This window comes from Micromys minutus, assembly GCF_963924665.1.
Source record: "Micromys minutus genome assembly, chromosome: 28".
Taxonomy (NCBI): domain Eukaryota; kingdom Metazoa; phylum Chordata; class Mammalia; order Rodentia; family Muridae; genus Micromys; species Micromys minutus.
The window spans coordinates 17,035,864-17,160,314 of record NC_137963.1 but is presented as its reverse complement, the minus strand read 5'-3'; the positions used below and the strand labels follow the sequence as shown (position 1 = coordinate 17,160,314).

The 124,451-nt window shown below is 46.0% G+C and overlaps 2 protein-coding genes across 2 annotated transcripts; one reads left to right on the top strand and one right to left on the bottom strand.

Moving 5' to 3' along the window:
- The first annotated feature begins 2,980 nt into the window (after nucleotides 1-2,980).
- Nucleotides 2,981-88,248, top strand: SNX30 (sorting nexin family member 30). Its single transcript, XM_080940069.1, has 9 exons — nucleotides 2,981-3,273; nucleotides 51,006-51,197; nucleotides 59,550-59,660; nucleotides 71,236-71,394; nucleotides 76,312-76,507; nucleotides 77,738-77,937; nucleotides 81,796-81,882; nucleotides 83,946-84,098; nucleotides 87,473-88,248. The coding sequence occupies exons 1-9, from the start codon at nucleotides 3,118-3,120 to the stop codon at nucleotides 87,530-87,532; spliced, it is 1,314 nt and encodes a 437-aa protein (XP_080796195.1). The 5' UTR covers nucleotides 2,981-3,117; the 3' UTR covers nucleotides 87,533-88,248.
- Nucleotides 88,249-95,834: 7,586 nt separating this feature from the next.
- SLC46A2 (solute carrier family 46 member 2) lies at nucleotides 95,835-103,774 on the bottom strand (the record flags this gene model as incomplete). The annotated part of the gene is made up of 4 exons (XM_080940267.1): nucleotides 95,835-95,901; nucleotides 100,674-100,830; nucleotides 101,379-101,462; nucleotides 102,637-103,774. 4 exons carry the CDS (start codon nucleotides 103,772-103,774, stop codon nucleotides 95,835-95,837), a joined length of 1,446 nt encoding a protein of 481 aa, XP_080796393.1.
- Between the last annotated feature and the right edge of the window lie 20,677 nt (nucleotides 103,775-124,451).

Sequence of the window (124,451 nt, the reverse complement as noted above, 5' to 3'; positions counted from 1 at the left end):
GGTACACCCCCCTCCCTTGTTGGAGACAGTCCTCTGTGGTTTGTGACATGTCACTCTGAAAACCTCCTTTGTCCTCACCAGCCATCCACTCCAGAAGTGATGGCGTTATTTTGAGGCAGGGTTTGGGATGCCATATAGAATAAAGCTATGATTGTATTAAAAGCCAGAGGAGGATAAGCAGCTAATACAAACACCGAGAGAGTGCCTAAGCACCTGCTGTACCAAGGAGAACATGGGGCAATGCCGGTTGGCTCCAAGCATTCAGCACTCACATTCAGTCCTCACAGAGTGGCAGTAAGAATGTCAGGGTTCCTCTTTGGCAAAATTACTAAATTGTAATGCTCAGGACCCTATCTCCTGATAGGCTTTTCCAGGGAAGTGCAGTTCCCAAGATGTTTGGGGATTGTCATGACACGGGACATCCCACAGACTCCAGTGTCTTTCGCAGCCTTAGAAATTCAAATTTTCCTCAATGAATTCCTATAAACCCTTTGTTCTGATAATCTTGCCAAAGAGTTTCCTCTTCACCACCACATTTTGATAGACAGAGTCACGTGCTCTGGACTTAGGTTATTTCAGGAACTATTTCTCACCACCGGGAACACTAAAATGAACCAGGAAATGGTGGACGGGACAGGCAGGCCTCAGCTGAAAATGAATGCTGGAACTTTCCACCAAAATATTTTCCACAGTTCACTTTCTTCAGTTTTGATGACTGCTTCTTCTAGGATCATTGAGCCAGAGGCCTCTGATGGATCAGGAAAGAAAATGAAACTTTCATATGGCCCTTTGGGAACCCTGGTTCTCTTTCTGTTTCTTTCTGTCTGTCTGTCTGTCTCTCTCTCTCTCTCTCTCTCTCTCTCTCTTTCTTTCTTTCTCTCTCTCGCTCTTTCTTTTTTCTTTCTTTCTTTCCTTCTTTCTTTCTTTCTTTCCTTCTTTCTTTCTTCTCCTCTCTCCTCCTCTTCCTCCTCTTCCCCATGGGGAGGCATAAAAGAGTGTCATTTCAACTCAAACTAAGGAAACGGACTTTGGAATACATCATATAATTATGACTATTCTGTGGTTGTTGTTTCATAAGAATAGTAGAGAAGAACCTGAAGGGAAAGGGAGTTCACATGTGAGGAGCTGTTAACATTCAGCAAAGGCTGTGATCCTGAGAATCCCATCTAATTCCCACAGGGTCTCATGTGCCGCCCTCTGCGTCCCTCTCCCTACTCGGCAGGCTGGGAGATAGTTTTATTTTATTGCGTGCACATGTTTGGGGTCAGAGAGACAACTTTTGGGGAGTTGGTTCTTTCATTTCACCTCGCTGAGGCAGATTCTTATGTTTCTGTTGATGCTGCAGCACTAGGTTAGAGGACCAGAGGAGCTTCTGGGTTATTTTCTCACATCTGTCTTCCCTCTCACCATGGAGTGCTGGGATCAAGGAATGCTTCCACATCTGGTTTCTCACATGAATTCTGGGGACCAGATTCTGATCCTCAGGCCTGGGTGGCAAGTTCTTTTACTTACTGAGCTACATGATTTGCTCTTCTACAGAGCTTTCTTTTGATATTTATTTTTATGTTATAGTTGTTGTCAAATCTAGGTCCTCCCTAAGAGCAGCGTTCTTAACCACTGAGCCATCTCTTCAACCCCACTTCTGTGAAATCTTAAGAGCACCGTTATGTTGAGGTGGCCCAATTGTTTTAATAAATAACAACATTTGAGAAGACAATCTTCCAGATAGCTATAGAGCAGCCTTTTCTAGTTATATTGCATTGTCTGTTTTAGTGAAGACAACAGGGTAGACCTATAGCTTTAGGCAGCTCCTAAATATAAATGAAGTGATAATTTTACCCAACTCAGAGGATCGAACCCTAGCACTCCCATGGGACACACACAGCATTGAAAACTTTCTTTCAATATTATTTCCCCAACCAAGCTAGACTGCTCCGCAGGAGAGAAAAGACAATCGCTACTGTACTGAGGACTATGTCAGAAGAAGGCCACTGAACTTACAGGAGACTCTGGTAGCTATTTTGTGTTGGTTTCAATTCTATATTCTACACGGTTGGTTTCTAGAGAAAGTGTGAAAGACAGAGCCCTTTGTGAACCCCAATGTTAAAACCTGTCACCATTTTTTTTAACAGCAAACTGGACAAACCTAAGAAGTTTGAGGACTGGAAAAAAAAATGTTTTCTCACAGCAAGCCACACACAGCACTTAAGTGTTTGATAGATGGGCAGATGACCCTCTAACTTGGCCTTCGGGACAGCAGCGCCAGTAGCAGGTGGAAAAGGGGAAGAACATATACTTTAAAGAGCTGGAGATAAAGTCTGGTCAATTCCCACCATCCCAGCAAATAAAAGCCAAGAATTCAGCTCAGCCTTAGGCCAGTATAGGAACCATCAATGCATGAAAAACAACTAGACCCTCAGGGTTCTTGCAGAAGACTGGTTGGCTAAGTATGCACGTAAGGACTATAAATCATCTGTAGCACACGGTATTTACGGATGCTCACGCTTCTTTTCGTCTTACGTAAACCCAGCTTAGCTGCAGAAGCCAGCCAGCATTGGGACTTCAGTGTGGATTTGAAGACGTACCACACTGCCTCTTTAAATATCCTTCTAGTTTCTCTACTCAATGTTCTCTAGTTTCTCTGAGCCACGTAACCCTTTACGTTACTAAGACATGCTCCACATTTTTATCTCTCTCTGCACTTGCAGTGAGGCTGGGAGACCCTAACTCACACCGGCGACCACTGAGCCCCCGGAGCGGCTGCCCCTGGGTGCACTTCCTGCCGGGAGGTGGGCGGGGCGGGCCGCCTCCTTCCCCCCAAGCCCCGCCCCACCCTGCGCCCCGCCCTCCCTCCCGGCGGGCAGAGGCTCCGCGGGGGCGGGGCTGCGAGCCGTGGGCGGCGTGGCGCTGCTAGCAGGGTGCAGGGCCGGAGGTGTTGGGGGATCGCGGCGGCTTAGCCCACGGATCTGCAGTGTGTCGCTCGGGAAAGCTCAGCCTCTCAGGCAGGAGAAGCGTCTGGCGAAGGCGGCCCCCGCCGGGTAGTGCAGGGCCTCGGGCCGAGTAGGGCCGAGAGCTGCGGGAGTAAGCGGCGGCGGCGGGTCCCGAGCGCTGCGCGCCATGGCGGGCGGGCCCCCCAAGGCCCTGCCGTCCACGGGGCCCCAGTCCTTGCGCGACATGCCGCACCCGCTAGCGGGCTCCAGCAGCGAGGAGGCCGTGGGAGGCGACAGCACGCCCAGCCCGGACCTACTGATGGCCCGCAGCTTCGGTGACAAGGTGGGGCGTTCGGGGCTGGGGACTCCTGGGGCGGAGCGGGAGTGGAGGATGGATCCAGGACCACCCCTGACACTGGGCCGCGCTCACCCTGGCGCCCCTTTCCCGGAGATTAGACGTGCTTTGGCTCTAACAGCCCTTGGCCAGAGCGTGTCCTCTCATTGCCCCCGAGGGGTCGCAGCTGCAGGCTGAGCGGCCAGAGGGCATGTGTTTCCCTGGCTGAGAGTGGCCCCGAGCGCGGGTGACAGCTGGTGGGGAGGGAGGGGTTCGGGTTGCAGCGAGCATGTGGGGACCCGGGGCGTGTGCTGCGGTACTTCGCCTCTGTGTCCCGGGAAGGAGGTCCCTCACCCCCTCTAGGTACATTCCTTGAAGAGGAGCCGCAGAATAGGAATAACTTGTTGGCGCCTCCAGTTTCTCCGAACCGCAAAAAAAAAAAAAAAAAAAAAAAAAAAAAAGCGAGAGTTAATGGCTAATGGCCTTCCGGGGTGGGTCTGAGCAGCCTTGCTCTTCTTCTCCCCAGTCGGTCATGTGGGGAGTGATCTTTGTTTAGGTTTGCTGTTTGCCCCAGGAGTCACCTGACTGCGACCTCAGCGGCGGCTGGTGGAGAGTCTCTGGTTTTCTGTCTAGGGCTTCATTCACCTCCTATTGCGGACCACATTGATTAGGTTTGGCAGTGGCTGGTTTTGTGGTTGAGGGAAAGCAAGCTCGCCCTTTGACCTTCTTTGTGCTTAGGGAGGTTCTTGGTCGTTGAGCCGTACTACTCTCTTGCTGCTTTGAGAGCCAGCAAAGTCCAGCGAGGAGAAGGAAGAGACAGCATTTCCCCCCTCCGCCCCACCCCCGCCCCCATCGCCATTTCAGATGTGACCAGGATTTTGAGCAGCGATTGTATCTGCGCTCCTTAGTCATGAGTTGCAGACATTCCAAATGTTCTTAGCACTTGAGATCAGGGTTTCTTCCTTTTACTAAAATAGTAAGTGAATTCTTCCTTTTCCTAGTATTAATGGAATTAATGGAATCGAGGGAATGAACTTTTCTTCTTCCCTTAGATGGGAGGTAACCTTTCCTATGAGTGTGACTTGCTGGCCCTGAACCCTCAGAATGACCAGGGAGTGATAGGGATTTATAAAGCATAAGCTAATGAAAGGATAAATTGAACAGCTCAAAATATGTTCTTGCCCATACCTCTGTGGTCATTGCTTTTTTAATAGATTTTAGACTATGTGAAAAGACCACATGGGCAGCTTGCAAACCCTTCCTTATGTTTGACATTCAGGAAGTGATCGTTGAATGCCTGAATGATATATTTTTTTCTTATTAGCAGAGAAATTGATTTTGAATGGATGTTGAATGGTTACTAAGGTTAAACCTTCAGCTGCTGTCTCGGTTCTCCATAGGAAATTGAATTATTTCCTTACTGCTGTGTAAGACATTACTTCAGGATTTACCGCCTGAAAATACTGTCTATGAGTCAGGAACCTGGGTGGTTCTGAATCAGTCGTGTACGAGTCTGCCACTGTCTTTAGAAGACTGGATTGGGAGTACTCTAAACATCAATTCTAGGCCCACTCATGTGGTTCTTCATAGCCCACAGCATAGTAACTGGTTTCTGCCAGAGAAGGTGATTCAAGACAGCCCAAGACTCCAGCCAGCCTTTCATATATTGATCCTAAGAGGAACATACCTCTGTTGTATTCTATTGCTTATAGAGGGAAACTGGTGCGAGAAGAGGGTGTGAATCCTAGAGAATACTAGGAAGTGGAACATTGTGGCCATCTTGGAGCCTGGCTTCTATTCTACTGTGTGTGTGTGTGTGTCTGTGTGTCTGTGTGTCTGTGTCGCTATGAATTGAACCCATGGCAAGTGCTCTACCACTGGGCTATATCCCTTACTTCACATATAGCTGTTTTGAATATTTCCCTATGATCCAGTCTTGGATAGTTAACTCAGAAGTGCAGCCATTTTACTAAAACGTACTTGGAAGGTAAATGCTCTGTCCCACTAAGATCTCATTGTCTGGCAGTGAGGCCCTTGCCTAGTTCTGGATGGTTTCCTCCACAGGATCTATTCTTTGAGAGTCTTGAAGGCACTATTATTAATTATGTAACATTTAATAAATATCCTAACAACTGTGGAGAGCATCTAAATGACACACACAGGCCTCCAGGGCCCAATTTACAATCAGCCTCTTCTCCTTAGAGGCTAAGCATTATAGTTTCTCATTATTATACGGAGTATTATTCTTTTATTTTGGCATACATGTGTTCTCATACATTTGTTTTTTAAAGACTTATTTTGTGTGTGTGTATCTGCGTGGGCGTGTGCTTCTGTGTGAATGGATACTGGATGTGTGCAGGTCCCTCAGAGACCAGGAGAGGGTGTTGGTTTGCTTTTGCTTGGAGTTGGAATTACAGACTCTGTGATCCTCCCAACATGGGTGCCAGTGGCCGAACTCAGTTCCTGTGGACGAGTAGGAAGTACTCAAACTGCTGAGCCATCTCTCCAACCACTCCCAAATATTTGTATCGAGAGGCTAGCAAGCTGCAGAAGTGAGGACAGTTTGTCGGGAGCTCCTCTTGCCCAACTTTACCTTGTTTAGGTAGCGTAAGTGCCCTTGGAGGGCAGGAGGTGGTCAGGTGCTGTGTTCAGTCTGTGAGAAGAGGTCCTTTCTCTTTAGACATGGGGTTTCATCCTAGACAAGGATTTAGGGTTGGTTCTGGGTAAGGGACTTGAAGGCATTGGCAGGCCCAAAACAGTGTCCGGCCTCTGTGCAGACGGGAAATGCTTTCTCTGGCGTCAGATGGTGCAGCCAGTGTGTAGCTGACACTTCCAAATGGCCCTTTTTGTTCTGGGCATAGGAAAGAGCGACTGTGGTGGAGACTCCATCCGTCCTCGCCGTCCGAATGGTGATACAGTGGCAGGAATGCCTGTTTACCAATGGCTGGATGGGCGCATTCTTCTGATGCTGCCCAAACCCACCAGACCTTGTAGTCCCTTAATTTCTTTTCTCTCCAACTAAAATGTAAGTAAAACCACTTGACCTATTTCTCGGCTGTTTTACTTTTGCCCATGAATTCTGAGCAGTTTTTTCTGTGATTCAACCTCCTGCCTGGGTGTTCGTTCAGAAACTGAATACTTGACCCCTCTCAGCCTCCAGGCCTCGGCTAGGACTTCTCTCCACATTCCCACCTTCTTCACTTTCCTGACCCTTCCTGCCACCAAGGTGTCTTTTTCTTTCACATTTCAATCCTTGGGTATGGGAATCCAGAACTTCCCCTGTCATATTGGATAGCTTTTTTCCTGCATGTATGTCTGTGTGAGGGTGTCAGATTCCCTAGAACTGGAGTTTCGAACAGTTGTGAGCTGCCATGTGGGTGCTGGGAATTGAACCCGGGTCCTGTGGAAGAGCAGCCAGTGCTCTTAACTGCTGAGCCACCTCTTCCAGCCCCCTAAACCTTCAACCTTTAAACCCAGTGCTATCCAGTGAACTCAGGACTGAACAGCCAGGAGACCCCGTCTTAACCAGGGGCCAAGAAAATGGCTCAGCTGGTGAAAAGCACTTTTTCTTCGTGCTGACAACCTGAATTCCAGCCTCAGGAGCCACTTGAGAAAGCCCAGTGTCTTTCACTTGTCATCGGAGCAGAGCGCGCCTCCAGATGGGGGTGGGGTGGAGGCAGGAGAATGACTTTTTGACTTTTTGAGTCCCTTCTCCTTTACCTCTTTGAGACGGGTTTCTTGTTTCTGTGGTGCTACTTAATCCAGGCTGGCTGGGCTGCGAGCTTCTGGGCCAGTCTCCTGTCTCCAAACCCCTCCCACCAGTTAAGATTCTTTTAAAAGAGCATAAAACAAACAAACAAACAAATCAAGCTGGTCACAGGAAAATGTGCAAGTTTTGCTATTGAAAGGACCTAGGTGTTTTTGGCTTCAGGCATGTTGAGAATAGGTGCCAACGGTGTTGGGAATCTGTCACTTGCGACTAGCAGGGAGGATCCCTCTTCCTGATCGGTTCAGCGAAGCTTCTGTCTTGGCTGGGATTGGGTCGGACACCCACACCCGTGTTTGTGACTGATCGGGCAGAGCGAGCTAGAATCCACTTTGGCTTGAGGGGCTTTTAAAAGTGAAATGTACAAATGAAGTGTCCCGGAAGTGTGCCCGTGGAATGTGAGAAGGCAGACATTATTTTTGTCAGTGAAGGGATAAGCTCAACCTTCATGCTCCTAACCCTCCCTGTTGAGACACAGGATATTGCTAATATTTTCGAAGCACCTCTGTGCTCAGGCAGGAAGAAGGTGACTTCCAAAGTCAACTGGGATGGGAGGATAGCTCAGTGGAGCGCTTATCATTGTGCATGAGACCCTGTGAATTCCCGGTGACACACATGTCATACACACACACACACAGACAGAGACAGAGGAGAAAATATTAAAGCAGGTTGTTTCTGTTACCAGAAAGAAGAGTGTGTTGGGCAAACAGGAAGCAATGAGTATTCACTGGAGATATTCCACTACTTTGTAATTTGGGGTGTGTGTGTGTGTGTGTGTGTATGCGTGCGTGTGCGCATGTGAGCGCACACACATGCTTCTGCCTCTCAAGTGCAGGGATTAAAGGCCCATGCCATTACCCCTGGCCTCTACTTGCTTAATAATCAAATTTTATTCTGTATGTATGGATATTTTGCCTGCTTATATTTCTGTTCTACGTATGTGCCTGGTACCCTAGGAAGTCAAAAGAGGGTGTTGTTTCCCCTAGGACTGGATTTACAGTCGGTTGTGACCTGCTATGTGGGTGCTGGAAATTGAACCCTGGGTCCTCTGGAAGAGCGACCAGTACTTTTGACCAGTAAGCCATGTCCCAGGTCCCTTTAACAGTTTTAAAATTATTACTTCATCTCTTTTATTTTCTTCTTATTTACCTTACGATTCTGGACTTGACTGGTTTAGCTAGAACATCTGGTCAGTGAGGGCACTCTCCTCCCTGGGTTGCACAAAAGTCTGTCACAGCAAAGCAAGGTAACATTGATAAAGTATCTCGACCCTGGTAGATGGTGTTGTAGTGAATGAATGAGTGGAGTTCAGGAATCTTTTTTTAAAGTTTCTTTCTTTATTCTTTCTTTTGTAGTTTTTTTCCTTCCTTCCTTCCTTCCTTCTTTCTTTTTCTCTCTCTGTTTCTTTCTTTTTGGGCGGCAGGTTTTTGCTATGTAACCCTAGCTGTCGTGGAATTTGCTGGACAGTTTGTAGACCAGGCTGGCCTCAAACTTACTGAGATGCTCCTGCTTCTGTCTCCCAAGTACTGGTATGGAAGTCATTTGATGCCATCTCTGACTCTGGTGCAGGGATCAGAGGTGTGCGCCACCATGCCTGGCTTTGTTCCAGGATCTTACAAATGGCAATGGTTGTCTTTTCAGATTGGGGGTCATTTTGCATCACTCTGCACTTAGACTTTCATAGGGACGACCAACCTGCAGTGGGCTACTGTGACTTAGCGAATGCTGAGCACCCCCATTTAAAATGAGATGGTTGGGCAGAGATGACGCAACACATAGAAAGTAAGATGTAATCTCAGCAGCTCCGTAGCAAGTGACCAGGCAGAGAAGCCTGGTGAACACTGAATGGCAGAAACAATAGAGGTCTCAACACTGTGGAAGGAGGGAAACTGCTCCTGAGATTTGTCCTCTGACCTCCACACATGTACCATGGAATAGGCACAGGAGCATTCACATACGCTAACAGTCATAAAATTCAATGTAAGAACATCCTTATAACCAAAAGTTAGATGGGGAAATGGAGGCATTTTACCATTAACTTTGTCCAGGCCACAGAGTTAAGTACCAGCCACGCCTGCTGTAACCGTCTGTTGGTGTGTCTCTTTCTCACTGGACAGTGAACACTGAAGATGTAGACCTCTTACCTTTACCTGTACCTGCAGCATCCAAACCAGAGACAGGCACATGGCTCAAGAGATAAGAGTTTGAAAGCACCCGCATTGTCCTACCCAAATGGGTCGCAGGCTCTCCGGGCTCTGTCAGTTCTCAAACTGAACTCCTGAGACCTTCCTCTGGATAGCCCTGGCTCCCCACTCTGACCCTCTGCACACACAGGAGAACACACGTAATGGTCTCATTGGCTGCTCTGGTCCAAATGAAAGAAAGACTCAGAGCCTATAGTTAGCAAGTTTCAGTGCTGATCGATCGCCAGTGTTTCCTGGCCAAGCTGATGTCTATATACTTACTTTGCTTTGAGAAGCTCTTGTCTGTCATGGAATGTCTGATTTCCCCACAGCTCTCAATTCCCAGGCCACTATGGTGTCCTACCTTCCCTTGATTGCAACAGCTCTGTTTTCCTTTTCTCTTGCTCTGCAGCCCTAGCTGGTTTGGTACTTGCTATGTAGCCCAGGCTAGCCTAGAGCGCCCTGAAACACGTTGTCTAAGTTCTAAGCTCGGCTGCTTCATCCTGCAGCCCCATTCACTCATCCTGAACTCATCCTGTTCAGATCTACAGTGATTGCTCATTGAAAGAAGAGTTTCCCAGGGCAGCATTCATTTGAGCAGGTTGTCAATGGTGAGCTTTGGATAAACTCTGTCCTAAAATAACTCATTACCGCCACAGCCTAGTCTTCTGAACACATCACCAAGCACCCTTGCTCCTTAGCTGAGTTGTCCTCCCCAGGGAAGGTAGAGATTGTTTCCGGTCCCTTGGACTAGGAGGCCAGCCCCTACCTCACCAGCTAGAGTCAGCTGGATACTTGCTAATCCTTCCTCCCCAGGCAATGACTCCATTCTTTGTCACAGTCCTTCACAGCTGACCTTTCATTGCCACTCTGCCTTTTGGGAAACAGTTGCTCCCAACCCAATAGAAGTATATTTTCCTCAGTATCTAATACATCTTGGGAAAGACTGGGGGTTCCCCATGTCTCCTGACCACTTACGACCATATTTTGGCACTAGAAGACATTGGTGAGAGACCAGAATGCAGGATTAAGACAGAAGTCTTTCCCCTGCCCTCCTCTTCCTTGTGAGGTTGACCAGGCTGCTTCCTACCCTGAGAGGAACATCCCTGCTGCTCAGCTAGGGTCCACAGGAGGTCAATGTCTCCACTGAGCCTCCAGTCCTGAGGATGATGGGAGTTTCTGCTACTGCTGTTCTTGATGACATCATCATACTCCTCTTGGCTGCTCAGGTTTCTCATCACCTAGGCAACTAATTCCCTATACTTAAAGTCCCTCAGACTGAAGTACCTTCTGCGTTTTTCTTTGTTTTCCAATTGGACCACAACAGAGGAATATACAAAAATGGAGAAAGAAGGCATGGAGGAAGTATCAAGGATTAAGAAAAACAACCTTACCACACTGTGAATCCTCTTGATCTCACATTAACCCCCCAGGCTGGAATCTCTCTGACCCCTTTAAATATCAAAGCCATGTTAATGGAGCTGAGATTCAAAGCAAGCATCTGGCTCAGAGCATACTCTGGAAGTGGAGCAAGGGCTTAGAGCACAAGGGTTCTCAGGAGGGTCAGGTGGGGCCTGCAAGGGGTCAGACAAGATCAGGACTGGGAAGCATTTACGGCTTTTAGCAATAAGGAAGTTATAGAGGACCCTGAACAGCAAAGCCAGAAACCAGATAACAGGAGACTGGGAGTAAGCCAGAGGTTACAAGTAGAGGGAACAGCAACATGCCTTCCTTCTAAGCACAATAACAAAAAGTACATATGTATATTCATATATGCACGTAGTATGTGATGGAGGGAAGAGAACCACGGAAGTGTTTTCTTGACTCTTAAGTTTGAGCATGTCGAGATGTAGATGAGGACGAGTCAGTTGGGAGTGTGTCCTGCTAGCGTGTATCACTACAGTGAAATTCCCCAGAGACAACTCGTCTTATCAGAAAAGATTTAAGCTAGGAGTGTAACCCAGTGGTAGACTGCAGACATGCAAATACAAAGCTCTGGGGAAACACACACGTAGACGTGCACACGCGTGAGGTTCAACGCCTGCCTCTATCAGCTTACTGTGCAGGGCCCAGGAAGCACAAACTGGGGCTCACAGTCTTTTCTAAAGGCAGGAGTCTTATATTTCACCATCTTTATTTCTTTATCTATCTATCTATCTATCTATCTATCTATCTATCTATCTATCTATCTACTTACTTTACATTTCACCATCTTATTTATTTATTTATTTATTTATTTATTTATTCATTTATTTATTTACATTTCACCATCTTGAGGTACTGCCAGTATGGACCCTAGGTTGCGGAGACACAGGTCGTATTCACACCATAGGAGAGACTCAGACGAAGGAGGGAGTCTCTCCAAGAGTGGACTATACCCAGGATTGGCTGCATCAACTCCTACTAAAAACAGGAAAGGAAGGAGGGCTACAAATTCCGATTGTGTGCCCTAGTGAGAAGAGGTCTGTCCTACGGACTCTCAGGTGTGGTTGAGGTCATCGGTAGAGTGGGGAGGTAGAGGACGGGCAAGAACGTGAGCAGGCAGAGGCCTGCGGTCAGCCGCAGGGGCATTCGAGGGCCTACTGTGGAAACAGACAACCCAGCACCCGTGAGCTACACCTCTGATGCTGCTCCAGCTGCCTCCGTTCTCTGGACTTTGGGGGAAGGTGTGAACAAAAAGCAAGGGGCCAGTGAAACGGGGCAGCTGTTGCGGTGGCCTCATTATGTAAAGCAGACGAGGCCGAGGATGTAGTTCAGTAGGTAGAACACTTGTGTGGTGATGTACCCCTGTGATCCCAGCACTCTAGAGGTAGAGACAGGTGCATTAGAAGTTACGGGGCGGCCTCAGATCTATAGAGTTTGAGGCCAGCCTGGGCTATGTGATAACTTGTCACAAATAAGCTGCAATAAATGAATAGAGGTGGGTGGAGACATTGAAGCTTCAGCTCAAGGGCCCAGCACTAGCACGTTAGGCCCTAGGTTTTCCCCCTGGTATACCACAAGGGGGAACACAAATGAGAGAGCGAAGGGAAGGGAGGTTGGAGTACCAGCATCTGTCATTACTGACTCAGATGCAAGGGCAGGACAATAGGGCAGACCACGTGGTGGGGGTCTGCCGAGTCAATGGAGATCAGCTAAGCCACCATAGGAAACAGGACGGTGGGAGTCCCTACAAGACATCATGTGTTTGGGCTGGGCCTGTCCTCCTCTCTAAGGCCTAGGTCACAGAGCACAATTTTCTGTCTCCTTTCAGATGCTGGCCAGAAGCTAAATATGCTTTTCTGACACGTTGGGCATCTTAGTTTTCCCCTCAAGCATCTTTCCCCCCATGTGTCTGACCTCCATGGGTAATGGAGGGGCTTTTCTTTTTTTCTCTCTGTGCTCCACTGTCCTCGCCCCAACAGCTCTGCTGAGACTCACAGTCTGTTCTGAAGGTTTTTCTTTTAAACTTGTAATAAAATTGTGCTGGAGCTTAAAAAGAAAAAAGAAAAAAAAAAAAAAAAGGAAGGAAAGGAACAAATAGCGTGGATATTTCTAAACAGTTAAAAGATGGCGTTAGCAGGTGACTCAGCGATCCCTCCTCTACAGACACATTCCATCTGAAGCAAAGGAAACCACCCCCTCCTAAGATACCTGGACCTTGGCTACACAGATTGCTCAGCAGTTAGGAGCATTTGCAGCTCTTGCAGAAGACCCAGGGTTGGTTCGGAGCACCCACACGGTGGCTCACAGCTGTAACTTCAGTCTCAGGGGTCTGACACCCTCTTTTGCCTTTCAAGTGCACAGCATACACTCGAGGCACACCCGTACATGCAGAAAAAGCATTTGGAGGCTGTGAGTTTGACTCAGTCTGGTCTATGTAGTGAATTCCAGGCCAGCCAGGGCTATAAAGTAAAACCTGTCTAAACATAAAGAATATATCAGAAATGAAGCAGGTACTGTACAACTAGCCGGGAAGAGTATGTTACTAAGTCAAGTCTCCCCAGCATAGCTGGACCTTTAACTCACACTGGCAGCCTCTACAAAGGAAGGGGTGAAGCTATCATTAGCCACTTGCTGAAGGCTGTTTGGGTGGTGAGTTTGGGTATTAATTAACAGTATTTTTCAAACTGCCCAGAGGGGAGGCAGAGCAGGCTCAGCCGGGGAGACAGCCAGGCTGAGAAACGCAGGTGCTGGGTTGGTTGTTAGACCAGAGGGTGCCAAAGTGGTCATCACATGAGATATACCGTCGGGAACTGACGGCACCTGCTATCGTGACTAAGAAGTGTGTGTACAGCAGGGGGTAACACTACGAGGATGTGCCTCTTCCAAAGGAGCTAATTTTTGAGTTAGAGCATGAAGTAGGTGATTTCCTAATGGACGGAAATATGAAACTCAGCACCCCCCCCCCAAAGTCCAAAATGTAAATTTGCAAGCACTAAGTGTCAACTGGTGAAATGCTGTGCAGGGACCGGTGGGTGATGAGCCTGGAGAGGCAGGTGGGTGACGCAGCTGCGACCTGTCGCGGACGCTGTTGGGAGGCCAGCAAGGTGCTAAGGAACGGGAAGAGCAGGGCTGTTTTGTGGGTTCAAGTCCTGGTGATCAAGTCCCTAGAGCTGCGGGACAGATGGTTGGGTGAGTGTGGGGTGCAGTTCCACAGGGCTCCTCTCCCTGACTCTGAGTGTGCCTTTTATTTGCTAACAATAGGAATACAGCTCCTGTTAAGCCAAGCAGAAGGAGTGGGGGTGGGGTGATCCTGTTGACAGTCACGGCTGGAACCTCTGAATGCCACTGAAGATGGGTCACAGTCTCATGGGAACGTGGCAGCCTTTGCATCCCACACACTTTACAGCCAGAGCGAATGGGGGAAATGCCAAGGCCGCCTGACTTGGGAGCAAGACACTGATTGGCTTAACCTGGGCCAATCAGCTGTAGCTGGGGAGGGATTTACTAGCTGGGTCTAAAAGTGGGATGGGCAGTAAGGGATAGCCATGAGGGCGTCAGCCTGCAGTGTTGGTGACAAGCAGGGTGATGATGGCAGAATTTGAGGGGACACAGGTCAGAAATAAATGCACAGGCTTTCTAAGGCATACATGACTCTTAAAAATCTATATATTCTCATGCTACAGAATTCAGCCATGTCTGTATGTCTGTTGAGACGTGCCCTCCCTACGTAGACTGAACTATCCTCAAATTCTCCTGAGTACTGGGGTTAAAGACTTGCACCATCATGCTTTTATTTATTTATTTATTTATTTATTTATTTATTTATTTATTTATTTATTTATTTATTTATTTGATTTATATGACTACACTGTCACCATCTTCAGACACACCAGAAGAGGGCATCAGATCCCATTACAGATGGTTGTGAGCCACCATGTGGTTGCTGGGAATTGAACTCAGGACCCCTGGAAGAACAGTCAGTGCTCTTAACCGCTGAGCCATCTCTCCAGCCCTTGATTTACTTACAGTTAAGTGTATATAGTTGGGTCTGTGTTGGGGTCCGAGCATATTCGTGTCTGTGCCCATGGAGGCCAGAAGAGGGCACTGAATCCCCTGGAGCTGGAGTTAGAGGTTGTGAGACATCAGCAGTACTGAACCTGGGTCTTCAGAAAGACTTGGATGTACTCTTTAACTTCAGAGCCTGCTCTTTGTTTATTTTTAGGTAGTTTTGCATGTTACCCAGACTTTTCTTGGATTTTTGGGCCCAAGAGATCCTGTTGCTTCAGCTCCTCTGGTATTTGGCACTATGGACATATGGCCCAGTGCCTGGCCACAAAAACAAACTTTTAAAATTATACACCATAGTAGTTTTCAGTATCATTTTTAGGTTACTACCTGATTCCAGAACAATCTCATGTCCCCAGAAGACCCTGGCGCCATGCACAGGCATTCTTTAGTTTTGTTGTTCCCAGCCACGAGCAGTCCTGGATTCCTGAGTGTGTAGACTTGCTGCACATGTGTTTCATGTCTGTAGCATCATAGGGGTGTATGTGCCTTTGGGTCCAGCATCTGTCACTTTCAAACATGGGTGCGTCTTCCTTCTACAAACTAACTTTATCTTCATTGTTTGGTATTAAAGATGTGTGCAAAGGGCATACCTGTATTCCAGCCAGAAGTATTAAAGGTATGTAATAAGGGCTGAGCCACACAAGTAGAAAACATTTTTTTTTCTTCAGTAAATCACAGTTTTGAGATTCTCAGTGTGATCAAGTGTTTTTGCAACTCGTTAGTCATTCTAACTAATTAATTTATTTCCAAAACTATACAAAGGATTGAACACATGACTTTACCATATATAACCTTTGAGCTGTATCTCTGCCCTTCTTTTTACTTCTTCCCCCCTCCCTTTCAGTTTCAGGATCAACTCTTAATTTAGTTGCCTAGAACTTACAGTGTAGCCCAGGCTTTCCCTGAACTTGGCAGTCTTTTTGCCTCAGCCTCTGCAGTAGCTGGGATTATGAGACTGCACTGCCAGGCCTACCCAGTTACTTCACTTCCAGGATGGTTTCCAGTGCCTTCCTTGGCTTTCTTCTCCCCATCTCCAACCCACTTTCACACATACAGTTTAGTCGTTTTAAATAAACTGTACTTATTAAGTGACGGCTCTCACCTCTCTTTGCTTGCCCCCTGGTAATCCCCATTCTCTTTGTTTCTGTGAGGTTTCCTTAAAACACATCGTGAAGGATGTGACCAGCCAGTATTTGTCTCTTTGTGGCTTATTTTACTTAGCAGCATGCCTTCAAGCACCGCCCATGTTGTAACGCGTGGCAGACCTTCCTTCTTGTTATGGCCTGTGGGATTCCAGTAAACCTTGCCACTGGATCTTTCCCTATCCATTTGTTAAGGGACTTTGGGTTGCTTCTGCCTCTTGGCTGTTTTGAAAAGGCTACACTGAGTTGAACTGGGCTGGAGAGATGGCTCAGTGGCCACCAGCATCCACATGCGTTACCATGGGTGTAATTGCATGTTACAGGCTCATGACTGTAAGTCCAATGCCAGAGGATCTGAAGCCCTTTTCTGTCTCTTCACACATGTGGACGATCCTTCCATTCTGGAAATGCCATTAGTTTAGCACAGGCCAGGTCTAGACATTTCCAGATCTTATGGAATCGTAACAGGAAAGGTTGCAGAGTGGCTGGTTCACGACAGACGCGGAGGCTGAGATGTCCCAGGGCAGCTGAGTAAGAGCGGCCTGTCCTGCTGCCATCAGCATCTGTGTGGAGACCCGCAGCAGCGTTTCTGCACCATCTGCACAGGCAGACCGCGTGCACTCTGTGACTTTTGTCAGCAGTTGTAAAGGGCAGGCGGCTTCTTGTTAGTTCCCCAGAGATTTGTACAGGACTACCATGTCCTGAGGGATTCGGAGGTGCAGCCTCACAGGACAGCCATTCAGACAGAGGAAGGATGAAAACTGCCGTGTTAGCTGATGTTGTAGATACAGTGCATTGGAGCAACCTACCTTCCTTCCTTCCTTCCTTCCTTCCTTCCTTCCTTCCTTCCTTCCTACCTTCCTTCCTACCTTCTTCCTTCCTTCCTACCTTTCTTCCTTTCTACCTTCCTTCCTTCCTACCTTCTTTTCTACCTTCTTCCTTCCTACTTTCCTTCCTTCCTTCCTTCCTTCTTTCCTTCCTACCTTCTTTCCTACCTTCTTCCTTCCTTCCTACTTTCCTTCCTTCCTTCCTTCCTTCCTTCTTTCCTTCCTACCTTCCTTCTTTCCTTCCTACTTTCCTACCTTCTTCCTTTTTTCCTACCTTTCTTCCTTTCTACCTTCCTACCTTCCTTCCTTCCTACCTACCTTCTTTCCTACCTATCTTCTTTCCTTTCTACCTTCCTACCTTCCTTCCTTCCTTCCTTCCTTCCTTCCTTCCTTCCTTCCTTTTTCTTTCTTTTTTTTTTTTAAGTTAAAGAACTTTAAAATTTGACTGAGGTCTTTGATGGCCTATTTCAGGTAACATCTGCATTTTATATTTAAATTAATGGTCAGTTTGGAGTTTTAAATGTGGATTTGAATGCTTGCTTTCTGTTTTGACAATAATGAGAGCTCCCCCACTTATTTTTAGCTCATATATATATGTGTATATATATATATACACACTCTCTCTCTCTTCCTCCTCCTCCTTCTCCACTTGTGGTCATATATGAAACTTAGAAGAGAGTCTCAAGTGTTACACTCAGGAGCTATCCATGTTTGGTTTTGGAGACATTTCTCATTGGCCACTAGACTGACTGGCTGGCTAGTGGACCCAGGCATCTTCCCACTTTTACTTCTTCAGCACTGGGATTACAAGCTCGTGGCCCTGTACCCAGCTTTTGTTTCTGTAATTCCGGAAACATGTAGTATGCGCTAGATCTGTCCTGTTTCCATCCCGTGTGTGAGACACACTTGGCCTGCCAGGCTTTCCTTCCGCAGCCTTGGTTGACCGTGAGGGTCACAAGATGCCTTCTGTGGTATTCTCTGTTTGTAGAACTTAAATGCAGTCTCCCCAGGCCCAGCCTTCCTTGTGTAGTGGGTGCCTTCATTTCCCTATCCTGGCTTTTTCTCTTGCCCTTTGATCTTGTCTCTTTTGCACCAAGGACGTCTAGTCTGTGATCTCTCCTTTCCCTCATTGTCACAGAGGTCACAGTAATGTGTGCCCCTGGAACCATTGTTAACACTCTGGAACCCAAGCTTTGGAGGGTTCTCGCTGGTGTTATTCCAGTGAACTACCCCCTGACATGGCTCTTCTTGGTCAACCAGAAAGCTGTCGTTGAGAGGTGAAGTAACATGTTCAAGGTTACAGATCTGAAAGACAGTGAGGCTGGGATTTGAACTGGGTCTGTCAGCTCAAGGACCTGTACCAATGCCACACAGCATCTTAGCCTCTCAGTCTCTTTTTTTTTTTTTTTTTTTTTTGGCCTTGTTTCTAAGGCCGCCTTTGGCTCCCGTCACCATGGATGCCTTGGATGAGAGTGCTCTCCGTGAACTACCTCCATCTGCCTCACCATCTGCTTCCTTCTGATCCAGTGTCACACCCACCTCATCCAGGGCCGGCTTCGTCGGTTGGCCTCTGGAGGTCTGTAGAATCTCCATTGTAGAATCCCAGGCTGGCAAAGCTGAGGAGCTGTGGGCATCATTTCTCACTTCCCCCAAGGGCTTATTCCTTAGCTGAGGAAACTGATCTGTCAGGCCGGAGTTACCCGTTTACTACCGTTTTCTCCATCTGGTGTTTAAGACTTGCTGAGTGGAAGAACTCTTTCCATGTTTGGCCTGTTTCCTTCTAGGCCCTGTGGCCACTTCCAAGCTCTGGTTCCTCCCTTTATCCATTTCGCCTAGATCTCTGGCTGGGCTTCCTTGTCTACCCTTACCCATTATAGATTTCATAAATGATGGTGTACACACACATGGAGGTAATTTCACAACATCCATCAAGATCACAAATAATCCAATTCCTTTTCTGTTTGTATCTCTTCTTATGTATGAGTTAGCACGGAAGGCCAAAAGTGTCCTTTCCGCCCCCTGTTACCGTCCTTCGGCCGTTCTCTGCTCAGTGCCTTGGGCTGCTGGCTGGCACTGGGTGTTCCTCCTTCAGTCTAGGAGGTCGCCTTTGACATGTCAGTCATGTTGCTGGTTGCTGCTCTCCCATGTCACTAGCCACTGCTTCCTCCAGGCTCAGCCAAGCATTCCTGTTGCTTGACAGGCAGCAGACAGGAATTGCTGTTCCTTCCCTGGGCTTCTGGAATGCCATTTCTCAAGCCCCTGCTGTATCTTGCTGGCTGCCTATTCTCAGCTTCTTTTGCTGGTCCCTCCATGTTTCCCTCTGAACACTGAGATGCTCTGGGACTCAATCTTGACACCTCTTACCTCCATAGTGTCCTTAAGTGTCTTGGATCTAGCTTTATGGCTATAAATATCACCTGTGCTCGGGGGTGGGGAGTACAATCCCAAGGCCTCTCCTGAGTTCTGGATCCCGATCTCTCGCTGACTTCTGACACCCAGACATTCGTCTCCCAGCAGGTTAACTGCCCTCTTAGCTTGGCAGTGGGAAAATGATTTCTTCCAGTCTTTCCTGTATCGGCCCTCACATTATTCTGGTTTCTTAGGCCAACGAAAAACTGTTAAGTCTTTGGAATATTTTAGGATCATCCTTACCTCTTCTCTCTTTTGCATCCTGGACCCAGCCCAAAACCAAACCACTGGAGATATATCCAGAAAGTGAACACTGCTTACTGTCTGCCCTGCAGCTACCCTGGCACAGCCAGCCTCATCTTTTGCCTGAATTTACCAGGATTGTCTCAGAGGCCTCTTGACCAGCCATTCTTGCTTTGCCTTCTGCGTCACGTGCTTTCAGACAGCAGACTTGTAAACCTTGCTCCATCCTTCTCAGCCTCTACAGATCCCTGGCTGCTTTCTTGCTTTCTATACACCACTTCCTGCCTTATCTCAGGCCCTTTGTATATTGTGTTCCCTTGGCAGAGCATTTTAACCTAGATAGTATTGGGGTTCACAGTTTATAACCTGCAGCAAGCAGTTTACCTTAGCCACAGCTTCAATTTCTGATGTTTCCATTACCCGTGCTTATTGGTAGCCCAAAAATCTTATATGGGAAGCTCCAGAAATATACAATTTTTGGGTTTTTTAATTGCACTCGAAAAGAACCATGTTTAAATACAACCAACACCTTTCTGCAGGATCTCATTCAGATCAGGGAAGATCCCTGGCTCAGGATGTCTGTTCTGGACAAACTGTCTTTTCATTGCTACTTAGTTACCAGTTCAGCCCAGCAGGAAGGGCTCCTGTGATGTTGTTGCCTTGGAGAGATCAGGGCTTAAAGGCTGTGAATGCAGGCAGGACAAGCTGCTGCAGGACAGACAGAGCCTTTGAGGTTGCCAAGAGAATCTTGATAAAATCACATATTAGTTGTCTTATCAATAAAGGGGGATATTAATAATAATAATAATGCTTACTCATTAGGTTGTTCAGATAGCCTAATGAGATTCTTAAAAGTTCAAATGCTGGTTTTGTAAGTGGTTTTTGGTAACTTTAGTGAACATACTTGATTTTTTTCTTTACATTTGTTTTTGTGATCTCTCTCTCTCTGAGTATGTGTGTGTGTGTGTGTGTGTGTGTGTGTTTGTGTGCACATGAATGTACTCTTGCGTACGCACTCGAGTATGTGTGTAGGTGGATGTCAGAAGAGAGCTTGTGAGAATTGATTCTATTCTACTTTGAGGATCCTAGGTTGTCAGATGTGGCAGCAAGAGCCATTTGCCCACTGATCTATCTTGTAGGCTCAAGGTGAACATATTTTAAATGGCTAAGAAGATTTTTTTCTTTTTGCCTTTTTGTTTTTGATACAGCATCTCAGTCTGGCTCGTGCTGGCCATGAACCTACAATGATCTTTCTGCCTCAGCCTTTTACATGCTAGAATTAGACTTGTGAACCACCACACCTGCTTGTGGCTTGCTTTTCATAGTAGAGGTGCACTTCAGAACAGAACAGGCTACCTTAGCCACCCAGACACAAGAGAGAAAGAAAGTGAAGAATTGGAGCTGAAGAGACACCACAGCAGTTAAGAGCACTGGCTGCTCTTCAGAGGACTGGGATTTGATTCCCAGCACCCACATGGCAGCTCACAGCCGTCTGTAACTCTAGTTCCAGGGGACCCGATGCCCTGTCCGGGCTTCCTCAGGCACCAGGCACAGAGGTAGTGCATAGGCATACATTCATGTAAAACTCTGGGACACGTAAAAATGACTAAGTACCTTAAAAAGTGAAAGGAAGAATGCTTTCTGACCCAACAGGGCTGCGCAGCAAGGGCATGAGGGGTGGAGGGCGGGGAAGCTGGCCCTGCTGGTAAGGTCTTCCAGGACTGTAGACAGGAGGCTAGCAGTGCAGTATGTGTGTGCAGTCCTGGCACTGAGCTCTGGCCCAGATGGATGGGACAGTGGGAAACCCTGTGTTATAAAGTAAGGTGGACAGCATCCTGAAGAAAGGAACACCACCTGAGTTTGCTCTCTGGTCTCCTGTGCCGGGTATGCGTGTACGTGGGTGGCCCTGAACGTGGACTCTGGCCTACGTCTATATTCTGCAACCCCTCCCCCACACACAGAGCAAGAGAGAATAAATCCAGTTCTGCAGAGTCTATTAGGGGAAGAAGATCCCGACTTGGAGGTCCTGAAACTAGTCACCCCCCCCCCCCACTTCACTACCACACTGTTTACAGTGCCATCGATCGAGTCCCTGCTCTGGTCCTGACATGCCACACATTTTCATTTCCTCTCCTTCATTTGAGTTTTCATCTTGTTCCAACAAGACTGAGTTACCCTTGGCTCGTTGAACACGTACATCTTGAAAGCAAAAGAGGAGCCTTTTGCTCTGTGTGAGCTGCACACGTTGAAGAAGGGATTATGTCAGCTGGCAAGAAAACACTCTTCCTCCCCAAGGAAACAGACTTTGTCAGGGAGTTCGGATTTCATTCACTTATTCATTAAATATTTATTAAGTTGGATATTGTCTCTGTGCCCCGCCAAGTTCCCATTGACAAGCCTCTGTGCAGGACTTTCCAGGTTCCCTTTTGTTTCTTCTGCCCCCCATATTAAAAGGTGCAGGTTTCAAACTAAAAATTGTATTGCTCCTGTCTGGTACTTTTCTTGTCAACATGCAGAGCTACCTTTAAATTTTTACCTTGCATCTAGTGACTTTCCGCAATTCTTACCAATTTTGAGTAACTGGTATCAGTGTCTCTTCTGATACTGTGATAAAATGCCATGGGCAAGCAGCTTACAGAAGGAAGGGCTTATTTGGGCCTCAGGCTGCAGAGGGATAAGGGGGCCATTGCCGTCATGGTGGTGTGGGGCAGCGTGGGAGCAGGTAGCAGCAACGGTGGCAGCTGGAGCAACAGTCTTAAGCTACAAGCCAGGAACACACTGGAAATGGGTGCCCCAGGCATGTGACATGCTTCCTCCAGCAGGGCCACACCCAGCAAGCCAAGCAACACCACCAACTCAGGACTAAGTTTTCAAATGCTAGAGACTATAGGGGACATTTATCATCCTAACCGCCACAGTTGCCTACTTAGAATTGACTTCTTTCAAAAACAAAACAAAACAAAACAAAAATGGCTGAGTACTGTGGTGCATGTCTTTAATTCCATAACCTGGGAGGCTGAGGCAGGTGTATCTCTGTGAGTTTGAGGCCAGCCTGGTCTACATAGCAAATTTCAGTCCAGCCAGGGCTACATAGCAGCCCTGCTCTATCAGAGGGTGGGAATTAGGATTCCACCACCTGTAATAGGCAGCTCAACACACACACACACACACACACACACACACACACACACACACACCATTTTATTGCATTGGCCTGGATCTATGAAATTCTTAGATGAGGTCATTCTTGTCATGTCCTTGACAAAGGGGCACTGGGTGTTTTTTCATTACCTTTATTTGCTACTGGTTTCTCATTGAGTTGAGAATGTTTCTACTCATTTTTAAAAATCATTTTATTGGATGTTTTTTGCATTTACATTTAAAATGTTATCTCCTTTATCCCTACTCCCATCCCCTCACCCCCTCCCCTTCCATGAAGATGCTCTTACTCCCGACCAGCCAACCCCACCTCAGCACCTTGGCATTCCCCTACACTGGGAAAATGAGCCTTCACTGTACCAAAGGCCTCTCCTCCCATCGATGCCAGACAGTGCTATCCTCTGCTACATATATAAATTGAGCCATGGGTCTCTCCATATGTATTCATTACTTGGTGTTTTAGTTCCTGGGAGCTCTGGAGGGTTTGTTTGGTTGAAATTGTTGTTCTTCCCATGGGATTGAAAACCCTTTCAGCTCCTTCAGTCCTTTCTCTATCTCCTCCATTGTGGACCCCGTGCTCAGTCAGATGGTTAGCTGCAAGCATCCTCCTCTGTATCAGTATGGCTCTGGCAGAGCCTGTGAGGAGACATCCATATCAGGCCCCTGCTTCTTGGCATCAGCAATAGTGCTTGGGTTTGGTGGCTGCATATGGGATGGATCCCCAGGTGAGACTGTCTCTGGATGATCTTTTCTTCAGTCTGTGCTCCTCTATTTGTCCCTGTATTTTTTCTCTTGAGTATTTTGTTCTTCCTTCTAAGAAGGAGTGAGGCTTCTATATTCTGGCCTTCCTTCTTTTTTGAGCTTCATAAGGTCTGTGAACTGTTTCTTGGTTATTTGAGCTTTTTGGGCTAGTATTCACTAATCAGTGAGTGCATATCATGAGTGTGCTTTTGTGACTCATGATATGCACTCCTGGGTTACCTCACTCAGGATGATAGTTTCTAGTTCTGTCCATTTGCTTAAGAACTTCATGAAATTGTTTTTAATAGCTGAGTAGTACTCCATTGTGTAAATGTACCACATTTTCTATATTCATTCCTCTGTTGAAGGACATCTGGGTTCTTTCCAGCTTCTGACTATTATAAATAAGGCTGCTATGAACATGGTGGAGATTGTCCTTGTTATATATTGGAGAGTCTTTTGGGTATATGCCCAGGAGTGGTATAGTTGGGTCTTCAGGTAGTACTATGTTCAATTTTCTGAAGAACTGCCAGACTGATTTCCAGAGTGGTTGTACCAGCTTGCAATCCCACCAGTAGTGGAGGAATGTTCCTCTTTCTCCACATCCTAGCCCGTATCTGCTGTCACCTGAGTTTTTGATCTTAGCCATTCTAACTGATGTGAGGTAGAATCTCCAGGTTGTTTTGATTTTCATTTCCCTGATGACTAAGGATGTTGAACATTTCTTTAGGTGCTTCTTAGCCATTTGGTATTTCTCAGTTGAGAATTCTTTGTTTAGCTCTGACCCCCATTTTTAAATAGGATTATTTGATTCTCTGGAGTCTAACTTCTTGAGTTCTCTGTATATATTGGATATTAGTCCTCTATCAGATGTAGGATTGGATCTTTTCCCAATCTGTTGGTTACTGTTTTGTCCTGTTGACATTGTCCTTTGCCTTACAGAAGCTTTGCAATTTTATGAGGTCCCGTTTGTTAATTCTTGATCTTAGAGCATAAGCCATTGGTTTTTCTGTTCAGAAAAATTTCCTCTGGGCCTATGTGTTCTAAGCTCCTCCCTACTTTCTCTTCTGATAGTTTCAGTGTACTTGGTTTTATGTGGAGGTCTTTGGTCCACTTGGACTTGAGCTTAGTACAAGGAGATAAGAATGGATTGATTTTCATTCTTCTGCATGCTGACTGCCAGTTAAACCAGCACCATTTGTTGAAGATGTTTTCTTTTTTCCATTGAATGTTTTTAGCTACTTTGTCAAAGATTAAGTGACCATAGATGCGTGGGTTCATTTCTCGGTCTTCAGTTCTGTTCCATTGATCTACCTGCCTGTCTCTGTACCAGTACCATGCAGTTTTTGTTTATATCAAGGTAGATCTATAATACAGCTTGAGGTCAGGAATGGTGATTCTCCCAGAAGTTCTTTTATTGTTGAAAATGGTTTTTGCTATCCTGGTTTTTTTGTTATTTCAAATGAATTTGAAAATTGCTCTTTCTAACTTTATGAAGAATTGAGTTGGAATTTTGATGGGGATTGCATTGAGTCTGTAGATTGCTTTTGACAACATGGTCATTTTTACTATATTAATCCTGCCAATCCATGACCATGAGAGATCTTTCCATCTTCTGAGAACTTCTTCAATTTGTTTCTTTAGGGACTTGAAGTTCTTGTCATAAAGATTTTTCACTTGCTTTGTTAGGGTCACACCAAGATATTTTATATTATTTGTGGCCATTGTGAAGGATGTTGATTCCCTAATTTCTTTCTCAGCCTGTTTATTCCTTGAGTAGAGGAAGGCTACTGATTTGTTTGAGTTAATTTTATATTCAACCACTTTGCTGAAGTTGTTTATCAGGTTTAGGAGTTCTCTGGTGGAATTTTGGAGCTCACTTAAGTATATTCTCATATCATCTGCAAATAGTGACTTCTTCCTTTTCGGTTTGTATCCCTTTGATTTTTTTTTTTTGTCTAATTTGCTCAGGCTAGGACTTCCAGTACTATATTGAATAGGTAGGGAGAGAGTGGGCAGCTTTGTCTACTTCCTGATTTTAGTGGGATTGCTTCAAGTTTCTCACCGTTTAGTTTGATGTTGGCTATTGGTTTGCTATATATTGCTTTTACTATGTTTAGGTATGGGCCTTGAATTCCTTTTCAAGACTTTTTAACATGAAGGAATTTTGTCAAGTGTTTGTCAGTATCTAATGAGATGATCATGTGGTTTTTTTTCTTTGAGTTTGTTTATATAGTGGATTACTCTGATATATATTTGTATATTAAACCATTCCTGCATCGCTGGGATGAATGATTGTTTTGATATGCTCTTGGATTCAGTTTGCAAGAATTTTATTGAGTAGTTTTGCATCAGTGTTCATTAGAGAAATTGGTCTGAAGTTCTCTTTCTTTGTAGGGTATTTGTGTGGTTTAGGTATGAGTGTAATTGTGGTTTCGAAGAATGAGTTGAGTAGTGTTCCTTCTGTTTCTATTTTGTGGAATAGTTTGGAAAGTATTGGTATTCTTCTATGAAGGTCTGGTAGAATTCTGCACTAAACCCGTCTGGTCTTGGAATCTCTTTGGTTGGGAGATTTTTGATGGCTGTTTCTATTTCTTTAGGGGTTATGGGACTGTTTAGATGGTTTATCTGATCCTGATTTAATGTTGGTACTTGGTATCTGTCTAGAAAATTGTCTATTTCCTTTAGATTTTCTAGTTTTGTTTAGTATAGGCTTTTATAGTAGGATCTGATAAAATTTTGAATTTCCTCAGTTTCTGTTGTTATGTCTTCCTTTTCATTTCTGATTTTGTTAATTTGAATACTATCTCTGTGCCCTCTAGTTGGTCTGGTTAAGGGTTTGTCTATCTTGTTGATTTTTCTCAAAGAACCAGCTCCTGGTTTTTTTGATTCTTTGTATTGTTAGTTCTTTTTGTTTTTACGTGGCTGATTTCAGCGTTTGATTATTTCCTGCCAGTCTACTCCTCTTGGGTATATTTGCTTCTTTTTGTTCTAGAGCTTTCAGGTGTGCTATCAAGCTGTTAGTGTATGCTCTTTCCAGTTTCTTTTTGGAGGCGCTTAGAGCTGTGAGTTTTCCTCTTAGCACTTCTTTCATTGTATCCCATAAGTTTGGATATGTTGTGCCTTCATTTTCATTAAATTATAAAAAGTCTTTAATTTATTTCTGTTGTTAGTGAAGACCAGCCTTAGTCCATGGTGATCTGATAGGATGTATGGGATTATTTCGATCTTCTTGTATCTGTTGAGGCCTGTTTTGTGACGGATTGTATGGTCAATTTTGGAGAAGGTGCTGTGAGGTACTGAGAAGAAGGTGTATTCTTTACTCATTTTTGAATTACCAAATTATCTTAGGTGTATGGATGTTTTGCCTGTATGTATGTCTGTGCACCAAGTGTATTCCTGATGTCAATAGAGGGCAGAAGAGGTGTAGGTTCCCTGTTATTGGAGTTACAGACTGTTGTGAACTGCCATGTGGGAGCTGGAGATTGACTTCTGATCATCTAGAAAGGCAGCAAGTGTTCTTAACTACCAACCCATCTCTCCTAATTAAAAAAAAAAAAAAGGAATTGAATGGAATGGTTATGATATAACACACCATTTAGCATCTGTATATATTATTATAGTAGATTTTTTTCTGCATTAATTAATTATTTTTCTCCATTTTCTTTTTTGAGACAAGGTCTTACTCTGGAGCCCTGGCTGGCCTAGAATTCTCTGTGTAGACCTGGGTGGCTTCAGACTCCTAGAGAGCCACCTGTCCTTGCCTTCTGAGTGCTGGGGTTTAAGGCGAGCACAACCACGCTCGCTCCGTCAGCTGACTTCTTGATGGTGATGCTTACATTTATACGTAGGATGTATTCTATTCTGCTGATGGCTTAAATTTATTTTATTTTTAATAAGTGTGTTGGGGGTGTTTGTGTGTGTGTGTGAGAGAGAGGTGGGGAGGGGAAGAGGGGAGAGGGGGAGAGGGGGAGGGAACAGCTCTTTGGGTCAGTTCTTGCTTTCCACCTTGTTGAAGGAAGATCTGTTTTGTTCCTGCTGTACAGTGTACCCCGGATGAATGGGCCTGGGGTGTCCTGTCTCCACTCCCCATCTCACCATAGGAATGCTGGGATTTCAGATGGGTCACGGCTTTGGCTTTGTGTGTGGATCTGATCAAATTTAGGGTGTCCACCTTGCATGGCTAGCATCTTTTCATGGGATCATCTCTCTGGCCTTAATAATGCTTTGTATGGAATTTTGAATTTATTGTTTATTTTCTGTTTAATCCCCCACCCCTTTTCTCTATTTCTCTATTGACCTGACTAATCAAGTTAGCTGTGTTCAGCTTTCTTTTTCTCTGCAATCTACTTCATGTTTCCAGATGATTAATTTTTTTTGTAGCCATGTTTCTTTTCTATAAGAAAGTTAGTTATTATCCAATTTTCTCCAGTATGAGGAGAAATGTTATGGCTTACCTTTCTTTCATACCTAGGTTTTATTGCTTTCTTGACTTTGGCCTCATGATGTGGTTTTGAAAAAAAATTGATGTATTTCTTAACAGCCTCAAACTTGACAGTATCATCAGCTCTCTGTTAAATTAATGCCATCCTTTTCCCTTTTCATTTGAGAGAGAGAGAGAGAAAGAGAGAGAGAGAGAGAGAGAGAGAGAGAGAGAGAGAGAGAGAGAGAGAGAGAGAGAACAAGAACTAAGAATTGTGCCCAGGGCTTTGTGCTTGTTAAGTGCATGTTCTACCACAAGGTACAACCAATATATTTTCCGTTTCTTTCCCCCTCCCTCCCTCCCTCCCTCCCTTCCTCCCTCCCTCCCTCCCTCTCTTCACCTCCCAATGTTCCCTAAGCTGTTCTGGAACTTGCCAAGGATAAGTTTGTATTCATAATTCTCCTGCCTCTGAGTCTCTACTGCTGGAATTAGAGGCATGCTCTAGCATACCTGATTCTATGCAATTCTGGGGACCCAGGGATCCCTGCATGCTGGCAAGCTCTCATCTGACCTACACCCCAACCCTCTTTTTTGAGTAAGGCTTTATTCTGATTTATTTTCTTCAGTGTGATGCATTAGGTCTATAAGTGCCCTCTTCCCGGTGGTATTGTGAAGCACCAGGGTGTGGGGTGTGGCACCCGCTGGGCAGTAAGGTTAGAGTTGGTCTTTGCTCAGGAACTGGGAATGGTGTAGGAAGAGGTTGAAGAGGGGGAACACCGGACACTGGCCTCCTGGACTTGGTCTTTGCAGCTTCCTGTTGAGCTCTGTGGCTGGCTAGAGCCTCCTCAGCTGAGGAAGTGTACCCTGAGTAGCCCTGCACTGGAGAGTTGAACATCTGTTCTAGAAATTTCTTCCTCTTTGCTTTCTCCAAGAAACTAGCCACTCCCCACCCACCACCCTCCCTTTCCTGCCTCTGCTCTCAACCACCGTGGCCCTGGATTTGCTATTTCCCCAGGTTCTTTAAATACATAGAAAATCCTATCTCCTCCCATAGCCAGTGCTCCCATATGGTTTATATTGGTCTATCTTTCCTTCCTTCCTTCCTTCCTCCTTCCCCCTCTCTCTCTCTCCCTCCCTCCCTCCCTCCCTTTCTTCCTTCCTTCCCTCCTTCCCTCTCTCTCTCTCTCCCTCCCTCCCTCCCTTTCTTCCTTCCTTCCTTCCCTCCCTCCCTCTCTCCCTCCCTCCCTCCCTCCCTCCCTCTCTCTCTCCCTCCCTCCCTCCCTCCCTTTCTTCTTTCCTTCCTTCCTTTCTGCTTTTAGACAAGGTCTTACCGTGTAGCCCTTGCTGGCCTTGAATTTTCTAGGTAAACCAGGCTGACCTTGAATTCACAGAGATCTGCATGCCTCTGCCTCCCCAGTGCTGGGATTAAAGGTGTTGCCCAGCCCCATTTTGGTTTCGGTATTGCTATTTATATTTGAGTGTGTGTGTGTGTGTGTGTGTGTGTGTCTATGTGCTCCCACACTCAAGTGTGACTGTGGATGAGAACTTACTATGGCATCCATACGGAGGTCAGAGGTCATCGTTTAGGGGAGTTCAGGGGCCCTTGTTTCTGGTGTTGCCCTGCACACATATACTCGAGGCCAGTTAGCTCAAGAACTTCTGGCGGATTGTCCTAGATGCCTGCCACACCATCCAGCTTTGTACATAGGTTCAGGCATCAGACACGCCTTGTGCAGAAGCAAAGATGTCTTTTAGCACAGCGTCTGGCCGCCAGGGCCTGTGCTGCCTCAGTTGATTTCAAGGGCTGCCTGCTGTAGTAAGAAGACATTCATTAGGCAGGAGTACTACTGTCTGCTGCTGGCAGGAAAAGCGCTTAGGTCGTGGAAGACGGATGGATGCTGTAAAATGTGTTCTAGATCTTTGTCATTGGCGTGGCTGATGAGAGGAGGCACTGGGTCTGTAATTCATCTTTCTTTTAGCTCAGATAGCCTGACAGAGCCCTACACCCATGTATCACCTTCCCTCTACCTGTTTTCAGAGTCCTTCCCTGGTCTTTGGCTCTGACAGGATTTGGGGGCAGAAGGGGAGTGGTGGGAGGAACCACTTTACTTCAGTGGTGATATTTCTGCATTTGTTTTCTGTGAGGCCTTGGGGTCAGAGGTAGTCTTTAAGGCTACCCAGTTGATATGGAAATGATAATATTTTATTTTGATACTGTGATCTGTGGGTAGTGGCTCTCGGGAGGCTTAATGATTGTTGAAAACTTCAAGGCCAGGCTGCATAGTATATTACTGGCAATTCTGAGCTGTACAACGAAACCCTGGAACACCTACCTGTGGTTGTTTCAGTTCTCTAGAGAGATAAATAGACTATTAGTCCGATTAACAGGTAGTAGGAAAAGAGAGCAACACTAGGTCTGGCTTGAACATTTGAAATCACAGAGGTCTCATCCCCAGTGGCACACTTCCTCCAACAAGACCACACCCACTCCAACAAGGCCACACCCACTCCAACAAGGCCACATCTACTCTAACAAGGCCACACCTCCTAATAATAACTCCCCTTGAGCCTATAGTGTGATTTTCATTCAAACCACCAAGGTTGCCTCCCAACAGAAAGGACACAAGGCTGGTTGTCTCAGGTGGTCTTATATCAGAATACCAGAGAAGTAGGTTCTAATATCCTCAGTAGCAGGATAGATGAGCTTGCCAGGGAGTGAGAGGGCATGCAGGCAAAAAAGCAATAGTTTGTTTCTTCTGTGTCTGTTTATGTGGACTGCAACCAGAAGGTGTGGCCCAGATTTGGGGTGAACTATCCAACGTCAAATATCCAGTTTAGGATGGGTCTTCCTATCCTAAGTGATTCAAATGATGGGATCCAGAAAACTCCCTCACAGGTGTGTCCAGCAGCTTGGGTTTTAGTTCATTCCATATGTAGTCAAGTTGAGAACCAGGATCAGCCTGTACACATAAAATAAAACTAAACAAATAAAACTAATTCTTATGTCATTTACTAATGAGGATAAACAATTGTTTATTGACCTTATGATATCTGTGTGTGTCTGTGTGTATCTGTCTTTTTTTTCTTTTCCTTTTTTTTTTTTTTTTTTTTTTTTTTGAGACTGGGTTTCTCTGTGTAGCCCTGGCTGTCCTGGAACTCACTTTGTAGACCAGGCTGGCCTCAAGCCAAATGTAGATTTGCCTACCTCTGCCTCTTGTGTGCAGGTGTGTGTTTCTGTCACATGTACATATTTCTTCAACCAGCACACCACAGTCAGGACTCCCTTGCCACCATTTACTGCCACCCTACACCGGTTCCCCATTCTTAACCTCTCATTATTAAGGTTCGTGCACTTTCTCCACATTAAACCAGATACACTGAAACTATTAGATGAGAAATTAGGGAAAACCTTAGAACACGTAGGCACAGGAGAAAATTTCCTGAACAAAACACCAATGGCTCAAGCTCTAAGGTCAAAGATTAACAAATGGGACTTAATGAGATTGCAAAGTTTCTGTAAGGCTAAGGACATCGTCAAGAAAACAAAACGGCAACCAACAGAATGGGAAAAGATCTTTACCAACACCACATCAGATAGAGGCCTAATATCCAAGGTGTAGAAGAAACTCAAAAAGCTAGACACCAGAGAATCAAATAACCCTATTAAAAAATGGGGTACAGAGCTAAACAAAACGTTTTCAGTTGAGGAACACCGAATGGCCGAGAAACATCTGAGGAAGTGCTCCACATCCTTAGCCATCAGGGAAATGCAAATCAAAACAACCCTGAGATTCCACCTCACACCAGTCAGATTGGCCAAATCCAAAACTCAGATGACAGCAGATGCTGGCGAGGCTGCGGAGAAAGAGGAACACTTCTCCACTGTTGGTGGGGTTGCAAGCTAATACAACCACTCTGGAAATCTATCTGGCGATACCTCAGAAAATTGGATATAGTACTACCTGAAGACCCAGCTATTCCACTTCTGGGCATATACCCCAGAGACACTTTAATACACAACAAAGACACATGCACCACAATGTTCATTGCAGCTCTATTTATAATAGCCAGAAGCTGGAAGGAACCCAGATGTCCTTCAGAAGATGAATGGACACAAAAATTGTGGTACATATACACAATGGAATACTACTCTGCCACCAGAAACAGTGACTTAACCAAATTCTTAAGAAAATGGCTGCATCTAGAGAATATCATCCTGAGTGAGATAACCCAGTCACAAAAGAACAGTCATAATATGCAGTCACTGATAGTGGGATGCTAACCCCAGAGGCTTGCACTCCCCCAGAAACAACTCACAGACTGTATGAAGTCCAAGAAATAAAGAAAACAAAACAAAACAAAAAAAATTTACAAAACAAGAAAACTTTAACTATTTCCATGTTACATTTTGTTTTACATGTACTTTAGCTCATTGTAACTATTAAGTTTTCAAGGCATACAACCAAACCTTGAAAAAAATCAAGTACTGACTAAAAAATATATTCATATAGTTTGATATAAAAATTATGTTGAAATCTGAAAAAAAGTACTGACAAAAATGTATAATTTTAAGCAAAAAATGTTTAAAATCTGTACATTTATCTTTGTTTTGTAAAATAAAGTTGTTAAAAAAAAGATTCGTGCACTTATTTAGACAAGGCTTATCTATGTAGCTCAGGCTGGCTTTGAACTCATGATCCCCCTGCCTCAGCCTTCCAATGCTGGAATATTTTCACATCTGAAATACATGAAAATTAACCTGAAGCCTTTCTTACGTGTTGTAATCTGTAAACACTGATGGGCTGAAGTCAGCAGTGTCCTCATGGGCCAGTGCGGTTCCGGCCTGTGTGAGCTGTGAGGACAGACAGCGTATGGTGCAGACATGAACATCTTTATGATTCTGAAGTATTTGTATCCCCTGCTATAAACTGTGATGAGACTTCTTAAAGCAAACTGACATTTGTGTTTGCATTTGAAATTTGAGGACATTATTTAAGAAGGTCCTGGTTACTTTATCCTTTTAAAAATAGCTAATCCAATTCTCCAACAGTATTAACTGAATAATATATTATCTTCTCAGTACTTGACGTTTCAGAGTTACCAGTTAATATTAAAACTCAGATTTGTTCCCTTGACTTAGGGGCTGACAGGTCATCAGCTCATCTGGCTGTCGTAATTCTCTGGGGGTGAGAATCCCTAATCCCATGCATTGCTGAGTATCAGATGGCCCACCCGCAGTGGTGCCCAGCCACATGGCTTACTCCTAAGTGCAGGCACTGGTACGGTTCTTGGTTCACTTTTCAGGAGTCTACAGAGTATTGATGACGGCCAAATGGAGCCCCTTGTTAATGGCTTATGGACTGTCTGGATGTGGCCGCTCTGAGAGTCCCTTGAGCTGCAGTATGACTCAGCTTGCTTCTCTGACATTGGCGACGCAGGAATTTTGTTGTTCTGAGAAGCACAGGTGGAGGCTGCGTTTGGGGATTTCCCTACACACCACAACTGGAAAAAGTGCAGGTGGAGTCAGAACATTTTGTGTAGTTGGCACTATTCAGTGTTATTGCTGGGATGTGAGAGGTAGGGGGTGCATGCTCTGGGGGCCGAGGCCCAGTCTGATGTTTCTCTGCCTGTCACTGGTGTGTGACGTCGGCCCATGTTCTAAATTCTCCTTAGTCCATATTCTGTTCTCTCGGTAATTACGCATAGATAATAAACTCTCTTCACTGCTTCCAAGTTACTCTAAAGGATAAGGGAGAACAGGTGTACACAGGTGCACATAGATGTACACAGGTGCACATAGATGTACACAGGTGCACATAGATGTACACAGGTGCTCATAGATGTACACAGGTGCACACAGATGTACACAGGTGCACACAGGCTTAAGCAGATGCACACAAGTGCACTTAGGTCTTTGGCTTAAGCATTTGCTGAACAGTTACTTTGGCAGTCCTTCCCTAAGGATGGAGTCTGTGGAGATTACATAGGGTTGTTGATTTGGGCTTTATGCGGTTTTGACTGAGGGACAGCATCACCTAGTCCTCTGTAACTTACCTGTGTTTGAAATACAGTTTCCCTGTGGTTTGACTTGGGAAGCATTCACGAGAAAATCCTAGTCTTTGTCCTCGCCTTGTTTCTATTTCGAGAGCATATGCTAAATTCTAGTGAGAATCAAGCTGACAGTGCTGGAACAGTTCTAACCACCTGACCTTAGCATTGAGAATCCCTCATTTCCCTTCCTCTCCTGGCATCTTAGGGGAGGGTGGTGCCTGCCTGCTGCCCGCTATTGCCTGTGCTGACCCTTCTTTATTCTGGATGGTTTTTCTGAAGAGCTTAGACACAACCACCACTTCCCCACTTCAAAGCTTAGCCATCCTTAGTTGAGCAGGTCTCTGATGCTCTCCCAAGGTCTCCGAGGCTGGGCTCATTAGCTTTCCAGGCTGTTTCCTGCCAGTTCCCTAAAGCACCTCACATCCATCCAAGGTTTCCAGAAGGACACGTCCTGGTTCTGGAGCATTTGCACCCACACTTTCAGTATCCCGGTGCGACCTTCCATCCAGGGTGGCTGAGTCTGAGGGGCCCACCTGGGGCCTCACAGCCATCCTGGAAGAATGGAGTCAGTCACCCTGAAGTGTTCATGGAATGCAGGCTTTCCTTTATGCATTTATTGTGGCATATCAAGTTGCTGCGTTTCATGCTGCAGCCAGCAGGAGAATCCTGCAGTGAATCCCTCTCAGCCTGTTTCTTTCCCAGAACGGCACCTGGCAGCGTCAAGGATGCCGTGTTTGGATTAAATACACGCACTAATAAATTCTGCGTTGTCATATCCTCTCAGCTATGGTTTGGGACCTGCAGCACCTGCCATGAACACCTAAGGTCTCACGTGTGGGAGAACACCTGTATTTCGGTCTGGAACACAAATAGGGGGCGGTAATTACTTTGTTTCTCTGAAACCTCATAGAGACATAATCAGGTATTTTATCACTAGGAGAAAGGTGCTTAACACATGTTTAATTAGATGCAATTTCGGAATGTAACCCTTCAGTTAAATTTTGTCCAACAGCAGCTGTACCTGGAAGAGGCTTTGAGGAAAGCAAACTCCTGCGATCTGTTAGCCTTTGTCTGCAGCAGCTTTAACCAATAAGAATCATAGTCTTCCGATCACAGGGCTGGCATCTTCCTCTACCGTGTGACGTGTTAAATAGAAGCATCTTCAGCATCTCCCAGCACTCGGGAGGCTGGGCCCAGTGCTTAGGGAGACCCTGTCAGAACCAAAAGAACCAAAGGATGCAGTTGGCCTAGAAATCCTGTTACTGATCTTCTATGTATTGGCCTCAGGACAAGTCTGCAAGTCTCTTTCTATCTTCAGACCCTGCGGTGCCAACCCAAAGGTGTTCTTTCCTTTCCAATTTGGTTATAACACATGGTTTCGAGACATAGTGTAAGGTTTTGGCCCCATTCGTTCCTTGGGCTTCTTCCTTTACCTGACTGCCCCTCTGTCACCTGTTGTAAAGTGAGGATTCAGATAACTGGCCCCTCTTTGCAGAGCTCAACTCTGCAGCTTAGCTCAGATGGCCCCACCAAGAGGGCGGGACTGGCCAGGGCAGCCCTGTGTCTCTTTACAACAGGGATATGTTCAGCAAACCTTAGTGGTGGTGGCTCTGGCTGTATACTTTGGCAGTGTGGGACACCACAGAGGTGTAGCCCAGGGGTGCAGCTTGTTACTGTGTTGAATACTGCCGGCAGTTGTAACACAGTGAGATGGGGTACTTAACTAGTTTACACAGTAGCAACAGGACAGAAAACAGGATGCTAAGGAGACAGCACAGCAGCTCTCAGGGCATGGAACATGGTGAGTGCGGAGCTGTGGGGCTGCTCTGGGCCACTGAGTGGCTTCTGGTCAGACTGCATCTTCTGGTGCCTAGTGCAGTGCAGCCCATGAGCCCCGCGCTTAGCCTGCAGTACATGGATGCAGTTTTAAATTTGTTGACAACTCACCTTACAGTAATAAACTTTTTCACGTCAAAAAGAAAACCATAGCTTAAAACACAAACGTCTCCTTTTACTCTTTCCTGCTGTTTCTTGCTTTGACAGGCCCCAGGGACTAAGCCCAGAGCCTCATGCATTTAGGGATAAGAACCTGTTTTTTTCTCTTATACCTCAATGATCAAAAAATGTGTTACTATGTTATTTGTTTATTGTGTGTGTGTGGTGGTCAGAGGACAACTGGTGGGAGTCCCGAGGATTGAACTCGGGTTGTCAGGCTCGGCAGCAAGTGCCTCTACCTGCTGAGTTATCGTGCAGACCCATTCTTAATTTTTTCCTGCGACCAGACTCTTGGTGCAATTAACCATGGACATAGAGAGGAACCACCCTTATCTGGTCTGAGCCACATTGGCAGGGGTGTGGGGGTTAGACATGGACCAAGCAGGTGGCTCTGCAGACTGGACATACATCTGGACTTTGGGGTTGGAACTGTGTATTACAGATGAATAATGAGGCTTCTAAAACAGGAGCCCTGTGCACCACGTTTTTCGCCTCAAGGAGTTCCTAGCAAAGCGGCTCCAGTAGCTGCTTTTGATAAGATGTGGATTGGAATTTGGGCACCATTGCTGAACAAATGCCTCAGAGCTAACCCTGGGAGACCCTTGTCCCTTTTGTCAGAGGAGAAAGGAATGAACTAAACACTGACCTTAGGCAGCAGGTCTTCTGGGATAGTCACACACCCTTGCTTCCATTTCAGCCTTGTGTTAATTTTGGGTTTGGGTTGTGGGCTGAAGGCCTCCCAGTGCCACAGCTGTGGGGTGTGTTTGTCACAAACCCTGAGTGTGAGGGAACCTCTACCAGAGGGTGGTTTGAGTTGTGGCCAACGGAAGGAGGGCGTGTTCCCGTCCCTTTTTCAGATCAGAAAGGCAGTTTAAACTCTGTGGCCTTTCCTTTCCCATAGGCAGTTTTAAGACCACAGAAGTTACACCTCTCTCTCAAGGAAGGGCATGCGTGTCAAATGACACAATTCGAAACATAAATTTTGTCTCTGAGGTGCCCACACATTCCAGAGAGTCTGTATTGTAAGAGAGTGGTGAATTGTTGGTAGTGTTTGATAAAAAGGACACTTTGAGTCTTTCTGAAAATGTGGGGGATTTAAAGCACATTTAGAGACGAGAGCAGTGAAGGCCGTTGTCATGGTAACAGGTGATGCTTGCCGTTGGTCTGCTAGTCTGTCCTGTTCCTTGCCTGAGTGGCTTTTGCCCTCAAGAGTTTGGACTGGAGTAATGATTAACTCGGATTTGATCACACAGGGCAGACTAGTATTTTGTTTCTTCTATCTAGACTCTTGTTCTGACAACCAAGAGTGTTGTTTACCATCTTCCCTGACACATCTGCATGTCCTGTTTTGTAAGGTGAATGAGTGGTGATTACAAGGTTGGGTTGGGGACTGGAGAGATGGCTCAGTGGTTAATTGCTCCTCTTGCAGAGGACTAAGTTGCATTGCCAGCACCCATATGGCTGCTACTGTAGCTCCAGTTCTAGGGGATTCAATGTCTTCTTTTGGCCTCCAGGTACTGCATGCGTGTGGTACACATTTATACAGGCAGGCAAAACACTCCTGCACACAAAACAAACAATAAACAAAGGCTTGGTACCTTCTTCCACACACAAAGGAACACCTGGGTTGTTTTTTTAAACTTTCTCTAGGGACATGGGCGCCTATTTCCCCCCACCTCACCTCCCATAGGTTACTAATGACAGGCCAAAGTAACGATTCTGTGCAACTAGCTTGGTGGATGTAGGCAAGCCCACAGAGCTGTTGTGGTGGCTTGAATCTACTTAGCCATGGAAAGCAGCGCTGTTGGAGGAAGTGAGTTACTGTAGGGGTAGACTTTGAGGTCCTGTGCTCAAGTTCTGCCCAGTGCAGAAGAGAGCCCCCTTATGGCTTCCTACTGAAGAATCTCCTGGCTGAAGATCTAGAACTCTTGAGTTTCTTCTCCAGCACCAAGTTTGCCTGATGCTGCCATGCTTCCTGCCATGATGATAATGGACTGAACCTCTGAAACTGTAAGCCAGCCCCAACTAAATGTTTGCCTTTGTAAGAGTTGCGTTGGTCATGGTATCTCTTCACAGCAATAAAGCCCTAAGACAGCTGTGTATCACTAATGTCTCATCCCTGCCTAGGTGAGATTTCTTCTCTTCACCCCTCACCGTAGTTATATAGATGGAGTACCCTTCAGTTTACCTTCTATGTTCTTTCTGACAGCTATGTCCCAGGAGAGCTGTGAGTGGAGCCCAACACAAATTGTAATCTTACTTTGTGTATGATTTTTCTGGTAACTTGATTGATGCTTCTTGAGCATGAACTGTGTGGATGACAAGTTTCTGTCAATATCAAAAGATGGGATGCCTGCCTGAGACACTCCTAGGCCAAAACACAGGTAGGGTCAGACATTAAATACTGCTGAGAGGAAGAGGTACTGGAGGGGGTGAGAGGCTCATGATCCTTCTTCCCTGGGGCACATCAGGAGGTACCTATGGGTGGGTGCAGCTCATCTGATAGGATGCTAATGGCTGTTGTGCTCCACAAGTGTGGTGTGGGACACCCATGCATGAGACCTAGGCTCTTTATATGTCATTGAATGACCTCATGACAGTCACTTTAGAGCCTTTTCCTTTTAATGTAGAACAAATGGATTTGATGACTTTAGGCGGGTTCTGTGCCTCTTGCCTGTGTGATGTGGGACAGAGATGCCAATGGAAGAGTGAGCGTTTTGCTCAGTTGTGCCTTTTGGTTGGCAGGATCCCAAGGGCAGGCTGGAGGTGGGCATAGAGCCGGTCTTAGAGCAAGTTGTGTCTTTAGTTGGGACTTCTTAGTCTGTCTTCTTAGAAAGCTGTGCATGTGGACTTTAAAGTCTGCCAGGTAGAATGTGCAAGCGTTGGCCAAGCAAAATACCCAAGATAAGCAGGTGAAGAGAGAAGGGTTACTTTAGGCTCACTGTGAGGCTGTAGGTCATCAGGATGGGGCAGGGCAGGAGGTGGCTGATCATGTTGCATCTGTGTTCAGAGAGAGAACCTTCTGCCCAGCTTCCATTCTCCTTTGGATTCAGCTCAGGGCCTGCGGCCATGATGTGCTGCCCTTATAGAGGGTGGGTCTTCCACCTCAGTTACCATAGAAACTCCCATACAGACATATCACATTCCCTCTCCTTGGTGAGTCTGAGTCCGGGTTTCTTGCTGTGGGCCTCAGTTCTTGGTTTGGAGAGAAGCTTTTGAGAATGCCTCACTTCCTTTAGTGCTGTTGACTCCTTGGCCTGGAGCGACCCCACTGCTGTCCCCTCCTTGGCCTGGAGCTATCACACTGCTGTCCCCTCCTTGGCCTGGAGCAGCCACACTGATCTCCCCTCCTTGGCCTGGGGTGATCCCCTGGCCTCCAGTTTAAGTTTGACAAGCATCCTCTTTCTTCCCAAGCTGTCCCAGCATCCTTTGCTCTCATTCTTCAAGTTGTACAGCCAGTTTTGCTTTGTGTCATCGTTAGTGGTTTTGGTATTCCTGCTAGACTAGGAGCTAGACTGAGTGGGTTAAACACAGATGGCCTTGGCCCCGTGTTTCAGTAGCCCTGCGCCGGCACTTTGGCTGACATCACTTAGATGCTCAGTCTGTTCTTGTGATAGTTCTTACAAGGCACTTGTAGGAACCACGTTTAAACCCGTCAGCCAGGCACAGTCCTCGCTGCTAAGGTTGTCTGGAGCAGGGACTGCAGTCTGGAGGTCATGGAAACCTGGCTAAAGAGTATGGACTGGGGCTCTTTGATTCTGAAAGTCATTTGGAGGTGTTCTTTTTGCATTGTGTTGATGGATGCATTTTAAAGGGCATGATTACTCATAGAAAAGCCAGGGGAACCTTTTGCAGTTTATACAAAGCTTTATCAGCTTATACGTGTGGAAACAGGTAGTCTGTGAGTACACATAGAAGGAAGAGTCTTTGTCACATAGGAAATGGGTCAAAATCCAGAGTGGGAAAGTGTAAATCTATTCCCGGACTGGGCCAGCCTGCAAACCAGGCTGTGCTGGCCTCAGGACCTGGTGGATGTGTGCAAATGGCTGTGGAGGTTTTGGAAATTAGTTGAGATGGGGTTTCTAGGCGGTGGTGGGGGAAACAGAACCCTTTGTACTAATAAGGACCAGGGAGGGTCCAAGAGCTTGTACATGCTAGTTAAGACATATTTAAATAACTCCAGGGTTGAAAAGGATAATGTCTTAAAAATTCTCTAGTGTTGTATGACCATTTCCTCTCGGCAGTTTAGAAAATTATACAGACATTTTATAATTATACACAGTAGTCAGCTTTACTGAAATAACAAACAACTCCCAAAGCTCAAAGTCAGCAGCAGACATTAATTTCAGGTCCTGTTTTCTGGCTGTGGTCAGCTGTACTTACTCTTCCCAAACCTTACATTTCTGAAGGAACTGTCCCTTTTGGGGACATGCTAGGTGGAGAAAAGAGAGCCAGAGACCGTGAGAGACACAAGAATTCTTAACAGTCAGCTTAGATCTGGTCTGTGCTGTACTCATTTGCCATTGGCTGGAGCAAGACACATGACCTAACCCAAAGCCAGGGGTCTTTTCCTGTAAAAAGCCAGTTGGCAACAATAAGAATGTGTGATCATCTCATGGGAAGAGGGGCCAGTCACTTGGGATGTCTACTCACTGTCCCCTCTGGGTCTTCCCCCCCCTCACTGAATAAGTAAAAGCATCTGTGCAAATGCGTTGTGTGTATTTATCACTTCTACTGTGTTAAGGTATTGTCTCTGTTGCTCGGACTGCATTTGAAGTTAGTTTGAGGGAAAGTTGACTTGCCATTAAGCAGGTATCCTTCAGTGTGTCATTGTATCATCTCCAGATGCTGAACAATGGCAAACACTGGGTGTCAGATTCTTACATCTGAAGCTGGATGAGGTGGACACACCTGAAGCCCAGCACTGGAGGTTGAAGTGGAAAAATCAGGAGCCTCATCTACATAGTTAGTTCTGTCGAGTACATCGTGTGAAGGTGCATCTCTGTGTATTTGATTGTTACACCGGCAGGATCTTGGTATTCTCATTTTTGTGGTCCATTATGGGCCTCATATCTTGTAAATATATTCATCCTTTCTCACTAGCCTGGAGACAATCTAGAATTGTGTCTGATTGGCTGTAAAGGAAGGTGGTGATAGCCAATAGCTGGGCAGGGGTGGGGGACTGGGAGAAGAAATGAGCTGAGAGAAGGAATGGAGATATTGACCAGCTGATGGACCGGAGCGGAGTAGAGGGGTAGAGCTAGCCATATGGTAGGTGGGTCGGAGTGCCAGGGTTCATCAGGTTAAGCTAGACAGCTGGCCAGGAGACTGCCCGAGCTAAATGGTCTGAGCTTTAAAATATTTAAATGCCTCTGTGTCATTACTTAAACCACTGGCGGATCTGCTAAAAGCCCTGCCATCGAGTTCTAGGCCAGCCTGGCCTATGTGAGACTCTTTTCCCTTGAAGAAGGCTTGTTTCCAACTCCATGGACGTGTGTCTCTAGTGTTTCACTGTTGCTGTGTTGTGTGGTTGTGGTTATTGTCTAATTTACACAGGGTGGTGTTTCACTGTTGCCGACCGTACAGTGGCTTGTAGTGTGTTCATGGGCCTGTGAAGCCATCTTCAGTCTTCTGACTCTGAAATACTTCTGTCACCCTCCCCACTGAGCCAGCAGCAGCCCTGTCCCCTGCTCCTTTCAGGCCCTGGCAAGCCAAAGTCCACTTTCTGTACCTGAGGACATGCCTGCGCTTACAGTCAGCATAAATGGGTCATAAACTGTGTGGCCTTTTGTGTCTGCCTTCCTTCACTTAGAATAAGGTTTTCAAAGTTCATTGCGATGCTTCTGATAGTATTTTACATACAATGAACCTCCCTTTTCTGAATCCTTAACTTCACTTAGAGATTTTAATAGAGTGTCACATATTTACCAGTGAAAGGCACCAGTAAACACTGGTGCTTGTGGACAGAGTTGCCACCAACAGTCAGTCTGTATATAGTTCTTAGTGTGGTAATTGCATCATCAAATTTCCTAATGTTGAGTCCTTCTTGCTTTTTGGGAACTCATTTGTCTTGATCCTACTACAATTCTTTTCAAAAACAATATTACATATTTATTGTGTATCCAGAGCTGGGGGCTGGGGGGATAGAGATGCATGCTAGGGCACACGTGGAAAGATGGGGGGGGGGCTGTAACCTGGGGAGTTTGGCGCTCTGTTTATATCATCGGGTTCTAGGTTTAAACTCGGGCTTAATGGCAGATGCCCTCATCCTCACCACCGAGCCAACCCCAGAATCTTTTTCTTTTATCTTCCCTTCCCTTCTCTTCCTGTTCTATTACTTTCTTCCTCTCTCTCTCTCTCTCTCTCTCTCTCTCTCTCTCTCTCTCTCTATTTCTTTCTTTCTTCCCTGAGATTTATTTATTCTTATTTTATGTGTGTGGGTATTCTGTCTGCCTGTATGTCTGTGTACCATGTTTATGAAGTTCCCTAGGAGGCCAGAAGAGGCATTGGATCCCCTGGATTTACAGTGATTGTTGGTTGTAAGCCATGCTGTGGGTGCTGGGAGTTGAACCCAGGGCTTCAGGAAGAACAGCCAGTGCTCTTAACCAACTCTCCTGTATATTGTTTTTAAAAAATTAAAAAGAATTATTTATTCACTTTTTGTGCATGAATATTTTTGTCTGCACACATGTATGTATACCAAATGCGTGCCTATTGGATCCCCTAGAACTGGAGTTACAGATGATTTTGGTCTGCCATGTGGGTAATGGGAATTAAACCAGGGTCCTTTGCAAGAGCATCAGTGGACCTTTAACCACTGAGCCATCTCTCTGGCCCCTTGACATATTCTTTTTAAAGATTCACTTTTAAAAGTTTTTTTTTGTTTTTTGTTTTTTTTAAAACTTAGCAAGGCAATGGTGGCACTTGTGATTAACACAGTGCTAGAGGCAAGTGGATCTCTGAGTTCTGAGTCAGAGACCAGAACTGGTCAGCCTGGTCTACAGAGCAAGCTCCTGGACAGCTAAGTCTACGCAAAGAAATCCTGTCTTGAAAAAAGAAAAACAAACAAAAAAACTAACACATAAGCCATAAGTTTTAAAATACGGTTTTACTTTTTTTGTTGGCATATACAGTAATTTCTTTTTTTGTCATTTTGATAGCAGATTAGTGGTTAACCCTCATAAAGTGACTTGGGAGGTTTCTCCATGTTTCTGTGTGTGTCTTGAAATATTTGACTAAGGCAGGCCTTGGGCTCACTGGGCTCAGCTGCAAACCCACTGGCCTCGGTGGTTTAAATACAAAGTTTTCAGTTGTGTGTCCGACCTTCCCCTGTGCTGCTCAACTGCGTGGCTTCTGGATCTACAGAATAGTTACTCATATATACATATAACTTGCAATCAGATAATAGAAGTAAGATCTAAATAGTTATATTTTTCTTCTTTCTGTAAGGGTCAGACTTTGTAAGTTTCACTTTATCTAGTCCATCTTTAAAAATAATCAGATTTTGGCTTTGTTACTTTTTCTTGTTTTCAGTTTTAAGCTTTCTCACTTTAAAAAAAAAGGGGGGGGGGAGCACAGAGTAGATGTCACCTCATGTGCTGGTTCTGAGGGGTGAAGCTATTTTGTGTATGCCTTTATCTGCTGTGAACTCTGACTCTCCCTGTGTTTGTTTTCTTGGGTTAGGATGATGAGGTAATGCAGGCTTAAGGTTACTTTTGTCTTGGTTTGTGTACTTCTGGCTGATGGGTAATAACACATGTCTGCTGTGGGCCTCGCATTGGAACAGGTGAATTGGATTGCCTCTGTTTCTGCTTGATGTCGCTAGAACTGTCTTCTTCAGTCTTTTACTTGTAATCAAACAGGAACAGGATGAGGGGAGGGAAGGCAGACAGAGTCCTGGCATTTCTGTAGAGGAAAGTTGGCTTGGCTCATTCCAGGGTCTGGGCTGCCAGTGGCCTGATTTCCATGGTAGAGCCCACCCCTTTGTGTCTTCAGCTATGTGAGTTTTGTGCCTGTGAACATGTCCAGAGTTGTCTGTCTGGGTTCATCTGCTCTCAGTGGGCAGGGTGCCCCCTACTGGTCTTCCTTTGTTGTGCATTGCTCTTGTGCACCTCTGCCAGAAAACCTTTCTTTGTCTCACTTGTCTGGCCCATCCAAACCCCGCAACTGCATTTTAAAATTAGGATTTACATGGGGGAGTCATTTGTGAGCCTCAGTGACAGTGAGCAGCCTCACAAACTGTTAAAGGTGTCTTTGGTTCCCTCTTTAGCACTGTCCCAGCTGTGTCTAATAGAACATTGTAGACAGTCTGGCACTTGGGTGACTCTCTCCTGATTTCTAGAATCATTTTGCTTTTTCCTATCACCCCTTCCCTAGTTCTTTTTGTTTCTTTTTGTATGCTAAGTTAGCATCTGAGGGTAGGATGAAGAACAGGAAAGCTGCTGTGGTTAACTTACTGAGATTGTCAAGAAGTCTAGATTTGTAATTGTTATCTATCTATATCTATCTATCTATCTATCTATCTATCTATCTATCTATCTATCTATCTATCTATCTATCTATCTATCTCTCTATCATCTATCTATCTATCTATCTATATCTATCTATCATCTATCTATCTATCTATCTATCTATCTATATCTATCTATCTATCTATCTATCTATCATCTATCTATCTATTCTATCTATCTATCTATATCTATCTATCTATATCTATCTATCATCTATCTATCTATCTATCTATCTATCTATCTATCTATCTATCTATCTATCTATCTAAGATTTATAATTGCTGCCTGTCTGTCCATTCATCCATCTGTCCATCCACCCATCTGTCCATCCATCCCCCCACCCACCCACTCACCCACCTACTTATTCTTTCAGCCAAGCTTCGCTCTATAATGCAGACTGGACTTAAACTTGTAATCCCCCTACCTCTGCCACCTCAGTGCTGGGATTACAGGCACAGTCCTCCCTGCCCAGCTTTTATAATGAGTGTGTAATGTTTTGTCTTGATGCAGTAAATAGCATGGGTCCTGGTCATTTTTCAGGTTTCATGGCGTTTGCTGTTCTGTACTGAGTATCTTTGACCAGGCACACTTTTGAGGTTTTCCCCTTTGAGCTGATTCTCCATAGTGGGTTTAAGTTGAAGTTCACAGCAGAATCATCTGTCTGATCTGTGAAGGACATTGCTTCTTTAGGTGTCCACTGTGCAAGTGAATTAGGACAAACTAGGCAGGTACAGGCTGTAGACAGAGTGCTGTCCCTCTCCTGTGGGCTCCCGTGAGACACTCTTCCAGGTTCTTCTGAAATGGGGTCATCACATTGCCCAAGATTTCCCCAGTGGTGTCAGTAGAGAAGCTGGACTGTTTTAGCATGACTCGTGCTTTTTACTGTATCCGGATTGGCTCCAGTAGATGCCACCCTGCCTTCTTAAACCTCTTTTTAACGTAACGAACAATCTCTCTAGAGATGCCTGTTAATCATCCTGCCAACAGATGGCTGTAGCAGATCGTGAAACTGAAAATCTTTGAACCAGAGGAGTTTGTAAAGCCACGTGGTTCCCTCTGTGTCTTCCTTGGGTATGGGGTGAGGAGCTGGGGCAGAGGATGGGATGTTCTTACAGGTGAGAGTTGACATTTGGCAGCGATGAGTGCTTTCATTTCAGCAAGCAGTTACCATAGTTCACAAGGGCTAGTCTAGATAAGTATTGGCATGATAAAGCCAGTAAGAAAATGAATTTGAGGTACCAGCTATGTCTCTACTGCGATTTTCCTTTGCAGTAACATTGATTTGCCCATGGTAAACCCTACACCACCATTTAAAACGAAATGTAAAGGTACTTAACAGACAAATCAACTAGTTTTTCCTTTTAAAGAAACAAACTCAACAGTGATGTTCATCTGTGCTCTCATGCGTTCCTCTGCTCACTTCCCTGAAGTGTGATGTCACTTTAAGTGATGAGAGGCGAGCCGTACTCAAGTTTCATGAAGCATGGCTTGGGCTGAGCCCAGGACGTTTTTATCTAACTATCCCTAGGTCTAGAAGCTTCTAACCTCTGTACAATCTAATTTTCTGTACGTCTGGGCCTTGAAGACTTCAGCTTCCAGCCTCTATCTGCTAACCTAAGCCTAGAATTTTTTCAGCCTCTGAAACTTACTGCTCAATAAAGTTGTCCTTTCTGGTTCTTTCTGAACTCTGGCTGGCTGGTTCAACTTAGCTGTTCTGCTCAAACTCCTCTCCAGGCTGACTGATTCAAATTGCCTTCTGGCTGAATTGCTCTGCTTGAACTTCATGCTCGGAACTGAGCTCAACTACACTCAACTGCACTGCACTGAAGTGTTCTGAACTTTCCTCTCTCCCCCACTACTTTAAATCAGTATCTCTTGTCTGTTCTTGTGTGAATTGGGCGTATCCTGTCTCTGACTCAATTCTGTCAAATTTTCCTCTGATTCATCACTTTGTCTGCCCCTCAATTAGTTGTCATTGTTTGGGATTAAAGGTGAGTACTGAGGATGTGTCTGTATTCCAGTCAGAGGGATTAAAGGTGTGCAGCCCTCTGCATTCCAGCCATGGGATGGGATCCCTTACCAGAGCAGCCATGTTGTTGGCTTAAAACTCCTCTACACTCCCATATACTGACCCCCTCAATGCTGCAGTAACCTTATTGCAAATGAGAGGAACTAAGGTACAGTGTCCCTGCAAGTGGAGTCAAGCTTTGAACATGGGCAGTATGTCTCAGGTCACCCTGGGAGGTGTTCTCACTTCCCAGGTGTCTACTGGGTATCTTCTGTTGTTTTAAGATTCATTCATCACCAACTTTTGAGTACCCCCTGTACCACATAGTCTCTGCTCTCATGGGACTCACAAATGAGTAGAGTCAGACAGTCAACTCAGTGATCATCCCATGATAAGAACAAAGCTGAAGAAGGGGCTGAAGTGTGATGAAAGAATGCAGGGGTTACTTTTATATTTTGTTGGACTGAGAAGACCTTTTAAATGGGTATCCTCGAGCAGCAGCCTGTATGAAGAGAGGGGGTAGTCACATCAGGATCTGGAACACACACACACACACACACACACACACACACACACACACACACACACACAAACACACACACACATACACACACACACGGGGAGGGGGGCTGGAGAAGGGGGAAAACATGTACAGTACAAAGGCTGTGAGCCAGGGTCGACCAGATGGCCAGTGATTGAGAGTAAGAGGAACTCAGTGGGAGAAGTGGTGTGGAGAGGGGAGGGGGTGGGACAGTAGTGTCCACTCTATGAGAGGGAGTTTAGATTTGTGTAATGGGATGGTTTTGAGAACTTAAAGCAAGGAAGCAACATATTTGGATTTATATATTTTTAAAACATTTTTTTTAAAGCCAGGACCTCATTGTGTAGTAGTCCTGGCTGTCCTAATTTACTTATTTATTTTTAATTATATATATTGTGTCAGTGTGTGAGTTTGTGCACATGAGTGCAGGTGTGTGTCTGAGGATGCCCTTTAGTGCTGGAGTCACAGACAGTTGTGAGCTACCCTGTGTGGGTATCCTCTGCTAACAGTGGGGTCAGCTTTCTAGCTGTGGTGTGGAGAACTATGTCTGCATTCATGTTGGTCATAGGTGGTACTGTCAGAGTGAGATGCCTACTCGAGATCCCGGGTCACAGCAGGTCACAGCAGGCTCCATTGTCAAGGCCTCTGCTGGGCTGAGACACCTGGCCTTCTGTTCACTCAGCCCTTGCCCGTCACCCCTAAGCTCTTCCTGGTTTCCTGTTGCTTTTATTTCTCTTGAGGCAGTGTCTTGAGAATCATTTTGTGATAAACTTATGACCCTGAAGAAAAATGTTGACTTTACCCGACTGACTTTTAAAACAGGACTTATGTTTACCTAGAAGAATTTATGACCAGAGACTGGAGAGGAAGAATAGCAAAGGGGCTGGAAAAATTTATGAAGGGATTCGGCTTGGTAGGGAACGTGGCTTACTGCTGGCACAGCAAACATTAGGGCAGACTAGGTCATCTTTTCAGTCTGTCCTCATGAGAGAGATTTCAGCTGACTTGCTAATCTTGAAGTCAGGGTGGTGGCCTCATTGTTCCAGAGACTTCTGGAGGTTTCTCCGTCTTTCCTATGTGCTCACCTACTGCGGGGGACATCCTGGAACGAGAGACTACACCCTGGCTGTGTAGTCCCAGGAGGGAAGGATCTGACCTCCTTGGATTGCCTGACTCTCCCAGGGCGTTTCAGATTATATGTGGCTATCTATTCCTGAAGGTTACTGGCTGAGATCCCTAGGGCAAAGCCTAGGGGAGTTAGCAAGTCTCTGTAGACCAGGGAAAGAGATGGCAGATGGATATACCAGCACAGTGCACACACATTTACTCAGGCACGTACAGAGAAAAGCCATTGTTGGATAGCTTCTATACATTAGATAAGTCAGGTGTATAAAAGATTTAAAAATATTTTTTAAGATTTATTTATTTTATATAAGAACACTGTAGCTATCTTCAGACACACCAGAAGAGGGCATCAGATCTCTTTACAGAAGACTGTGAGCCACCATGTGGTTGCTAGGATTTGAATTTAGGACCTCTGGAAGAGCACTCAGTACTCGTTACCACTGAGCCATCTCTCCAGCCCTTATAAATATGTTTATATGCGAATGTTTTGTTTGCTTGCAGATATGTGTACCACATGTGTGTGTGGTACTTGCAGATGCCATAACAGAACTTTATATTCTTTAAAATTAGAATTATAGACAGTTTTGAGCCATCAGGTGGGTGCTGGGAGTTAAACTTTAGTCCTCTGCAGGAGCAGCAAGTGCTCTTAACCACTGAGCCATCGCTTTAGCCCCTAGATCAGTGATTGATATTGATAGTTGCTTTAGTGCAGGTGTCTTCCGAATATGTTGAGGAGAGGGTTGGGAAGACTCAAGAAGAGAGAGCATCTCACATATTTGGAGACATCTGTCTTAGATGGGTGGATTTCAGGGACAGTATTTGACAGCATGGTGGCTTCTGGAAGTGGCTAGTCTAGGTGAGTCTGAGCTGGTTGGCTTGTTTGGCCAAGGATTTTTATCTCTTTGTTCTTTCGTGCAGTGACTAGCCACTGACTGAGCTGCTCTAAGGCTCTAGAGTTGATAAAGGCAAAGGCAGGCTCTTGTAGCACCTAATTAGGTGGCTTGCCTGTAGCCCATGTTTACAATTTTACTGGAAGGCCAGTGCTGCTCTTGACTACCTCAGAATGTCAGAGATGATGTCCCGGGCCAGACCTTTAGGCCTGCAACTGCTGTTGTAACAAGCATGGTTCTGCCTTCATTTCCACACCAGAGCAGCGGCAGAGGGCATGGAACCCCCAGCTGATGGCCCCTCATGCTGCCCCATAGTTAGAAGCAAAGCTGAGACAGAAGCCGTCTTACTTAGGGTTCTATTGCTGTGAAGAGACACCATGACCAAAGCAACTCTTAAAAAGAAAACATTTAACCAGGGCTGGCTCACAGGTTCAGAAGCTTAGTTTATTACCATAGTGATGGGAAGCCTGTCAACATCCAGACAGACACGGTGCTGGAGCCGAGAGTTCTACATTGATCCGAAGGCAGCGAGGAGGAGACTGGATGTGTTTCACACTGGAAGTCGCTTAAGCATTTAAGACCTCACCGCCCTACCTCCACAGAGACAGACTTCCTCTAACAAGGCCACACCTCTTACTGGTGCTACTCCTTATGACCAAAGCATTCAAACACATCAATCTATGGGAGTCACACAGAAACACAGTGTAGGGTTGAGAATTTGTTCCCATGAGTACTGTCTAGAAAAATGACACCATTTTAATAGTTACAGAAACTTATTTTTTTAGACAGGTCTCTCTAGTCCTGGCTGTCCTTGAACTCGAAGAGAATCTACCTGCTCCAGCCTTTCTCAAACCTTTCATTTTTCACCCTAAGTTACTAATTGAATGATATGTGCTTGGTGCAGATGGGAGGCAAAGGAAAGACCCATCTGTTCACTGTCACCCATGCAGTAGGACGACATGGGACCCCAGGCCATTCTTTCCTATCTTGTCTTTTTTCTCTGGGGTCTCCTCTGGTCAGCTGTAGCTCATGGATATGACTGCTGAGGTGACTTTTAGAGGACAGGCCGCAGCAGCCTCCAGAGCACTTCCTTGACCCCGCCCTGTGATCTGGGGTCACCAGTGCCTTTTATTGCTAGCATCTCACTTTCTTGCCACATTCTTTGTCTTGCAGTGTGATGGGGTGTGGGGCATAACATTCAGGGCTCTGCTCCCTTGTCAAGTCCCTAACACAACTGGAGCCAGGAGACTGGGCCTTTGTCTTAGGGTTTCTATTGCGGGGAAGAGATGCCATAACCATAGCAACTCTTATAAAGGAAAACATCTAATTGTGGCTGGCTTACAGGTTCAGTCCATCTTAGTCATTGCAGGAAACGTGGTGGTGCTGGAGAGGGAGCTAAGAGTTTTACATCGAATCACCAGGCAGCAGGGAGAGACACTAGCTTAAGCTTTGGAAACCCCAAAGCCCACCGCAGTGACACTTCCTGCAACAAGGCCGCACCTCCTTATAGTGCTGCTCCCAGTGAGTCTGTGGGAACCATTTGCACTTAAACCACCATAGCCTTTTAAAATGTTAGATTTGTAACAAATTCTTAACATGTAATCTATTCAGGTAGCTTTAGGCCTTCATCCTAAGGAAGAAAGAATTAAAGCTGTTGGTTTTGTAATTCTGTTGGCCTTCCTTTCTTTTTTTCCTGCCTGCCTGCCTTTTCACCCTCCTTCCCTCCCTCCCTCCTTACTTCCCTTCTTCCATCCCTCTCTTTGACAATCTCCTTGATGTCTTTAAGTCTGGAATTTTAGATTAAATACAAAAGAGGAAAGATTGTATGATGGGTTAAGGTGCTGGTTACCAAGGTTTTGTCAACTTGGTATAAGCTAGAGTCATCTGGGAAGATGAACTTCAATTGAGAGACACCTCCATCAGATTGCCTGTAGGCAGGACTTTGGGGCACTGTATTGATTAATGATTGATGTGGGAAGGCCACCATCCTGGATGTGTTATCAGAAAGCAGGCTGAGCAAGCCATGGAGAGCAAGTCAGTAAGCAGCATCCCTCCATGGCCTCTGCTCCAGCCCTGCTTGAGTTTCTCCTCTGACCTCTTCATTTGAGACACATGGAGTGAACAGAAGCCTGGAGCTCTCAGAGTTGTTGAGGTGTCTTTCAGGTGGCTGCAGCAGCTGCGGTTGATGAGGTTCTCCATCCCCGTGGTCTGTAAGATGTTCTTCTCTTCTTCCAGGATCTCATCTTGCCCAATGGTGGGACTCCAGCAGGCACTTCAAGCCCAGCTTCTTCATCTTCGCTTCTGAACAGACTTCAGCTTGATGACGACATTGATGGTGAAACCAGAGATCTCTTTGTCACAGTTGATGATCCCAAGAAGCACGTGTGCACAATGGAGACCTACATCACATACAGGATCACCACCAAAGTAGGTCTCTGTTTCAGAATGTCGGGGTTTAGACTTGTGCTTTTGTGTTTGGTCAGTTGACACAGGCTAGGGTCATCTGAAGGAGGAGTCCTCAAGGATATGCCTCTATATGACTGATGGGTGGGTAAATATGTGGAACATTTCTTAATGATTGGCATAAGGCCCAGCCCAGTGTAGGTGGTGCCACTCCTGGGCAGGTGGTCCTGTGAGGTATAGGAAAGGTAATAAACATGAGCCTGGAGAAGCAAGCCAGAAAGCAGCCATCCACCACGGGCTCTGCATCAATTCCTGCCTCTCAGCTCCTGCCTTGACTTCCTCAGTGATGAACTTTGATTGGGATGTGCAAGCCAAGTTGAGCCTCTCCTTCCCAAGTTTGGTTATGGTATTTTATCACGGCAGTAGGAAGCAACCTAGATCACTGCTGTGCGTGAACTGAGATCCTCCTAGAACCTAGAACAATGCTCTTCGTGGACTGAGACCCTCCCTCTGCTGTGCATGAACTGAGAGCCCCCCTTTGCCTTTGCTTTGTCTCTGGTTACTTTTACTATAGTTATGGGAGAGAATGGTTATAGTAAAAGTTAAAAGAATGATATATTTACAAGTTTTTATTCATAACATGAGGAGAAAATGTGGCTGCAGTAGTGTAAATAAGACACTGATCCCTATAACACCTCTGTGTCGTATGGCAATTTTGCTTAATGTTCCCGTTTCACAATATGTATTGTCGCGCCCAGCCTCGTCCTGCAAGGAAAGACGCAACATTGCCAGGTTCTTCTCTCAGCAGTTTATTCAGGACACCTTCTTGATGCTTTGATGGATTCCGAGAGCCCCGAGCCCGGGAGGCTCTCTCCTTTTATCGTCCCCGCCCATCCGAGCCCGTCCGATAGCTGAAGTGACATAGCATCATTGGTCCATAATGTGGCGTGATAGTGGCATGATACAGGCGCATGCGCTCCTGGGGTGTTTACCGATTAGAGAGGGCGGACACCAGCGCCATCTTAGGGCGCGGCATAGCCTGGTGATGGCCTGCCTTGCCTTCCTTCTCCCAGACAGACAGAGGGTAGAGCACTGCACAGTTTTCTCAGCAACCCTAAAGGCTGTGGTAGTTAGGTGTTATAGGTGGGGAACCGAGTAACTTGTATGGGCTACAAAATTGGTAAGCATGTTTCTAACATGAATTTTTACGACTACAAAGCTCATCTTCTTCATATAATTTACCTGTAAAAGTATACCTTTATTTGTACTCTTTGGCAGAATGGTGGGGCTAGAGCCTGTACCGTGTACCTGCTGTGCAGGTAAGCACTCCACCACTGAGCTCCGTCCCTGGGCCTGGATTGTTTTTCACTTTTGAAGTCTTTTTTTCCCTCCATATTTAAAATAGTACTAAAATTTCAGAGTTAGAGCAGGGTTCTTGCCTAGCAATACTGATCTTTAGGGATGAGCAATACTTTCTGTAGGATATGTAGTGATGCCCCTGAGCTCTGTCCAGTAGATGCTTGTACCTTCTGTAGGATATGTAGTGATGCCCCTGAGCTCTGTCCAGTAGATGCTTGTACCTTCTGTAGGATATGTAGTGATGCCCCTGAGCTCTGTCCAGTAGATGCTTGTGGCTCCTTCCAGCTGTCTCCAACCCCCCCCCCCCATTTGCAACAATCTCATGTATTCAGACATTGCCAAATATCTTCCAGGGAGAAAAATTGCTCCTTATTAGGAAACTGCTGATCTAACCCATCTCCATTACTAAGGAGAAAATTCATACCGTCATAATTATAAATTGAATTTTATAATTTAAAAGTACTTTACGAAAAGCAAAAAGACAGGAAAGTGGAATGGGGACCTGGTGGGGTGGGATGGAGACCTGGTGGGGTGGGGTGGGGTGGGTACCTGGTGGGGTGGGGTGGGTACCTGGTGGGGTGGGGTGAGGTGGGGAGGACTTGGTAGAATTAGAAGGGACTAAGAGGGAGGTAGCGAATGTGACCAGGATGTATGTTTATATGTGTGTTTGTGTGTGTATGAATAGCAAATGTGACTACACACACACACACACACACACACATACATGAATAGCGAATGTGACACAGGATGTATGTTTTTATGTACATGTATGAGGTAGGTGCTTTACAGGAAAAGCACCTGTAAAAAGCACTTTTTCTCTTTCAGAAACCAGACGCTGTGGGAAGAATTACAGACACTTCATGAGCCTTTGTGGGTGGTGTTGTAGTTCAGATGAACTGCATCTCTCTTCTTCCCATCAGTCCTGTCCCCACCCCACCTCCCTTGGGAACTGAACTTAGGGCCTCACTCATGCCAGGCAAGTGCAGTACCGCTGAGCTATGTTCCCAGCCTCCATTTTCTTCAATTAAGAAAATAATTTAGTAATGATTTTTTTTGGGGGAGGACTGTAGCAAGGTCTTGCTGTATAGCCCAAGTTGACCTTGAACTCTGATCCTCTGAGGTGACACTTAACCTCTGGGGTGTGTCTCTATACCCAACAAGCATTTTTTTTTAATTGTAAAAATTTGGTATGTTCTATACCTGTTTAAATTCTTTGGAAAGATGAACAATAAAATATGTTCATATATTTATTTCTTCATCTTTTATTGGATGGAAATGCTATGTTTTAAAATCACACAAATAGAGAAATTGGTGTTCATAAAACACAAACAGTTCCAAAAATCACATACAGAGTGGCAAGCTGGCCTCACTGTTCCTCCTCAGCTGGACAGTCTTCTCAGTAAAAGCCACAGTCGCGGCAGCGGTGTGCCTCCGCCTCTCCCTTTCATTCATGGCACACGTGTACTTAGAGTGCACGCAGTGTGGGTTTCCGTGCGTGTGCTCTCTCCCTTGCCCTCCACTGGAGAGTACTGCTGAAGCCTTTCCCTCACTACATTTAGCTCACTCTCTGGTCCTCTGCCTAATTATGCAACAAATGGTGTGTGTGTGTGTGTGTGTGTGTGTGTGTGTGTGTGTGTGTATGAGACATTTAAACCATTCTCAGCTTTTTAAGGTTACCCACCCCATCCTTTTGCACCTGGCGCACACTGCCCTTCCATGTGTATCTGACCCATTATCACGCAAGCAGTGCTCACATCTGAGTAAGGGCCTGGGGTAAGTGAGGGCTTTAGGAATTCTTAGCATTCGTTTCCTTCCCCTTGGGGTGAGCTTCCTGTTCACCCTGTAGCCAATGCAACACAAAACCTGCTTTCCGTGGTTGGGCGCCTAAGCAGCCTTGCTGTCACAGCAGCCCTTGCCCACCCTGACAATGTTCTATACTACTTGATTCATGTACCCTGCAGATCACACTCCTCACCACACACATTGAAAAGATCCTGCAGGGCTTCCGTGGCTCGTTGGCTAGTGCACCTGCAATCTCTCCCCGGTCTCCTAGCCCACCTCCCCGCTGCATTCTTATTTCTGTCCTTTCTCCTGGGTTATTTGATTCCTTGGAACTGAGAAAGTGTGTCCCCAAGTTATATTCCTGGGTTTCCACTGGGGTGAGGAGTCGCTGCCAGCTCCCTACTTTTTATTATCATGATGGACAGTGAATCTGGGAATGAGAAAGAGGAAAGATGGGGCCACAAGATCCTACATTGGGACTTTCGTTCTGCTGAGGTCTTAGAGTTGGTACAGAGCATGAGGTGTTTTGAGGCTCTGATTCCAAATCTTCTAAATGATGAGTGTGGTAGTGATTCAGTTCAAGCCAGATTAAGAATATATATGAATACAGGTTTATTGGGAAGCTGCTTTTGGGCGGTGGGGGCAGGGGAGGCGAGGGCCTCAAGGCAGGAGGTCAGGGAAGCTGCTATGGGGAAGGAGAGGAGAGGAGAGGGGGGAAGAGAAAGTGTGCTTGCTTACTAAGAAAGAAAAGGGGAGTGGGAGGAGGAGGGGAAAGGGAGAGGAGGAAGAGGAAGAGGAGGCTAGAGAGTTCAGGGATTCGGGCAGACTGGCATGCAAAGTAGAGACTGAGGGATGCTGGGAACCTGGAGTCCAGGTCTGCTTCCGTTTGTAAATGGTGGCGTGATGAGAGACCGGGTCTCACTGTGTAACCCTGCCGGGTCTGGAACTCACAGTGATCTTCCCACCTCTGGCTCCTAAGTGCAGGTATTAAAGGTGTGTGCTCCCATGCCCAGCTCTAATTCAGACTGTTTATTTTTTAATGCTTAAATTTTTACTTTGTATGCACGAGTGTTTTACCTGCATGCATATCTCTCTGCATGTCTAGTGCCCTTTGGAGGTCAAAAGCTGGCGTTGGATCCCCTGGTATTGGAGTTGCAGATGATCCTGAGCTGCTATATGGCTTCTGGGGCTCACACTTGGTGCTTCTGGAAGAGCACCTTGACCACTGAGCCACCTCTTTGGCTCTCATTCAGATTGCTGATGACGTAGTGCCAAGTTGTGTTGCCTGAGCTAAAATAGCTGCAGGCATTTGATAAAGAGTGCTCCATCAAATCTCTATGGTGGTTGTCTTCCTCTGTGAGCGGAGGTCAGCACAGCCCCTGCTCGGGTCTCCTGGCTGTTTTCTCTTCAGCCTCTTAGAAAGTCACAACACAGTAACAGCTAGTTAATTACTGCACACTTGGCCACATGTCTATCCATTCTGTGTGGAAATTTCAGCTTTTATTTTATGTACTTAATCTGTTATAGAAACCAGAAAAGGAAAGTGAGCTCAGATAGTAAAATGAAGGCAAGCCCATAAACTCAGTCAGTAACTGGTGACTTGGTATGCTGTTTTCTCTGGTCTTTCATGAAAACGATCATTTGTGTGCAGCTAGCGCATTACTGCATTGCAGATACCGTTCTGTGCTAGCAAGTTTCAGGCAGCACATTTGGCTGTCACCTCTGAGACTGAAGTCCTGTTCTCTCCGAGGCTGTCCCATTGTTTGTTTTGTGCAATTGCTATTGTGAACATTGCAACTATTCTTAGTTGGAACTTAGACACAGTGACATGGATGGAATTGCTCAGTGATGTGGCTAATGTGCGGTGTGGCCGGGCTTGAGTCCAGAGACCATTCCCTTGATAATTGTGCTGTGCGAATGTCATGGTTAGTCTTTGTTGTCAGTTGGAGTGGATTTGGAGTCACCTGGAGTCACACCTAGGGTTGTGTCTTGCTTCTCAGTCATTTCCAGCTTCTTTACTCCAGCCAGTTTCTCATCGGACATTTTTGTTGTCTAGATTGTACATGGTTTGCAATGATTCAGGGGAATGGGAGGAAGGGGAGAAAAGATGGGGGCGGCTAGCTTGATAGACAAACAAGAACAGAGTGTCAAGAAACAGCAGTAAGTGTGAGAGGATGCTTGAATAAGAGAGCTGTGTGTGTGTGTGTGTGTGTGTGTGTGTGTGTGTATGTGTGGGTGTGGGCACAAATTTTCATGTATATATACATGTGTATGTGTATGAGTGTGTCAAGCCTTGCTGACTTCAGACTTGCTGTGTAGCCTAGGCTTGCCTAGAGCTCTTTCTGATCCCCCTGCCTCTGCTCCTGAGTGCTGGAGTTAGGGCTATGCATCACTGTGTCTGTAATATGCTTATGTGCTTTTATTTTTGAGGATGAAGGAGAATCAAGAGCAAGATGGGCAGGGCTGGCAGAAAAGTAGACATGGGTGAAGGTTGGAGAGTAAGCCGGAAGTGTGAGGCTGTAACCTGAAGACAAGCATGTGGTTTGGCCTCCTGTGGGAGAAGCATACTTTCCCCATTGTTCTGGAAAAGGGAAGGGAAGCCCCTCTCGTGACAGGAAGTGAAGGGATTTTTTGCTTATTGCTGTAGTTTTTTCTGGGGCAGAGTGACAAGATCATCTGGCAGGGATACATGGGAGGTTTAGAAGCAGGATCTAGAAGTTTTGAGGTGTCTATAGCTTTTTTATAACCGGTGATGGGACTGTTGAGGCTGCGAGGTGCTGGGAGTGTTGGAGTCGCTTGGCAGTGTTAGGGATCCCGGTGTAGAGCGTGTTGCTCTTTACGATGCTAAAGGCACAAGAATTATCAGAGAACAGCCTTAGCTTTTGAGTTTGTTGAAACTAATAGTTGGCTAAATTAATGTAGTGTTTTGGTCAGTTTCATTAAACCCACCATGGATTCTGTTGGCATCAGAGACTGTTTTTGTACAATTTAAATTTTTAAAAAGTCCATTAAAAATCTTAGGGTGTCCATAATATTGTCTATAGGATAGAAGTTACTCATGTGGACACTGGGCTTCCCAGAGCCATTTGCCATCTAGGCTGGTGGAAGGGGAACCTTTTGTGTAGGTCCAGGCTGTCTGGCTGGGTGTGGATTAGATTGGGGGTTGGTTCTAATGTTTCCGGAGACGTCTGAAGATGCGCTCATGAGCAGCTGAGCTGTACGTGGTGAGCTCACAGTGCACTTGCTTACTGTCTCAGATCTGACTGCAGCAGTCGTGATCTCTGATGGACACTGTTCTAGACAGAGGCAGGCAGATCTCTGCGTTCAAGGCCAGCCTGGTCTAAAAAAGCAATTTCCAGGACAGCCAGTGCCACACAGAGAAACCTTGTCTTGAAAAACTAAACAAACAAACAAACAAACAAACACATAAAGAGATTCTGGACAGACAGAAGGGTGGAGCTGGATCTCCAGATAAGAAATGTGTGTGGCAAAAGCACAGCTCCCACCCGTGCCTTTTTCGGTCACCACGTATTGATTTATTTCATGGAGTAGAAATGTTAGAGAAATGATGGTTTTTGGAATTGATTTGGTGAACGTAAGAAACGTGATGGATTTGATCATGGAACATTTAGGAAGGTGGAGGGAGAGGCCCGTTCCCCATTCACAGTGAAACCAGGTTGCTTTCCTCCTTCTGGAGTCTCTGGGCGTTGGGAGGGGTCTTGAAAGTGTCCCTCTCAATGCTTTTAATGGTGGGGACTTGGGGCAGCTCTGTGCAGTTCAGGGATCTGCTGGAGCCACAGGGCACAACATGATCCGTCAGTGATGAGCCTGCCGTGCCGGGCCTGACACGAACCCCAGCTCCTCTTCTGCGAAGCCTTCTGATAACTTGGCCTTTGGTGTCTTCCCCGAGTCTTCACGCTGATGGAGAGGGTTGTTTCACTGGTGCTTGTGATTCGAGGGACTGGATGTGGCCGGTGCAGTCCTTGAGCGTGCCTTTCCAGTTCTGCTCAGACCAAGAACAGGGCTTTGTGGAGAATGACACCTCAGTCTCGGAGCAGAGCTGTCCACAGGCTTGGGTAGTTTTAAGATTTTTCTGGATGCCTCAGATTAAAATAGACTCTGGGCTTGAAAGAATACACTTGTAAAATGTAGCTTAGATCGTTTTTGTCTTGTACCTTAGTTTATATTTGACAACAGCAATTGCTGGTGCCCTTCCAGAAATGAAGAGATAGCAGTCAATAAGTAAAATTCATATTTTGGTGTAACTTAATTTTATTTAATGTTGGTTTATTATTAAAGTGACGTAATTGTATTTCAGAGCACTTTTAAAATTCAGGATCAGGGTAGATTGTTAACATTTTCTGCAGCACTGTGGCATTTTGTTATTTTTTCTTCCCCAGGTCTGTTTCTTGAGAGCAGTATGCTGTCAGGGTTGATGAAGTAAAATGCCTGTCTTTCTTTTTTCTTTGTTTTTGTTCTTGCCTTACAGTGTAGCTTCCTGGCCTGGAACTCACTATGTAGGGCTTGCCAGGCTAACCTTGGACTCAGATTTCCTTCAATCTGTCTTGTGCTGGGATTGAGGGTGTGTAACAGCACATCTGGCAAAGGCCTTAGACTGTGCAAGCTGAGGGAACGGTCTTTTGTAGTCTCTCCCTGGCTGGTTCTTCCTTCTGCTTTCAGTAAGGCTTGTCAGCACGTGTAAGAGAAGGGAACACCGTCCCCTTCATAGATTTGTGTTGGCTCAGCAGTATCTGAAGTTGCATTATTCTGGGGGAAAAACCCTACGACTCTCTCAGAGTTAAGCTGGAGGAAATGAATCAAATGTTCTAGACAATTCTGAAGAATAGCTGGGTTTTATTGCCTGAGGGCAGGAAAAAAAAAGCCCTAAACAAAACCAGTGATCTTATGTTTCCTAGCTCCTGTGGATGGATGGATGGATGTGGCCCTGGCTATCCTGGAAATTGCTTTTTAAACTAGGCTGACTTTGAACTCAGAGATCTGTCTGCCTCTGCCTCAGCCTCCTGAGTGCTGGGATCAGGAGTCCTGCCTGCACCACTGTGCTGGGCTCCATCCTAGCTCCTTGACTTTGTAGCCTGCTGGTGAACTGCCATTCGGGTGTGCATAGGTGGAATGAAGTGTGTCCTCATCTTACTGATTTCTAAAAGTGTGTGTCTCCTTCCCCCAGCCAGAAAGCACTCCTGCTCACGTGTGCACCCCCTCTCTCCTCACTTGCAGAGCACACGGGTGGAGTTTGACTTGCCGGAATATTCCGTCCGTCGACGATACCAGGATTTCGACTGGCTGAGGAGCAAACTGGAGGAGTCGCAGCCCACCCATCTCATTCCCGTAGGTAGTAAGTCACTGCCGCTTGTTCTCGCCTTTCCCGAACTAGACCGGCTCGGGGCGGGGGTGCTCAGTGCTTTGCCTCTGCCATGACGGTCTCACTCACCAAGAGTGTGTAAGACAGAGGTGATGGCTCACACTCTCCACTCTGCGCTGCACTGCGATGCCAGCCTCTTAGGTAAGGTGGGGCAGAGTTTTATTGTTTTCTTTCTGCCCATCCTCCTTTCTTTAAAAAAATACTATTAATGTGTGTGTGTGTGTATGTATGTGGGTGCATATGTATGTGTATGTATGTGGGTGTATGTATATGTGTGTATGTGTATGTGGGTGCATGTTTGTATGTGTGTTTGTGTGTGTTGGTGTGTGTCTGTATGTGTCTGTATGTGGGTGTATGTATGTGTGTATGTGTATGTGGGTGCATGTTTGTATGTGTGTTTGTGTGTGTTGGTGTGTGTCTGTATGTGTCTGTATGTGGGTGTATGTATGTGTGTATGTGTATGTGGGTGCATGTTTGTATGTGTGTGTATGTATGTATGTGTGTTCCACATACACATGCATGTCATAACATACATTTGAAGTCAGAGCACACCTTTCGGGTGTTGGCTCGTGCTTTCCTTGTTGCTGTATAGTATAGCTTCTCCTGTTTCTGCTGCTCCGCGTAGCCCCAGCCAGTGGTTCGTGAGCATGGTGGGTCTCCTGCTTGGGCCCCTACTCTCAGCTGTGCGCCTCTGCATCCGGGCTTACACATGGCTTCTAGAACTTGGCCTATGAAGCTTCTTCAGCGTCTCTGTCTCTGTGTCTCTGTCTCTCCGTCTCTCCCCTGTCTGACTGAAGATTGAACCAAGGGACTTATACTTACTAGTCATATGCTCTATACTGAGCTGGACCCCAACTCTTTGTACTTTTGTTCTGAGGCAGGCCTGGTTTTACTAAGTTACCCGGGCTGGCCTTGAGCTCATTTTGTAGCCTAGGTGAGCCTTGAACTTGCAGCCAGCATTAGCCCATGGAGTACTTGAGACTACAAGAATACACCACCCTGCTCAAGTTTCTTTTTTCCCCAATACATGATATTACCTTATTTCTCAAGCTGGCCCAGAGGTCACTGTCAAACCCAGGTTAGCACCAAGCCTATGGCAATGATCCTGCCTCAGCCCTGTGTAAACCTGTGGTGCCTGGCTCAGATTTTCACTTGTATTATGATAAACCTTCTTTCTCCCCCTTTCCCTTTCCTCCCTCCCTTCCTTCCTTTCTTTTGAAAAGGGGACTATCCCAATACCCTGCTTCTTTAAACGATTGAAGTTTGCTGGGGTATTCCGGTTTACACCTACAGTCTTAGCACTGAGGAGGTAGAGGCAGGAGCATTACTAGGAATTCAAGGCCATCACCAGCTACATAATGAGTTCCATCCAGTCTTGGCTGCAGCACGAGACGTGTCTGGAAACACAAACAACAACAAAAACAAAAAGATTGATGCTTGGAGTGAGTCTCACCGACACGGCTTTTCCCGCTTGGCAGGCATTCTCAGTGAGGTTTGGCTGCCTACCAAGAAGGCAAAGCCGATGCTTCAGATTGTGGCCTGTGGGGCAGGAATGCAGCCCTCCGTCCCTGCACAACCACAGCCTTTTATTTAAAACTCCAGCAAGAAAACCACTCACTCCGTTTTACTGATGCAGCATAAATAGACCTACCCCTTACAACTCCCTGCCTTAAAAAAAAATCACCAAAAAACAAACAAAACAAAAATCAGGTGAAAAGTAAAATTTTAAAGACTGAATAATCAATATACATATTGGGTGGTGCTCTGAGGCCTTTAAGTTGAGACAGTTACTGTTTGGGCCCCATCGTCCTTGGGGACTTTAGGAAAGTTTAGAGCATCTGGATCTCCAGAGGCTACTTTGTCCTTTAAGAATACCTTGTTTGGATACCTCCAGAGCTGCCCCGTCTCCCACTGCGTCTGCACCTTCTTGCCTCCTTTCCCCGCCATGGCTGGATGAAGCTATGTGTGCAATGAGTCCTGGATGTTTTTAGGGTTTTGAGACGAGGTGATCCACGTGGCTGGGACTGGGCTGGAACTGATGGGGCCCCGAGGGATCCATTTTCCCAGACTTCTCCTTTGCCACCATAAGTCCCTCTGGGTCTTTAAGCCTGTGTCTTTACTCTTCTGCCCTCCAGAAGAGTAAAGAACACGCCTAGAAAAGAAGCAGCCATTTTAAAGCAGTTGGAACAAGTCCCTAAAATGGACTCCTACTTGGCCAAATTGGCAGCTAGTGATAGCTTTTTTAAACATATGCTTTTTATTTCAGAACAGTTTTCGAGTTATTGTAAAAATAGGAGAACAGAGTTTTCCCGTACTCAGCACCTGGTTGCATTTGTGGCTGACACTCTGCACAGATGTGAGGCTTGTCACGGTTAATGACTAGTCAGCGTTGTTTAATAAACTTTACTCTAATTGCTTTATTCTGAGCTGAGTAGTTTTGCCTAGTGTTGGGTTTCATTCCAGCTTCTCTACTGGGACATCTCATGGTCATGCCCCTTTGACAGTTTTTGCTTGTAAGAGTTTCTCAAGTTTTCCTGGTCCTTGACAACCTTTGACAGTTTGGGGGTTTGCTAGCAAGGTTCAGTGGACATTTGTCTCAAGGCTTTCTTAATTAGACCATGAAAATGGAGTAAGATGTTTTGGAGAAGAAAGCCACAGTGGTAAACTGTTAATCCAGGTCACATGACTTGAGTTTCTGTTCTCTCTCTTCGCTCTTCCCTTTTCTCTTGGCTGTTAGGGGTGTTTGTTTCTTCTTTTCCTTGTGGTTTAGCACTTGAGCTTCAAAAGCTCGAGAGTGACACCTGCTGGTCAAATGTAGTGCCGCCGGTCTATAGATCCCACTCGGTGCTGAGTATGTCCCCAGCGTCCGGGAGGATCCAGACATTCATTCATTCTGTAGAGTTTCCGCTGACTGGGTAGCATGGAGGGCAAGAACATGCTTTAAAAGCAGGCAGAGATTTACGTTTCCTCACAAGTGGAGAGGTGTCATTTAGGAAGGTGTCTCTTGTTTGAATAGCGAAGTCAAGTGAGGAATGAGCGTTTGGCTCTGTCCCATCCTCCACCCCCAAATCATCTTACTGAAACGGTTAGAAGTTTTCTCTCCCTGTTTAAGCACCAGCTGTGTATTCTTCACTAGGTCTCCTAGCTAATGTTGGTAGGGACATAGGTGGGGTGAAGGATTTTTCAGGTAGACAAGGGACCTCTGCCCTGTGGTGTTGAGTAGAAACTGAGGTGTCCAGCTCAGTGGTTCTTGCAAAGGACCTGGGTTCTCAACATGCGCATGGTGGCTCATAGCGCCAGCTCCAGGGGATCCAGGATCCTCCTCTGTACCACAGGCACCAGGCACACATACGAACCGTAGACATAAATGCAGGCAGAACCCCTACACATGAGATATTTTTAAAAGAACTAAATACGCACAAAAATGGAGAATTAGGTAAATGTGCGGCATGATTACTGTTTAGGTTTTTGCTGTCTCCTTTAATAGAAAATTTATTTTAAAATGTTTTATTTTTGTTTATGTGTGTTTTGCCTGTGTATATGCATGTGTATCATATGTGAATGGTGTCCAAGGAGCTCAGAAGAATAGATCTCTAAGAACTGCAGTTACAGATGGTTGTGAATCACCTCACGGATGCTGGGAAGCAAACCCATGTCCTCTGAAGAAGCAAGTGTTCTTAATCACTGAGTTCTCGTTTTGTTTTGATACAGGGTTTCTCTGTGTAGTCCTGGCCATCCTGAACTTTCTCTGGCCTCTAACTCAGAGATTTGCCTGCCTCTGCCTCCTGAGTGCTGGGATTAAAGGCCATATACCTTACTTTTTATTTTTAATCATGTTACATATGTGTGTACCCATGGAGGTCAGAGAGTCACATCCCTTGGAGATGAGTTATCCACAGGTGACTGTCAGCTGCCTGATGTGGGCGCTGGAAACTGAGCCTGGGCCTCTGCAAGAGCTGAGCACTCTCAGCCAGGGAGCCTTCTCTCTGGTTCTATGTTCCCTCTTTTTAAAAAAGTCCCATCGAAGCCGCACATGTACAGCCCATTCATTTGAAATGTATGGTCCCAGAGCTTTTAGTGCATTCAGATTTGTGGAGCAACCAACAAATCAGTGTCAGGACCTTTTGTCACCCCAGAGGGAAACCTCACTTGTCACCTTCCTCTCTCTGGAGCCCAGGGGCCTCTCTCCTATGTCCTGTCTCTTAGGCGTTGTCTTCTTCCTTACACTCAGCATGTTCCAAGGGTCACTCACAGCGGAGCACTGGCTAGTGCTTCCTTCTTACCGTAAGCTGATAGTCTGTGTGTGAGCATACCACATTCTGTCTGTCCACCCTCAAATGGAATTTCATTTGTTTTCTCCTTTGGCTCTTAGGCACAATACTGTTACAGACATTTGTGTGTCTAAGTGTTATTATATTTGGATGTAGACCTAGGAGTGTAATTACTAAATTATATGTTATTCTGTATTTAATCGTCTGAGGCATTGCCAGGCATTTGACATTCCCTCACACCGTGTGTAAGTTCTGGTTTCTCTACATCTTCACAAACAATGCTCATTATCGGTCTTTAATTATAGCTGTCCTACTGGGTGTGAGGTGGCATCATATTGTGATTTTTTAAAAATTTTGCATTTGCCTGACAACTAAGAACATCCTTTGATGTTCCTGGTGAATAATTAATTGCATGTCTCCTTGGAGAAATGTCCGTTCAGATTTGTTGTTCCTTAAAGTTCTTAAAGATTTCTCTTATTTTTAGTTATGTATATGTGTGTGGGTACGTGAGCGCCAGTGCCCTTGGAAAGCAGAAGTGTGGATGCTCCGGGAGCTGGAGTTACAGGTGGTTGTGTGTTGCCAGATGTGGGAACTTGGAACCAAACCTGAGTCACCGCTTTAGTCCTTCTTTGCCCCCTTAAAAATTAACTGTGTGTGTGTGTGTGTGTGTGTGTTTCTGTGTGCATGTGTGTGTGTGAAGGAGCTTTAGAATCTATTTGAATTGGTTGGGAAACACAGGGGAGGAGTAGTCTCGAGATCAGTCTGCCTCTCTCTAGCTTAGATCTGCTGTTGTTAAGCATGTTTGAGAATGGCTATGCTGTCTGATTTGGCTGCCCAGACTAGGAGTGTGGGGATAAAACCATTTTTTTTTTAATGAGAGATACAGCCCTGGTTGAGTGACTCCCCGCATGTCGCATGAACAGGGCCCTGGGCTCCATATTCAGTTCCTTGTGGGGTGAGGGGGTAGGAGTCAGCACTTCGCTTGGCCTTCAGTGAAGCCATAGGAAGTTGTAGCCAGTTAAATATTGGCTCTGGGAGAGCACCCCGATGCCCATTTGCCTCTCCTCGTGAACTGTGACTCGCCTGCTTTGTTTCCAGGCTCTGTGACTTCAAACTTGGCATTCTTTATGGGTTCTGATGGAAAAACACAACTTCCTGCTCCTTAAACCCACCTCATTCTTTCGCCTAAGGATGATTTATAAATGGATTGACTCTCAATTCAATCTTGTCTACCTTGTCTTCACAAATCCTGGCCTTTTTCAAAGTATCCTGCCTGCCCCACCCCCACCCCCTTTTGTGGTTCTGAGGGTTTAACAGGGCACCTCCCCCATACTGAGCGTACACTTCCATTCCTGAACTGCGTCCTAAACCCAAAGAGCACATGGCTGTTAGATTCTTCATCATTGACAAATACCTGGTAAAAACCATTTCAAAGGAGGAAGGATACATTTTGGCTTAGAGTTTTCAACCCTGGTCAGTTGGACTCATTGCTCCGAGCCTGAGACAGGATGAGAGTGTCCCAGCATTGAGAGCATGTGGCTGAAGCTGCTCTCCTCATAGCAGCCAGAGAGCAGAGCAGAATAAGGAAGGAGCCAAGTATAGCCCCATAGACACCCCAAATATAACCCCATAGACACCCCAAGTATAGCCCCATAGACGCCCCAAGTATAGCCCCATAGACACCCCAAGTATAGCCCCATAGACACCCCAAGTATAGCCCCATAGACACCCCAAGTATATCCCTATAGACACCCCAAGTATAGCCCCATAGACACCCCAAGTATAGCCCCACAGATACCCCAAATATAACCCCATAGACACCCCAAGTATAGCCACACAGATACCCCAAATATAACCCCATAGACACCCCAAGTATAACCCCATAGACACCCCAAGTATAGCCCCATAGACACACCCTCCAGTGAGCTGCTTCCTCCAGCCTGCCAGTCACCTTCCCAAATAGCACCACTGCCTAGGGACCAAGCCTTTAACACGAGAGTCTGTAGGGGACATTTCAGATTCAAAACCTACAGAGGCCTTTAATGTCTTGCATTTGTTCTGACAGATTTCTTTCTTTCTTTTATATTGTTTGCTCCGCTGGAACTTTAAAATCGGAAAGAAGTAACTTATGTGCTGGGAGCTGGAAATGTGTGGAGTGTTTGCTGTTTGTAGAGACACTTCAGTCGTTTTATCATGTAATGGGGGCAGTAGCCTTGAACAGAAACACGGTTTCTAGTAAGTGGATGCACATTAATGCACACGGACATTTTACATGTGGACAATTTCCTGAGTGTGTTACCACAGTCAAGACATATCTACCCCCTTCAGAAGTCTCCTTGTAAGTCTGCATGCTTAACATGACATATTCCCATAGCAAATTTTAAGAATATAATATTTGAATTTATTCTCTGAGAGTTAAAATCACGTGGTTTTGGTTGATGTTGTGTTTTACCCTTTTTTCTTCTGTTGAATTAAGTATCGAACCTATCTACTTGCAAAATGAAGGTTTGTTTTTTTCCTGAAGGAAAAAAGAGTGTGATGGGGCTTGCTTCTCAGTGGAATTAATGAGGAGAGTTGGCATTGCAACAACTGCTTCTCCCAATTTGAAATGATAAAATAACTTCATTTTCTACCCAACCCCACTTCTTAAATACATATTTTCATTCATGTGTGTGTACCCATGTATGTATGGGCCGTCTGCCGTGTGTGTGCAGATGCTATAGAGCCCAGAAGTAGGCATTTGAGTCCCCCTGGAGCTGAGTTACAGGTAATTGTGAGATACTTGAGGTGGGTGCTGGGAACTGAACTCTTGCCGTCTGCAAGAGCATGAGTGTTCTTGACCAATGAGCTCTCTAGCCTGTCCCCTCTTTTTTGAGGTACCTGTAGCTTAGCAGGGACATTACTAGTAAGATATTGATTGAACTTGCAAGTACTTTGAATTAAACTAGGGTTGACAGTCACTCTCTTTGATGGCATAGCTTTTAATCTGGATGCCTCTTTATTCGGCAGTGGATTTTGCCTTGAGTGTGGTTTTCTCTCAGGTTGGTAGGGCTCGGAAGGTGTGTGTTCAGTAAGCTTTTGTTGAATGCAGACAAGAGGGACGCTCCGTGACTGCTGCTGCACATAGATTTCCTACTTTAAGAAAGAAGTTTCTCTGTGGTAATGTATAGGAAATACGCTTTTATTTCAGATTACAGACTAGGTTTAGAAGCTGAAAGCGTATAGAACATACACCCCAAACTCTCAATTACTGTGTATAATGTGAGTGTTTCAAAATTAAACTCTGAAGTTTCCGGTGGATTCTTGTAATGATTTGCAAGTAAGATTTTTTTTTTTTTTTTTTTTTTTTTAAGATTCCAACATATATCTGTACAAATACTTGTGGTTGTTGGGTTTTTTTTTTTTTTTTTTTTTTTTTTTTTTTTTTTTTTTTTTTTTTTTTTTGAGATAGGAACCTGTTATGTAGCTCAACCTTGCTATGTAACCCAGTACTGTCTTGGTTTTTCTTGCCTTAATCTTCTGAATGTTGAGATTACATGCGTGTGTCACAACAGCCAAGTTCATTATGGCTTTGATTCACTTCCCTGATAACTATGGTGGGTATCTTTTCATGTGCCCATTGACTGTTCGTAGATTTGGGGGAGTTGCTGAAACAGTCATCCCACTGCTGAACTCCACCACTACCCCAGTCACTCACTTTTAAAACACAAACATTTTTATTATATCAATCATTGAACATGTGCACGTGAGGACTGGCACATAAGACACTTCATCCAGGTGCACGTGGTCTGACATGTCCACTGTCCATTAGCACCGTTTATTCTCTTTTACAGGTTCATGTCGTCTACACATCCTCGATTTTGCTCATGTGTGTAAAATCTAGATGCCTCATACAGGAGGAAACATGTGGTACTTGTTTTCCTGAGACCAGCTTGATCTCATTACGCTTAGTTCTCTCCAGTTGCCTGTAAATGACATCACTTCTCTGGCTGAAGAAGGCTCGCTGTGAGCACAGCACGTTTTCCTCATCCGCTCTTCTCTTGCATCCTAGCTTAGCTGCTGTGTATAGTCTGTGCGCTACGCTGGCTCAGTCTTTCTGGCAGATACCATGTTGCATATGTATGTGAGTACAGTGTGTCTTCAGACACGCCAGAAGAGGGCATCAGATCCCATTACAGATGGTTGTGAGCCGCCATGTGGATGCTGGGATTTGAACTCAGGACCTCTGGAAGAGCAGTCAGTGCTCTTAACCTCGTCTCTCTAACCCCATAACAGGGTTATTTAGCAGATCTGTTTTCAGTTTTTTTTAATGGATTTTTATATTTGGATTAAGCACATTAATGATTAGCTCCGAGTCACCAATAATACATTGGTATCAAATTAATAATAATAATAATAAAAAAGAAGCACATCCCCTTGGTGTGATTTAACCAAGAGTGGTCCATGAATTCTGTCCTTTATGTTTCCTGTGCCTTCTGTCCTCTACTGTGTGATCTGACTGTGTGCCTGCCTGAAGGCTGTCATGTTAATCTGTCCCTGGATCTGTGTCTTCTGTGTCTGTCAGTTGTATAAGTGAGTCTGTGCTTAAACAAAGGACTTCCCTCTGTCTTCGACAGCATAGCGAGCGTTGCATGGGAAGGGACGGGGCACTTTACAGCTTCAACAGAGTTTTTACAAGGAATTACATCACTGGCTCCAACTGATGGAGACACGGACAGTACTAGAAACATTGTTTAGTGAACCATATCTATTCGGGTTGCATTCCACCTTCTTGGTAGATTTTAGAAAGTTGCTTTCAATCTCTGTATTTGCCGTATGCAGCAAATAATACACATGCATCAGTCTGAGTCAGGAGAATGGATAAGTACATAATTTAAGACCACGGCTATGCGTTAGTTTAGACTGTAAAAGCTGATTACATGAAAAGCCCAAGGCCAGTGAGAGGGCTGCTGTATTGTCCCCTAAAGGCAGGCTAAGTAGCTTGATCACAGAGGGCTAGCAGTCAAGGCATCCGTGACCTCAGGTGTGCTGTTAATTCTGGCTGTGTGGTCCAGAAAAGTCCCAGACTCTTAAAATACAAGAGGTATTTTCACGGGATGGTGTTTTTGTTTTTGTTTTTGAAACAGACTTACTGTGCAGCTTTGCTGGCTTGGAACTCGGAGATCTGCCTGCCTCTGTCTTCTGGAGTGCTGTGAATAAAGCCTAGTTTGCTATCAAGGGAAGGCAGTTTTTAGTTTACTGTGGAAATTCCACTGGATTTCATAATAACAGAACTGGTTCACATCCCTACAGCAGTAGGCAGATAAGGTTTCCCTTTTTGTCTACATCCTCCAGAACTTTTATTTTATTTTATTTTTTGTCAGAACCCACCCAGATATTTTTAGGTTGTGCGTAGCAGTCACTGTTCTCTGTGGAGGATTAAGAAAGACACCTTTAGCCATGTGCTTGAGCAAAGTACCAAGGAAATAAATTGAAGATCAAAGGTCCCTGGGCGAGCAGGTAGTTTAGACTGATCAGCAGAGTATCTGCTCACAGGTTTATGATAGAGAAATTTGATTGAATAAGAGAAGCAAAGAAAGTTATATTTTGATTACAAACCTAAAATGGAAATTAAGACCGTCTTCAGCTGTAGGAGAGTGCTTATTTCCTTATTACTTTATTTACTGTGTTCTTGTACCCTTTGAACTGGGAACAAAATCTTAATCTATTTTAATAAATTTTTGTGTGCTCAGTATTGCCTGTCCTCCCCCTCGTGTAGAAAGCAAAGTTTTTAGGGGCTCTGAGACTTTTCTAAAACACCCATTTTTGAGAAAGTAAGCAAGGACAGAATTTACTGGTTGACAGCCACAAGCTCTCATAGAAAAGTCCAAATATGCGTCATCATCAGCCTAAACTCAAAGTTTTTGAGAATGTACAAACAAGGTTCTAAAAATGTAAAAATAAAGTTTTAATGGACAGATCAGGCTGTGCTGACTAAGTTGAGTTAAGACAAAACAAAAACGACTGCTTTAGAGAAAAGAACTCTATCCTCCTGGTGATAAATTCTGACTCACCAGGAGTCAGCCTGACCCTGTCCGACCACCCAGTTCCTCCCTCCTTGAGGACTTTTCCTTGAACAGGGGCTGTTCTTTTGTCCTCAGATCCACCAATGAGAGTAAAGCCAACTACCCTGTTGCTGAAATCTGCCCGCTGTAAAGAATAAAAGATGTGTGTTTTTTGAGTTCGGGGTTGACTCTCCCTGCGAGGATGAGCAACCTCATAGGTATGAAAGTAAACCTCTTGTTATTTCAGTGGTCTGTCGTCTAATTGTGTTTGGTGGGTCACGCTCCTGAGCTAAGACTCCTCGGGGTCTTACAACCCCCCCTTTTTTAGTATACCTTTGTGTACACATAGGTAGCTACTGTAGGTATGTGTGTGTCTGGCTTGTGCGTGCATGGGGGACTACTGCCTTAGTGTTCCCCTGGCATTTTCTACCCTTTTCCTTTCTTTTTTTCTTTGTTTTGGGGGTGAGTGGGGGACTGGGTAGACATGCAGTCCTTCACAGGGCAGTAGCTTCCTGAATAGGCAAGGCTGGCTGTTCCTCAGGCCCCAGGGCTCTCCCTGTCTCTGCAGCCTCAGCACTGTCACAGATACACACTCCTGCACTTGACCTTCACTGTAAACATGGGTTCTGGGACTTGAACTCACATCCCTGTGCTTGTACAGTAGGTACTTACCGTCTACAGTGTCTCCCCAGACTTTGTCTTCCACCTTCCTCTTCCCGTCTTCTCTGCGTATGTAAAGACAATGGCGCTGCGGTCACTGAGAAGTGTTGCCTCTCAGCATGGCCGGGGCTGTTCGATAGTGTTTTGTGTTGACAGGGCACTTGTGATTTGCCGCAGCTGCATATCCCATGAGTCTTTGCTGATGATGACATAAAGACCTAACAGGTGAAGAACTACATTCGTAGGCTGGAAATGTAGCTCAGTTGGTGAAATGTTTGGCACGAAGTGATGTGGTAATAAGATGTTGTCTCAGTCGGAAGACAGGCAGAAGTTGGGTCATCGTCAGGCACATAGCAAGTTTGAAGCTAACCTGGACTATATGAGAGTCTGACTCCAAAAAAAAAATAAATGCAGACAAAAACCAAAAAACAACAGACACCCAGTACTCGGACAGACACCCAGTACTTGGACAGACTGACAGTAGGAGTTTGGCCTGGTGAACTTTTCTTGCCTACTTGCTTACTGTCGATTACATCTTGATCACTGTGTTTTCCTCTGTTTCACAGCCACTTCCTGAGAAGTTTGTGGTGAAGGGCGTTGTGGATCGTTTTTCAGAAGAGTTTGTGGAGACCAGAAGAAAAGCGTTGGACAAATTTCTAAAAAGGATTACAGATCACCCTGTGCTGTCTTTCAATGAACACTTCAATGTGTTCCTCACCGCTAAGGTAAAGGAGAAGTGTGTGTGTTCCCGTAAATGCTTGTTCTTGGGCACCTTCTCGAACACGGCTTTGCTCTTTGGTAAGCCGCTTCCACGAGTGGTCCTCTGAGCTGGGCATTGTGAAGGCCCTCTACTTTCTTGGTGCCCATTGCGTTGGCACAGTTTCTTATAGAACCCAGCAGAATAGGCTGCCCCACCACCAGCCCCTGCAGTACCAGTAAAGTTGGTGTTCCCTCTTGCCAAAAGAAGTGTCTATTAAAACACTTCTTGGCAGTGTTAGTAGGTTGGCAGGCTCACCAACAAAAGTCACAAAAGAGAAAGAGTACTGAGTGTTTGGTAAGAGTGTTCTTCAGGGCTGGCAAGATGGTTCAGTGGGTCAAATATTCACTACAAAAGCCCAAGGAGTCAAGTCCTCTCTTCAGGACCCACGTAAAGGTGAAAAGACTCGGTTCTACAAGGTTGTCCTCTGACCTCCACACGCCCACCACCCACACAGCAAGGTAAGCAAGCACAAAGGCTCTTGCTTCCTCTGAGTACTGGGGAACCAGGAATATTAAATACAAGGGGCCTCTCCTCAGAAGAGGAATTACCTGTTTTCCAGCCAGAAGGCTGGGAGTGGACGTTTTTAATCATCTTTTTTTTTTTTCTTTCTGGAGAGGTAGACCTCACCCACCTTTTGCTGTAGAGTTAGACCTCACCCAAATCACCCCCCAAAAAAATGTTTATCCCAGACTCTTTCCCCACCAGACTGTTAATCTTTAGTTCCCAGTAGAAGCCATTCCTAGAGGAGATGTCACGTGTACTTTATGGTCTCTGTGTCGTGTTGGTCGGATTCTAAGCTTTTTCACTACAGAACCCACCCTCATGGGCGTGGGACTTTGTGAGGCAGGGACTTTGTAGTCACGCCTTAAGCTTTACTTTGCTTTACTTTCCTTGGAATGGCTTTGCTAGGAACTTTTTCTCAAAGTGTGCTGTATGCCGACAGTGAATGACCTGGTATCAGGCTTCCCACGTTTGATCCAGGTTGATGACGTCAGTCAGAGGTCGGATCCCGTGGCTCCTAAGGCCTCAGTTTCCAGCTGCCTCACAAGGCCTGGCCATTGCTTGCCAACAACTCTGTTCCTCTTTGGTGTGTTTTGCAGTCATTTGCCAGAAAGACAGTCGGCTTCCACTCGAGAGCGTTCAAGCTCAAGTTGCTTGTTGCTTCACTTGTTGTTGGCAGAACTGACCTGATACTGTGCAGAAATGGGGTCACGTGTTCAGACTCTCAGGCAGCTTAGCTTCTCCCTAGCTAACCCATTTAGTTTCAGACCCGTTCACTCAAGCCATATACAATACATTCTAATGACAAAGGTATTGAGGTCTAGGTTTTGGTTTGTTTCATTTTGTTTTTTGGTTAAAATGACAAGAAAGCAGAGACATGTGTACAGATAGCAGCTGGTGACATTTAAGGCTCCCAGAAGACTCTGTTCTCCACTCTTGGAAACTACCTGGCAAAGTCCAAACGTGTTTTTTGTTTTTAGCTTCAGCTGATGGCTGCCCAAGCACTAGCTTCGCTACAGGTTGAGCCTGTTTAAACGTAAGGACTTCTCAGTATACTGATGCTTGGGTGTGGTTCTTCCAGTTCCTGTTTTCCCAAAGTGCAAGTTGGTTCTGAGGTTGCAGGTCCTTTGTTCCGAAGCCCCAGGCCATCCTCATTACTGAATGAAGTAGGGGAGGGCTCTGGCTTGGATTCCTGGTCATTAGGAATCTCTCTGCACCAAGAGTGAGTGGGAGATTGTGTGTGTCTTGGAGAGAGATGAATTGAGATTTCTGGGCTAAAACAGTATGACAAAGATGTTTTTAAAGATGCGTAATAAAGTCCTTCAGTTTCTCCATCAAAATCTAGTTTCATGTAAGGGAATGCAAGAGAGCAGTTCTTAAATCAACGAGTTCTACCTGGGCTTGGGGTGATGAACACGTTTAATTCCAGCACTTGGGCCTTGGAGGCAGAAAGATTAGGAATTCATCCTCAGCTATATAGTGAATTGAAGGCCAGCCTGAGCTACATGAACCCCTGTCTGAAGAAAAAGGACTTTCTATTAGCTGAAGCTCTATACTCATGAGATGGTGGCTCTGTTTCTCCCTACTAACTTCTGTACGCTCCTTTAACATATTGTGTGAACTTCCCTGGAGGGAGATGTCAACAAACATTTACTATTTCCCAAGACAGGAGACCAATGACGGACCAATATAATGATCCCTTCAGAGCTGAGCCAGTGAATGTACTGGGTTTTATCTATAGCCCCTAGGGAAGGGGTTCTTACAGGAGCATGTGTGACTGAAACAGTCTCACACCAGTCTTAGCCCAGTGTAGGTGACGACTTCCCTGTAGTTGCACAGATGAAAACTCCCTCCCATTAATTTCTGGGCTGTATAGAAGCTCAGTCCAGCTGCAAAGGAGAGTTACATACAGCTGTCAGGGAGGTTAGGAAGGAGTGGCTAGAGTCTCAGGGAAGGGTCTGATGAGTAGCAACAGGCCTGATCTTGACAAGGGTCCCTTGAGTAGTCATAGCTGCTAGAGTCAGGCACTAAGCTGGGAAGGGAAGTGTTTTATCGCATGCAGTGAGGCCAAGATCTTAGATGATGCACTGATTTGTAGCATTTACAAGGTGGTCCTCTTGGGGAAGGCATGCCCTCATCCCAAACAGTGGTTCTGAGAGAGTATAAGAAAGCTCAGTGGGAACTGATTGGAAGTAGTGGGAACAGAAGGCTTGTTTCCCTGACAGGGAACACTGTATATGTGTTTGGTTGTTGCTGTTTTGAGATAAGGACTGTGGTGGTTGGAATAAGAGAATGCCCCCTCATAGGTTCATAGATTTGAATGCTTAGTCATCAGAGAGTGGCACTATTTGGAAAGGATTAGGAGGTGTGGCCTTGTTGGAGGAAGTATGTCACTTGAGGTGGGCTTTGACATTTCAACGCCCAGACCAGGTCCAGTGTCTGTCAGTCGGTTTGTTTCCTAAGCCCCATCAGTAGATCGGGATCAGAATCTGTCTGTCTGTCTGTCTTTCAGTGGATCAGGATGTAGCTCTCAGCTGCTTCTTCAGCACCATGCATGTTACTGTGCTTCTGCTATGACAATACTGGTCTACACCTCAGAAAATGCAAGCAAGCTCCACTTGAGTGCCTTCTTTTAGGAGTTGCTTTGGTCCTGGTGTCTCTTCACAGCATCAGAACAGCGGTGATGTCAGGCCTCACTCTGTAGCCCACACCAGCTTGAGTGCCTGACCCATGTTTCTCAGTTCCTGGTGCTGAAATGAGCCTCCTGTAACCACCAGCTCAGCCCTAAGAGCTGTTTGCTTGTTTGTTTGTTGGATTGGTTTGAGGCATAGGGTCCAGGCTGCCCTTGAACTCAGAGATTCACTGCCTGGTGTAGTTAATGCCAATTGTAAGCTTGTGCTTTTTCACCTGTCAGCTTGTTCCCAGAAATAGTGACTCTGAGACTTAATATTTCATGAATGAATGCCTAGGCCAAGCTTTGCTTGTTCCCCAACTAGCTCTTAACTTACTTATTCTATTCTGAGTCAGGTCCTGTGGCTGGTTTCCTGATCCTCAGTTTCATTGACTGCCTTCTGTGTCTGGGGCAAATCTTTACATGTCTGCTTCTATTCTCTCTGTGCATCAGAACTTCCAGCTCCCTATTTCCTGCCTGAGCTAGTAGGCCGTGGGCTTTTTTATTGACAGGTAGATACTTCCACACATAGAACAAAAGACTCCCTCTACACCTGAGTGCTAGGACCAAAGGTGGGAGCCACCTCGCTGTGTGCCTTATCTTTTAAAATTCAGGCACAAGAGGTTTAAAGACCCAACCCATTTCTCACTTTTGCCTTGACCCACAGGAAATTCTGAATTTAGAATGTGTCTACAGGTCAGTCTTGCAGTGAGTTTTCTAGCTGCTCCTATGGCTTCTTCTCAGCTCCCTTCCCTCACCCTTCTCCTGTGGCTCTAGTTGGGTTTGAGTGAGGAATGAAATGACCCTCAAGCATTTAGTTTTGTTTTAAAGACAGCACCGGGTATTTTTTTTTTTTTTTTTAACCAGAGGTTTTCAAAACTGTGTTAGAAAGAGCGCTGTGTGTGAATATGGGAGCAGGTGGCTAGGGAAGTGGCTCTCACTGCTAATGCTGGGACCCTTTAATCCAGCTCCTTACGTTGTAGGGACGCCCCAACCAAAACCACTTTCCTGCTACTTCATGACTGGCTCTGTAAATATCGGATATGCAGGACCCCTGTGGAAAGGTCATTTGACACCCCTCCCAAGGGGTCACGATCCACAGGAGAGTTACTGGACTGGAGGGGGTGGGGCCCAGCCACGCGGACAGGGCATCTGGACATGAACATGTGGATATGAGGCTGGGGGCAGGGGAGTCTACTGTAGAATGCTCTCCTTCACGAATACCAGCCACTGTCTTGTCACAGTAGCTGTGACTTTTTGCAAGTGTGGAGCCCGCGGTGACTGTTGAGCTGTTCCATCCTAGGATGGCATGTGTGTGGTGGAGGGGGCTTTGTTGGACTCTCACTTTATCTCAGCCGCTCCCCCTTTTACTTCACAGCTAGCTGTATATAGCCTCTGGACATTTAGCCCAGGGGAGATAGACATCTGTCTTTGCAGCTTTGAGGAAGTCGTCATCCATGCTGGGATGAGACTTTCTTGTGGTATGGCCCCTCAATTTGGACTTCAGCCTTGTACTTTGGTTTGCCCTATGAGGGTAGGCAGATGTTTGTTTGGCCTCCACAGGAAAAGCGTTCCGACAGTGGGGCTGTGATATTTATGTGGCCCTAACAGCTCCTGCTTTCTGGTTCTTCATTTCCAATGAGACTCTGCCTTCGGAAGTTGGTTCCTTAGCCCTGGGCGTGTGACTGAGAGGTTATGTTTGGTCTGCAGGACCTGAATGCCTACAAGAAGCAGGGGCTAGCACTGCTGACCAGAGTGGGTGAGTCAGTCAAGCATGTCACTGGAGGATATAAGCTGAGGAGTCGACCTCTGGAGTTTGCAGCCATTGGTGACTACTTAGACACTTTTGCACTCAAACTGGGAACCATCGATCGGATAGCCCAGAGGATCATCAAAGAAGAAATAGGTGAGCTCTTTGTTGAGATTGAAGGTGCCCAGAGTGGCAGGAATGATATGCATTATTCTGGCCTGAAGCAACCTGCAGACCTTCTACTACACAGAACCAGGCCTTGTTCTGCTTAAAAACCAGATACAGAGAGGGAGGGGCTGGTGGTGCCTGGAACGTGTTTTGAGCTCGGTCTTTGTCTTGAACTCAGCATGGTGTTTTCTGTTCCCATGCCCTCCTTTGCCCAGGGGCCAATGATTACAGCAATAAACGTAGCCAAGAGATGGCTCGAAAGGAGAGTGTGGTGCCATGCTTGCCAAGGTTATGGCCCAGTGAACTTTTGAACTTAGTGCCTGCTCCTCCGTGCCCCAAACCATTTCACATCCTCTCCTCTGAGCTGGGGAGTTGCTCACACCTGAGTTTAAGCTTGTCACCATCACTGCCTGTCTACCCTCCTCTGGTCATGGTCACCTGATCAACCTTGTCTCCTTACACAGGTGTAGGCAGACACACCCAAACAATGTGATGATCCCAATGAGGCAAATCCCACAGGCCTGTTCAGTTAAACAACAGCAGCCATGCAGGTTCAATGGCAGGAACCCAGAGACAAATAGACGGCTGGGTTTACTCTTGTAGGAGTGAAGACATTTTTTTTTCTTATTCCCCAAAACCACTACAGGACCATTGATGGAGGGAACGAGTCTTCCTCTGAGACCACGTCTCTTTCAGCAGCACGTTCCCACAATCCCATTGTTTTTCCATTGTGACTGATTTTTTTTTAATTTTTCCTTTAAAGAACATTCCCACCCTCAAGCACTAGAGATATGACTCAGGTTAAGAACGCTTGTTGCTCTTGAAGAGGACCTGGATTTGGTTCCTAGCACCTATACTGTGGCTTACAACCATCTATAACTCCAGTTCTAGGGGATATGAGGCCTTTGAACCTATATGAAAGCCTCCCCCATTGCTTTAAACCATTTCACGTGCAGCATCTTGAGTGGGGGGTAATGATTTTTCAAGAAGTTCGCTGGATTTGGTTTTTAACCATTTTCCCCCCATAAGGTATTTTTGGTTCCTATTAACCAGAATCCTAGATTTGTATGTTAGCAATAACTTACACCAGCTTCTAGGTATTAGAGAAATGTTAGGAATGTGTTCCACTTAGAGAAGAGTGGATCAGGAAAGGGAAGAAACAAGGCTGTGCATTCTAATGTAGAGAGGTCTGGGTTCCGACTCCTTCTCTTCCTGTAGAGTACCTCGTAGAGCTGCGGGAATATGGGCCTGTGTATTCCACGTGGAGCGCCTTGGAAGGGGAGCTTGCGGAGCCCCTGGAGGGCGTGTCGGCCTGCATTGGGAACTGCTCCACAGCCTTGGAAGAGCTGACAGATGACATAACCGAGGAGTTTCTGCCCGTGCTCAGGGAATACATTCTGTATTCTGACTCCATGAAGGTAAGCTGGCTTGTTTTTTGCGCACTCACCAAAAGCCTGTTCGCATGCGGGGGACAACCCTTCTTTGTAGTTAGTTGGGAAGACTGATACCAAGGTCATGGAAATATGGTGAGCAGAGGGTGTGAATTAAGTGGAGGAAATTTTCTCAGTGTTCTCAGACTGCAAAAATAGAACAGCTGCTAACAGGAGCGGGACACTGGAGGAAAGACGGTCAGATGGCTTAGGGAATTACAGTTGGTGGGGGCTGGAGAGCTGGTTCAGTGGCTAAGAGCACTGGCTGCCCTTCCAGAGGACTTGGGTTCAATTCCCAGCACCCACATGGTGGCTCACAACTGTTTGTAGATCCAGACCCCGGAATCCTTTTCTAGCCACCTCAGGCCACAGGCATTTCCGCACCACACAGACATGGCGGGCGAAGCACCCATGTGCCTACAAATGTAGTTCATACGTCTATGCTTTGTTAAATAAAGTTGCTAAAGTTGGAAACCACAGTTTGAGGAAATCTTAGAAAGACCAGAAAAAGTTGTTTGACAGAGAAACACAACTGAAAGTATGTAAAACTGTTAACCAGAGGGTGGGGACATCAAAGGCTTGCGTTGATCTCAAGATTCCGAGAACTCCTAACTTCGGGAACAGGCGTAGGCCAGGGAGGGAAATCGAGGAAGAGATAAGAACTTCTGGGAGAATGAGGGTCATATATAAATGGTGGAAGAGCAGGAAAAGCTTTGGCTCTGTGGCAGTAAGTGAGAGGACACCGATCTGCCTACAGCAGACGGATGGAATGTTCTTGTCCCCTGCATGGCAGCTCACAGAGACCGGTTGAGAACACAGCTTCTGGGGATCCCTGTGATGGTGGCAACGGGCAGAGAAAGGATCTGCCTTCCGACAGCATGAAAGGCTCTGTGTTGTAAGCCCGTTGTCAAGGATGGCCCTGAGCTCCAACATATCCGCACTGTATTAACTACAGTTGAACCGACGGACAGAGCGCACCTCTAGCCCAGAGGCCTGATTGGCAATTATTGGAATAGAGACTGAAAAACTAAAACCTCTAGCCCCAAACCTGCATTTTGTTGTCATCTGTTACACTGCTTTTTCTATACATTTACACAGGTCGATGAAAGGAAGAACTTTTAATATGTAGCTAAAGCAAGTATAGGAAGGTGTCCTGAATTATTTTAAATGAACCAAAACGTTTTCACTTTGCATACAAGGTGTCTTAGGGTTTTTATTCCTGCACAAAACATCATGACCAAGAAGCAAGTTAAGGGGAGAAAGGGTTTTATTCAGCTTATACTATTCCCATTGCTGTTCATCATTCAAAGGAAGTCAGGACTGGAACTCAAGCAGGTCAGGAAGCAGGAGCTGATGCAGAGGCCATGGAGGGATGTTACTTACTGGCTTTTTTCCCCAGCCTTGCTCAGCCTGCTTTCTTATAGAACCCAGGTCTACCAGCCCAGGGATGGCACCACCCACAATGGGCCCTCCCCACTTGATGACTAGCAAAGAAAATGCCTTACAGCTGGATCTCATGGAGACATTTCCTCAACTTAGGCTCCTTTCTCTGTGATAACTCCAGCTTGTGTCAAGTTGACACAGAACCAGCCAGGACACAAAGTTAATAGTACTTGCTTTTGTAAACAAAAAGTAGCTTTTACAATCCCTCGGGGTTTGTGTGGATTTGACTCTTGTACACACCCTTCATTAGGATGCTCCCCAACCTTACTCAGACAGAATCCAGTAAGGGCACGGTTTTAGGGTTTTCCTATTCTAGCATGTGGCAGATATGTTAATACTAAACATACATTTGTGGTTAGAGCAGAATTTTAATTGGCTGTTAAGCAAAGATTTATCTGGTATCTTAATTAAAGCATGGACTGCAGTGTGAGGTATAGGGTTGCCGGAGCAACCGAAGACACAGCAGGAAGTAGTGGGTTGTTCCTCTTCTTCTCCCCATGGGTGAAGCATTATATGTGTTTCTTAATCATTGGTCCCCAAATACTGCAGTCAGGTTAGTGGGTCTCAGAGTGGTGGGGGAAGGGCATGGAGAAGAGGAAGTGTTGATTGGCAGCCTCTGAAGCTGGAGCTCTGGCCCAGTGCCAGCTGAGGTAAGCTGAGGTAATAGAGGAGACTGCTCAGTGCTGTGCATGTGACTCCACAGCAGAGCCAGCATTGACCTGAAGTTGTTGAGGTCCAAGGTGCTTGGATAAGACTTTCAGACATGTGTTCATTGGATCTCTTTGGTATTCATGCCTCTTAAAAATCTATTTCCACATTTTACTTACCAGGAAGGGGCGGGGCTGTAGATGGAGCCTCTTGGCTTTTACCCCATTATAAAGGGTCAACCCTCTCTAGCTGTGGTAAGCTGCTTTGGCCAGTTGCATCCACAGAGACTGTGTTATTGGAGTGGGCAGCCATCTTTAACATAGCCAGCAGTGTGTAGAGGGGTCCCTAGAAAAGATGCCCAACCTTCAGCATGGCTAGGTTATGGTCAGACTGTAAAACTCTTAAGTCAGAAGGTGGTGGAAACTGAGTTGCTTCTGTCCTGCCATCCAGCAGTGTGGCTTCAGGCAGGTCCTGTATTGTCACCATGCCAAATGTCCTCATTTAGGTAGTAGGTTCTATGTCCTTTGCCTCCACCAGGTTGTTGGGGACCTTTATGTTGTTGGGTGATTCTGGGATGTAAGCTCATGAAGACAGCATCCCATTTGCTGGGGTGAGCTGGGGTGGCACAGGTTCAGATAGAAGAGCAGCCCAGACCAAGTGGGAAGTGAGGTAGGCATCATCTGAGGTCCTCTTGCTCTCCTTGTCGAATGGCTCGAACAGTTGGGCTATGGCGGCCATCCAGGCTGATGCGTCTTCTCTCACATCTTCACTTCAGAGTCTCAGCATCCTTAGCCAAGTGACACAGTAAAAAAAAAACAGGAGAGAAAAACCACACACTTGGTTGACAGTCCCAAGGCATCGTCTCAAGAACTCTGGTCCAAGCCAACAGGCTACATGTCTGTGTAGTGTTGTTCCCTGAAGTGCTAGACAGAAAATGCTGCTTTCTCCAGTAAGATGTGCAGCATTCTGTGGAGGGGGTACACATACACACACACACACACATACAAACACACACACACACACACATGCATACACACACATACACACACACACACACACACTTCTTCAGTCACACCAGCCGCATGTCAGGTATTAGATAGGCAGATGGGGCATGTGGCTCATGGAACAATGGATCTACCAGGGACTGGCCAACAGATCAGTCAAGACCTCTTCTATAGCTTTATAGCATAGCGGGGGTAGCTGATTAGTGCATTCATGAGAATTGCTGAATTAAATGTGTTCACCACAAAAAATAAGTATGAGGTAATGTATCTTAAGTAGCTCAGTTTAGCTATGCCATCATATGCATGTATCTTAGAACACTTTATGCAGAGAAAATATGTACAATTTTTGTCAATTATATAAATTAGTAACAATAATCAAGAACTATTTTTACTAAGATTTTTCCACTGAACCCAGAGACAGCCCTACATTTTAAGCATATAGCTTAGCATCTGTCTGAGGTCTTTGTATGTGGTTAAGCTGAGACCCCTGCATTATGGCAATGGTGCCAACCTCTTGCTCTTCCCCAAATTTGTTGCTGTCAGCATCTGGTGGGTTCCTCCCTTGAAAGCCCACCCTCCGGGGTTGGTTCTCCTTCCTTCCCTCTTGCCCTGAGAGCTGGTGTTATGTGTAGCTCTGGACCATAATCCCTGTTGGGAGCACAAGGCTGGGCCCAGGGCACTGTGATTTGGCGGGGGTGTGGAGAAGGAGCCCCTTCGAAGACTGTTACATGCTTCTCTCTACCTTCCACAGGGTGTGTTGAAGAAGAGGGACCAAGTTCAAGCAGAGTATGAGACCAAACTGGAAGCCGCAGCTCTGTGGAAGGAAGACCGTCCCAAGGTCAGGACAGTGCCCAGCCTGCGGGCTCCCTGCCCATGCGATGCCGACTCTCATCCTTAGGCTGAAGACTAGAGTCTACCTCGACCTATTGCTTGTTCTGTTTCTCCTTTGTCTGTGGTTGGAGGTTGTGTTTGTACTCACAGAAAGGATGGGAGTAGGAATGTTATTAAAATGAAACTAGGAAGGACCAATGCATAGGCAAATAGTTTGACACCAGAACCAGCCATCTGTCCTCTCCTCCTTGGAACGGACTTGAGAAATGTGAAACCCAGACCAGAACTCAGAGATAACACTCCTTCACTCTTTATGCTCTTTTTTTTTAACGAGTTGCCCCACACGATACTGTGCTAGTCATCTGGGAATCGGGGGGCGGAGGAGTGAGTCACAGAGTAGCTCTGGGGATTGCCTGGCCTTTCGGGGTGCAGATGTGCTGTGTCTAGTACAGCGTCATAGCAGGTGGATGCATGTCTGCTGTGTGGACTCATGCGTTACCGTGGATCCACACTAGAATTCGAAAGCTGTCTGCATCTTACATGAATCTCTGGCCTCGCTTCGAGAAGGAACCAGGTGGAAATTTATATGTTAGGGTATGTAAATGCCCACAGAAAGAACACACACACACACACACACACACACACACACACACATACATATACATACACACACACATACACACACACACACACACACACACACACATACACACACATATGTAAAGTATTTCAAGTGGTTTTGGGAGAACACCCTGCACTGCAGCACACAAAACGGAGTGTATTGAATGAATGGGCAAACAACAAGAACCATGGGTTTTATACTCATCTGAGTCTTTCCCTAACGCAGCTTCTCACTGGCAGGGAGGAGCCTGTGTGGGTGCTGGAGCCTTTTGCCATCTAAGGACTTAACAGGTGGCCCAGCCCCCAATCTTTTGTACCTTGGGACAGACAGCACCCGTCCATTATCCTTGGATAGTGCCGTCCCAATGTCAGTCGGACACAGGAGCATGACTAACACTACCTCAGTCACAGTAATGAGAGTATGAAACAAAGAACACTAGATGACACTAGATGTCAGCGAAGTGTCACACAAACACACAAACAAGAAACAGCCGCAGTGTGAACTGGGAAGGTGCCAGTCTCTCAGCCCTGTCTACGCCGTGTTGACGTTGCTTTCGTTGGTAGATACTGACTCCACATAGTTAATCCTGTAGCTTGGGGACATTTGAGCTCAGTCGTCTAGGGACTTAAAACTTTCAATTAGCATTTGCTGCTGGCAAGTGTTGGCCTAACTTGAGGTATGCCGAGCTCTAACCACCATGTGGGCCCAATGCAGTACTCGAAATGAGACAGAAAGTCTGGCTTTGGAGAACCACCATGACCAGGAGGCCCTCACTAGCCATGTGGAATGAATGTAACTTGCCACAGCGAAGTGACGGCCGTAAACCCAGGGACACACTTCCCTTTTGAGAAAGTCTTTGTAAACCTTGAGAAAAACTTGAAGCCGCTTTGCTATATTATATGCTTCAAAGGTTTAATACCCTTCAGTGATTTTATTTTCCCCCTTCTGCTCTTGAACTTTGTGGTTAACTGCCACCCAGAGCTCAGAACGGTACCTAGTTTCTGTATGATGTGGGGTCCAGAGGAGGGGCCTGGCTGGTAATCTCCTTATTCAGTCTACTCAGAAGAATGAGGAAAGGCGTTATCAGACACCATAAGTACTGGCCTAGCTCATGTGAGCAGAACAGGAAGCCCTTCTCGTCTGCTTCTGGCACATGCAGCACTGTGCCCAGGACTGTCGCTGCGTACGTTAAGCCTAAACCTGTTTGTCAGCATGGCTGAGTGACCCGAAAGGACTCCACACGCCTCCTTACCCTGACACAAAGGGGTGGTACCCCCGTGCGTCTCCGCTCTGCTTGGATGGTCAGGTGATTCTTGGGGTAGGCTAGTGCTTTTCCCCTTCCAGGGTCCGCTCTGACATTTTAGTTTAGGACAGTGTTTGTGGAGGAGCTCACGGTCGGAGAACTCAATGGCACCTCGGAGCCAAGGCTGCGTGCGTTTTCCTTCCAGGTGCCGGCAGATGTGGAGAGGTACCAGGACAGGATGGAGTGCTTCAACGCGGACCTGAAGGCCGACATGGAGAGGTGGCAGAGCAATAAGCGGCACGACTTCCGGCAGCTGCTCGTGGGCCTGGCTGACAAGAATATCCAGTATTATGAGAAGGTGAGGAGGAGGCCCCTTGCCACGGTGCTTCCTGGTAACCATAGCCCTTCCTGAGAGTTGTCTCACTTAGGGATTTACTGCTGTGAGCAGACACCATGTCCGAGGCAACTCTTGTAAGGTCAACATTTGGTTGGGGCTGGCTTACAGGTTCAGAGGTTCAGTCCATTATCATCCAGGCAGGCATGGTGCAGGAGGAGCTGAGAGTTCTACATCTTCATCTGAAGGCTTCTAGCAGAACACTGACTTCCAGGCAGCTAGGGTGAGGGTCTTAAAGCCCACACCCATATTGACATACTTCCTCCGACAAGGCCACACCTCCAAATAGTGCCTCTCCCTTGGCCAAGCATATTCAAAGCACCACAGGTATCTTCCAGAAATCCCCAAACAGGATCCCCCTTGTCCCATTCTGAACCTGTCTCATGTGAGCTACCCCAGTGCCCTGGCAGACTGGTAAGTCTCAAAGCTGAGACGGTGCTCTCCTAGGCTTCCTCTTGCTGGAGGAAGTGGATCTTTGGTCTGGGAAGCTGGCTGTTTCCCAGACCCGCTGATACCAGCATGTGGGCACTCCCAGTTAATGGAGGCTTGGGGGTTACTTCCTGATACCTTGTGGTTTTTACATAAAGGGGTCTTCATTTTCACTATGCTATGGACCCTCTCTAGTCATCTGTTGAAGCTGACAGACATCATGCACACCAGAAGGAATTAGGTCCTATTACAGATGGTTGTGAGTCACCATGCTAGGAACTGGACTCAGGACCTCTAGCAGAGCAGTCAGGTGCTCTTAACCACTGAGTCATCTCTCCAGCCCACAATAATATTTGTTTTTAATGTTGAACTTTAAAATACTCTTTTTATATAAAGCTATATGGAATTATGCAGCAAAGCAATCCTATTTAAAAAAGACTTTTATTCATATATCCTTTTGATTTGTGGAACTCAGATTAAGCATTCCCATTAACACACACACACACACACACACACACACACACACACACACACACACGGAGGAGGACGTAGAAGAACTATCTCCTGAAATTAAGGTTCACTCCTTATGTATCTAATTTGAAGTCATTTCTGGCAATAAGTCTTGGTGTCCTTTATGTAGCCTAAACTTAACAGTTAAATAATGGCCCACTTTCAGTTGCAATAACGTGGCCTTGAAATTCAGCTGTTGGGAACAGAACAGCATCTCACCCTGCAGGATGATGCTAGGGTCAGGCCTATCTCCTAGACTGTGTTCGTAGCACTGTTGCAGTAAATGTAAAGAACACACAGCTCAGTTATGATGTGTATAAGCTACACACCCAGATTGTGCAGATCTACAGCTACAGTCCTCTATTCCCCGGCCATGAGATCCCTTGCTCCTTGGCAGTTCCTCCCAGCCACGTGATTCTGCTCCATCTTCCTTCCATCCTTTCACCTCTTCTTCTTTCATCTTCCTCTCCTCGGCTCCCCTTCTTCCTTCCTCTCTCATCCTTGACAAAACTCCACTGCCCAATCACAGGCTCTAGTGAAAGCACCTGAGTGTGCATCTACTCCTTGTTGGGGCAGCCCCTCTAGAGGAAGCAGAATTAATATCAAATTACAAACAGCACCAGGCAATTCACAACAGGGGACGCCTCCTTGGCCCAACCTCTCTTAATTTGCAAGTGCTAATCATTTTTGCAGGATAACTGCAAAGACAGAGTAAAATGCACATGCAAGTTTCCAGAATGTGCCAGTGTGTGGCAGACATTCAGTTAAAAACCTCAATGCTCTTATTTCACAGGCTAAAACCAACCAGGACCAGTGTCTCCATCATACCTTTTGTGGATGAACTCACCATCTCTAAAGTCCCAGAGTGCAAACTCAGGGCTTGCATCTGCTTCTTCCCATTTTACTGTAAACAGTTCCCATCTGAGGCCCGGCTGTGGCATCTGCATGTGTCTGACATTGTTTCTCTGCACCTTTCCCATGCAGATTGTATGCAGAGCTGCTAAATAGTAGACTTTGCACAACTCTGTGCGCATCAGTTCGTCAGAGGAGTGTTAATGATAGATTCCCTGAGGTGAGGGTGAAGTAAGCGTGCTAAAGGAAAGAAGCCAGGAAAAACGTACTAGGGGCCAGAGGAGTGGTCAGGAAAGCCCAGCCTGTGCAGTCTTAGAGCAGCCTTAGAATCAAAGATCTGATGAACACAGACTCTGGGCAGAGGGAACAGCATGTGCCCGGCCCCGAGTAAGGAGTGAGCTTGGCACATTTGATGACTGAATAGGATGATGAGCATGTTTCTCTTGGCCAGGGAGAAAGACCCTTGCAGCCATGAGGGGTGGTCTTGAGTTCGAATGCTATGGGCCTCTCTCTCTCCCGTTCATTGCTGGAATCGAGCTCCTTGAGGCTGACGAGTCCTGCCTTGTTTAGGACAATCTTCACCAGCCTCAGAATGGCCGAGGAAGGTATGAGGGAGAGGTGTCACCACCCCTCTTTCTGCTTGGCTTCATGCTGCCTCTCCACCCACCCCTGCAGACCTCCTCCCCAGTGACTTGGGCTACAGTTCTTCTTCACCCTAAGTCCGTCTAGGACAGTGGGCTTGCTCTTCCTTTTACAGAAGGCTTTTCAGAGGGAGGGCTATGTCTGCTAGGTCAGCCACTGTCAGGTAATGCCCACGGCTTCTAAGTTCTTGTCCTGTCAGAAGGATCTGGAAGGGAAGGAGCATCAGTGTGTATGCATGTTCTAACTGTGAACCATGATAATGAATATAAAACACACAACAGGATGTGGGCCCAAGAAAACCTGAGCGTTGGGCCAGTGTGGGGGTCAATGGCGTGGGTAAAGGTGCTTCCTGCCAAGCCCGACAGCCTGTATTTGATCCCTGGAGCCCACACGCATGTCATGGTACATGTGCCCTCACCCTTCACATACACAGAAATAAGTGTGAGGATTGCCAGCTCCCTTCTCCCCAATCTTTGGGGATATATAAAAGTGGCCCAAACAGGCACCCAGACTCAGGTGGCTTGCCTCTCATGGTTCCATCCTTATACAAGTCCCGCCCACACCGCCAACAATGCCTCTATCAGTTCTCAGAACTGGTGTCCTCATCAAGAGTTTCCTGCCTGGTCTGGTTTTTGCTTAGTGAAGGTGAAGATTTTCTTAGAGTGGATTCTTTCCACTCCCTGGGTGTATGTAGGCTTCACAGCAGCATGAAGGCATGCAAGCCATGTAAGGACATGGCTCTTTCCAAAGGGTGGAGGTGACAGGTTCCAGACAAACACCTGTCACCTCTCCTACTGATAAAAGTATTGATAACAGACGTAGGCTGCACTAGACAGAGGTGACGGCAGGATCAGGATTAGCAGAGTAGCATTTGGCGGCTGACTGTGTGTATGGTCTCTTTCCAGTGCCTCATGGCGTGGGAGTCGATTATTCCTCTACTGCAAGAGAAACAAGAGGCCAAGTAGCTTCGGTTTTGGAACAAGACTCTTCTGCCTCCACAGGGCATGGTACCCTGAACCAGAATGTCCCTGCAGTGCCGGAGAGGTCGCCGTGGGAAAACAGCACAACAGCCCCTCTCGTGTGTGTCCCCTCCCCTTCCCCATCCCCAGTTTTTCTCAGTTAGTATTTATTCCTTGGAGTCTATGAGGCTGTAATCATCTCTCAGCAGAAGAATACCTCCGCATTGTGAAGGAACCTCTTAAATGGAACACTACGAAGACTTGAAACTGAGGGGCAGGATAACCCCCACATGACCTGTGACATCACTTTTGGGGCAGCCCAGTGCATTGTGGGACAGGACCCTGGTCCTGCATTTCAGGGACGTGGGGAGACATGAAGGGAGCCCCTGCGGCTTGCTGTGGAGACCCTGTGACTCTGCACTTTACTCGCGAGGGCATTAACCTGACCCGGCGTGGAAGGAGGTGTGGGTATCTTCTCAGAAAGTCCTTAATTTACAGTGGCTGTGGCCTGCTGACTGCTCGTGATGAGTGGCATCTGTTTACTTGTTTCTGGTTCACGTGGGGGCCACCTACATCCGTGTCTGGGAGCACCAATGCTTGAACGAGCAAGCCAGCGTCCTTGTCCTTATGGGACGCCTCAGGATCTTCTTTCTGACCCCAGAATGCAGCAGATGGGGAAGCTTTTTGGTGTGAACTGGGAAAAAAAAAAGGTGCATTTTTTTTCTCCGTGGAGGTCTTGGTGTGTGTGTGTGTTTTGCTTGTTAACTATCATTGTGGTTGGGGATTAGATCTGTTTGGAAACAGCTGCTGCAGTGACGCTCCTGTGTGCCAAGCCCCAGCTCCGATACCTGCTTTGTGCGATTTGCCTTTACCTCACCAAGAATGTCTAGTTTAATCTCCCTGCCGGTCCACTGACTGCCGGGCCTCGCAGTGAGGGCTGGCTTGCTGCATTGCTATTGCCGTCGTGGTTTGTAAGCGCAGTGTGACTGTTCCACAGGACTGTTCAACGCTCAAAATTATGGTCAGAAAGGAAAAAAGCATCCGCAGGTCCCTCAGAGACCCAAAGAGCGGTCTTTGCTTCTGGCTGTGTGGAATTATCCATTTGTAGCCAAAATCTGGGGGGCTGCTGTGGCGCTCAAAGTTCTCATCTGAAGTGTAGCAATTGCCAGGAAGCCACCAGTCAGAAAGGAGCTCTCTCTTCCACACCATTGTCCTTGCTAAAAAGAAGCTGCCTGTTTGTGGCTCTTGGCTAAAAATCCATAGATCTGAGCTGCAGGTAAACAGAAGGGGCTTTGTTTTTAAGGTAAAGCGCTGCCTCAGATGCGAGTTAATTAGCGGCTCCTGTCATCATACAGCATGCTAAGTCCTGTAATTCCCTCTAACATGGAGTCCCTGCTTCTGGGACTTCATGGGACAGCAGCCAGACAGCATGAAACAGTTTGTCCTCTCACATCTGACAGATGTGTGATAGAAATAATAGTCCCTGCATCTATTGGTACTTGTTTCCACCCCATCTGTGCCATCCCAAAGTCCTTGATGTGAGTTTTCTTTGGTACAAGTAGAAATGGCCCACCAAAGCGGGAGAGTAGGAACAGTCTGTACACCCCAACTCCAGCAAGTCGGCATCTCATCCTACCTCTAACCCACCGAGTCGGTGTGAGCATGAATGCTCAGAGCCAACCCAAGCATGCTGGGAGAGTCAGGGAGTGTATTTAGTCACCAACAGGCCTCCTCTGATGTAGATCAGAAGACACCGGACTCGCTCAGAGGTGACATCCATCTTTGAGAAACACGAGGGTTTGCCTTGTGGACTTCACGCTCGATACACACACAGTGATGTAATGATGCGTGCAGTAGTGTAATGATTCATGGGAAGAACTTTAGAAAACATGAAGAAGCTAAAATGTGATGACCAGCTGGTTGCCAAGACCCCAAGTCAATCCTGTGTGCTGGTTCCACAAGAAGAAAGTCCCATAGAGACAGCCTCCGACTGCACTGAGAAGTGTAGGGAAGGAAGCGGGGCCCACAGCCATTCCTTCATGAGAGAGGTCTCTCACAGCTTGTTTTGTTCTGTTCATTTGGCCAGTTAGCAATGTCCCTGGGCTTTCAGTTTCCAGAAAGAACTGGAATAATGGAGACTTTCTGTCTCCTTGGAACCATGCTAGTGGAAGAGCCAGGGACACCCATGCACAAGGAGGCACTCTTGTCTCTTCAGGATAGCAGCTGGTGAGCTGAGGAGACTGGCCTAGCGGAAGAGGGGTAGTAGACCGTGAAGGAGGGCTTCCACCTCCCTCCTCTGAGGCACAGTCCCTGGAAGCTCACCGGTCAAAAGCCTGCACAAAAGAGACTCCCTACAGGAAGCATAGCTCAGAGACTACAGTGCCAAAAATGCCCCCAGAGAGGCTCCATTACTTACTTCTGAAGCCTCCCGAGCCTTCGCCTTGAAGTCACAGGTCCCTCTGACTTATTTTCCACGAGACTTGCCCTGAGTGTACCACGGCACGAGAGACAGATAGCTTTTGAGGCTTGAACACGTGCCGGTGAGATGAAAGTTGTCTGTAGCAACTGCCCAGGTCCTGAGAAATGGAGGTCTTCATCACCGGGTTAGAAAGGCAAAGGCAAAAGAGAGGATTCCTAAAGCCAAGGAGATTTGAGAGACTCGATCGTTTGGGACACAGTCGTAGTTTGTACTACGACTTTGGAAAGGATACTACTGATGTTGGGAATTTGCAGGACACATCTGGGCTGTGGTGCTCAAAACAGGGAGGCTTTGCTCCACAGTGGGGAGGGATTGGCCCCTCAGCCTGTGTGGGGTTCACAGTGATGCCTACTGAGTGGAGAGTGGGGTTAGGAATGGTTTGTGCTTCTCCAAGTTGCTCCTCACCTCACCAGATATTTCTGAAAAAAGAAACCCGGCACGCCTGGGGAGAGAAGCGGAGTGTAAGATCCGTCTCCCTTCACGCCAAGTGGAGTGCCCTCTCCGAACCTGTAGACAGGGAAAACCTGTGGCAACACTACAGCTTCTACTGGGGGCCCTGTGGAAACCTTAACTTTAGAAGTGGGCACGAAGGGAGTGTTTCTCTTTTAGGACAACGCCCACAGAACACTCAGAGGCTGTGTGGCGTGTCCTGTCCTGTGGCACTGAAGCCGTAGGTAGCCTGCTGTTTCGATGAGGTCATTGGAATCATGGGAGCATCCCTGTGCTACACTATCCTGAGCTGGTTGGGGTGGGTAGAGGAAGGCAAGGACTGCCCGAGAGGCTGGGTTGGCCACACTGATTTGGTCTTGGGCTGGGCTGGAACAGTTCCTGTCTGACTAGGTGGAACTGGCGACCTTGGAAGGTGATTTCCCCCCCACCCCCACCCCCAGGATCAGCTGCCTGTGGCTGGGGCAGGACATACCCTTCTGGGTCCCACCACCCCTCAGAAGGTCTTGCTAATAAGTACGTGACTAGGAGAGTTTGGTCATCTTCATGTACAAGACTATGGTGGGAATTTGGGGTTGCCTCCTGACTTTGAAAAGCCTTCGGGATGGCAGCCGATTGATGTGCCTTCTCAGTCCCTGCGGTTTTCTCTGCTCCACGTAGCAGGGGGCACTTTGCAGTCCAGTTGAGGAAAATGACTTCTCCTTGACCAGACTGAGATGCCATTGGTGTGCTGGGGTTTCAGGCTTCCTCTGTGCTTATAATTTAGGGAGTGATCAGGGGTCTAATATTTTACTAACCCACCCTGTAGGTTGTCAGTGTTCCTTTTTTTGAAGGTGTCCCCATGATTGCACACATCAGAGGACAGGGGACTCTGTGTCTAAGAAGGCCAAGGTGAGGGTTCTGTTTCAGGGCAGACTGTTCTCTCCTACTCTTATGTGTTTGAGTATTCCTGGGTATGACTTTCTGTGTGGCAAAACCCTATGTTACCCAAGTAGTTTTTTTAACTACTGAAGTTTGTAAATAAGTGTTGTGGGGGGGGGGAACCTTTAAAAGACCAGCAAGATGTGTCTCATATTTATGTACTTAGCACTTGAAAACCAACACACCCAGAAAACCCCACAGATTGTAAAAGCCTAAGTGCAGTTTGTAACCGTTTGTCAGTACGTCCTAACTGCCTTACTCCGAAGCTAGTGCTTAAAAGCCTGCACAGAGAGTTTTACACATGGGAGCAGTTGCTGTAGAAACAGGATGGGCAGCTGCAGCCCTCTTCAAAGTCTCAAGCCAGAAGGTGGGGGCCTTTCAGGTGGCAAGATTAAATAATGCTATTGCCAAATAGTACTTGAAATAATACCAGGAAATGGACCACAGCACTGTTTGATGCTCTCGAGTGAGAAAGACGAATATAGTATGCTTTGGCATAGTTTGGGAGCGGAGGATACAGTCTCAGCAGTGAGAAATCACACAGCTTCAAAAAAATCCTCCAGTTTGTGACACCATGACAGGTCTCCGCTGCTTCCGCAGAATGTGTCCCAGAGCCCATTTGGGATAGAGATTCTCCAAAGGTTAACAATGCCAAATAACATAAAACATGTTCTGTCAACTCAATATTGAAGCCAGGATGAAGACTTGCATATACCCTTGTCCCCGAAAAACTGCCCAAGTATGTGGTGATTCTGGGCTCTCCACAGCCAAGTGCAGAGCTGCTAACGCCTGTGCATGCTGTTGCTGGACAGGCTGGTCCACAGCTAGACCCACGCTCTGCCGACATGCTGGAGAGGGGGAGGATTTTTTTTCCCTAGACTGCTGATTGGTGTGACAAAGCAATGGCGGTGTCAGCTGGGCCTTCATCCAGGAACAAACCAGCACAAACCAGCATCTTCTACCAGTTAGCACTGTCCTCCTGGACCATGCTGAGAGTTGGGCCTCTCCCCCAGAGTCCCTTCTCATTGTATTTCTGAGTGCCTGTTCCCTTCATGCCTGAGTCAGGAATACATGGAGAGACAGCCTACGCCTGACAGACTCCCACAAAACAAACTGCCAGCAAACTTTCTAACTCGTATTTTAACTGTCCAAGGGAGGGAGGGAGGGAGAGATTAAGACAATTTTTTTGGACTGTGTCTTTTTTATTTTTAAAAATTGTTCTTTAGGTTTAAAACTTGCAGAGAAAGAAGTAGGCTTCTGAGGTGTGGGGTCTCGCTGTGTGCTCTTCTCTCCTTTTGCTGCCATTAAGCCAAAACACAAGCTGTGAACATAAGTGCTTGAGGGAATTCGTGGTGATAAGAAAGTGATTTATTTACAGACCCAAGTCTTCGTCTCATGAAACTACCAAAAAAAAAAAAAAAAAAAAATTGTCATCTTTTTTCCTTGTTGTCGAACCAGAGATTATAAAAAGAGGAAAACGTTGTTTTATTGTATTTTTGATGCTGGCCCAGGTTCGTGTCCACTTTGGTTTTTCGTATATCTGTATGTAAGAAATTCTGTTTGTTGTTTACTATGGAATTAGTATTACATTTTGAGGTAAACAAAGAATTTGTATTGCTTGATAAACTGTTGGCTTGTAAATTAAGAATTTTTTCTTTACCTCAGTTAACTTAAGTAATGGACCAATAAAGCTATAAAAGATGCTTTCTTTATCCTGGGTCATGAGCCTGTGTGTCTCTGCTAAGACTGGAAACGAGGCCTCTGCCTTTCGGGCTTTTTAAAATTTCTCTGAAGACATGATAATTTGATTGTGAGATTCAAAATAGAGTAACTGCAAACACACACATGTGTGCACACACAAACTTTGCATTCACTTTGCTATAGTCCTGCCTCCTTTGCCTTCTCCTGCGTCTTACAAGTTGTCAAATGAAGAAACAGCTCTAGTATCATTGTGATTGGCAGGCAGGTGATACACAGAGATTTCTCCTGGATGGAACAATAGCAAAATTTTATATTCTGGGTCAGGGCAACAGTTGGTGTTTGGGTTTTGTTGTTGCTGTTGTTTTTTTTTTTTTTTTCCCTGCCATTTTTTCCCAAGGCATTTTTAAGAAAAGGCATGTTTGTGAGAGTGTTAGCATTTCTAAGAGGCCAAGGCTGGAGAAGGACTCAGTGTAAAGATCTTGTATTGCTGCCTCGGAGGACACAGTCTGAATTCAGTTCCCAGTACCTGAGTTGGGCAGCTCACAAACATTGTAACTGTAGCTCTAGGGATCTGAGAACTATGACCTCATCCACACTTACGTGTGTGTGTAGTTAAAATGAAGCTGAACGTAGGGTGCACACCTATTACCCCAGCACACAGAAACAGGAGCAGGCAAATCTCCGAGTTTGAGGCCAGTCTTGTCAGCATATAGAGTTCCAGGCCAACCAAAATTACATAGTAAAGGGTTGTCTCAAAGAAAGTCAGACATTGGAAGTGGACTTCATACTGATGCTAAATTTGGCTTCGTGATAATCTGATCATTAATTTATTACTCCAACGTCATTAATCCAGTACTACAGTGATATAAAATGGGGCGGCAAGACGAAATAAAGGGGATCTGAGACTTGGTCACCGTTGTCTCACTTAGTAACCGTGGTTCTAGAATAGCTCCATCTTTGAGTCTTCAATACTATGACCTTTGAGGTACCACAAACCTCCCCTGGAGGGTTCTTGACAAGCACCTGTGTGGTGGCGGGATCTCCCTATATGAGAGCCCTTATGGAAGATTCCTGCTACTAGTTCAAATGAATCTAAGTGAAATACTAAGGAGTAAGCCTTTTCGTGGCCGGCTGGCGTACTAAAGAGTGTCAATGTGCCTCCCCTACTAAGAAGGCACATGAGATGCTGGAGGACATCTGGGAAGTGGATAGGAAAACATTGCCAAAGCCACGGCAAGAACTGGTGAGATGGCTCAGCAGGTGGAGGTGCTTGGTACCAAGCTTGCCGAATTGAGTTCAATCCCTGGGCCCCACACCGTAAGAGAGAATCGCATCATGCATGTTTTCCTCTGACCTCCGTTAAAACCAAGGCAAGACATGATGAAGGAGGAGGTCGTGATGGGCAGCTGGATTTAGGATAGAACTGAGAAGGGAGACCAGCTCAGAGGTGATTTGGAACCTTGCAGCCCGGGCTGTGGGGGTGACGCTGTGATATCTGGAAGAGAGAAACGGCGCAGTAATTTTAAGTAATGAGTAAGAGGGAAGTTATCTTTGGGGAGGTGGAGTGTTGATTCGTGTTGGAAAAGTTCTGGGGTCTGTGGGGGAAACACACATTATAAAATAAATACAGTACCTTTGAGGCCACAAGAGGATACAAGGAGAATGCAGAGGATGTGGGGAGATTTGGAGAGAGGAAGAGGAAAGTAAAGTTTTGATCACTCCCTGGAAGGGAATTGGACCCAGACAGAGGCCCACATGCCCTGACCTTTAAGTACATTCTCAGTATATTTCACTTTAGTTTGAGAATGCCACCTCCGTAGTTACGGGGGAACCCCTCAGAGAAATATTTGTATCGACACTATGAATATTGATTTTATTAAAAGAGGAATCAGAATAGGTAACTCAGAATAAACCGGTGCTCACCATCCCTTCTTTACCCCATACACTCAGGAGGTACTGATTGAAATTGTCCAGATGTGCATTTGACTAAGGAAGTCTGCTGGGACTTGTGGGTTTTGTTGTCATTGTTGGTGGGTGCTGTTCCTTCTTTGCTGTTGTTTTTGTTTGTTTGTTTTGTGAGGCAGGATTTCACGTATCCTCTGCTGGTCCCAGACCAGCAACACAGCTAAGGATTGTCATCTTTCTGCCCCTCTGCTCCCCAGTAAGAGCTGGAATTTCGGGTGCGTGCAACCGTGCCTGGCTTATGTGCTGCAGAAGACTGAACCCCAGCGCTCCGTGATTGCTAGGCAAGCACTCCACCAACTGAGCCCCAGCCCCAGCCCCGACCTTTGCTTTTAAGAGCAACAAAGGTAGCACCACCTCCAACTTTGTTGCTCCCATTTCCAGCTGAGGAAAGCTCAACCAGGAAAACTCATTTTTTATTTTCAAGACTTTAAGTTAGTTTAAAAACTGCTGTCATGCATACAAAACTGTTGTCAGGTTTTTACAAAATATCCATTTCACGTTCGTTCACCTTGGGCTGGTGAAATTTAGGCTTTAGTCAGTTTACCACAGAACATCCAGCACAATTCTCATGTGCCTCCATTGGCTGGCTGGAGCCTAAAGCCCTCCAGGACCTAGAATGCGTGTGCCAGCATCTGGCACACACACACACCTTAGCCTCTGCCTGGCAGGGGCCTCCGAGAACTAGGAAATCTCCAACACCCAGAAAGTGATTTTTCCCTCCCACCAGGGACCCGCAGGTTATAGGAAGACTGGAGTTTAGGCTTCACAGGCAGAACCTGGTTACCGCTGGCGTTTTCAGCTCCTCTGTTTCTCTACAGGCTCTTCTTGTTGTGACCTCGGGACTTGTTTGTAGGCCACAAGGCTGTAAGGAATTGCAGAAGAGAGTTATAAAAGGCTGGCTGGAATGAGGCAAAGCTGGTAGCTCTTCCTCCTCACCCATGCCTGAGTCATCTTCCACCCTCTCTTTCTCATCGATGGAGAGATAGGTTGGCTCCGCAGTGGGTCAGGGTGTTACTGAGTGAGACGGTTGGCTCTAGGGGACTCTCCGGATGCTCTCCAGTCCTGTGATAATGAGCTTCCAGTCTCCAGTGACATGGTGAACTACACAGCTGCCCCACTGTCCTAGCATCTCTGCCTAGGGATGAGTTCCCGTGAACATCCCAACCTTCACGGATCCCAAGCAGAGTCAGCTGACTTCAGTTACCAGTCAGCTCTGAGGACCTTGCTGACACCCCTTCCCCAGCACTGGGGTTGCACTTGTTCTATTTAGGTGCTGGAGAACCGAACTCACAGCTTTGTGCTTCCACAGCAAGCATTTTACCAAGTTATCTTCATGGCCCCAAATCATTCTCGTTATTGTTTAGACAGGTCTCAGGAAGCCCAGGCTGAGGCTGGTCCCGGAACTCCTGGTCCTCCTTCCTACTTCATCCTCTGAGAGCTGGGGTGACAGGGATGCCCCAGCGTGCCTGTTTATGATGTGCTGAGGATTGAACCCAGGGCTTTATTTACGTTAGGTAAGCACTCTACCAACTGAGCTATAGTCCCAGCCTCAGGTGCCACACCTTTTTGACAAAGCATGTTTTCATTAAAAAAAAAAAAATCTCTCTAGAATACTTCTTAGGTGCTGAGCTCTCTGTTGAACACAGTGGACGCATGAGGGAGCAGTGGGGCCATGAAAGGCAGCCTGGTTCCTGGTTGAGATAAGGCTAGAAACCCCAGTGACCCTGAAGGGACTGAGGCACTTTACCTGATTGCCAGGCACCAGGCCCCTGTCACTAGCCATCAGTCACATAAGGGCAACAACCCAAGCCCCTCCACAGGCAGAGGATGTGACCTGCTGTCACATAGGCTCAAGACAGATCGTCATTTTAATGACGTCCCTAAAGGCCTGGAGGACTTAGACAGTAAACTCTCCTTCCCAGACACTCCTCCTTGCAAAAGGTATTTAACCTCGCCCCCCACCCACCCCTGAGAAGTGGGGTACGGTTCAACACATCCACTTTCCGCCCTGACAATAAATGCATTAAAACCACAGACTCTCTCTTCATTGGGAAACCATAAAGAAGGCCTTCGCCTACAGAGCCGCCACCTAGTCTTCCACAGAAGGGCTCTCCTTGCTTCCAGCCAAGGCTGTGTGTGTGTGTGTGTGTGTGTGTGTGTGTGTGTGTGTGTGTATTAGGAGTGGCAGGATAGGGAAGAAGGCTGGGGCAGCAGCAGAGCCTCACAAATACTTCCTTAGCATCTCCCTGTTCATGTAAAGAAGAGCAGGAAAGGAAGACAAAACCTCACACTGGTTGGGACAATACCTCCCTTTTGTTATAGGGACTAAGTGGGACTGTCATTCACACACACACACACACACACACACACACACACACCATTTATAAATAGCCCTAGTCCCAGGACCTCTCCTGGCATCAAGGAAAATGCAGATAATAACTGGCCCAGCCTTCTGACTTTCTTGTTCTCTGCTTTGCCCCACCTTCCTGGGACTGTCTGTATTGGAATGTAGCTTTTTCCCTCTGTGGCTTGAAACCACACAGGTCTTTCCTGTTGCTTTTACTTAAAGACTGATGACACAGTTTAGCAACCTCTAGCTGGAAGAGATTTTCAGATTCTTATTGAGTGACCTTGGAGAAAGGGAAGGTCATGGAGACACTGCTGGCCTGCCGAGAGAGCTTTAAAGTAATGTCTATCCCAGATCAATTCATCGGCTTTGTCTGCACGTGTCTCTCTGCTGCTGAAGGAAGAAGGTGCTGGAAACACTTAGGTAGGTGCCTGAGCCACACAAGCTGCTAATCAGCTATTCACTTGGATGTTTCCAGAGCCTCTTCCTGCTTCTGGGACACAAGATCATGAAGACCCTGTATGGCCAATTGAAATTTGGTGTAGGGCTGGAAAGATGGTTCTGCAGGTAAGGATGTTTTCAGAGCGCTTGAGTCTGATTTCCAATACCTACGTTAGAGGCTGACAACCACCTATAACTCCAGCTACAAGGGACACAACACCTCTGGCCTCTGAGGGCAACTTAACACACGTGCTAGTATATACACACACACACACACACACACACACACAGAGAGAGAGAGAGAGAGAGAGAGAGAGAGAGAGAGAGAGAGAGAGAGAGAGAAAGTGAGTAAATGTAAAAAAAAAGTTTTTTTAAGGACTGGGTGCAAAAGGAAATGACTGAATCCAAGTGCACTGGGTGAAGGGTCAGGGCATCTCACCTGCCCGTGCTCCCTCAACCCTCTTACTGAAGAAGGCAAGCCTGCCTGCTTAGCACAACCCATGTGAAACTGGGAAGGATCCAGTCATTGCTTTTGTTGGTCTGTTTATAACTGATGACCTACATTGGCTAGTTAGACTTGTTTCCTACTATTGTTTCTGGGTGTTTATTTGGGTTAGGGAGGCTGTGTCAACCTTCAGTGAAATGGGATTGCTTACTCGGATGAAATTATTAATCCACTGCGAAGCTGACCAGGGAGTTGGGACTCCCCCCAAATCTGCACTGCATGCTTGCTCTCACCGAGTTAGTCCAATCTGTGCAGCCAGGATCCAGAAGGATCTAAAGGTCTAAAGGCTAGAAAGTCCTGACAGTCCTGGCTCAGCCCCCACACCTTAGGACATGAGACTTGGCCATGGTCCTCTGCTTGGCTATATATTCCTACTTGTTTGATTTTGGGGTCTTATTTTACTTATCTAATTGAACATCCCATTGACCGGTGGCTCCTATCTATCACAGGAGGTCTGGCAGAGACCTGGATATTAGGATTTAGTGTGAGGATTCCAAAAACGGTATCATCACAGCCTCTCTTAGTCTGCCTTCAATTATTATCCGCTCTGCTGTCAATACAGCTGTTTCTAATACCAATAAATACTAATTATTACCAATAAATACTAATACGGGAGCCTCAAAGAGTGAGACCTTGCCAAATCTGGTGTACCTTATGGTATATCCATGGCTGTCCTGAAAAATACATTTCTCTAATTGCCAGTCCCCACTGGAGCACGAGAAAGTTTTGATTCAGGGGAAGTCATTACCTGTGGCTACCGAACACTTAAAATGTGACTGCAAAATAGAACTTACCGTAAGGATAACGATACATAACTGGATCTCAAAGATTTGGTCATTTTAAAAAGTAAAGCGTTCCTGTTGCCTGACCATGTATACGTTACATGTTGGCATGTTACTTGTGTACCATCTACATTAAACTATGATATGGTCTAGGCAAAACCCAGACTCACTGTGTTGCCTGTGATGATGTTGAACTTCTGATCCTCCTGCCTTAATCTCCTGAGTACCGGGATCTCAGAGGTGTGGCGCCACACTGGTTTATACAGTGGGAAGGGTGGAAGCTGAGGTTTGTGCATGCTAAGCCAGCACTGGACCAACCAAGCTACATTCCAGCCCACCTTTTCTGTTTTAAAATGTGGCCCCTGCTGGATATAGGGGCACATACTTGCAAGCATAAGAAATAGAGGCAGGAAGATACAAGTTTCTGAGCGTCACAGAAAGACCATCTCTCAAACAACAAGAAAAAAAAGTTGGGCTCCTTGGGTCTGGTGGGATGGCTCAGTGGTTATGAACACTTACTGCCCATGTTTAGTTGATATCACTGGGAAGCCTGCTCTTTTCTGAAGGGAAACTGGGGAACAGTGGATCTGGGGGAGAGAGAAGACAAGGGGGAATGGGAGGAGTGGAGGGAGGGGAAACTGGTCAAGGTGTATTCTATGAGGCCAATAAAGGGGGAAAAAGAGCACTTGTTGCTCTCTCAGAAGGCCTGAGTTGGGTTCCCAGCATGCAGTTGGCAGCTCACAACTAGAACTTTAGTCTGAAGGATCCCATCCTCCTCCTCTTCTGGCCTCCAAGGGCACTGCATACCCATGGTATAGAGATGTACGTGCAGTGAAAACACTCACATACAAAAAATAAAAACAACAAGAATTAAAGCATCTTCTTACCAAATTTAAAACACACACACACACACACACACTCACTTTTGATTTACACTAATTTCTAGTGAAGCCAGGGCTAACCCTTCCTTTTTCCATTCTGTTGAGCCCTTGGCTACAGCCTGGCCATGGACCTATTGCTTCTTCTCTGCTGGTTTCTCCTCCTGCCTGTGCCTGGCTGGAGCTGAGTGCTCTTGTCTCCCTGAGGCCGAGGGACTGTTGCCTAAGGCCCTGTTCGGGAGCTCATGCTGTGCAGTGGTCACCAAGTACCTTCAAAGCACAGAGAAGAAACAGTCCTTAGAAGGGACAAGTAGGTGGCTTTTGCCTAAAGGGATCCAAACCAAAGAGGCCAGGCAGCTCTCTAACCTGCCCTCCAACCACAAGAAAGCATATGAAGTGCCTATAAATAAACCATCTCACAAAAGTGCCAGAAAAATCTGCCAGAAGGAGCCAGATTTTTCGAGCCTTCATTACTGTGGCTTAGGGATTGCTGGATTTTTGGTTTGAAGGAACTTCTTCGTGAGAGAGCTTATAATTACCAACCAAACCAAACAACAACAACAACAACATCAAGCAACAGCAGCAGCAGCAACAACAACATCAACAACAAAACCAGTCTGCAATTGACCTATGCACTGGGGCCCCAACCCACACAACCACAGCAGGCAGTTTCTGTCTTACCCAATTGGGACAGTGGCCAAAAAGGAGAGAAATGAAGACAGAACAAAGCAGGTGCCGATGAACTTGTCCAACGTAAGCTGATAGATCTTGTTATATATGGTGGATGTTACCACCCCAGTCAGAGCGAGGCACAGCTGCAGTAAGACGAAAATCTTCCCTGTGGAAGAGACAAAGCTGATCAACAGATGTACTATTGTCCCTTTCTTATATTGCCTACCTGGTCTCTGGGGAGCTCCAGGACCCTCCCCCCCAGGACTCCTTTTTAGTTTCTGTGGCTCAATGTGATGAGTGTACTGCCTCCATCTAGCTGGATTTTCCCAAAATATCTTTCTTTGTCTCTGGATTTCTAGTGACTAGCTTTGTGAGGTCCCCCCCACCTTCCTTTCTCCATTCCAAGAGACCAATATGTCCCTTATGAGTTTGAGTTTGCTTCTAGAACTCTCTCTCTCTCTCTCTCTCTCTCTCTCTCTCTCTGTGTGTGTGTGTGTGTGTGTGTGTGTGTGTTAGACATAAAGCCCCAGGAGTCCTCCCCTCAGCCTCCCCAGCACTGGAATTACAGACACGTATTTCTACACCAGCACTTTACAAGTGGATGGAGATCCAATCCCAGGATCCATGCAAGCCTATTACCAGCTGAGCCCTCTCCCTAGCCTCACTTCTGAGACAGCCTAGGCAGGGCACTCTTGAGAGAATCCTCTCACTCACCATAGGAAGAGTCCTTTATGACTTTGGACATGGCTGACCGGATGGTTGTGGTGGGAATTAGTGCAAACAGCATGAAGGCTCGGGCTGCAACAGACGGTAAGAATGAACACCTTTCACCGGAGTCCGGCTTCCACCCCGGAGATCAGAACAAAGCAAAGGCTTCCCTTCCAGTCCCTGTGGCTGTGGCCTGGAAGCCTTAAATCTCTCTGCTAGTAGCGCCCTGAGTGGCCCAGACTCTGAATCTCTGGCCCTTCCAGAAAGGGTTTCCCCAGTTCAGCCTCCAGTCCTTCCTAAGGCATTATTAACCAGTCAAATACGGAGAGAAGGGAAAGGGAGGATAGAGATGTGGTGGGAAGGGCCAGAGAGGGCTTTCTTAACTAGAAACGGGCACCAGGCTACCTTGCCATTTTGCTAGCTGCCTCTCTGAGGTGTCTGAGCTGAGAACTAAGTCAAATTGTCCTTCCCAAGGTGTTAGCTATTAGGCACGTGTGGCCTATGTCAGCTAACACGAACCAAGCCTTAAACTCGGTTCTTTCATTACATTAGCCACATATCAAATGCTCAGTGGCCACACGTGGCTAGTGGACATTGTTCTGACACACGAAGGCCACTGTGCACCCACAGACAGTCCTGTTGCAGCATGAGCCTAGAGCTTTCTACGTGGGCTTGACCAGTTTCTGTTCCCCAGTGGGGACCTCAGTCTACTGCCCTGTGGGGAATGTATTGTAGAAGCCAGTTATTGAGAAATCTTGTGCATTGCTAAAAGGCCCTTATTTGGCCCTGACCAAGGGAAGTTTTGTGTGTGTCTTATTTCTTTGAAGCTAGAGAGAAGACTGGAGAAGATAACTAGGCAGGTAAAGGTGTGTGCAGCCGAGCCGGAGAACCCACATGGTGGAAGGAGAAAACAAACACTGGCATTTGGCTTCTGACCATGCACACTTACCCACTCTTAAATCAACATGATTTTAGACTGTACTAAAGTTAAATGAATCCCAATCCCATCTCCACTTAAGGCTGTGTTGAGCCTTTCATACTGACACCAAGATCCAATGACCATATCCTGGCCCAGAGCCATGGGTACCACCACGGTGAGATTCAGACGACAGACACAGCTGCAATGCAGATATGTCTATTCCTGTCTCCCTTGTACCTCCTGGATAGCAAATCCAGTCCCTGGTACTGAACTGGGACCCCTTAACATCAGACCGTGACACAGAGGGCCTGCAGTGCCCTGCTCCCCTATAAGCCCCAGACTTACCAATGTAGAACATGTATGTCTTCTTCACAAAGGCCAAGAGGAGGGCTCCAGACCCAAAGGAAACCATCCCAATTATGATCATCGTGGTGTCCTGGAAGTAGCGGGAGAAGACCAAGGCCCCCAAGAAGCTGGTTATGAAGATTATGTACCCAGAAGCCATCCCGTAGCCCAGCTGCACTTGGTTCCAATGGAGAGGCTCCTTTAACTCGAAAAGGGCCATAATGTCTACTGTGCCGAAAATAGCCAGGTCATAGACGATGGCGCCTACAAACAGCAGAGCAACTATGGCTTGGGAAGATTTCCCTTTCCCAGGAGTCGGAGGCTTCTCTGGTCCATTATGCTTGTCTTGTTGATCGGGATCCAGGGTTCGATAGGTTCCCATCACGCCAGACAGTGTATCTACAGTGGGGTGCACCTTGTTGGGCTTGGGCACAGACTCAGGGACCTTCAGCACAAAGAGGCTGTAGAAAAGGGCAAACGCTGCACAGCCCACGCTGCAGGCAGTTAGCAGGAGGCCTTGCGCGGAGTGCCCAACGATTTGCTTGAAGAGATACCCTGAAGCCATGCTCCCACAGAACCCGGCCAGGCCAAAGACTAAATCGATGAGGAGGAGGCGCACGGAGCGGCGGCTTTCGGAGCAGCTCAGGGATCCCAGCGCCATGACCCCGGACCAATAAGCGGAGAAGCCCCCGCATAGCCCATTGAGCGCCGCTGCTCCAAACATCACTTCCACTGGCCAGTCCAGCATCACTTTGAGTAGGAGTCCGGTGCGGGACAGCAGGAAGCCCAGCATCGCCGTGCAGATAGAGATCTTACGGTGGTAGCGGTCACTGAGCCAGCCCAGTCCATAGGCGGACAGCAGGGGTGTCAGGCCCATCACGAGGTTGTAAATGATGTAGAAATTGGAGATAGCCACCTGCTGCTGGTCCTCCTGATGCCCCTCCAGCGACTGGTTGGCACTGTAATTAGAGGAGCCTCCAGCCTCAGATGCGAAGGACTCCTTCACTACCAGGAGTAGACCTGCATCATAGAGGGAGCCAGCCACCTGGGTTGAGGCCACCACAGGCTCGATCCAAGTCCTCACCCGGAAGCCAGAGAGCCGCCGGCCGCTCCACGGACAGGTGACCCCGGGACCCATGTGACCTCTGTGACAGGGAGCAGGGCTTGCTGTCTGCAGAGTCTAGGAGATTTGGAGGGTCAGGGCTCAGTTCCAGAGTGTGTTTCAGGTGCGTGCCTCGAGAGCAGAGCTGGGGCAGCTTGTGTGACAGTAGCTAGAATAGTCGCCAAGGAACTTGCCTGGCTGTGGCCCCTCCTCCTCAGGTCCGAAAAAGCAGCGCCCCACCCCCACCTCCACTTGGGTCCCGGCTGAGCAGATTGACAACAGCCCTGAGAAGCTACTCAGACCCAAGCACTCTGAAGCCTTGGCTCCCTCCCCACGCACCTAGAGAAGCCCAGACAGCCTGATTTTCCTGACACCTGAGGAACAAAGCTTCTGAAGTTCAGCCAAGCAAACCAGCTCTGGGACGGCCCAAGGAACCTTTCCAAATTCTTCCTCCTTTGGAGGCAGGTTTGGGCAGGGGTCTTATGCCTAGGATTCTGCTTAATGCAACCCTGAGGTGTCAAGTTTTCTTTGTTGGAAGTTAACAGGAACGCACACAGAGCTCAGGGTTCTAATCTCAGCACCGTGTAAAGCAGGAATGCTGGGACATCTGTGATGCCAACACTTGAGACAGAGGAGCAGACGGGTCAGAAGTTCAAGGTCATCCTTTGATACATAGAAAGTTTGAGAGACTCTGCCTCAAACAAACAAACAAACAAATATAAAAGACATTCAACAGGTAAAGGGGCTGCCATAAAGCTTTGTGACAATCCCTGTGACCCATACAAAAGAAAGAATGACTCAGAAAGCTGTCCTCTGACCTACATGAACAGACTGTGGTACAGAAACACACACACACACACACACACACACACACACACACACACAATCAATTAGTTAAAAAAGTTGTCAAAACAACAAGGACCCATTTGCAAGAAGCTAGGACCAGACTTTCAAAGAAGCCATTTTAAGAAAGAAGCCTCTAAGCCAAAGACCTCTCTCTCAGAGCCGTGCCTACCTTGGGCACCTGCATTAATGGGTCTTTCTTGTTGGACTCCAGCCTCAGTTTGCAGTTCCAGATACCCCTCCGCAGCATAAAACTGGACTCTTGCAGGGCCTGGTCGAGTTTACTGAAGACAGCAGGTTTGTGTGAACAAAGGTGGGTGCCGAGATCCTTTGGCTTCCTAGTAATTACTCTTCCTGTCTTTTGGCCTCAATCCTGTCTAGCCTGGGCTAAGATTTCTGCTCCCCAGGCCCCTGGCTTTCTCCTTCAAGTGCATGCTTCTGGATGGGGTGATCCTGGGTAACGCAGAAGAAGACTTTCCTCTTCCACACGGATAGCTAAAAACCAGCCAGTCTCTTCTTGTCTCCCCATTTCAACCCTGAAACAATAATGTGACACAAATTCAAAGTTACAAAAAGGTTCTTCGAGCCCGCCAGAGAGAGTCCAAAAAGCCATATGCTACTACAGTGGGTAGGGAATGACCAGATTCTAGGCAGTTCTTGCGTAACTCTCTGCCCCTTTGGTAGTATTAAAGTGGGGGTGTTTTCTCTACTCCTCGTCCCCACTCAGTCCCTTTATTGTGTTCATATCTGACACCTCTGACTTCTGCAAAGAGAAAGATGTACCCTGGGTCCCCTTGAGAGCCTTGCCTTGTGGATCTGGCTCCCAGCTGTGTCTCTCTTTCTCCCTCACCTTATCCTGTTTTGACAACCCATGCCAGGCTCTCCTACTCAATTCCTAGCATGTTTTTCTAAGGCCGCAGCAAGCAACTCCTGCTTGCTGCGTGTGGCAGAAACTCCAGGGCTGGTTGAGTTACAAGAATTCCGCAATCAACGATGGTACAACCAGAAGGAGCGCTCGGGCCATTTGATCGGAGGTGCTGTAGACAGCAGGAGGCGACCCAGCCCAGTCTCTGGCAGGCTTTGTTCGGCTCTGATCATCTTTTTGTGAAACCTCTGAGGGGTTCACATCAGATCTGGGAGAAGCCCAGGCTTGGCCTTCTCCAGGCTTGAGGACCGAAGCTTCTGGCCTAGAAGCTTCTAGTCTCAATTCTGATGATGTCTTTCCTAACTTACGGTGGGTTGGATTAGATTCTCACCATGCGCTTTCTCTCCATCTCTGAACGCTGTATCTGACCGAAGTCGCTCCTGACCATCTTCTGTGGCCCAGGCTACCAGCAGGTTGAGCCTTGACCCTCTCCCACATCAAGATTTAGTATTGTTTATAGGCTATCTTAATTTTCTTGTTCTCAGAATTTCTGGAAAAGGTTTTCTCCACCCTTAAGGCATTAGGAATAAAGCGAGTACCACTGCCTTATAAATCAGCTGTGTGGATTGTTCTGGAGTTCATAACTGGCTTCATGAAAGAGAAAGGGTTCCATTTCTTATCTCTATATGAATAAAGGTACACTAGTCCACTAGTCTTATGTGGTCTAGGCTAGCCTCAGACTCACCATGACACCAATGGGGACCTTGAAGTTCTAATCTTCTTGCTTCTACCTTTTGGCAGAATTAGAGGAAGTATGCTGGGCTTTTGTGGCTCTGGGGACAAAACCCAGAGCACTGGGTACACACATACGCTCTACCAAGTGAGCTACATCCCCACCCCTACCCTAGTCCGCAATTTCTAGGAAGAAAGGAGGCATCTAACATTAACTGAACTCTTACCATGTACTAAGCACATCATATTAATGGATTCAATGGCTTGTCCAGGGAAGTCCGTGAGCTGAAATCAGATATATGGAAGTAGTTTGCACAAGCTTACACAGAAAGCCAGCATGTCGCATCAGGCAGTCTTTGAAAGCCTGCAGCCGTGGAGAAAATGCTGCAATGCTGCAATCCATCTGAAGATGCCTTCGCAACCAGGATGGAGAGATGCAAAAACATCATTGTCGACGTGGGCAGGGACTTGTTGTTGCTCAATGATGGAATGCATAAATGAACAAAAGGTGTGGTTGAAAGCTTTCTTACTGAGCTTACATCCCAGGTATAGACAAATAGGAAATACTGTTGTCATCTTAATTAATGTCCCCAAGTGTATTCTACCAAGGAACAGAGAGAAGAGAAGCTTCTTCAAGTTGTCTCCTGACTTCCACATGCTCACTGTGGCACACGTGCACGCACACATACATACACACACACACATACACAGAGACAGAGACACACACACATGCAAACTTACATTTAAAAAATCTAGGAAAAATATAAAATAAAATTATTTGGCTAGAGAGATGGTTCAGTTTTTAAGAGCACTGGTTGCTTTTCCAGAGGTCCTGAGTTTAATTCCCAGCAGCCACATGGTGGCTCACAACCATCTGTAGTGAGATCTGTTGTTCTCTTCAGTCATGCAGGCACACATGTAAATTGAGCACTCATATGTAAATGAATAAATAAATAAATAAAATTTAAAAATAAAATAATTTCTTTCTATTTAATAAGCAACATTTATATATACATATATATGCATACACATGTATGAATACCACATGCATATATGTGTTGCATAAGCATATATTCAACATATGCATGCATGTTTGTGTGTATACATATACACACATATACACATATAATAACATTATATACATGTATAAGTAACATATATATGAATTGACATGTTCCCTTTCTAAAAGTGTCCCTCAGTTTCTGTTTTTTCTCTTCTTGTTCTGTGATAATTCCATACATGTATCTGTTGTGTTTTACTGTTTTCAATTTGCTCATGTTTCAGGAAATGGGGACCCATTCTTGTTTATGCCAGCAGTCACAATTAAACTCAATGGGTCAAAATAAAACAATAAAATAAAGATAGCCGGGAGAGATTTCAAACAGCCCATTGTTTTATTTGAGGTCACTCCCCTTCCCCTTCTCACGAGTGAGTCTTTGTTCTTTTATTTAGCAGAAATTGGTGGAGAGTGTGCTGTGAACAGGCACAAAGCTGAGCAAGGACCACGGAAAGTCTCAGAACACACACATCTCCCATCTCCCATGGGTGGGCCGACATGTGGTTCAGGCTCTGGCTTTCACAGCCACAGGACTAAGCCAAACCATTTTACCTGGACCTGCAGTAACAGAGAACCAGCCCCTGGGTTGACATGCAAAAGAGAGTTTTTTTGTTTGTTTGTTTGTTTGTTTTGTTTTGTTTTTTAATGGCTAGTGTTTTCGGGGCCGAGGTAAACCTTTGCACATCCCAAAACTGAAAATAAAATATCCTATGAGACATAACTGTATAATAGAATGGAGCCTGTGAGACTCATCATCTGGCCAAGCTGCTTGCTGAGCAGAGTTCTGTTCCTTGGCCCCTTGTGATGGAAGGAGAGAACCAACACTCGCAAGTCGTCCTCCAACCTCTACGTTTATACCGTGGCATGCGGACACTCAATAAATATAGTAAAATTTAAATCTGTAAGAGCCAACATAGAAAGGTGTGCACACTCGGCCAAGATGTCAGGCAGATCTCGGCAGTGAGCATCCACGTGTAACGAGGATTTAACAACTTGGCATTTGTGCCTCCATATTGCCTCTGCCCCACTGGCTACTTTAAACTTTAGGTCAGATTCCTGCTCAAGTCTGTATTTAAGAAGTGCTAACTTAAAACTGGTAACTGCCCACACACACCTTCTGCAAGGCTGAAGAGTAACTAAGGTATGGTTTGTTAATTAACACATACTCAACAAATTGTCAACTGCCAGCTTTTTGTGTGTGTGATTTAATTTTATCAATTCTTTGAGAATTTCACACGTATATGCAATGTATTTGGTCATACTCATCCCTGCCCTCCTAACTCCTCTTAATTCTGTGTCTTCTTTTTAAAAAAAGACATTTATTTTTATCTGTAACTATGTATGTATGTGTGTGTGTGTACCTGTGTAGGGGTATGTGTACTTGCCCATAGGTGCCCAAGGTGCTCAGAGGTATGGAATCCTCTAGAACTAGGGTTATTGATGGTCGTGAGCCACCTGACTATTGGTGCTGGGAACCAAAAGTGGGTCCTTTGCAAGAGCACTACTTGCTCCAAACCTCTGAGCCATCTCTCCAGCCACACCCACCTTTTTAAAATAACCCACCAAGCCCATTCGTGCTTCCCATATATGTAGGATGATGCCATTATACAACAAAGTGAGTCGAACCTATCATTGGATGAGAAGGAAAAGTAGGCGGGGAAAAGTCTAGGAAAGCAGAAAAGGAGGAGAAAGCAAGAGATTTGAGAGGAGGCAACATGGAGGCAGACGCAGATGTTTCTCTCGGTGTATCTCTAGATGGATAAGGTTGTTATGATTATTACTAAGGATTTTTATGGGTCAATTTATCTTATCTAGGTGGGCAGCTTATAGCTTTGTCAACTGGTTGTAAGCTTATTGTGTAGAGGGATTGTGGATTGAGAATTCAACATATAAACATGTTCGATAAGTTAATAATTGTTGAGTCATGTTTTTACCAGGCCAATGGAATGAGATGTGTGGGTACCAGGCTTGGGAACTAACCACTTAGGGGATTGTGCTCTGTCTCTGCACTGGAGCGGCGGGACCAATGGCAACAGAACAGAGCCTTTATTTAATAATTACCGCAACACATGTATATACGCATGCGTGTGGAACCATCTGTAGAAACATGCTTCACCCACCAAGTGACACATTCTTAAAAGAAACTGACTCTCCCTCCAACTGTCAATATCTGCAGTTTGTGAGCCTCCTTCCCTTGCCCTCTGGAGTGTTAGCTGATTAGCTCTGTATAAGCAGCCCCAGTGCAGTGGCCCCCTCTCGAAACCTACTGAGATTATTCTGTTAAATGGGCATGCCAGGAAACTCCCTTTTAGATTAATATCTCTGCGCCCATAGGTTAGTGTGGCTCAGGCCTCATCGGAGAAGAGTCTCTGTGCGGTTGACCGTGGCTAATGCAGACACAACTGGTCAGAGTGCAGAGAGGTGTCTGTGGAGCCAAGCCACAAGGGGACATCGTCCCCAAGACTCATCATGGGAGAGGTGGCAGAAAGGTTGTAGCTTCTAGCTTTAAGATGTGCTGCTCTGGACCACTTGAGTAGCATCTAGAAGTTTCCAGTCACTCATTGTCTTAACCCTGAAAGAAGGTGCCATGGCTCACCCAACTAACCATCTTGCCCTTCTGACTTGTTCTTTTTCTGAGTCACTCCTTTTTTGCAGTTACTGTGGGTTCCAAGATAGCAGGTCTGATCAAGAAACATGTTGCCATAAGAGTCTGAACTACTCTGTAGGCTGTAGTTCTCTTGTCACCAATTAGGCTCCTTGTGACATTCTTGAGATCATGATCTCCCAGACCAGTTTTGTTTCTTTCTTATACAACCTGAAGTTCTTGATGCCTCAAGAGCAAACCTAGGATGCAGGTCCCTGTTGCAGGGTATTTGATCACACTCTGAAACCCATGATTGTTTTTTTTTTTTTTTTTTTTTTTTTTTTTTTTTTTTTTTTTTTTTGCTGAAAAAAAAAATGCTTCCAGTTGTGGTGTGGCTCAGCCCTTAACACACACCTTTAATCCTTCTGGATGGAATACAGGTACACCATTGTACACACCGTTAACCCCAAACCATGAAGGTAAAGTTAGTGTGTAGAAGGAAGCACCCGTGTTTGAAAGTGATGTCTAATTGAGTGGTAGACAAAGTGGCAAATCAGAGAAAGATTTGACAGATTAGGATATGCCCAATTCTCATGAGAAGAGAGAGGAAAAAGAGGTTGGTTAAGAGAGAGAAGCAGGAGAGAGAGAGAGAAGAAGAAGGAGGAGGAGGAGGAGGAAGAGGAGGAGGAGTCAGTTTTACCAGGAGAGTTTTACAAAGATGGGTTGAAGAGAGAACAATCTAGACACAGGCGAAGACAGACTGAGCCAGAGAATGAGGAGGATCCAGAAGATTTGAACCTACTGCCAATGTTAGTATTGAGAGCCCAAACCTACTCCAATTTGGGACTGGCCTCCATTTTAAAAGTAAAAACCCCAAGAACTTGGCCCGCAGCTGAACTCAAGCTGCACCCAGGAAGGACCACACTGCTTGTCCTTAGCCAGAGTTACTCTCTAGCTACTTCCTAGCAACAGTTAATCAAAGAGTAGTCTAATTGTTTCAGATGTGCTTTCAGGCGCCTTGTGATTGCATACAGTCTTGCTTCAGAGTACTCACCTGTCAGCTTACAATAGTCATTGAGTCAGGTGCTTGCCAGGCTAAACTCCCTTCGCTTGCTCACTATTTCCTATAAAGCCTTGTCCCCCTAAGAGCTTGGGGCTGCCCCCTCCCATTCTTCTGTCAGAGATGGCAGTGTGGCCCAAGCTGGAGCTTATAAATAAAGATCCTAAGGCGATTGCATTGGAATCTGGCTCCTTGGTGGCCTCTTGGGGTTCAAGAACATTTCCTGGTACAACACGCAGAGCAATTTAGAAGAGGCCGAGTGAAAGAAGCCGGATTGGAAGAGTTAGTTTGGAGAGGAGTTTGAGTCAGAACAGTTGAGTAGAATCAGCCAGCCAGAGATCAGAGGTTGAGCATGTTCAGCAATACATCTCAGAGGCTGAAAATATCTAGGCCTAGATAAGATTGTACAGAGGCTAGGAGCTTCTAGACTAGGCCTAGGTTAGCAGACAGAGGCTGTAAGCCTCCAAGACAATTACTCAGGAGAATTAAAAATACCTTTATAGGTCCCTGTATTGCTTCCTATATGCTAAACAAATTCATTTTCTGCTCCCATTGCTGTTGTGTCCTCTTTGGACATTTTGGGCAAGTGGCTGAGCCTGGTCCAATGGGACCACCGAATCAGGTTTCTGCCTTGTGACGCTAGGATTTCAACATTTTTCTTCCAAGTGTTTTCCAGTGTCTGGGCTGTCACTATGTTCAGGACACATCTCAAGTCTCTTTGTTTGATCACAAGCAGTCCTATAGTTATGATTTTACTGCCATCATATTGCTGAGGACAGGAAGAGAGTATGCTAGTTACCTGGACTGTCCAAATAATTTTACCCAATAGCAATAAGTGAGCACTGTGGTATACCTGCCTTTCTGTTCTTTTCTCTTTCTTTCTTTCTTTCTTTCTTTCTTTCTTTCTTTCTTTCTTTCTTTCTTTCTTTTTTTCTGTTTTGAGACAGTAAATACACATACAACTTCTTGGGAAATTAATTCTTTGGCCTTTCCACCTTGGGATGGCATCCTATTAGTAATAATATTACCCAATTTTATGGATGAGGAAACTGAGATTTACACAGAGTCTTATGGAAGCCAGGACCCAGGTTTATATGGTTTTCACTGGATGCCATTTACATTGTACTTGAAATAATCAAGAAGAGATACATTCTAAAAAGGCATTCAATTGTTGAACTTTTCCATCAAATATTGTGAACTTGCTGCTATTTATGATTATTTTCAAACTCAAGTGGTTCATTTGTTCATTCATGGGTCATCCATCCATCCATCCATTCATTCACCCATCATCCATCATCCATCCATCATCCATCCATCATCCATCCATCCATCCATCCATCATCCATCCATCCATCCATCCATCATCCATCATTCATCCATCCATCATCCATCCATCCATCCATCATCCATCCATCATCCATCCATCTATCCATCATTCATCCATCCATCCATCCATCATCCATCCATCCATCCATCCATCCATCATCCATCCATCCATCCATCCATCCATCATCCATCCATCCATCCATTCATTCACCCATCATCCATCCATCATCCATCCATCATCCATCCATCCATCCATCCATCCATTCATTCATTCACCCATCATCCATCCATCATCCATCCATCATACATCTATCCATCCATCAATCCATCCATCCATCCATCCATCCATCCATCCATCCATCCATCCTTTACAAACATTATTGAATACCATGCCTAATAAGCGGCACCAAGAATGCAAACTCTTACCTTTCAGAGTTTTTGTTTTTTCTAAAGAGTTGTCATAAGATATTCATAAGATTAACAAGATGGTTCAGCAGGTAAAGGCACCCATCACCAAGACTGACAATCCCAGTATCCAAAGGATGGTAGATGCATAAAATCAAGTCCCACAAGTCCCTCATGTATATGGTGCATGTGTGCATGCACATGCACACACACACACACACACACACACACACACACACACACACACACACACCTCCTTTAGTAAACACACACACATGAAATAAAAATAAATAAATAAATAAATGTAAAATAAATAAATAAAAGACACCCATAGCGTTAACACTATGAGTTCTGTTTCACACATGAAATTATTGACATCATGCCACGTCTTTTCTTTCAAGACTGGCTTTATGAGATTTCTCTCTGCCCTGGGCTCTGCTACCAGACTGAGTGAGCTCATAAACAACCTACTCAACAGCATAAAGGAAGGCAGAGTTTGCCTCTGCTGCCCAGCACACATCAGCTCAGTGGTAACTGCATTTCACGTTTCTTCTTACCAGCTGTCCACTGATCCTCTCTCTGTCTGTGCTTTGCAGACAGTTTGTTAGAACACCGGTGGGCATGAGAAGCAGTTTAATCATCACCATGCGCCCATGATTACAGCCACGGAAATTTGACCCAAGTCTGGACGAGTAAGAAGAGGCCCAAGAGATGGGCTTGAGCACTTGGGAAAAGATGAAAAGAATCTCTCTCTCCCTTCCTCCCCCTCCCTCTCTCCCTCCTTTCCCTCTCTCTCCCTTCTCCCTCCCACCCTCCCTTCCTCCCCCTCTCTCTTCCTGTTGGTTTTGAAGCAAAAGGGATGAGAGCCTAGAGTTTCCCTACCTTTGGAGAAAAACTTGTCTGGATTGATTGGAACTGATGCAGACCAGAGCAGAGCTGACAACTGGAGGGTCCAAATCCCAGAAGCCACCTATGAACTCACGGATGTAGCTGAACCAGAAACCAAATGATCCTTTCATCTGTTAGTAACAAAGGATTTGGATTTTCAGTCCATTGTAAACACTTGCTGGCTGGTCCTGAGTCACTTGTCTCTCTCTACCTGGATCCTATTTAGTCACAGTCTTCCAGCTGGTTGACCCGAGTCAAGCCACCTCCAAAATCACCAATTCCAACTTCCCACTAACTACAGCCCCCTCCTTGTTGTTTCTTCAACTGCTCCACTTCAGGGGTTCTGTGGTCTCATCAGGACCCACTAGCACTTACACAAACACAACTTTCGAAATCACTGGCCTTCTCTCTTTCCCTCTTCCGTTGTGGTCTAATTTCATGGTGCGTCTCATAACGCTTCTCATAAATCCTGTTCTCTGTTGTCTGATATTTTTAAAATGTGGATCAACCCTGGAAAAACATCATCTAAGTAGCAGAGGACTGTTGGGAGAAGTCTCACAGTGGAACAGATTGATACCACTATGAATTATGAACTCCAATGCTAAACAATCCTTCAACACTGCCCAGCAACTCCTACATCTCTCCAGCCACCTTACACTCTTCCAAGATCCAAAATGACCTCTCCTGTACTTCCTCGTTTGCTTTGAACTCCCCAATTCTACTGTCGACTTGCTTTTCCCCTCTTGATACTTACCTTTTTCGGATGTCTGTGTGGTGTGCGCGCGAATGTGTTTTTACCAATGTGCATGCGCAAACTCATGTGCGTGGATAGAGTCCAGAAACTTAAATGAGTGTGACAGGCTCTCAGATCTAAGGAGGCCCCAGACCTCAGCAACACTGACTCCATGATGGATGTACGACTAAGGGCATAAAACTCAGCATGCAGACAGCACCACCATCCTGCCTGAAAACAAAGACCGGCTCCACCAAAGTCCATAGTCCTGGGAAAGTCTCAGAATGTACCTTACTTTTGGTTTGTTTTTGCCTTCTGTAGTCCCACTTCTGCCTAACTGTTCTTGTGAACTGAACGGCAACACAGGGTATGTTTCTTGTACTTAAAGGCTCATCCTGAGAAAGACGTATGGCTACACTCGGATCTTGCGCGTTCAGTATGGTTGTCACCCGGCTAACAAAGACTTTCTATTGGCTTAAACCATGTCTGGGCGGTCTTCTCTGGTGGGTACCCCAGAACACTCAGTTGCTCTCCATTTTGTTTATTGAGGCCGGGTCTCAGTTGATTCCATAGCTTGCCAGTCAGCTAGACTAGCTAGTCAGCTTGCCCTAGGGATCCCTTGTTTCTGCATCCTGGCTACTGGGATTGCAGACAGGTGACATTGGTCCCTGCATATGTCTGTCCAACACTTGCATGCCTGGTGCTCACAGAAGTCAGAAACAGGGAGTTTGGTCATTTGAAACTGGAGTCACATAGGTATGAGCTATTATGTGAGTGTTGGGAATCCAACCTGGGCATCTGGAAAAGCTTATAACCACTGGGCCATCTCTGCAGACCCAGGCCCTCTTGAGAACCTCATCCCTCCCTTAGCCCTACCTTAACACCCCCCATCCACCCCCATCCACCCCCACTTCTGGAGGAAACTGGGGAGTAACTTTTCAGTCTCAGGTAACTTGTACATAAAAATTCTTGAAACCTCTTGTTTGTGCTTCATTGGCCTGACCCTTACGTCATAGGTCTGATAAGCTGATAAGATTGACAGTGCTCTCTCGAGAAAGATGTTCTGTTTCAGATCTGTTTCTTTAAAAGCTTATCTTTACCCCTGTGGATTCCTCCATGTGCAAGGAAATGACTTTAATTGGGAACACTGTAGAAAACACTGCTTCAGTTTTAATGAAACATAGGTCCTGAGAGCTGGGATCAAAGGTGTGTGCCCCAGGACTCACACATTTTGATTACCTGCTGGTTTTCCCTCCTATAAACCAGGCATGGTGCCCCATCTCTGTAATTCTAGCCCTTGGGAGGAGAATTCCCACCAGAAACTCTTATCACAAAAATAAAGTAAAACAAATGCCTTACTTAAAAAAAAAAAAAAAAAAAAAAAAAAACTTTATCTGGGGGCTGGAGAGATTGTGTTAAGAGTACTTTCTGCTCTGTGGAGGACTGGGGTTCTGTTCTCAGTGTCTGTACTGGCTGGTTCACAACTGCCCGGACTCCAGTTCCAGGGATTTGACAGTTCTAGTCTCTGCAGAGGAGCATAAGAGGGAAAGGGAGAGCAAGGGGGGGGGGGAGAGGGAGGGAGAGAGGAAGAGATGGAGAGGATAGGGGAAGAAGGGGAGGGGGTAGAGGGAGGCAAAGAGAGAGGGAGGGAGGGAGGGAGAGAAAGAGGGAGGGAGGGAGAAAGAGAGGAAGAGATGGAGAGAAGGATAGGGGAAGAAGGGGAGGGGGAGAGGGAGGCAAAGAGAGAGGGAGGGAGGGAGGGAGGGAGAGAAGGAGAGAGGGAGGGAGAGAGAGAGGGAGAGGAGAAGAGAAGAAGAGAGGGAGAGAGGGAGGGAGAGAGGAAAAGGAGAGAGGGGGATAGAGGGAGGGAGAAAGAGAGGGAGAGAGAGATTAAAAATAAAACAAATTTCTAGCAGTGTCTTATTGAACCAAGTTTAGCCGTCTTATCAAAACTTCTGTCTGGAGACTGTGGTGTAATCCTACCTTAAGAGAGTAGTGAAATTCATGTTTGTTCTGGGCTTCACAATGAGACCTACTTTCAACAAACAATCAGACAGAAACCACACACACAATCTCTTTAATAAGATGCAAATGAGGGACCTTATATGGTCTTCCATACTTCCAAAATAGCTTTTTCCTGTTCATCTGTGCAGTTTTCAATGGCATTTCCTAGTTTTCAGACCATTCTCAAATGCACTGTTAATGTTATTTACTTCTTTGTCTGTGGCATCATTTGAAACTTAAAAATTCTTATCACCACTGTATTTTGATACCAGGATTTCTATTGTCTAATATTAATATTAATATTGTTTGTTTGTTTGTTTTACAAAGAGAAGTGATTTGCTCTCATGTAGTTAAACAAGACATGGACCCTTCAGTAAAGACAGCAACACAAGACAGGTCTTTTGTGTCTGAAGATACAGACAAGATACTAAACCTTTAAATTCTCATTTAAAACTTTTATAGAAGGATAATCTAAAGTTCCGCTTGCTGGTAGGGCTGGAGACATGACTCAGAGGGTGACTGTGCTTGATGTACAAGCAAGTTCAGATCTCAGCTCCCAGGTGAAAAGCCAGATACAACTGCACACGTGGCTGCAGCTCTGTGGGACGTGGAGACAGGAGCGGTGCTGGAAAGAAGTCAGAGTGATATAGGGAGACACCCAGTGTCTTCTCCTGGCCTCATGCATGCAGGGGAGTATGCCCTTGTGTGTGTGTGTGCTCTCGAGCAGATACATAGACACTGACACACACACACACACAGACACAAGCACACACACAGACACAAGCACACACACAGACACACAGAAATACACACACAGACACATACACAGGCACACACACAGATACACACACAGACACACACAGAGACACACAGAGACACACACAGAGGCACAAACACAGACACACAGACACACACAGAGACACACACATAGACATATACACACACAGACACACACCAGACACACACACACAGACACACACAAACACACACATAGACACACACAGGCACACATACAGACACAGACACACACAAAGACACACACACACAGACACACAGAGACACAAACTTTTTGTTTTTACTTGTAAAGTACTTTGGAAGTAGTTTAATTCAGTTCACATTTGTGCCTACATATGCATGTTTATTTTATCAAAAATAATTGTTCTTCAGAGACATTTCCTACAAACAGGAACCTGCATGTTGGGTGTAGATGATCCTCTAGCGCCTGTGTGTGTGTCTGTGTGGCTTGTGGCAGGAAGTAAGTACATACTTGTAAAGTGGTGATTGGGTGATTTCAAGCTGAGGTTTTCTAAAAGCCTTTTTGCATTTGTTTGAGTCTTCCTGAGTTAGCTTGCAAGATATATACACTGGATGAGAGACTCGTCCAGGGCCGGAGGTAGAGAACGGAGCAGTGACTGCGGCTGGGGGCCGGAGGAGGCAGACATGAACTGTGGCCGACCGGCTAGCACAGTTTCACTTCCTCTCAAGGTGGCTGAAGCTGAGGGTCTGTGTTTTAATGTACCCAAGCCCCCAAATCACGATTTCACTGAAAAAGCTGGCAAACTGGTTCTGACCACGTGTTCATGTTAAGTGATCTTATTCCAACAGAGGAAGGGGGAACCAGGAGGAAGAGAGGGAGGGAGAGAATGAAACTGTATACCCCCTTCATAGTCTCAGCATTATGAAATTCATTCTCTGCCTTAAATAAATGTCTCTTTAACTTTTTAGGCATTCATGGTCATTTGGTTTTTAATTAAACCCCTTTTTAAAAACTGTGTGTGTGTGTGTGTACACACATATGTGCAAATATGGAGGTCTCCCCTTCCACCATGTGGGTCCCAAGGAGCAAACCCAGGCCACCAGGTTTTGCAGCAAGAACCTTTACCCACTGAGCCATCTCTTTGATCCTTTTGTTTCTTTAAGATGCTGCAGCTGTTTGGTGTTCATGCCGGACTTCTTTTAGCGTCTTAAACCACTTTAAAGTCAAGCAGAGAAGCATTCCCTCCTCTCTGCCATCACACTTCTCTCTCTTCCTTCCCGTCAGCAAGATGTACAGTTGTGACTGAGTGCAGGCTCTGAAGGACTCAGGCACTTGGTAGCTTAGTACTTAGTACTTAGGTACTTAGTACTTAGTACTTAGGTATGTAGTACTTGGGTACTTAGTACTTAGTACTTAGGTATGTAGTACTTAGTACTTAGTACTTAGGTACTTAGTACTTAAGAACTCTCTTATGTTTTTCTTATCCATAAAATAGGACTACTATTAAGATTCATATTGAGAGTTGTTAGGTTGCAATGAACTAGTGCATGGCATATGTTTCAAATAGACCAGTAAATGTTGGTTTCTGTAATTATTAGCCCAATGCACTTTCTAGCTGTCGGGCTGTAGGTTGAACCGTCCTTGGTCTGTTTTCACCCGTCAGTCATGGTGTTGGAATACCAACCCCGACATTTCACGCTCAGCTCCCTCTCTTGAAGCTTTGGCTGGTAAGGAGCTTAATCTACATGGCCAACTGAGATTGCTCTGTGAAGGCGGGGAAGAAAATGACTCTCCAGGCCATTTGACGACCTACTTAAAGACTTTTAAACAGGAAGAAGGAATGAAGTGAATGGCATGGACGGTTAGGGCAGTCGAGCTGGTGACCTCTCAAGGTAGTCACAAGACTCCTGTCGGTCCGATTGGACTTGTTCTTTGTGGTCCCGGAAGAAAGCTAGGGCCACAGTTTGAGGTCTGAGGAAAGAGCTTCTAACAGAGATATCCAAGCCCAGCTCAGTACTGCCACCAGCTTCTCTCTCCTGAGCAATGAAAGTAATCTCCCAACTTGTTTCCCGAATTTCGAGTGTGTGTGTGTGTGTGTGTGTGTGTGTATGCACGTGTGTATGTGTGTGTGTATGTGTGTGTGTATGTGTATGTATGTGTATGTGTGTGTATGTATGTGTGTGTGCATGTGTGTGTATGTGTGTGTGTATGTGTGTGTATGTGTATGTGTGTGTATGTGTGCATGTGTGTATGTGTATGTGTATGTGTGTGTGTATGTTTATGTGTATGTGTGTGTGTATGTGTGTGTGTACGTATGTGTGTGTGCATGTGTGTGTATGTGTGTGTATGTGTATGTGTGTGTGTGTTTATGTGTGTGTGTGTTTATGTGTGTATGTGTGTGTGTATGTGTATGTGTGTGTATATATGTGTGTGTGCATGTGTGTGCATGTGTGTGTATGTGTGTGTGTATGTGTGTGTATGTGTATGTGTGTGTGCATGTGTGTGTATGTGTGTGTGTATGTGTGTGTATGTGTGTGCATGTGTGTGTATGTGTGTGTATGTGTGTGTATGTGTATGTGTGTTGTACACACACGAGAGTGTGCACACATGAAGAGAACAGAATAAGAAGTCAGGGGCCCTCCTCTGTCACCATTCTCTACTTCCTTGAGACAAGGCCTCTCACTGAACCGGAAGCTGGAGTTTTGTCTAGACTGGCAGGCCCGTTAGCTCCTATGAGCTGTCTCTCCTGTCTCACCCCAGTGATGGGGTTATGACAACATGCAGCCATGATGGCTTTTATATTCATTCAGGGGATTTGAACTCAGGTCCCCATGCTTGCAAAGCAAGCACTCTTACTCAACAACACATCTCCCTGACCCCTCAGACTTTCTTACTGTTTACATGGAACACACAGCCCCTGACACATAGTGGGTGTCCTTCTCCAATATGTTAAGCCACACTGCAGCCCAAGTCATTTTTTTCAAAGCATAGGTAAGATCCTATTGTTTCTTTGGGAACGCCCCTTTGATGGACGCCAGCTACTCTTGGAATAAGGTCCATATCTGTATTCTAGCCAACATGGCTTGCCTGACCTGAGGCTTCTCCATCTTCACCTCTTATCACACTTCCTTACAGTGGTCCAGCAATTGTTCTCTGCCACCTACAACACCAGACGCCTTCAGAACCTCAGAGCACATTTTCATCTCTGCTGTGACACTCCATTTCCGTTGTCCCGTTACAGTAAACATTCAAAAGAGAACCACCGACCCTCGCCATCGCTGGCATTGGAGAGCCACATGTCATCTGTGAGGTATTTTCATCTCAGTGGCGGCCGCCCTCCTGCAACTCTGCTCACATTCCCAGCAACCGTCCCCTGGGGTTTTTGTCACAATTCCCAAGTCAAAACTCTAGAAACCTGTAATTTAACAATCAGATTTATCTCAGTAAATTCTCACTCCACAAAACGTCCACACAATAAACTCAGGGCCAATTGATATGCTATAAGCTGCCCACTTAGACAAGGCAAATTGTCCTATAATAACCCATCCCTTATAAGACAGTCATAAGTACCTGTGGCTATTTAGACCCACACAGAGATGGGTCTTCTTCCTCCTCCATCTTGCTTTTCCTTCTCTCATGGCTTCTCTCCCCTTCCCCAAACTTGGTCCCTGCCTTACTTTTTCACTGCCCAATCACAGGCCTTGCCTTATCTTGTGCCTGTCCCCACCTGCATATCAACCACAGTTCCCCCTGAGTGTACCCTTTCCCTCAGGAGATAACCTGCCCAAGGGGACTGCCCTTGAACATCCAGTCTATGCGACACTGTCCTAGTGTTATCTCTCATCTCTATAAATTAATATTTGTGTGTGTTCTTTCTTGTTCTTTTAATAATTTTAAATTTATTATGTTATGAGTGTATGAGTGTATATAATGTATTTTAATCATATTTATCTCCTCTTTCTGTAAGTAGTCTGTCTTCCTACACACCTCTCTCCTACTTTAATTTTTTTTTTTTTTTTTTTAATGTATGGCAAACTCGCTGAGCTTAATTAGGGTTGGTTGCATGTGTGTGGAGTTATTTACTAGATCCTGGATGATGTACAACCCTAAAAAAATAAGTCACAACCCTAAAGAAGATGATAACCCACAACCCCCACCCCTATCCCAAGTAGCCATTAACTATTATTAGCTCACAACCATTAGCTCACAACCATTAGCTCACAACCCTAAAGAAGAAGGACATTCCCTCACCTCAAGTAGCCATTAAGTGGCACTAGCTCCTCAGCTAGGGGTGGGGTCCCAAGGCCTCCTTTCTTGTCCATGCTGGAATGTTGGAAGGCTCAATGCTGTGCAGGTCTTGAGCAAATTCAACCCCAGCGGCTGCGGATTCATGAGTCTGATGGCAACGTCTTGTCCAGAAGACAGGATTTCATAGCGCCTCTCCCGATCCTCTGGCTCCTGCATTCTCTCTGCTTCTGCTTCCCCTGGGCTCTGGGGTGAGGGTGGGCCTGTGTGATAGAGTTGTCTCCCTTAGAGTTAAGTCTAACCCACACTTGCTTTACTTTCTCCACTTAGGACTCGGCACCAACCACAGCGCCCGCCACTGCGTGAGTTCTTTTGTGATGCTTGTCAGGTCCGTGAATGCTGAGAACATGTCTTTGTCTTATTATCTCCATTTGAACCTCTTCAGAGAACACAAAACCTTCTACACAACTAGTTTGAAGCAATGACTGGGCGCTTTCCATTAACTGGGAATCGCACTTCTGCCAATGCGTACGTTTTTTAAGCTGAGACTAAGTGCGCCCCAGGCTTCTTTGAGAATGAGGTTCTATAATCCCAAGACCTTCCTAATGAAGAGTTACTTGGCTCAGAAGATGGTAGAGATCTTACTGAGACCCCGTCACTAAATTTTGTACCAGTGCCACATGGTGTAGTAAAACATCACCAGAGCGCCACCTAGTGAGTGGGAGGAGGAAACACTTCGTTTCTTTGTGTCTTCTGTGTGCCGGTCTCTGGGATGCTCACACAATGCCCCCGGGATTGCAGGACACTTCAAATCTGGTCCTTAGGAAGGTCACAATTTTTTTGGGGGGGGGTAAATATGGATGAACAAAAGCTCCTAGGCATAAGGTATGTTGGAGCTGTGTTTCCAGAAGAGGATGGTGTAGTATGATTTGAGGGAAGGATTTAAGTAAGCCTTAGAGAAAAAGGAATCCCTAGGAGAGAGCAGTGTTTTGCTTTTTGAATATTTTGAACTTTTAAACTACTCAAAAAAAAGTACTTTTCTATTTAACATGACTTGTGGAAAGAATTTTTGTGCAAGCCAATTTTAGAGAAAAATGATCTCTCTAAAATGTGTGTGCTTGTGTGTGTGTGTTGCGTAGGAGTATTTTTGCTTGTGTGTGTGTTATTGCTCTGTGTGCATTCAGTCCCCGTGAAGGCCAGAAGAGGGCGTTAAATTCCCTGGAACAGTTACAGATGGTTCCAAGCCTCCATATGGGAGCTAGAAATGGAACGCGAGTTTTCTGGAAGAATAGCAAATGCTCTTAACCACTCAGCCATCTCTCCAGGCCCCCAAAAATGTATTCTTTTCACCATAAAATGGAGATCTTTAATTACTAATAGAGATCATTTATTTATCTATTTATTTGTCTTGTCTTGCTGGGGAACTGACTTCTGAGCATTATCTTCACCACTGAAGTCAGAGATTCCTGGGCTGACAACATGGCTCAGCAGGTAAAGGAGCTTGCTGTACAGATTTGGTGATCTGAGTTCAATACCCTGGAAACTGCATAAAGGTAGAAGACAATAGACTCCATGAAATTTCCATATGTGCTCTCACATACATACGTCACACAGACATACAATCATAGTAAACATTTTAAAGGAAGATACTCAGTGTGGGTCTGGGGTATTTAAAAACTCTCCACAGGCTGGGGATATGGCTTAGTTGGAAAAGTTCTTGCTTTATAATTATGAGGACCCAAGTTTGGACTCCCCCAAATTTGGCATTTTGGGATTCATCTATACCACAATAGTGAGATGGGAGGCAGACACAGGTGAATACCTGGAGCTCTTGGCACATTATCAGGTCAGTGGAGACTCCAGAAAATGTGTGGGCTGAAGAGATGGCTCAGTGGTTAAGAGCACCACATGGTGGCTCACAACCATCTGTAATGGGATCTGATGCCCTCTTCTGGTGTGTCTGACGACAGCTACCGTGCACTTATAATCAATCAATCAATCAATCTAAAAAAAAAAAAAAAAAAAAAAAAAAAAGCTGTTCTTAGACTTCTGCTGTGATAAGGTGCATGCAAGTACCTGTGCCCACTAAAAGGTCAGCAACCCCACTGCAAACCTTCCGAATCCAGTAAACACAGTCATCTCGACATAGCATCAACCAAACAGAACCTCTTTGTCTCAACTGTTCCTTCTCTCTTAGTGTACTCCATCCCAGAGAGGCTAGAAGGTGCTCATGGGAAGAGTAGCAGTGTGGACCAGAGGAGATGACACCCTTCAAGTCCTCAGTGGCCTTCTCCCTAGGGAAGGGAGATTTATCTTTACAATGGATGTGGGATACTGATTAACACAGCGGACATTCTGATTTAAGAATCAATACCATGCATGTAACTCCTGGCAAATGAAGTGTTTTACCAACTGAGCCATGATTAATGAGGGCACTGTCTACAGACAGGAGGGAGGAGAGATACGGTTGTTCTTCTTTTCCTCCTTGAAACATATTTTGATCTTTTCTTCCCTGGCACACAGCCGCCCATACCCTTGACATCTTTTTGAAATCTTGGACCAGTAAGCTCAGTATGACCATCTAGGAAACATCCCCCTCCAAAGCCGTCTGTTTCTAGCTTGGAAATGTTCCTTGATGACCCACATTCTCTGGGGAGCATGTATACTCGAAGTGGAAGCTACATTTAATTAATATTCATTCTCACTCTGGGCATGCAAGGCCATATAAAACCTCTCGGCATTTGATTGGTCAAGACTTTCTACATAGTTCAAATAGTATATAATGTAACTTCTCAAGACTATTATACATCATGAATTAGATATAATAAAACAAAAATGGTTTGAATATTAACATGGTAGGTACTCAAGTTCAGCATTTCTGTGCAAGAGTTGTGTAAATTTCTTACTTGCCATGCTCATTCAGAACATTAAAAATTCTTACAATTAATTAAGGGCAGAAATGTATTTGTCTAACTGCTGAATCAATGTATAACCCTATGATGTAAAGGAAAAAATTCCTCTTGTGGGAGTTATTGTATTAATCCACACTACTTCATATATATATATATTTTTTTGGGTAGTGAACATCTACTTGATAAATAGAAGAGAAAATTCAAGATACTGATTAAATGAGTTTTCCACAGATGGTGGCAATTTGAAGAAATTTCAGATCATACAGGCATTTTAAATCAACAATGTTCAGTGATTTATTGTT

Bases quoted from the DNA above. Each gene is read 5' to 3' on its own strand.
- SNX30 (XM_080940069.1), top strand. From the start codon at position 3,118: ATGGCGGGCGGGCCCCCCAAGGCCCTGCCGTCCACGGGGCCCCAGTCC. The intron at 76,508-77,737 runs GTGAGCTCTTTG...CTCTTCCTGTAG, and splicing joins GATCATCAAAGAAGAAATAG to AGTACCTCGTAGAGCTGCGG. The intron at 81,883-83,945 runs GTCAGGACAGTG...TTTTCCTTCCAG, and splicing joins GGAAGGAAGACCGTCCCAAG to GTGCCGGCAGATGTGGAGAG.